The sequence below is a fragment of the Xyrauchen texanus genome, chromosome 46 (assembly GCF_025860055.1).
Source record: "Xyrauchen texanus isolate HMW12.3.18 chromosome 46, RBS_HiC_50CHRs, whole genome shotgun sequence".
In the NCBI taxonomy this organism is placed as follows: domain Eukaryota; kingdom Metazoa; phylum Chordata; class Actinopteri; order Cypriniformes; family Catostomidae; genus Xyrauchen; species Xyrauchen texanus.
Window position 1 is genome coordinate 18,094,992 of NC_068321.1, and position 144,038 is coordinate 18,239,029.

Genomic DNA, 144,038 nt, shown 5'->3' on the forward strand with positions numbered 1-144,038 from the left:
TTTAGAAGAATATCTCAGCTCTGTAGGTCCATAAAATGCAAGTGGATGGTGATCAGCACTTTAAAGCTCAAAAAGCACAGGCAATTGTAAAAAAAAAAAAAGTAATCCATATGACTTCCAAAGCTTCTAAAGCAAGACGCTTTGGGTTAGAAAGACAGGCTAATTATTTAAAGTCCTTTTCACTATAATTGTTTACTTCCGTTCGCTTTCCGATGAGTGTCCACAAGGGGAAAGAACTGACGCGATACAACCGGAAGTGCAGCTTGATTTGTTTACTAGAGAATGCTGTTCACAAGCTTCATTGATTTTGCTTTCATTTGAGCATGCCAGTGCGCTTACGTTACGTAAGAGGCAGCGTGAACCGAGTCCCGAGTGGACATGCATTAGAGAACAACTGGAAGTCAACAATTATGTGATAAGAACAAAGTATTTTAGCCATCCTGGGATTTCCATTGCCATTGGATTAGCCACACCCCCTCTTTCCAAAACCGTACTCCAAAGATAGCAAATGAGTTTTATTGAGACCAACACTCGCTCTCAAATGACAATTGTTATGAACAACATGCCATAAAAATGGTATTATGCCTCAATAATTTGCTACAACTACAATAGAATGAGAGTGCATACAGTGATTGACAGGCAGACAGTGTCAGAGACCGCGGCCCATGGGCACATTTTTGACTAGAGCTATCACAGAGACAGGTGAAGACATCTCACCACACTTATTTCATTAAAGGTGCTGTAAGCAATTTTAGCCTTTGCATGAAAAAAAACCACTTACAGAATCTTAAATATTGATATGTTTCTCAACCACAGCGATCGTATTATTTCAAAAGACATTAATTTAACCTCTGGAGTCATATGGATTACTTTAACTACGACTGACTGTGATTTCTGATTACTGAGCTTTAAACTGCTGATCACCATCCACTTGCATTGTATGGACCTACAGAGCTGAGATATTCTTCTGAAAATCTTAGTTTGTGCTCTGCTGAAGAAAGAAAGTCATACATATCTGGGATGGCATGAGTGTGCGTAAATGATTAAAATTTTCATTTTTGGGTGAACTAACCTTTTAAAAGCTCATATTAATTGAGGGATTACATAATGCCAAATATTTAAATATTTAAACATGTATTTGTCACACCGAAGAACCATTGAATTAGTGCATTAGTTAAAAACAGGACATGAGATTTACACTTTCTCTTGGGGGAATAGATTGGAAAAAGGTCCATGGACTGTATCTGTAATGTGCTAACTACCCATATACAAAACAAATAAATAAAAATAATAATCTGTACCAGCAGCTTGTACAATATTCAAATACAAATCTGTAATATACAGATGCAAGAGATTGTATGGCAGAACAGGTATGTTGGATAAATATAAATAGACTAAGCTGTGTATTGCACATAAATATTGCTCAGTTGGGCAGTTTTAACTATGAGATAGATATCCTGAGGGAAAAAACTGTTCCTGACTGTTTTGGTGCTCAGTGCTCTGTAGCGCCGTCCAGAAGGCAACAATTCAAAAAGGTAGTGGGCTGGGTGAGTGGGGTCCAGCCCTTTTGCTCAATCTGGAAGTATACAGTTATCCTCTCATCAGTCCAAACTGTCCTTTGTATTCTTCTGATGTCCGATTTCACACAGCTGGCGAAGGAAGTATAACCTCTGCTAGGCCTTTTTCACAATGGAGTCAGTGTTTATCTCCCACTTCAGGTCTTGTGAGATGGTAGAGCCCAAGAATCTGAATGATTCCACTGCTGCCACAGTGCTGTTTAGCATGGTGAGTGGGGTCAGAGTTGGGGTGTTCCTCCTAAAGTCCACAATCATCTCCTCTGTTTTGAGCATGTTCAGCTCCAGTTTGTTTTGACTGCACCAGTCAGCCAGACGATCAACCTTCCTTCTGTATACAGTACGTACAGACTCATCATAATCTTGGAAACATGGAATTTATTTTAAGAATGTATATAATTTCCACATCTTAAACTTGTTTTATGTCCATTAAGAAAAATGCTTCAGTGCGGTGAAACCAATGAGTTCTAGGGAACATTCTAAGGTGAAGGTTCTACCTGTCAATCAAACGCTGCACTAAAATAATGTTTTTGAACTTTGCCTGTTAAAGCGCATACATGCATGTACAAGTTTACAGAACTTTTTCACTGTCCCCGATTTAAACATAAGTGACACATGAGAAGCAAATGTCTGAAACTCAGTTAATTCATTTACTACACTTAAATAACTGACAATTCTGCTCTGATTGCTGTACAGTATACAGTATATGGCTGAAATTATGTTCCGCTTTTTTCACACTTTCTATTTGTTATGCATTTTTGCACTTTATCATCATGAATTGATGTATGCAGTCATGAAATTAGAGACCGTCTAGGCCTCTACTCAAATTCCAAGCACAAAAGAGATGCATAAACCAGGTGTTAATGGTGCCTGTTAATACACTTAATGCATCGTAATACAAGGAATAAATGGCACGCACATGCAGCGGGAATGTGAGAAACAGAGTAAAGTCAAAACTGATGCACTAGGTTCAAATGTTTTTCTTGTTTCTTTTTTTTTTTTTTCAATTTAACACAGCATTTGGAATTATCAGTCAAAAATCTGTAAAATCTGGATTATTGATTGTTTGTGCCCCAACAGACATGATGACCCTGAGATGCCACTGACCTGTACTTATAATTTACCCTGACCTGAATATTTCCTGAACTATAAACTAGGCCTGTGGATGTTGTAACATAGTTGGCATCATACAGCACTCAACTAAAATAGAATATGAATTGTGAATCTATCCCAATCATTGAGCGCTGTATAGTTTAGTATTGATTGCAAACACTCAGCTAACCAAGTTTATGCGTCTTTCATGAACACAAATATTTGTCATTATGTCAAAGGTGACGTGATACTGTCATTTTCTGGGCCTCAGTAACTCCGGCACATAGTTTAACGTCCTTGGAGGAGGTAGATATGGTGCCCTTTGACCTTTTCAATAATTACAGAAGGTTGTCTGAGGAAGGTAATAACGGGGCACACAGCTATTCCAATGAATTAGAACAGAGAGGGGTTAGTCTCCAGTGAGGCTGTCAGTCATTGCAAATGACATGTAGTCAATAATAAATGTGCATTTTCAGCATATAAGTTAAAACAACAGGAAGTGTACTGCATTATCAAGGGAACAATACAGGATGCCTAAGGGTTTAAAGAACTACAATGATCAAACCCAGACATACAATTGGTAATGCTTATCGATTAAAGACACTGATCATTGATCAAACTGACTTGTACAGTGAGTGCTGTTTACTTTGGTCATCGTCTTAAAAGTGAGATTGCATATTGATTTATGCTTTACTCAGATTACTGCCTCAATTGATCTTAATTTAAGATAAGACTTTGCAAAACTAACTAACTGTTGCTCATACATTGTGTTAGAGATTTCAACAAACCCCAAGTATTAAACTTTGGTGCATAACTGTAACATTGTTTGTGCCATGGACATGAATTATACTTCAAATATTGTGGCTTGTTGAATAGAGTTGTGATATAACATTTCTAAGCTATCCGATTTTCATCTGGTGGATGATCAAATTGGCAAAAAAGCCCCATTGACTTATTAGTCTATGAGTCAAGAGAGCTTTTTGCACATTAAACTTTGCCCATATCATTTGGTCTCTAGATATGGGATGTCTATATGGTACCCTTATAGACATACCATATCTAGAGACCAAAATATCAAAGAGAATAGGGTGTGGGTTCTTTTGATTTCAGACAGTAATGAGAACACCCTAGCAACTAGTGGTGTGCAGTAAAGCAATTATGTATCTGCATTTTCTGTATCCGTCTCAAACTAAATGAAAGGCCCATTTTTAGTGTTGCTGTCCTTTTCTGCATTTCATGCCGTTTTGCGGCCCTCTTCAGCCAGTCGTGGCCCATTCGGCATAACACAGTGGCTGTTTTAGCTTATCGCTGCCCGTTTAGCCCCGTTTCGCTGCTGTCCCACTGGGAAAAGTCCCGGTTCTCCATATGTCCAGTCCGCTCCTGCATAGACATTTCAAGTAGTGGAACGTATATATGATGTACCTTCATGCCTTTCCAAATAAGGTATTCGGCTTTGGGCATATCCCTACTAGCAACCACCAAAAACAATCTACCAACTAAGTAGAAATGCACTAAAAACCCTCTGATAAGACTGTAAACCAAAGGAATTAATTAATCTATTGGAAATTCTACATAAATCATCCTAATATGAACATTTGGGGATTGCAGATAATTTTTTTTTACCAAAGACATGGTCGCTGAGACGTTAAAACAGAGATTAAACATATACAGGGCTTGACCTCACAAGTGTGTCCTGACTTATAATAGGCCCCATGCCCTCTCTGACATTATCACATCTTGGGAAAATTAAAGGTCTTAAGTGGAGTTTTTCACGGATTCCCGTTTTATTTTTTTCCACAACATCTGATGGGTTTGATATGGCCACAGAAAGTAAATCTTGTCCGGCAAATGAAGTATTGATTTGTGTCTCCCTGGCCTTGCGATCACCTTGTCCCCAATGCTGTGATACACTGACTGACTGAGAGAGAGAGAGAGAGAGAAAGAGACAGAGAGGGACAGGAGATAGCATGTCATGTGTATCGGTAAAGAGCTTATTTAGACCTCAACCTTGTTCCAAACCTTTCTGTCATCTCAGGACCGCTGTCTCTCTCAATCTCTGATTGAATTAATTCTACTGTCATCAATCATTGTTGATGCCAAAGTAAGTTTATCAAAGACAGGAGGTTACAGGTTCTGAGATACTGACTTGCAGCCTCCCGCAAAGCACATGAGAGCACAAACCGGGGATAAGAGTTGGGAAGTAATGCACTACATTTACTCCGTTACATTTAATTGAGTAACTTTTTGAAGAAGAAAATACAAAATATTTTACTTCGTTACAATGGGTGGCATTCCTGTAGTTACATTACTGGATTTAATTTGAATTAATGTGTAATTTGAGAGATTATTGAATGGGACTTTTACGACAGCGGAAGTTCACACAGCTGCACGTGCTGTCACAGACTACTGTTTGTGAAGAGAAAAGAAAATCGATTTTACATGTGTAATTTTAGTCTAATACTTTATTTTAATTTTACATTAATACATTTTACATATTATATGTGCTATAACTATATAACTATATGCACCCATCTACTGAGGTACTTACATTACTTGCATTTGAACATCATATCTACGGCAAATTGGCGTTATTTTTTTTAGATATTTCCATATAAGCAAAGAATTGTGGGTTGTGAGTGCCCACGAAGGATACACCTCATGCATCCTCAGAATTCCCATGAAAGGAGGTTGCATTCGAAGGCAGCATTCGAAGTGTCCAACTCGCTTTTATGAAATGAGACAGCCTCAATGGCGTATGCGGCCAACAAATGCGACCTCCGAAGGACGCAGCCTTCCAAACGAGACACAGCCATTGATCCGTTTCTTACTAACACAAATCATATCACATCTGAAGATATGGATGTTACTACTGGAATCATATGAATTACTTTTATGATTACTTTATTTGCTTTTTGGAGCATCACAATTTTGGCACCCATGCACTTGCACTGTACTGACCTAAAGAGCTGAAATATTCTTCTAAAAATCATAATTTGTGTTCATACACAAATGGGATGACATGATGGTAAGTAAATGAGAATTTTCATTTTTGGGTGAACTATTCCTTCAAAGTGATAACTCAGCCATAATTTAATATTGTCATCATTTCCCTGCCCTCATGTTGTTCCAAACATGTGTGACCTTCTGTATTCTGTGGAACACAAAAGATGTTAGACAGAATGTTAGGGAATGATAGTCTCAGTCACCACTCACTTTCAAAATATGAAGGAAAAATAAATCACATTCAATGAAAGTAAATGGTGACTCATAATTCTCCATACTGCTTGTGCACTATATTGCAAATCTTCTGAAGCCAAACAATAACTTTGTGTGTCCTTATTTGACAGCGGTAGTCACCATTCACTTTCATTATATGTAAAACAGCAGTTTGGACATCCTACTATAAATAACTTGTTTTATAAGTGTTTTAAAGTACAGATAATTTGGAGTAAAAACGGCCTTGTATAGTGATCTTGATAGTTTCTCACCCACACCCATCATATTGCTTCTGAAGACATCTATTTAACCACTGGAGTTGTATGGATTACTTTTATGCGGCCTTTGTGCTTTTTGGACCTTCAAAAGTTCTGGCCACCATTCACTTGCATTGTAAGGACCATAAGAGCAGAGATATTCTACTTATAATCTTTGTATTCTGGGATGGCATGAGGGTGAGTAAAAAACCAGCCAAGAAGAGCTAGCTTTCTATGTGTAACATGGAAATAACTAAGCTTGCATGCATTCAAGATCTCCAAAAACCTTTATGAATTTTAATAGCTTACTTTTGATAGGTTTCAAGTTGGGAGCTTGCGAAGCAGCAGATATAACCACAATGATATGCATCTTTGTGTCATAAATTCCTTTGCCATGCTGACAGCTGTTCAGGTTAATATGTGCTCACATTTGCGAAGCAGCAAATGAACTGCCTCATCCTGATACGATGACAGCGCAGGCAAGAGCTTTGAGGAATTATGGTATTCAATTTCACATCCGTGACAAACTCTCCTCCTGTGTCATAAAAACAACGATAACGGACATATTATATGGCCGTCCCATCCGTTGCTCAAAATGAGCTAATGAATTTGGATGGAATAAGACAGAGCAAAGGATGCTTTGTGTGTTTCGCCTGTGTAAAAAGAACACAGTTTGGTGGCAGTCATACTGGGCCGTGCCTGAAACAATAACAATCTATCCAGTTTGTTCATCATTCTACAGGTTTTTGTGTACATTTCTCAAGCATGAAGCACTTCTTTAGAGTCTTTGTTCAACATGTTATCAGATCTGAGCAAGGCTATTAGTTTTCTAATAACTAATAACTTTATCTCATGAAAATTGATGAGAGTAGATAGTAAATCTCGAGATTCTAATTTTTGGGAATATTTTATTGGATAGGCCTCTGCTAAAAAGATTTTTGGTCAAGTTTCCTATAGGAGAAAGATCAAACTTTAAATGCAACTTTTTTAGAACTACATTGGCATATACAGTTAAAAAATGACTGTAATCTGATTACTTTTAAATCAAAAAGTATTGTAATAAATTACATTTTAAATTATTGTAATCAGATTATGGTTACTGACTTTAAATCATATAAAAGTGAATTGCTTTAAATACATTACTCAAGTTAAACAGTATTTTAGATTATATTATTTATGTAGAATACATTTAAAACAGGAATCATGTATACATTTACATCTTGTAACGCTCTCCCCAGAGATAAGATTATTTTAAAGTGTTGATTGAGCCAAGCAGCAAATGTTGGTAATCCACAAATTTAATGGCTGCATGGTTCACAACTGCACAAATTAAACAGAGCAATACAAAATTAAGTAAAGAAATGGGGGGTACATAAGTAAAGCAGAGCAGCTCTTTCACATCACTTTTCACCTGTCCACATATCCTGAGAACACACACAATGCCCAACGTGCAATATGCAAATGAGAAGGGCTAGTTTCTTAAAGGCACTGTGCATACACAAATGTAAATTATATTATGAACTGTTACAGTATACATACTCTACATGTAGACATTTTGAATTTGTTGAGTGGAAAAACTAGATTTTCTGTGATATGTTTTAGAAAGTAACTAAAAAGTAAAATAATTAGTAATGTGATTACTCACAAAATACGGTAAATGTAATGTTATTACAATTTGATAGAAGTAATTAGTCATCTATAATGACTTTTTTTTTTATTATGGGGTTTTTAACTAAAATCCAGAATTTTGGCATATTGCTCATTATGAACAGATTCTAAACTCTTCTCTGCCTTTTTACATCTATGGTCAGTGAAACACATAAGCAAATCACTGTAAATTAACATGCAGCAAATGCTAAACTAGAACAGCTTTTTCAGGTTAAGTGTCTAATATTGCTTTGAGATGCTTGGTGCAGAGGTAGTGATAACCACCCATGTAAATACTCAGCTCTGTCTCTATCCCTGAAATTGCCTTCCCCACCATTTCATCATTCTATTAGTATCAAGCAAGTCAAATCAGGCTGGATTGGCAGTCCACTGTGTACTTACCATCTTTTATGAGGCAACGAAGTGTGTCTCCTGTGACCTCTTGTGTTCAGATTTCAAGGGAGGGTCTCTGATTTCATGACAAAATTAATCAATCACTGTCAGAGTATTACTGCATGATAATAAACTGCAAACAAATACAACAAAAAGGTGCTGTAACAGGGCGGAGGGCGGGCCAGGTCATGATTATACACACCCGGTCCCTTATCAGGCTAATTAAGCCTCCAAGTGGGATAAAGGCCAACTGCGGATTGTGGTGCAAAGGGAGAGAGATCGTTTACGGACAGCTGACCATCATGTTTGTGTTTGTGTCTTTTGTTTTTCATTAAAAACATTTTTCAGGACACTGTATTTTAAAGATAATTTTGTAAAATGTACTTTATTGTAAAGGGTTTAAAAAAAAATGTCCCATGCTTGTTCAAAGAACCATAAACAATTAATGAACATGTACCTGTGGAACGGTCATTAAGACACTAACAGCTTACAGACGGTAGGCAATTAAGGTCACAGTTATAAAAATATAGGACACTAAAGAGACCTTTCTACTTTGAAATACACCAAAAGAAAGATGCCCAGGGTCCCTGCTCATCTGTGTGAATGTGCCTTAGGCATGCTGCATGGACGTATGAGGACTGCAGATGTGGCCAGGGCAATAAATTGCAATGCTGTACTGTGAGATGCCTAAGACCGGGAGACGGGAAGGACAGCTGATCGTCCTCGCAGTGGCAGACAATGTGTAACAACACAGGATGGCAACAACAACTGAGTTATGCCAGGAATGCAAAATCCCTCCATCAGTACTCAAACTGTCCGCAATAGGCTAAGAGGGGCTGGACTGAGGGCTTGTAGGCCTGTTGTAAAGCAGGCCCTCACCAGACATCACCGGTGGGCACAAACCCACCTTCACTGGACCAGACAGGACTGGCAAAAATTGCTCTTCACTGATGAGACACGGTTTTGTCTCACCAGGGGTGATGGACAGACTTGTGATTATCATTGAAGGAATGAGCATTACACCAAGGCCTGTACTCTGGAGTGGGATTGATTTGGTGGTGGATGGTCCATCATGGTCTGGGGCGGTGTGTCTCAGCATCATCGGACTGAGCTCGTTGTCATCGCAGGCAATCTCAATGCTGTGCGTTACAGGGAAGACATCCCCCTCCCTCATGTTGGTGTTGTTCCTGCAGGCTCATCCTGACATGACCTACCAGCATGACAATGCCACCAGCAATACTGTAACGAACCAGACTGTTGGCAGACATAGGATCCATATGCAGATTTAATAGAGTGATCAAGCAGGCAAAAAGGTCAAAACCAGAAAACAGTCCAGCGAGGCAGACAAATCCAAAAAGGAGAACACAGAGGAAAAATCCAAAATAAACAGGTACAAGTAAAAAATTCAGCAAATAGCAATAAACAGCAATACATTCTCAGAATTGCAGACTAAGAAAGAACTGACCAGGGCCATAGCAAGGTAATCTGGGCCCCCTGATTGTATATTGCTCTGGGCAATATAAAGTTTAGAATTTTTTGTGGGGCCCAGTGTACCTTTGGGGCCCTAGAATCATTACCACCTTTCATCTCACTAGCTACGGCCCTGCTTACAACAATGACTCGGTACAATATCTACTTTTGGCAACTACATACAACTTTCATCCACAACAAAAATATGCTGACTGCTGCAACCATCTGGAACGAGGGAAGAGAAGTTCTCTGTACCGTGGCACTGCCATGGCTTTATACCAGTCTCCCAACAACCAATCACGACAACTAAGTGGTTAGCAGCCATTACTGACAGCAGCTGAAGGCAGTCTCAATGAAACAGATTTGAGTCATCTGATCACACACTCTGACTACCATTGAAGAATTCTGCCAGATCTGAAATGCGGAATCGGGAAACACAGATGAAAGATTTTCATAAAATCATGAGTAAACATGACACCTCCTATCAGTCCCCATGCTGTAATCCGTGAATTAACCCCTTAATCAGAGTGACGATGACACAAATCCCATCAACATCCCTGAGAGCAGCTGTCTCTGAGTTTATAGTTTACTCTCTAATTAATATCCTTTGAAATTAGTTAACGGTGATATTACAGGATATAGAGATTGAATGTTATTCCAACTTATATGTCTATAAATTGAAAATCGTTGTTCTGCAATACAACTTGTTTTATACTATTTAACATGTATGCCTTTAAAAGATTTGTTTTTATATCTGATTTTAGTCTCAACCGCTGCATGTTATGTAGCTCTCTGGCTCCTCCTGCTGTTATAACATGAGCACGTTTTCCTGTATTAGGACTGTTCAGACAGCTGAATCGAAAAAATTAAAGATGTATAAGTACATTAATATGTCTATTCAAATGAAATTTAATATTTTAATAAATTCAGGGCTTAATACATACATTATTATTATATGTTTAAATAAAATAAAAAAGAAATTCAGGCTGAATACATATATGGCTTGGAAATGTTTAATATTTGAATAAATTCAGGCTAAATACATACACGATTACACATAATATGATTTGAATAAATTCATACATACATTAATATATCTGTTTAAATAAAATAATAAATGTGAATAATATAATATTTTAATATATGCATACATTAATGTGTCTGTTAAAATAAATGTATATATTTGAATAAATTCAGGCTGAACATGAGCATGTCTGTTAAAATAAAATACGTAAATAACACAATAATATTTAAATAACTTCATACATATATGAGCATGCCTGTTTATTAAAATGAGATATATTCAAAATATTATATTTAAATAAATGTATACATACATGAATATGTCTGTTTAAATAACATATTCGAATATATTAAACAGTACATAGGCTACATTAATCATTATCATGACCATGTGTTTGGTCATTTGTTTTAGATAAGTGATTCCGACTGAGCTCGCTCTTCCGTCTCACACTAGAGGGCATACGCTCTTTTCGGGAGAAAAAAAACTAAGTTCCCATGGAAACGTAAAACGTTGCAGAAAAACCTCATTTGCTCCATCGGAAAATCCTACGGGGTGATGTTAAGGTTTTTGAGTCGGGGTTCCGGTCCGGTCATGACGTCATCCTCAACACTAGTACTATCACAGCCCGCTACGCATGTAAAGACGCGAAGGAAGAGTTGTTTAAATTTTCTTAATCCAAACGGAAAAGGGCTAATTGCGTACTGCGGTAAGTTCTTTGCTACTTATGCATCTGATTTTCTGTTTTACAAGTGCTGTTTGAGTAAAGCTATTTATAGGGATTAAATAATGAAACAAAAAAAAAAAAATCCTAAACTGTCTTCACAATGTTGGAGAGTTTAAATGTAGTGCAAAAATGTACACTGCATGGAAGTCTAAATTTTGTTAGGCCTAAATATAAATAGTGCAAGTAGTAAATTTCATGCAAGCTTAGTGATTTCAATTCAGTGCTACTAAAATTTTAAATAAGTTTAAGAAAGTTCAAATGCATCAAAATTTAATCTTGAATATAAGTATACAGTGTACTTTATTTTGCTTTAAAGTTTAAGAGATGGTAACATGTACAGACAGTAGTGAACCAGTTTCTGACACTTGTACCTTTACTCTTCTCTCTCATTTTTCTCTTTTTTTCCCTCTCTAAAAAAAACACTTCTATAATTCTCAACCCATGCGTGACTCCAGGAACAAGAGCATCTCCAGTATGACAGCTCTATGGCAGATAAGAAACATGACTTGAGTTTGTGCATCACTGGACAACAACTACCTTCCAGGAATGAGCCACTCTCAGCCCTCAAGCAAATTAAAGTCTCTTTACTTGGGACCATGAACCAAAGATCAGTGTCTGCACGTCCTCCAACTTGGATTTGGCAAGACAGTCGGTTGAACAGATGAACAGCCAAATAAAGGATGTTAGCAATACCTTAATGTGATTTTAGCTTTAGTCATCAATATTAATGTTTGATCAGGAAGATCAAGGAATATCTTGAACGAGAAAGGATCTCTGAATATACTGCTTTTCTTGAGTAAAGGGTATCCCACGTTTTGGAGAGCATATTTGGTCCCGGGTGTCTGGTATGATGGAGGTAGGCTCCGAAACATGCCAACACCTCTGTACCCATCACCATCTTCAGTACCAGCAACAGCAGCAGAAGAGAAAGACTGCCACCCATGCTATCGAAGACCAGAAAAAAGTGAGTTTTGTTTATCAACATATCTATTTAAAAATCTTGAATTGAAAATAATTGCTAAAAAAATTTTTTTATTGGCAATGCCGTTACAAAAAACATATCTGAAATCTCTTTTTAGGCATCTTTCTCTTTTACTCTCAAGATAAACATTGCAAAAAATGTAAGGTGTATTCTTTTGGACCAAACTTTGTATCTCCAATTAAAATTCCATTTTGTCCATATTAATGGCAGTTTCCAAACATTTGTTGATTGATTACTCTAAGATGAATATGGATAGAATAAATCAAAACAATACTTTCATGTGATCTTTATCTTTACCAGAGCCTAGAGTCTGTTCTTATTGATATTGGTACCCCAGATGCACACATTCGATGAGCTGGGGAACCATCTACAGCTTGTACTTTGATGAAGCCACATTCCGTGTTAACTGTCAAAGTAATTTGTTAATTTGTCATTATAAGTGAGGGTGATTAGGTCTAATAACTGGCTGGGTGTAAAGCAGACCCACTTGAGGCCCATGTAGGAGCTGAAACATCATAAAGAATCAGCTTCTGACTTATCGGATACCAGCCTAATTGTCTGGATATACTATAGGTTTATGGCAAGGTGGTAAATGTTAATGTGTTACCGCAAACATAGTACTAATTTAGGGTTGAGTTGTTTGTGAGGTTCTCCTAAACAGTTATGCATACAGTGGCCCCAAAAAGTATTTGGACACTTAAGTCACTTAAGTAAAAATTATTACATCAGATAATAATATATCAACCCAAGTGAGGTTTAGGCAAGGCAAGGCAATTTATTTATAAAGCACAATTAAAAAGCAACAGACTGTTTGTTGGCCAGTGTGCTGTACAATAATTTCTGTATAGTAACTATACTAAAGAAGGGGTCAAACAAAAACGTGTTAATTGAAAGCCTTTGAGAAAAGAGTTTTAAATTGAGATTTCAGTGACAATAATACCTATGTATTATTTGAGCCGTAAAGTTGTTTAAATCTGAATTTTTTTACAGTCATTTTAGGGTTTTAGAATTTGTTGACATTACATCATTCCAATTATGTTTAAAAATTGGCTTTGACTTTATACTGAAAAGGTTAGAAAGTGATTTTATCACATTAAAATCATGATAACATGCATATTATGTCTTGTGGCTATACTTTTGAAACCGTGAGTATTTTAATGTTTATTGATTGGCCCCATTGACTTCCATAGTAAGTGCCTCACTGGAACCCAGATTTTTGCTTTTTTTAAAGAAAAGGAGGTGTAAGTCAAAATGAACTTTTGTGGTAATCAACATTATGCCATTGATTGAGCTTAAATATCGAAATAATTTTTGGGCCCACTGTGCATACTGGTATGCTATTGCCTTGCATATAACAGCTGTCCCATTTCCATGTACCAAAGTCCCTATGGAACATCAGGTTTTTCCATTTTTCTCTCCTTCCATTGTCGATGAAGTTGGAGTGTGTTTGCTCTGTTCACCTGCAGTGCAGCTGCACATTCATTATGATTATAAGGGTGTCATGGCTTGACAGTTCAACAAAGAAGAGGCTGTTCTCACAAACCATTGGCATACCCCATTTCTCTGAATTAAGATGAGTTGTTGATTTGATTTATGCAGGTTTTCTCATGCCACTGAGATTGTGCATGTGTGGTTTTCCAGCAAATTTTCCATTGAGGTCTGCAACATAAATCCAGATTAAAATGTTGAAGCCCTCCCGATCACCTCCCTATGAATGCTTTTCTTTTACGACTGAGCTGAACTCGGCCTGTGGACTTGTGCATTAATTCACAGTTAGCCCTGTCATCACCATTAACTGGTACCACTGACACGGAATCTAATCACTTTGTAGGGGCCATGAGGAATGGAGAATTGTCCACAGTGCTCCTTTTTCATGAAGACGAGCTTGCCATGAGATATTAGGCTCTCCTGACCTGACTGCCTAACACAGCTTAAGTTCCTGTTTGCTGAACTTTGCTGTGAGTGTGTTAGACTCAGATTTGAACTGTTCTGATTTAGCTTTTTATTCCAGGCATTCGCCCAACCAGATTCCACTGGGCTGAATATTATGATTTTGAAGTTTGTGGTTCCCTTTCAAGTCTTTTGGGTTGCCTGTAAAAGGCTTTTTAAATAAACACATCAAATATATAAGTTGTTGGTTCACCTGTACTTATAAACAGTGAATGTGGTACATGATCATATTCAGTTGACTCATTTCCACTATTAATCAATGGCAGTAACAAACCATTGTAGCTAACCTAAAGATGAAAAGTTTCAAAGTGGCCTTGTTGAACTCAAGAACAAGGTCAAGATGCTAAAATTCAGTTGCTTTCTGGTCGAAATGATTACATTGATAACAAGGATTTCATGGATTACACAATTTAATGAATATTTATATTATGGTACTTTTAAAGGGGGTTTGACACAATATGTAATTATGACACAAACTGTATGATGTCATCAATAACAGTCAGTCTTTTATATGATAAGAGTTAAAGTTCAATTATGCTAACCATAACCGTTTGTTAAAAAGTAAGTAAGTTGCAATCCAAGAAAGCATCTGCTGTACCGTTTAGTCTTTAATTGTTGATTGTGAAAGTTATTGCTTTGTCCCATTGGGAAGACAAGTTTCATAGACCTGTTTCCTGTACAGTTCAGTTTTCTACACAGTCAGCCTTCCTGTGCCATTCTCAGTTAGCATCACAATAATATATAGTAATACCTAATTAGATCTGATCAACAGATCTGAAATGGGAGGACTTTTTTGGATTGGAGGTTGAAGGATTTGTCCATTTGTCTTTCTGGGCATAACAGTGTACAAGCAAGCAATGATATTTCTCAACAGTCTCATTTTAGTTGTTAGCTGTATCCCACATTTTCACTATGTCATAGTGTAGTGTAAGTAGTGCGTTCACAGTGAAAAATGCAACAGAACATAGAGTACTAAGCACCAGGACGATGTATGTCTTCAACTGAGAAAGAAGAAAAAAAAAGTGTGAAATGTTGGACACTTAATACACTTAACAGGGTAAGTGGGAAGGGGTTACCTGGCTGCAATGTCCTGACAAAACAATTGTCATAATGCCAAATGTGGCAACTATTGAAACTTCTGTGAAGACAACCCCTTATAAATGTGAATTAAATGCTTTACAATCACCCCAAGCTGTTTGAACACATTATTTGAGATATAAGTGTTGGACTGGGGTTGGCTAACGTGCTAAATTTTGAATCGCCACTTCCTTCACATGAAAAACAGCAAATGCTTCTGTGTAGTAAAGTTAAGTTAGTGTTCCATTTGACCTGATACTACCCTTTAAAAAGATGCTCCGCGTATAGTGTGTCACTTGAGACACAGCTTTTGTTTCCTGGGTCTTTAAACCATTCATGTTCACTGTTGACCTTAATTCACTTTGGGTCAGAAGGTAAGACCTTAGAGTTTAGGGATGTCTGAGGTAAAGATTAGCCCTGCTTGGCCGTGGCACAGTTCAGTGACTCGCTGGTATGACATCATTCCCACTTAGTACTTTTGTCCTCTTTTTAACCAAGTAAACAAGTCCATTATCACTGTTAATATTTCTGGCATTGGAAGGTATTCACTAAAGACTGATTCTTGGCAGTACCCTGCTGAAAAAAACAACGAATCAAAATATCCACATGAATAAAACAAATGTGTATAAAACAGTCTAAGATGATTATCTGGCCAAGTTGGTTAGGTTGGTCTACTTTGATGGTTTTAAAGGGGTTTGGGGTACTTTACAGCTGGTCAACCAGCTAAATGAACTGAAAAGCTTGACCAGGCAGGACGACCATCTGAACACCAGCTTAGCCAGTATGGGAAACCAGCTAAGACCAGTAAATCAACTTAGGATAGATTCAGTTTTTTTTCTAGCAGGATGCCCCACACTCCACCTCCACCAACTTTCTCCATCGTCAGATATTTCTAACTTACAGTCATAGGAGAACAGAAATGGCCTCACCCTATGGAAAAGACTGAAAGATATCACTGGAAATTATTAATGAGATAACCTAATTTATATTCAGATGACCTTTTCAGTCCATCTGATGTCTGAAGGTTGACACTATTTTTTTATTCATGTGTATGTATTGATTTGTTGACATTAAAGAAATGTTGGTGTTAATGGGACTTTGAACACTTCTTTCCTCAATGTCGATGATCGGGGATCAGGTCCATGGCAGTGGAGGCCCAGTTGAGCAACCCTTTACTTTCACCTTCCTTGACTCTTGTAATCTAAGATGTAAGAAGATTTTCTTTCTTTCTGTGTTTTCAAAATTAATTTGCCATATCTGCAGTATATGCTAACCTACTTGTCAACCATACATGTCTTTCATTGTAGCGTTACCTGTGTGAAGTATGTAAAGTGCATTAATTAATTATCCCTTCCAAATGAGACTAGACAGTGATTAATCTTTTTGCCTCTGTCTGTGGACCTTCTGTTGAAAATGAAAGAGCTTAAGATATTGAGATAAATATGCATGTTAGCCTAAGACTATTCATGCTAAACAAGATGAAGTGCTAATGTCAATAGCCTTGAGGTGTTCTTGGCTATTACTGGGTCTTTCATTGTTATATGTAGTACTAAATCGTCTCCATTTGTAGACAATTTGTCTGTGGACAGATGAATATCTAAGCTTTTCGAGATAACTTTTGTAATTGTCCAGCTTTATGCAAAGCAACAATTCTTGATCATACAATAGGTCTTCTGAGATCTCTTTTTTGCAAGGCATGGTCCACATCAATAGATGCTTCTTGTGAATCATAAACTCAAAATGTTTGAGGGCTTTTAATAAGTCAAAAGCCCAATGAACCACACCACCAATCTTGTTTCATTAATTGGATGCCAGGTTTGCCAACTCCTGACTCTAATGAGCTTTTTATGACGTTTTAGCTTAGGGGTTCACATACTTTCTCCAACCTACACTGTGAATATTTGAATGATGTATTCAATATGTACAAGAACAATACAATAATTTGTATGTTATTATTAAAGCAAATTGTGTTTGTTTATTATTTTTACTTAGATGAAGATCAAACCATATTTAAGACAAATTTATACATAAATGCATATAGGTAATTCCAAAGGGCTCACAGACTTTTTTTGTCACTGTATTTAACCATTCCTTGATGTTGCATTCGATCTGGTTACAAAATGAATCAAAATGACTTGCAAAACCAAGGAAGTGTTAAATCTCTTTGCATTTAAAAATTCATTATGACTGTCCCAAATGCATAATTCAGTAGTTGCATGAACTGGCAGAGGCAGCTAAAATGGCTGTGCCACCAGGACGCCCTATGTCAGTCAAGTCCCAACTCTTCCTCTGTCACACCACATCTCTGGAAACCAAACATACAAACCAGAGCGATGGGCATCCTTTGCCTTTATTTAAATGAGGACGCGTAGTTTTGGAGAAGCCAGGGGTGTGTCATTTTCACTTTTCACATTCTTTATTCACAAGACGCTCCCAGTATTGTCCCACTGTCAAGCCAGAGGCACACTGGTGTTTGCTAAAAGCAGGAACTTGATCTCTAGGGTCATGCACAGGCTTCCATTATAAAATGCTACATTCATCACTGAGCATCTGCATAATAGAAGGTCAGTGTGTGGCTGGAGGATATTTTATTCAGACTTGGATCCAAGTCCAAATGACAGACAAGTTTAACAGAAAGAGTACTCAAACAAATGAATTGCAGTTTTTTTCATAGATTTCAAACATACAATTTTCTTGCAATTATTTGCTAGAATTTTCATTTTTCAGTGAACTAGCCCTTTAACTGATCAGTGAAACAACATAAGTTTTGCAAACTAGTGGTAATAAAGTTTTAGATAGTGTAAATCTGACTAAGATTGTTTAGTTCTTAGCTATTATTTTGATACAAAACACATAAATGTTGATGCTTAAATATGGTCCTCTTGGACTGGGATTTTCTCTCTTGCTGTGCCATTGGATAGTACTCTCTCTGTAGGACTCTTTTGTGATCTCTCCATTTTCCTGTTGTCATGCTAATTCACAATTGTCTTCCTTTTTTTACCATCAACTGCAGCTTAGGTTAAATTAGATGACTGACCCTTATTGCCAGTTTTGTTAAAATCTTGCATATGTTTGTTGTTGTTGTTGTTAAAGTCAGCATATCCAAAATATCTGATCTCTGTTTTGAACTGAATTATTTTTCTCAATGTGTAATCTGGATCCTGAACCAAGCAAGCAGTTACCTCAGAAACCATTGTATTCACGCTTGGATCCATCAGGGCAGCATTTCCCAAAAGCATCGTATGCCTAAGTAGATTGTAGAAACCGTTGGGCCAGTGGTCACTTCGATCAACTTAAGCTTGCAATGCTTTTGGGAACTGCAGCTATGTTAAGTTCTCAGCTGAACTAGAGTCAGTTAATGGGTAATGCTCTGGACTTTTTTAAAAAGCAGTTTAGTAAATGGACTATCCTAGGTAACCTTTTGATGATTGCCATAATCACATGTGTTTCTTTATATCATCCCTTTATATCTAACACTAATCTTCCATTTTGGCTGGGACCTGTGACCTATAGGCAGCAGTATAGCAAGAATACTTGATTTGAGATCTTGTTAATTTCAGGAAGAGGATATATATATATATATATATATATATATATATATATATATATATATATATATATATATATATATATATATATATATATGTAAGTAACGGAACACATGTTATGGGATTACGTATTTAAAATACATAATATAAGTAACTGTATATTCCACTACAGTTACAATATAATAATTGGTAATTAGAATACAGTTACATTCAAAAGTATTTTGATTACTGAAGAGATTATTGCATTTTATTGTAATTTGTTTAATTTAATATTTAGTCCTTTCAGATGGAAAACATTTATACATATAAATGATGTGATCCAAAGTACATTTGAACAGCAGTGAAACACTTTCTTATTATGTGATACATTTATACGAGCAGACAGAGAAGTTTGAAGTTTGAAGTCTGGAGCAGAAGAAATAGAAATAATCCTTGTGTAAATTGTCGGCTTCCTGCTAAGCTAAAATGCTATTTTTAGCCATGTTACAGGCACATGTTACCAGCCACAATCATATTTTTTTATCAAGAAAATTCCCATTGGATCATAATTTCTGAAAAAAAAAAAGTGCTTTGATATTAGGGCAAAAATCATATTCTTGATAAAAATGTTTTATTGTTTTCCTGTAAAAATATCAGAAAATCCTTAAAATCTTGTTTTAGAAACAACACTGCACAAGATAATTATGTTTTTCAGAGAATGTACATGTGTATTTTGTCTTAATGTACTGGCAGAGTTTTTATAGTCAAAACAAGTGAAAATAATGTACCAGTGCTGAAGAAGTAATCCAAAGTATTTAGAATACATTACTGACCTTTAGTAATCTAACAGCATACATTACAAATTACATTTTACAGCATGTATTCTGTGCACATTTCAAAAGTAACTCTCCCAGCCCTATTCTTAGGAGATCCCACTTCCCTTTCTCTTTCTGTTCTGTCCTTCCTTTGAGCTGTAAGCTCTGTGGCACAGTGTACTGTAAGTGGCCCCACTGATGTGATGGGAGTTGACTTGAGTTCAGATAGATTCATACAGCAGAGTTTCAAGAGCTTTTTCTTTAATCTCTAACTCATCTGCCTCTGGCTATGCTATTGTCATCCTACTTTCTTTGCTAATGGGACACACTGGTTATTGCCAATTTAAACACTATGCATTTATAAAGAAAGATATAAAAGGAGGAAAAATGATAACCCTTTCTGTCATTAATTTTAAATAAGTATAGTTGTGAAGGTTTTAGTAGATTTTTGTTGTTGTTTGTTTTAGCTTCTTAAACCTTCAGCATTCTAATAACTTAAAGGGACCGTTCATGTTCAGTGGTGACTGAGGCTGCAATCTTCTGAACATTACCTTTTGGTTTACACAGAAGAAAAACAGTAATACAGATTTGGAACTAAATGAGTTTTAGTAAATGATGACAAAATTGTCATTTTTGGGTGAACTGTCCCTTTAATTCTGTCTGAGGGCATCAAAACTTTAACAGACTCCATTCCATCTGATAAATGCTGGGATTTTTCTTCAAGTTCCAATAGTCTGTTCAGATAAATCAGATCATTCAGCAAACTAAAAGGAAGTGCCTATATGGGCATAAAGAGTTCAACATTGCTCTGTGTTTCTTGCTGAGATGCTCTCATCTTGGAGCTTTCTCATCTTGTCCTCCATTCCTCGAAACAGTCCTGCAGGTGAGACAGCTAAATTGCTGCAATGACACTCAAATTTCAAACTTCCTCATCAGAAAAGTATTGTAATTGGAATATATAAGTAGTTACTATTATATTCCTTTGATTCCATTTCTTCTAAATAAGGACATGCCAAACTATTGAAAGCCTACTGTTTTCTAAAAAGGGCATTACATTGCTAAAACTAAACTTTTTTTATATCCTGGGGGAGGTGGTTTGGGGGTCAAATCTAGCCATAGGAAGTGTTTGGGTGCTGAATTGTAATCACTTTTCATTCCATCCATTTGCCCTCTTTTTTCATGGAGAAAATGGATGAAAGCCTTTTTAATAAGTAAGTGAGTGGGATTGGGGGTGTGAAGACCACCTCATGGCAGTGGTGCGTTTTCAAAGGGCAACCTCCCCCCATCCGTGGCTTTCCTTCTCTAAATAATAGATGAAGTCTCAGAAATTCCTCATCATCAGAGGGCTGCAGAACAGATGCCTCTCAAAAGACCCCCAGATACAGAATGGAATTGTATAGTTTCTGTGAGTGTAGAGTTCACTTACATCGACATGTTTGACGTGAGTGTTTTATCAACATGTACTTAATTTAAAGAGTAAAGGTTACAACAATTCAATTGCATTATGCTTTGACCCTAGAATGTTGACTATTGTAATTGCATGCAAGTATATTCACATGCAAACGTGACATCTTGATATAAATTTGATATTAGCAAATCAAAATCTTCTATTTTCCTATGTGTTTGAACAACATAATAATACAACAAGAGCCTGTTGTGCATGCTACTTCACTTTGCAGCAATGGGGTTCATCTAACAAAAGAGGGCAGTGGTGCTGCAGATTGCAAGGTCTTGTATTCAAATGCTGCTTGCACTCCAGGATCTATATAAGGCAGATAAAATGGGTTTGTAAAGTTAAATGTAGAATAAGGGGTCTAAAATGAGCCATTCACTACATGCTGGCTTAAGGACCAGTTGTCATCTGTAGTATTAAAAAATGGCAAGTTAAGGCAAGCATCACTATTACTATTACTTGGGGTTAGGTATCTGAACAAACCCCCAACCCTAAGTAGTGGTGTATTTCATTCTGCACTATCTGGGCTATAAGCATGAACAATACCTCTAATCACATGGCTTGTTGAGAAGAGGTGTCCTGTTCTAAGAGAACAGACTTGTCTTGTTGACTTTTAAATGGAGGGAAAATCCCATAGACTTACATTGAAGGAGGGAAAAGAGCCATTTAGGGAGACTTGAGAGGGGGTGGCTCTTTTGACTTGGATCAGTAAACAATCACCTAGTAACCACCCAGAAGACATTAGCAACCTCATAGCAATGCCCTGATAACCACCTAAAACAAATTAGCATTGTTGCGTTGACTTTTGCATATTAAACCACCACTTAAGTTACTTTTCCTGTTTTTTTTTTTTTTTATTACTTGCTGAACATTCTAGAATCGTTGCCACATTTATGCTCTCATGCTGCCTCTTACTTACTAAAGCTTGCAAATTTACTCTCTAAAGTAATTTCTGACTTCATTTCCCAAAGTGGTTGCATGCAGTCTGGTATGTTCTGGTTCATTTTACCATGAGGTAAGAAGTTTTTGGGTATGAGTGACATCACACATAGATTGACGTTTTTCGGGTTTTTGTGTGTTTCCTGCAATTAGCATTAAGTTGGACTGCTGAGTCTAAAAGTGGGTGTATATTTAGCCAAATATCAAAGTCATGAGGATTTGGCAGCGAAAAAGTCAGCAATTGAGTGGCCCAAAAAATTACATTAATCGGATGGTTTGTTTTTATTTCTGAGTTCTATCTGGCTCTGCCGCCAATTGATTTAGCATGTGTTCTTTCTGTCCTCTAAGTCAAATCTTTTAAAGCCTAAATGAGACATTAACTTTCTTTGTTTCCACAAATTTGGAGTGTTTTTAAGAAGTATATTCATTTATAGATGTTTCTGAGTAGCTGTAATGCTTAAAGGGTTAGCTTAGCAAAAAATGAAAAGTTCACCCTAAAATGTATATTTTGTCTTTTACTCAACCTTATTTTTTCATAAAAACACAAGGCATTTTTTTAATGAACGTCGCTGCTGTGAATGGGGACTGAGACTGTCAGTCCTTAAACATCTCCTTTTGTGTACCCCATAAAAAAGAAAGCCACATGTACTTTAAACAATATGAGGATGATTAAATAATGATATCATTTTAATTTTAAGGTGAACTTTTCCTTTAAGATTGCTGCTTTCACCATTATGGTGGTGCATGTTGCTCCAGGTTGATTGTCTGTATACCGTAAGTCGCTTTAGATGAAAATGTATCCCTTTGCTGAGCACTCATATCATGTCTTATCTCTCTGCCTGGGAAAGAGAATAGCATAGACTCAAGTCCTCCAGAGACCTCTTGTCTAATCTTTTTGGCAGAAGCATTGTTCGGTGTGTTTGTGTTCCTGTGTGGTGGGTTTTCACACGTTCGTTTCCTCTAGGCCAACTGTGTCTCGCGTGTTACTGCAGTGCTCTTCCTGATCTCCTTCTATTTATACCTCCTCTCTATCAACTGTTCTATCCATCCTGCACAAACAGCCCTGGCTATGGCTTTGACCTCGTTGCTAAGGAAGGAATGCTATCCAGAATGCATAGAGGTGGCATACCAGAAACCACAAAGAGGAAATTCTGTTTGCTGGTTTTAGACCAGTAAAGATTGTTTGCAAAGATTGATTTCAGTTAAAAGCCACTTGTAATTCTCCTTTTAAATGGCACAGAGCAAATATATTGATGGCTGCTTAGTTGTCAATATACAGTACTTTCTACTTGCCCCAGTCAGTTCAATGACATTCAATGCATGTTGCAAATAAAACAAAGAAATCTGATCACAAAGTCTACAAACCTTTTCTGCTTATTTATTCTGTGTAGATGTTTGTGGTTTGTGGTAATTGTGATTTAATTGATTTTAGAGTTACTTGCCCCTCCTAAAAGGCATGTAAAAACTACATTTACAGCAGGTGTCCAATGGTCATGGTAAACCTGGAAATATCAGGGAATATTGAAATATGTATTTCCAGGTTTGGACAACTAATAGAAGTAAGGTACATCTTAAAAAGTCATGCCAATTTCTATAGTGAATATAGTAATTTCTTCTACTTATGCCAAGCTCTAAATCATTTCATTGGCTAGAAAAATCCATAGACTGGAAAAATCATGTAAAAGTCATTACAAATTCATTGGTCAGAAGGTCAGACATTGGTAGTTTGAGACTGGTATAAGGTTTGGTCCACATTGTACTTTATCTTTGACCTAGAACTGTCCACTTACAGGAAGAGGTAATCTGCACATGTAAAATGACAAACCACTGTGTATTTTACATGACATTTAGAGTTGCAAGGCATGACAGTGGTAGCTTTCTCTGCAAAGGGTTGTACAGACAACACTGAAGTTAAAATGATCCACCCAAAACTAAAAAATACAACTTATTATGCAAACAACAGAATGCTCAGTTGTGCTCGAGCATATCTTGTGCCTCAAACAAAACTCTTAAAGGTGCTGTTCTGGAACTTCTGCCAGACTGAGCCACTGAATTACACTTGACCCGTTCTTTCCAAAACCCTGATATTTTGATGCCTGAAGAGGTGTTGATAAGATTTCTGATTTATTTAAAAGCTCATCATATCAAACATCTGGTTCAACATTTTGTTTTCAGCTGTTCGCATCGCTCAGGTGTACTGATGAACAGCTTGACAAGCATTAGGCTAATCCCCTAATGCTATCAGCAGTTTGTGAATCACTAAAAAATCCACTGCTGATTGCAGACTGAGGAGCAGGTGAGATGTTTGGCTGTGGTAAGAGGATTCAGAAACAGGTGGTGTTTGGTGTGACCTATTCTGTGTGTGTTTACACTTTTCAGGGAAATTAACGTACTGTATGACTGGCTTACTTATAGTACTCTGCATATTAAACTGGGATAGGGCATTTTAGCATTGAGAAGTATTTTTGCATTGAAAAAAAAAGACATCACCTTTAAGGTGTTACATGAACCCTAGAATCACCACTGTTGACATTTGACTCAAATGGCATTGTGCTTTGTTGAGAGAGGCAGGAGATGTGATTGTGCACTCACTGGCTCTTTCTGACAGGAGATAGCTGGGCATTTAAGCCAGTAATGAGATTGTTTGCTGATTGGGCATACAAATTGTAATCTAATCATTGGCTTGGAAAAACTGCCATGCCATGTCTCCATCTGCTGTCTCTGACAAAGCTTGTGAAAGGAGGCTTATGGGGGTTGGTATAGAACTCCACAATGACCCTAAGTTTACTAGTTCATCTACAGGTTTTAATTTTTAACTTTTTCAATGAATATAGATTTACTTTCACTAAATTCAAAAGTGTTGGCGAAAAAATATTCACGATAAGATTTTACAGTGTCACTATTTACTCCAACGCACCAAGTACAAAAATGTCACTAACTGCTTTCATGCAAGTTCCGAAGTTAATATACTTCAGGATGACCAAAGCAACATTTCAGATGTGATTATTGGTCCACTGGTTAGTCCAGTTATGAATTAATTCATTAGTCATATGACTTTTTTGATGCACATCTTGTATTCCTAATAAATTCAATATGAGTTTATTCAGTTAATGTGTTTTCATCATAGTTTATGCACATTTGTTGAAAAGAAGCAGCACAAACCTCTTTTGTCATCGGCCATTCTGTTGATATAGTGCATCGCTATCTCTGTATCTGCATCCTGTTTGTAAGAAGCCTGCCACTGTCTAAGTAAAGCTGGAATTTGAGCGTACACGCTGACTAATGTTAGGCAGAATTGTAGCATATGCCAGGGATAAAGCAGACTGCACTCAGCCCAGCAGAAACACACAAATGCTCTCTGTTGATCAGTTGTAGAGAGCATTGAACATGTCTAATGCACAAAAGAAAAAATGCTAATAATGTAACTTTTTATACTTTGATCCACTGTTTTGAATTTAAAACTTTTAATCTCAGACTACTTTAAAGGTAAAGTTTGTAATTTCTGTGACACAAAAGAACATAAAAATAAAGACACAATATAGCCCAAAAGTGCCTTTTGTTTGGATTTAGATGTGATCGTGTCAGTGAGAGTGCTGCTGATAGTCAAGAGGTAACAATCTACTGTCACTGCCCAGCACGGTGGAGATTTGCTAAAGTGGACTGTCTGTTTCACATCCTGCACACACATTTGTCAGATAGGATCCGCTGATGCCTCTACATCTTGGTTCTGGTTTTAAGCAGCACCTCAAGCCTCATCTGTTCTCTTTTGCCTTTTAAATGTAGTGGTCATTTTTATGTTTGGTTTTAATTTTTTTAATTGTTTTTCTTCATTGTGTTTTAATAATGTTGTGTTATTTTGATTGATCTTAATGTACAGCACTTAAGCCTACACTGTAATTTTTTAAGTGTTTTATAAATAAACTTGAACTTGAACTTAAGTGGGATTGATTAACATCACACCTCATTGATAGTAACTGCTAAATCTTTGCCTGTCAGATAAAAAAAAATTAAAAAAAATATTTCCATGAGATTCTGAGAACAAGGAGAAAGAAAATGATCTTCTTACATCTCTGATGATCTTTTAATGAAATCAAAGTACTGTATTTTAAAGGAATGGTTTCCCCTAAATGTAACATTTGGGATCTTTTACTAAGTCCCATATTATTTTATTTCTTCCATGCATCACGGAAGTTTTCAATTAAAAAACTACACATTTTGACGCATCATGCTAGGTTTGATGTTAATGATGCTAAACAGCACTGGTTCTCGCATGTCACATGACTGATTGCTATTTTTATTTTAATGTTTGTGATTATGTCTTTGTGAGACTTTAAGGTCTATTGACCATGACCTTCAAACAAGGTTTAACATAATATTTCCACAGCAACCACAGTGAAAACTGTTGGGTGGCCTACATAGAGCTTTCCCATTGTCCATAGGGAGAGAGTAACATATGCTAGTAGTAAACACAATATGTACACAATATGAACATGATTTGTTGACTCAGTGTAAGAAAATAATTCTTCTACTCTTAAATCTTAAATATTTAGAAACATTTTAGCTTTACTTAATATGCATTAAAGGGTTAGTTCACACAAAAATTTAAATGTTCTCATGATAACTATGACGATCAGCCTATAATCCCACCCACGTTGAGGCAGCATTAAACTGCAGTGAAAATGCAAGCACAGAAAAGTAAAGCGAGTAGAGTTGAGGCGAGTCTAACCGTAACATGCAGTGGACAAGTGCCAAAAGAGCACTGAGCGTATCTAGGTACAAGAACAGTTTTTACACTCAGGCCATTTTCCTCATGAACATTTAACTCAATCTACCTCAGGACTCCCCATAGTGCAATCATGTAAATGCATATCTCATGTACATATGTAAATTCACATATTTAATTCAATAACTGTACAAACCGTTACCTTGCACATACATTACCACTTGCACATACATTACCACTTGCACATGTACATACGCCACTCTGTTTTATGTCCAATTATTTGTGTCTATTTATACTCCTTGTTTTATATTCTGTGTCTCGCTGTAATGTTCTGTGTGCACTTGTTTAACTATCAACAAAAAAATTCCTTGTGTACGTGAGAACACTTGGCAATAAAGCTCATTCTGATTCTGCTCAAACTACCATAAATTTACTTAAAAAGCATGATGCAAAAATGCTACATAAAGTAAATCCAACACATAATTGTTTTCAGTGTAGGTTCAGCAGGTTCATTGTTTATCCCCTGTCCAGTGTGATGTCTATCTGTCCTCAGTGTTTAAGGTAACCGGGACCTAAGAAGTAACCTGGCACGCTCTATCCAGAGAACTGGGCAGATGTCCACTCACAAGAAGTAACCATATGGAACAAGCTTATCCTCTTGCCTATCTTTACCGAAAGAGTTGTTAATAGACTGGGCAGTTTGCATTAGATGACCCCCAGCTGTGTGCATAGACTTTCTCTGTACTACATTTAAATGTATTCATTTGTTAAAGCAACTTACAGTGCATTCAAAGTATGCATTTTATCAGTATGTGTGTTCCTCAGGAATCAAACCCTTTGGTGTTGCTAGTACCACACACTTAACAGTTGAGCAACAGGAACTCTTCTCAGGGAGCTAATGTGATAATGAATAAAATTATTTTATTTATTCAGCCATTCTGAAACATTATATTGATTAATGATTGATTAATGAAACAACAGATCATAGTGCCCATCTTAACTTAACATGTCTGTCAAGCTCCAAAAAGTACAAAAAGCACCATAAAAGTAGTTCATACTGTATATGCGTGCAATGATCAAAACTAAATTTAAGTCATAATTTACTAAAAATCTTCCCCTCAAATCAAATATGACACTATGCCACATGTTGGACTTTAATGACATCAAACGTCATTGGCTCTTGCGTATCTTGTGATATTGATGGCACAATTTTTGATGAGGGTAAGTAAATAATAAAATAATTTTCATTTTGGGGTGAACTATCTCTTTAAGTTCTCATCTTTATTAAATGCAGACAACTTCAGTTGGGCATGCACTGCTTAATATCTGCTGCTGTTAAGTTGGCCTGTAAACCACCACATAACATGAACATGCCTTCAAGAGGTGTTCTTGTGGTTTTCCATCAAATCCAGTTACAACACTGGTCTGTAAAATCGATTCCATGCTGTTTGTGTGTTTACTAAAGCCTCAGCCTAGCAACCTGTACCTACCACCAACCATTCCTGCGGTAGGTGTGGTAAGCTTTTATAACAATGTCCTTTGCTTGATTAGTGAAGTGATGTTTAATAATCTGACTTTCACTCTTTTTTTGTTGTTGGTTTGGGCAGGAGAAATACAGAAAAAAACCTAGACAAATTTGATCAAATTAAAATTTTTGCAACAAGCAATTTGTTTCATTTTTATCTTTAAGTGTGATGCAAGTGTTTTTTCCGATGTTAAAATCATTTATATTTCAACTTCACAATAAGGTTCCATTTGTTAGTTAACTACATTAGTTAACATGAACAAACAATTAACGATACTTTCACAGCAAAGCTGTGACGCAGCTATCAGTAGGTGGCTCGCACAGACCCAACACGTACAGTGCAGTATTTATATATTACAGTATATTTTAATATATAAGTATGATATAAGCAGTGGCAGCCTGTGCATTTTAAGTCTAGGCCGTCATAAGTCATATGACTTTTCACAATGATTAAGACATCATACTTTACGTCGCAGCCAACTAATAATACCAGCTGACATTAAAAACATATCCACGCATGAAAGCCAAAACTTGAAACAACACTGAATGCTCAAGGTAGCCTAATCTTAACTGCAGTATGATTGTTTTGTGAAATACTGTATATTATTAAAAAAGAGTTGGATATGTATCTCGAACGGACATTAAAAAATCATAACGTTTCATATGAATCTACCAGGGAGGTCTATAATACATGGAAAAATCTGTCTGATAATATTTGCGATTTAAATGTTGCTTGCAATAAATTTCACATGATGCTCAAGACTAATGCTGCTATAACAATGCAAAACGCACTTACCAATTTAATTGAAATTGCTTTCGACATTTGGATTAAATACACGTCGTATTTGTAAATTTGGACTTGCTTGATAAAGCCAAGCTTCAATTGCATAATCTAGGTCTGTTAGATAGATTTAGCAATTACAGTTGGACTAAAGCGTTAACATTACATTTGAAAAAGACAAATTATTGCTTTAGTTAGAGTCGACTGAAATCAAACTTCTACAGTGCATGCAAATGCACTTGAATGTGAGAGCAGTTCAGAGGTAGTATTTTCACTTAGAATACATGATCAGGTTTAGGGCTGTGGTTAGGGTGTTGGGTTAATCAAATATTAATTTCTTTTGAATTTCTGCAACCATCATTTACAACTCTTTTTGGTGCCAATCTGTGGACATTTCACTCGGAAAATGGAGCTCACAGTGGTTCAAAACTCATTAATCACTGACTGAGATATCGTGCATCTATCAAATTTTTTTATTGATAGACAGTAGTAGATAGAGACAGGAAATCAAGGGAAATGAAAGAGAGGAACAAGACCTAACCCAGGTCTCCCAGGAGCACCACAGATCGGTATGTCAAAGCACTCACACTGACCACAAGACCACCACGCTGACAGTTCAACTGAATGAAATATTTTTGTTTCACTAATCCGAGCTGAACTGGGATCATTTTCAGTTTTGCAATTTCAACACAGTTTTGGAGTCAGAAGTGGTTCTCAGAGGGAACGATGCATCAGTACTAGGCCTGCAACTAAAAATTATTTTGATAATCGATTAATCTAACACTTATTAGAACGATTATTCTGTGATTATTGCAACAATTAATCTCTTAACTTATTATTCAGCTTGTGCCCCAACTTAAAAGGTTAATTAAACGTGCTTACTAACAATAAAGAGGACAAAATCATCTTACCTCAAATATAATTTTGAATAACATCAAAATGATATTCACTGAATTAAAAGGAAAACAAATAATTTTTATTAAGTTTAATTGAGTAAAGAAATTCACTGCAAAAAATCCTATTGTTATCAAGTGTTTTTGTCTTGTTTTCTATTTAAAAATGTCTAAAGATCCTTAAAATAAGATACATTTACTTGAGAAGCAACATATAAGATATTTAGACATGCTTTAAGAGAATGTATCTTAAATATAAGTGTATTTTGTATACAAGTATATTTTTTCACTCATGCAATTGCAGTAAAGACAAAATATACTTATATTCAAGATCTATTCTCTATAAGCAAGTCTAAATATCTTATATGCTGCTTCTAAAAGTAAATGTATCTTTTTTTAAAGGATTTTTAGATATTTTTAAATATTTGTTTTTGTAATATTATATTCAACATTCTCAGATAAAAAAAATGTCTTCTGCATTATAGCGGTAAAAGAAAATGTGCATTGTTTTAAATTTGAGGTATTTATATTGTAAAACAAGCCAAAATAAAAACAAGTAAAAACGTATTTTGTTGCAGTGTATAATGGTGCGAAGACTATCTCCCTTTCTGTTCACTTCACACCATTTTTAACTCAAAAAACACAAACTATCTCTTATTTTCTTTCATAATTTTTTTCTTTATTTTTAACCTCCCCGTTTCTCCCCAAATTGGAATGCCTAATTCCCAATGTGCTCTAAGTCCTGATGGTGGCGTAGTGACTCGCCTCAATCCGTGTGGCAGAGGATGAATCACAGTTGCCTCCATGTCTGTGCATCTTATCATGTGGCTTGTTGAGCACGTTACCGTGGAGACATAGCACATCTGCTATTCTTCGCAGCATCCACGCATTATCTCACCACTCACCCCACCGAGAGTGAGAACCACATTATAGCGACCAAGAGGAGGTTACCCCATGTGACTCTACCCTCCCTAGAGACTGGCCAATTTGATTTCTATGAGACCTGGCTGTAGTCACTCAGTACGCCCTGGATTTGAACTCTCGACTCCAGGGGTGGTAGAACTCTCGACTCCAGGGGTGGTCTTTACTCACTGAGCTACCCAAATATTGCCAATTTTCTTCACGATAAGAAATGCACAGTGACATATATCTTGATTCAATAAGTCGCGAGCCATCACATTATAATGAAGCTGCATTAAGCGTGCACGCTGAAAGTAACGAGCATCCCCGCGACAGAATGTGCATTAGCTAGATGAAGTTTCACTCTTTTCCTCTTAGAATGGGACATTCGCCACTCATAGAAGAGGCGCTGACCACCTGAGAAAATGACCGAGAGAAATGCCAGGTTTAGAGTTTGTAGTTATTTGCATGATCAGCTTCCATATTATTTGAAATTTAATAAAGCTATAATGCATTAAATACAACTGCATTTAAGATGTAACACTGGGGTGTTTCCTTTAAAGATCCTCGAGCTCCACTTATTCCACAACGAAAGTGCTTCTGTATTTAATTATTTTGTATTTTTGCTTTACATTTCCCTCATAATTTGTGATCTACATCACCTGAAGCTGTTTGTAAAGTTTTGTGTGCAACTGGACTGTGAGCTGTGTAATTCTTCCTCTCTTCAGTTAGACGCGAGCTGCAGTGTGTCTCTCGCGCATCATCTTTTGAAATGTAATAAAGCTATAATGCATTAAATATAACTGTGTGATCTCATGTTACGTTAAATGAGATCAAATGACTATTCGACAAAATGTTGTTGATAACTTCGACTAATTGTTTCAGCCCTAATCAGTACCTTTTTGAAAGGCTGCAGAGAGACAATGGACTTCACTGCTCCCATAGGTGTTGTTGGGTTCAATCTACAGACACGCAGAACTGCTGCTCTGACAGAATTTCATCCTCCCAAAGCCTCGACTCTGGCTGCGTGAATAACCAAACTCTCTCTCTCTCTCTCTCTCTCTCTCTCTCTCTCTCTCTCTCTCTCTCTCTCTCTCTCTGCTGTTATAAATGCGAACAGGCATGGGAATTAACCAACTTCCAAAAATCATGGTGAATGAGACTTTATATTTCAATCAAGTTTTTGTCCTTTCACTGATTTTATTTTTTATGTAAATGCTTAATTTATGTTTTTGGCAATGGGGAAATTGGTTTGTTGAGATGACAACCGTAACAAACAATTCTCCTTCACATTTGGCCTGAATTTGGATATTGTTTGATATAATAGCACACCCCGATTGGCGATTGGTAAAGATGAAGTGTGTAGTTGTTTCAATGTTAAAATACTGTCTCCTATCACATCTTATTATGCAGAGACAGCTAAAGTACAAGTAAGCCATATGCATGGCTTTTTTCACTGAAAATTGGAAACCGCAATATTGGCTCAACCAAAGGCAAGAGTTTGGGGCGAGACTATCTATTATCAATCAAAGGTAGATGGGGGAGTATTCAGAAAACCTGTTTACAAACAATCAATTTTTTTGCATTGCAATTATGTTTAAGAATGCTATTAGTGCAGATATTTCACACTTCATTTTTAAATAGTTTCAGTGTGTGTTTCCATGAGAGAGAGAGAGGAGAGAGAAAGTGTGTGTGAGAAAGAGAGAGGGAGAGAAAGAAAAGGGAGTCTTAGGCAACACTTTCCATTTCAACGGTGTCCTCCACTTTACTTGCTCTAGTAACGTAATGTAATGCGTGCAAAGTCTGCATTGACTGCTACTCTGATGCATTGGCAATCAACAGGGTGAAATTGTGACTGATTAGTCACCCAGGGGAGTTAGTCTTGAGTTTTCCCACAAGACACATCTGCTGTCTTGCCCATGGCTTCCTAATCCTTCTCAATCCTTAGTTTCATGCCTTGCTGCCATTGCATCTGGATTGGAGGCTAATTAAACTTCTTTATACGGACTGTAAGATTCTATGCTGCTATTTTCTTTTCATTGACAACAAATTGCATCCTGCCTGTCCACTTATCTCTGATTTCTGCCTGCCAGAGTGTGTTAACTTGCTTCTCAACAGCGGCTGTGCAGGGCTATATTGGGTAACTCTTCGCTGCAGCAGAACTAGGAGCAGGTGGCGGGAGGAGTCCAGATCTCAAGTCATATATTGAGCAGAGCTTCATTGGACAAGAAATACACTCAAGATGCTGATGACGGGGAAGGATTTGGCTGATTGTCATGGGAAAAATACATTATTAGAAGGTTTAGCAAATGTGTGCAGATGTCTGTGTGTTGTCAAGCCTCCAAGTACTTCTTGAATGTAAGTTTGTGGATACACTTCCCACCATATTGCTCCAGCTGTTAAGTCACATGCGGTTGCTCCAAGCCTTGTGCCTCTGCAACCGGACAACTTTGTGGCAGTGTGTGCAACTGTGAATGTGTGTTTTGGAAACTTGGTTGGGTGGAAAAGGGTAGGAAGATGCCTGCTATTCTAGTTGCCTCCAAGATGAAGTCGGGATTGCCCAAACCTGTACATGGTACTGCACTACCAAATCCTGCCAGGGTAACAACACACCAGAATGGACCCCTGAAGCCCATGCACTCCAGACTCATACCACTGAAGTGTAATCTCTACAGGCAGCAAATTCAAGGCAATGCAACTTCGCAGAAGAAGTACCAGACAACCAAAGAAACAGGAGACCCTCAGGTTGGAAAATTCATAAAATGTATCTAGCTGCATTGATTTTCTGATAGTTGCTAATTGATTGATTCTTGTTCTAGAAGATGTTCATTGCCTTGACAGTTTGATTGTACACAGACAGTTTCATGCACTAGGATACCTATTTAGCTTAAATGGAACATGGTACTTGTGCATTGACCTCTAGATGAGTTGTTGCTCATTCAATCCTTTTGCAATCCTTAGTACCACTGATTACGTCCTATTTTAAAAGACGTAGCTCATTATAGTCTACAAAAAGATTTTAACTTTACTGACACCCCTGTGGTCTTTGTGTGCTATTTATCCAGCATTTTCTACCCTTCTGTAGAGCTTTTGTGTGTTTTATTTGTGTTTAAAGAATAGTTAATCCAAAAAAATCAATGATAACAAAATTTGGTTATTTTCAACCTAATGTTGGTTCAAACTTGTCCTTTCCTGGAACACAAAATGAGATGTTAAGCAGAATGTTAGGGACTGCATCCTCAGTCCCTATTCACTTTTGATAGAAAAAGAGCAATTGTCTCCTCTTGTGTTCCACAGAATAACAAAATGTGGGTTTAAAATGACATGAAGGTAAATGGTGACAGTTTTAAAAAGATTTATTGAACTATCCCTTTAACAATCTCAAAAGGTTTTTTGTGTTTTATAAAAATGAATGAACAGTATCAAACAGCACTTCTTTTTAATTGGAACTGCAAATGGTGAAGTCAGTTCAACAAAAACATCTGTGTCAGTTGTCATGTTGGTAACAAAACTGAGCAGAATAAATCTATTATATGCTTTGCTCTTCAAATGTTCCCATGATTTGCAACAACTAACCTGTTTTAACTATTGTAGCAATAGGACTATGCCACAATTTAAGTGTCAATTGTATTCATGCCTTCAAAACAGTTTCTTTTGGCCCTGTTACCACCATTGTGACTACCGTATGTAGAGCTTCTAATTCTAAGCTAAATTGTTTATACAATGACATGTTAAAATTATTATGCTGTTTAAGAATAGATCCTGCTGCCCTGGTCAAAGTAAACTATCTGTGAAAAAGTAACAGTGTTCTTTCTTTGGTCCGTGGCGGCAAACAGTTGAAGTCTATGTGTGTGTGTGGGTACATGTGTTTATGTAGCTTCATACATTCAGGAGGCTGGAAGACAGTGAAGAAGCATGTTCTTCATGTGGTGGGGTACAATGAAATGCTCAGCTAGTTGGGCTGTAATTACAGTATACACACACACATATGCACACACATAGACATGGTCATGGAGGTTTTACTATAGTACTCTATTAGTAGCGGTGAGCCACACTGCAGGTGGGCATTTGGCCATATGGACGCCACACACACACACACCAATCCCACAGGCCAGTAGTGGGCACTATTCTGCAAACATTGGAACTAATATACTCATCTGCCCTTACACTGTATTTCTGTCCCACTTTGTTCTGTCCAGGAGGCTGGAAAATGCTTCACTTTAAAGAAAATGGCACTGAATGTGTTTTGGTACGACACTGGTGTGTGGATTTGGTTTCCGTTTAAGACACCTTTGACTGCCTTGTAAAACATCGTGATGACTGCTGTTACTAGTTGGTAAAATATCTTCTTTTAGACTTCCACTATGGAAATTATGGAAATTACAGAAAAAGACAAAGAATGGAAAGTACATTTCATAAGTTTAGAGACTTATGTTGGATATAAATGCTTTGTATTTGTTTGATTGACCTTTAAATGTCTACCTGTTAATTGATCTTGAAACTTAAACAGAGAATCGCAATGTGGCATCTTACAAAGATGTATTGTGGCATGCTGTGCTACTATGATGGTATCATGTGGTAATACCATGGTTCTTTGATATACACTCACACTATGGTCCTAATAATGTGCCTGACGTGGTCTTCTGCTGTTGTAGCCCATCTGCTCAAGGTTCGACGTGTTGTGTATTCTGAGATACTATTCTGCTCACTACAATTGTACAGAGTGATTATCCGAGTTACCATAGCCTTTCTGTCAGCTCTAACCAGTCTGGCCATTTTCCGTTGACCTTTCTCATCAACAAGGCGTTTCCGTCCGCAAAACTGTATCTCACTGGATGTTTTTGTTTTTGGCACCATTCTAAGTAAACTCAAGAGATTGTTGTGCTTGAAAATCCCAGGTGATCAGAAGTTACAGAATACTCAAACCAGGCAATCTGGCAACAACAATCATGCCACGGTTGAGATCAAATTTGTTTCCCCATTCTGATGGTTGATGTGAACATTAACTGATGCTCCTGACCCGTATGTTTTTATGCATTGCACTGCTGCCATGCGAATGGCTGATCAGATATTCACATGAACATGCAGGTGTACAGGTGTTCCTAATAAAGTGCTCAGTGAGTGTATATCACGGTACTAAATGATTGCCATGTTTATATACCATGGTATTTATATGGTAATTCAAGCTACTTCAAAAAATACCATGATACATGTCCGAAAAACTGGCCTTTGAAAGACTGCAAGTGTACCATGTAAGTTATGCTAAACAGCTAGGGACTGATCTGTGACCATGGTCCACATACATCTTTCCCTATGTTTTTATTTTTAGAGATTATTATACATAATCCTGATTATATAACACATGCTGTCCACCACAGCCTCTTGTTTACAGCTAATGGGTGGAGTGGTTCTCCAGCCTCCGTGGGCAGAAATACAAAAAGCCCCCTAGCAGAACACACAAGGAGTCTCTGTATTAAACAGAAATGGCTCCAAATTTAAATGACCAATGCTTGACTCTGTTCTGCATCATGTGCAGCCGTGCCAGTTCTGATTTTATATGAGTGTCTCGTTTACATTGGCCTGTTCCAAAGTGTGATGTGGACTCACCCATAACGGTGTCCAGCAATATCAAAACACTTAGAAACCATAATTTCTATCCCCTGTCCTAGTGGTAAAAACAGACTAGGTGCCTGTTGAGACTGTGCTGCCCCCTAGTGCTTTTCTTTTGTAATTGCATGAAGATTATGAAACTAGTACAAATGCTTAGGGAATGTTTGGAATGTTATACTACTACCATACTACTCATAGAGTTTTTGCTAAATGTGCTGTGTATACTGTACAATGTATACAAATTTAATTTTTCCAATTGTTTAGTATGCAAGTATGCAGTGATCTCAACCTAATCTTCCATTTGAAAGTGACTGGTGAGGAAGCAGTATCAACCATGATTTTTAAAATCTCCTCATTATCTCATTATTTAATCAAACTGCCAAGAAATGTCCAAATATTAGATCCAGAAAAAATTATTTATTTCCGAGATTATAACTGGACGCCACTCACTGTCCAGGTGTAAGTAGGAGAATTGGTGCTGTTTTGAAGGCAAAAGTGTTCACATCAAATATTGATTCAGCTCTTTTTCTGTGCACTGGACTTTGTATGACATTAATTGATTATTGAAAACTATTTATGTTATAATTTTTTAAGAAATCCTCACTTTGAAAATTTTTCACAAGTGCCTAAAAAGTTTGCACAGTACTGTACTTGGCCATTACTCCCTATGTTTTTATCTGTGAGAAAAACAAATTCTATTCTTTCAGAGCTTTCCAACAACATATGGCACATGGCTATTTGATGTGATTGATGAGTGTAATAATATGTACAGTGCAATTTTTATAATAAATTATCAAAATGGAACACTTTTGCAATTTTGGTCATAATGCATGAATGCTTTGGCAAGTACAGCTTTTAAGCTTTCAAAGGATACCTATTTTGTGTTTGTCAAGACTGTAGTTATTAATATTTGGACAATAAAGTGTTAAATACACTCCATTTGTATAAAAATCCGCTACAGTAGAAAGACTTGGTCCTGAAGCACTGCTATTTTACATTTTTAGAGGATATAGTAGCCTAATAAAATATTGGACTAAGCAGAGACAGAGAAATAAAGCTAAATTATTTAATGTATTTATATTATTATTTAAATAAGAAAATGTATGATACAGTCAGTGGTGTCATTAAGTAATACAATTTTCAACATCATTTGTACAACCTGATTCAAGACCATGTGACAGCCTGCTTATAATAATACTGCTTATGTATTTCCTTGTCTACAGTCTAATATTTAAATGGTAGCTGATGGACCACAATTTGGGATTTGTCTTTGATCCATGTAGCTCAAACCAGAGTTAGATGTTAAGTACCTCTTCCTCATTCTGTCTCTTTCCATCTCTATTTGAATGAATAGATTTACACAGATTGGGCCAACCACTACCTCGCCAAGTCTGGACACAAGCGCCTGATTAAAGACCTGCAACAGGATATTGGCGATGGCGTTCTGTTGGCAGAAATCATTCAGGTTGTAGGTAAGATTAAACGTAATAAAAATGCATTTTCCATACTCGAACCAAACCCTGTACTTCACTTGGCAAAAACCCCCCACATAAAACCTACATTTTTACTTCACTGTACCGGTAATTCTAACCATAATGAGGAGGTACAGGGTAAGATTTGGACACACATGAATATCAAGTGTTTGGCTGTCACCACCTTTGTTATTTTGAATTGGTCTGAACATGCTCTGAAGCTGTTTTATGAGATCAGTTTATGAGAAGGGGTAATTTGTGGACAGTTTATAAGGCTGCGAACCATGCTGTGAACATTTTTATTAAGCCAAAATAAAATAAGCGTATGCTAGAGGAGGATACGCTTTTCTATTCTCATTCCTATTATGAATACCTGCAGACCACACTCTATTGACACTCTACAGACCACACAATACACTATTGACCGCTTTACCCGTAAACCCAACGAGTAGGTGTGAAACAACATTTTGCAACTTCAAAGTCTCTTTGTTCTTCTTTTCATTCAGCTAATGAGAAGATTGGCGATATCAATGGATTCCCTGAGAGCCGCTCTCAAATGGTAGGCCACATTTTTATTTTGGTATATTGCTTTGTATCTAAGCCAAGAAAAGCCAAATTAATGACCCCTCTCATCTCTCAAACTATAAGCCAAGGATAATGTCTTATGACTAGCATCATCATTTACTTAAAGGAATATTCCGGGTAGGGTTCAATACTAGGTAAGCTCAATCGACACCATTTGTGGCATTATATTGATTACCACAAACATTTATTTTGACTTAACCCTCCTTTTCTTAAAAAAAAGAAAAATCTGGGTTCCAGTGTGGCACTTAAAATTTGATGTGTGCATCTCTCTCCCACAGATCGAAAACATTGATGCTTGTCTAGGCTTTCTGGCTGCTAAAGGGGTGAACATAAAGGGACTTTGTGCTGAAGGTGAGCCGCTGGTGTTTATATTTGACAACGTTTTGGGGGCATTTGCAGGCTACTGGTGTAGGCTACAACTGTAGGCTAGACAGTCAAACTAAAAGCACATTGAAAATGGTGAATATGTTTATTTTTCAGAGATCCGCAATGGCAATCTGAAAGCCATTTTAGGTTTATTCTTCAGTTTGTCCCGCTACAAGCAGCAGCTGCAGACTTTCAGACAGGCCTCCGACAATGCTCAGACACTCCAGAACAACCAGACCCACCGATGTGCTAGCCCTGCCCTGCCTCCTCACACCTCTCCTGGCCACTCTCCCCATGGCTCTCCTTGTCCATCTCCCATTCACCAGCAATACACCACCTACCTGTGTGTACAAAAAACACAGGCTGACCTGCAGTCCAGGTACTGTGCTCTAAAGTACTATTTATTACTATTTAATTTATCTGCATAGACATATTTATAATAACAGCAGGATAGACAGACTAGTGATCATTTCTAAATCTAAAAAGTCACTATTTGGAACAGAAATAATTACGCACATACTTGAACAGATTTGTACCATTTGTATGAATTAAGGTCTTTTAGATTTAACGATTTAACGGGCTACTATGTAGGCTTGGGATCGATGCAGTTTTCATGTAATGATAATCTGAAGTTTTTCCTGATGATTATCGCATAACATATATCGATTAAACATATTTCTCAACACAACTTTGGTAAAGTGTGAGTGGCAGGGTAAATTAGAGTGGGTCGCTCACCGGACACATCTGTTGGACATCATAATGTGTTTCTAAAATTTTTTAATAATTTTCCTTGAAAGTACGTACACACAAACTGCAAGCCAGCCATCTCTAGAGGCTGTTGAAAATTCTGCAGCATCATGAAGCTCAACTCGCATAATTTTCCATTAAATTCTACCCATATCATTATCAAAAGGACATCGATTATTTACTCGACCCATCACTGGATGATATATTGTATACAAGTATCGTTCATAGAGCCTACACAATGTATTTTCAGTTACACGTATGTCTTTTTGTGGTTTGACAGCTTGAATTAAAGACATATTCAATGCTGCATATAGAGAAATTGCTAAATAAATGTCGCCATTTCTAATCGTACAGTTTTCACAGTTGCACAGTTTCATAAACTAAAATGCAAACTCACCAACGTCACTTTGTTCATTCTTGAAGAAGTTCAAAAACCTTCATAACTTTGGACTATCATCAGCCGATATTCTATGTGTGATATTTGTGCCTTGTCCATGCTGTCCCTGTCCAAGCTTCAGTAAATGTTATGTCGCCCACTTGTGGTCTCCCAAAGCTATTATGTCAGACTACATTGAATGACGTGCAACTGACAGTGAATTGAATGTACAGCTTCTATTTAAATGTCGGCTGATGTATTGATGTTTCAAAAATGTATCAATAAAATAATTTGCCGATCAATAATTGGTATATCAATATTTTATGACATCACTAGCATTAAGTCATTTTTAACATTTGAAGTGTCCAAATTGTTTTCAAAGCATTAGACAAGGAGTAAATAGATTAATTTGAAAACGATTGTTTGTTGTTTGTTTTTAATTTTTTGTATAATTTCACCACATCAGACTTGATTAGATGGCCAGCAATCTAAGCTTTGAAACCCTTAAAATTCTGAACTGATAAAGATGTTGCATTTGTCGTTTTATTTTCAGATGCTGTTCAGTTCTTGAACGTCTCTTCTTTTTCTTTTTCCATTAATGCTTCTGGTGCCCTCAACATTTCTAACAATAAACCAACTAACCATGCATTTCCATTTGTAACAGTTTTCTGTTCTCTGTTGTTGCCGTTATTGCTCTAACACATCATTTCTATCCTTCCCTTTCTCTTTCTCTTCTGTCTTTTTCTCTTTGAAGTATTCCATCCAAACGCTCCAATCAGAAAAAAGCTTCCAAACTCTCAGTTGCTCCGAAAAATAACTCTAGGTCAGCTCTCTACATTTTCACGTGCACTCTCAATACACCACACCATGCCTGATTTACATCTCCTTGTCCACTCTGTTTGGTTGTCTGAAATAGCACACTACCAAAATACTGTTAAACGTATACTAATATACTGCGCAGTATCCAGTAAACTAGTATTCCATTTTGAACATAGCATTAATTTGTTCTTTTTGTGACTATGTCTAGTATATCACTACACAACAGCACCATCTTCTGGTGTTATAGTGATACTACAAAGCCAATCTGGTGTCCTTAGGGCGTAAGAAGCATGTGAATCCCCTTCAATGGTCATTTTGTATTCATATTAGTATATATAGAGTTTTGTGTAAGGTCACTGTAGTTCATTTATATAATTGTTTCTCTAGTCTTGTGTCTTTGAAGCATAAAAATATATTGTTTAAAAACAGAGGATGAATGGGTCTATTATTTTTTACTGAGCTCAGGCTTCCGAGCCCTTCTGTGAAGGCAGGAGGAGCGGGCGGAGAGAGTAAACCTCGAACCTGCAACAACACCAACAGACGCAGCCAGAGCTTCAACCAGTGTGACAGAATGAATCCTGCAATCTCTGCCTGTCCTGATGAGAGAGGTGAGTAAGACAGAAGCCATTTACACAATCTCAGAATCTTCAATGCTTGTAGCAAGTCATTAGTTAAGCAGTCATTATTCCTTTTGAGGTTTAAAATGTACAACCTTGTGGTTGTCAACCTAGATCTTTTACCACTAGGGCCCCAACACCCATATAATCCCCAGGTTTTATTCTTGTATCAATTTTGACTATTTTGGAGATCATTCAGAAATTAATCAGATGTTTCCTTTCATAAGTCTACTCTTGACTTTTTTATATTTCAGTGACCATTGATATGTAAACATGTTAAGTGAGCCCATATTGGTTGTGTCTATTCATCAGTGTGCATCACATCTATATGACACATTTCTAAGTGTTAAAGTGTTGTTTTGCTGTCTGTGTTTATTAAATGTCTGGGTGTACAGCTACAAGAACAGCTGTATGGGATGTGAATGTTATTAATCTGTAGTGTTTAGACTGTGAGTGGAAAAATTGGCAATATTTTTTAACAGACAAAGTACCTCCGTAGTTTATAATGATTATATATGACTACAGACCCCTACAAGAAACTTTTTGCACTTTTAGAATAGAAAAATTAAATGAGGAAGTTCCAAAATTTCTCCAAAGTGAGGTTTTATCAGATTTAGCTCACATTTGGGGACAGTTTTGTCCCCAGAGTATAGCTAAAGGCCCCTCTGGCTGTTATGTGACATGAATTATCACCTCCAGGTTGAAGAAACATTTGAGCCAAATATTTTCTTCCTCTAAAGTTCATCCCAGAGATTTTTGAAAACATATTGCAAATAGAGCAATCCAAACCACACTTCAACCTCTGAGTTAGATAAGTGCTCATAATCTTCACAATTTAACGATACTGTAATTGTATACTGTGTTTTTGACACATCATTGGCAAGCTGTCATTTCATTATGGTAGGCTTGGTTTACACATTTCAGTATTTAGGTATTCCTGTATGAGTTATTTGTAGTTTTTGATTGAAGAACTGTTGTTTCTGAATCCCATCTGCTGATTGTTTACCCTCTTGCATTTTTTACGCTTGGAATTCTTGATTTGAATCCTAAGAGGAAGAGTTATTTGCTTTACAAGTTGTTTGACTGAGTTTGTGAATTCAAACTTCATAAAGTCATATGAATCACTTTCAAATGTTTTGGGTGTAATTCATCCCCCAAATGATGTATGATGTATGCGTCTGTGTGCATGCAGGCAGACATGTTTGTTTGTGTGTGCATGATTGTCTGCACACTGCTAGCTCTAGTATGCTGATGATGAGGTGGTTACCGCTCACTGATTCAGCTCTAATTAGTGTACTTGTGGCGCAGCCAGTGCGAGAACAGACTGAAAGAGAGAGTGAGATTACTGAAGTCAGTGATTTTGACAGAACTTTTTAACAGGCTAAGATCAAGGGATAAGGAAGATTCTTCTCCTGGATGAAATGGGAAAAATATAATATTTACATTACTTTTTCTCGGACTTGAAATTCAGTGTTGAAACCATACTAAATACACACAGAGTTGGTTGTCTGCCTGTGAGGTAAGCATCACTAAACCAACTTTTCTTGAAGCAGGCTTGTCAATCATTTAATTTACTCACAAGTCCTATAAGTAAAACATAGTGCTGATAAATCTTATTTATGTTTATTTTTGTGGCTTCTATATATGTTTTTATATTGTCCAATGAGACTAAACATTAGAATGTGGTCTTACTCACTTAAACACCCACAAATTCTTGATAATGTTTCTTGAAGGGAAAAGATTCAGCTGTCTTGTTAACTTTGAAGCTGCTTCTCTTTTCTTTACAGAGGCACAAAATATAATATAGTTGGATTAGAGGGATTTATGTGGTTAATTGAGGATTATGCAAGAAATTATATCAAATGTATCTAGTAATTAACATGATACGCATTAAAAACACATTACTATTGTTTTGCCTTTCTTAACTGCCTGTATGTATTAAACAAATTCTTTGCAGGGTCAAGATCAATAAATGCTTGCTAAAAGGATATGACAATTCTGTTATAGTTTATTCACCCTGTTGTTGTTCCAAACCCATATGAGTGTCTTTCTGCCGTAGTTGTTAGTGTCTGTCACCTTTCACTTTCTTTGCATAATTGTTTTGTACAATGAAAGTGAATGGTGACTAAGGCATTCTGCCCAACATCTCCTTTTGTGTCCCACCAAAAAGAGAGTATGTTTGGAACAACATGAGGGTGAGTAAATGATGACAGAATTTTCATTTTTGGATGAACTGCCCCTTTAACATTAGTCAATAACTGTATTCTCGTTTGTTGTGCACCATAGATCAAATGACTGGATCTCAAAATAAACATTAATTAATTCCATCAAAAAACTTGACATTTTTGTCCTCATAGTTCATGCTTCTTTTCCTCAGCATTTTGTCCTATAATTACATACTTTGTCCAGTGCTCATATTTTCAATATCCCAAGAGTGCCACACTTGTCTGTAAACAACAGTTTAACTGCACTTGCTTGGGTTTGAAAATGTATACTGACTTTCTCAGTGGCCTCCCTACTTGGCGATTAGCCTGTTACAGTATTGAAAGGTCAAAAATGAGACCAAACAATGCATACATTTATACATCAATAAATGCTAAATCTTCTAAAAATCCTATTTTGTAAGGTTTAGAATTTTTTTTTTACATTTTATATTATAATTTATGGAAATACGTAATGAACTATAGATGTAATTTAGGCATTATGCCATGTTTTTTTGGCAGTCCTAAAGTCTGTGAATTTTTAAAGATTCATGGAATCGGATATGAAAAAGATCTAGGTGGACAGCCAGTTCCTCTTTTTGTCTCCCAAATCTGTGAGCACCACCACACATCAAAAAACACTTGTCTTGGACTGTAATTAAAAATATCTGGATCAATTTTCTATGGCCAGCAGACGTCATTCAGATCAGACAAAGGAGAATGAAATAAAAATGGATTGAGCATGAAAGTGATCCTTGGTCCTCACCACCAGCTGTATGCTGATTGGCAACATGGATTTGTACAGGAGAACATTTTTATCTGTTGTTCCAATGCACCATAACAGTTACATGAATGTATATTTTTGCACTTACAGAGAAAATAACCCCATCCCCCATAATGGTTGAACACAGACCCATCAGTTCTTCCATTCCTTCACCCACTAGCACCAGCAGCAGCACCACAACTACCGCCTCTAAACCTTGGAAAAGCATGTCACTCAGCGCTAAACACACTGCCACCTCCTCCATGGTCACTGATAAACAACCACCCCCAACTTCTCTTGAGGTTCCTCCAAAGGTGATTGCCCAGAAGTCCATGCTGGAAAAGCTCAAGCTCTTCAACAGTAAACCAGGCTCCAAAACCTCCAAGGCAACCTGTACGGAAGAGCTGGAAGCTCTAGAACCAGTGGAAGACCAAGTTAAGATCCCAATTCACCCTGAGGCGTACCCTGGATCCCAGCGGCCAGTAACCCCCAGTGGTTCCGGTAGCTCCAGTCCTAAGCTAGCGCTGAAGGGCATTGCGCAGTTGACAATTGGTAGGGCTTTGGCACCCAAAATAACCTCAGCAAAATCAGAAAAAGACAAAGTCAAAGACAAGTCAAAACCTAAAGGGAAAGACAAGCTCGGAAATCAAGTTACAGAATTAGATCATACTAGAGGAGACACCAAAACTGAGGGACGTTCTATACCCAAATCTAAGAATTACATTCCCAAAGGAAACAAAGGCAGCAACATTGCAAAGAAAGATAACCCCAAATTGGCCATGAGTGGCATACCCAAACCAAGCCAGGCAGGGAAGGGTTCAGCTGTAAGTAAGAATATTGTGGCCCCTGTTTGTGGTGCAGAAGGAGAACGGTTACGGAACGGAAAGGTAGGAGGTTTGTCTGTGCATAAGGGGCAGAAGGACAACAGACTCTCCAGCTCTACATCTAGTTTGGTGTCATCAGATGGAAAAAGAGGCCAAGACCCTGCTATTGGTGCTCAGACCCAATCAACTGCCAGCAGTACAGTCAGTGTGCAACTTCCACAGCTCCAGCAACAATACAGACGTCCCAACACAGCCACTGTCGCTCCATTCATGTACAGGTGATGACCATTGTAATGAGTATATGTGTTTTTGTATGTTTTTTCACTATGTGTACTAAGTGTGTAATTTCTGCACCACTTGTTCCACCAAACGAAATTGTAAAAATAACACTGTTTTCAAACAGCTTTTTAAATCTGAGAAAAAAAACAGATAGTCCCACCCCAAACTCACATCATTGGTTGATTCCATATTGCTATGTCGGACTGGATGGGCAGCTCAAACAAATAGAGAAAATTTATTGCGCCACATAGGCATAGTCTTTACAGTTTTTAAGGAAATCAACCAATGAATGGCTGTATTTGTCTATGCATGTTAAACTGGGATAAAAGTACGTTTTTTAACTTCAAAAAAGTTACACACTTCAGCTTAAACACACAGTGTCCCACCTTGTGCAATAATGCATTCTATCCTACACATGCCATAAGAGACCCAGTTTCAAAATGCATGTTTGTTATACCATAATGAATTTGAGCTAGAAGGTTGCTCTGTCTCTCTGTAGGTCTCAAACGGAAATTGATAAGATGGGGCTAATGGCAGGAACAGACAAAAGGAGAGAAAGAACAGGCCTATGCAGCAAATCCATCCATACTTCTCTGGAGAACCTGAAAGGTACACTTTAGTGAGCGTATAGATTTACAACCTAGTATTTAACTCCTCCTTTTCAGCATGGAACTTTTAAAGCTGCTGCACCAAAATAATTATTTTCAAAACAGATTCCCAACCACATATTTCCCAAACTCATGCTATTGGTTGAGACAGAAATTGATAATAGTGTTTTGAAAGTCTCATATGTACACTTTTCAATTAAATTTACCTTCGAATGGCTTATTTATAGTTTTCTCTACGCATCAGTCTGGGATAGGAAAAAGTATGTTACCATTGAAAAATCTACTTCAGCTTTAAGTTACTTTTAAAATGTGGAAGTATTGTTTGCTTACAATAATTAAGTGATAAAGTGTTGCAAAATAAATCTTCAGACTTGAATACACCTCTAGGTTAATCTAAATGTTTGTCCTAACCAAGATATTTTAATGGCCAGATGGATAATGAACTATAAAATATCATATTTTGTTCATGAATGTATGAACACACTGTTCATTTATGAATTGGTGAGCAGTGTTTTCCGAACTCTGAGGCCAATGTCAGGCCAGACAGAGAGTGAAAAAGAAAACAAAACAGCACTCATCTGCATGTAAAAGGCTATGGATGTCAAGGAGTTGCCAAGACCTACCAGCATGTGGGTGTCTGAGTGTGTGTGTGAGCAGATCCTTTTTTTCCAGTTTGTCAGAGCTCTGTGCAAGAGAAAAACTCCTCACCACAGGAGAAGTACACTGTGCTGGTGTGGGCATGAGAGCTGTATTACAGTTCCCCCTCTGTTTTATGGAGAAAAAGGAAAAGGTTGGATTGCCATCACAATAACTTCTTTCACGAATCATTCGGCACATTCTCTGGGAAAACTACACAGAATGCATCAGACAGACCATTTATCTGTCTTTAATAAAAGTGTAGGAGAGTTAGAGTCATTAAAACACATTACCCAAGGAAAGTGTGCAAGTAAGGACAGTACTTCCTCTGTGGAGTCTCCTCAAGACTGAATAGACTGAAACTGAGACAAGAGCTTGCACCACTAGAACAAAACCGAACTGAACATATTCTCAATGGACCAAATGGGGTGTCATAATCCACATTAGAATTAAAAGAGCAGGAGATGGATCTGATGAGGAAGTCTTACAAGATAGGTGTGAGGGCGTAGATGCTGCTGGAGGACCTCCACGACCATCTAAAAGGTTTGCAGAACACATTCAACCAAGGGATTTGAATGTTGAGGAGGCGACGGCACTCAGTTGTGTGTATCAGCTGCACCAGACCCAGCACAAGTGGGTGTGGGATGGCATTGCACAAGTTAACAAGGAGATCCTTCTAACCATGTTGGATATTTTTGTGAAGCATAAAAGTATGTGTGTGTTTGTGGATTGGACGACTTAACTGCAGTGTTATTCCAGTTTTGAGGAACATGTTTTCAAACTTCTAACCTTTGGCACAGAACTTCTCAATTTAAAAGAGTTTCAAGTGGCCATGAAGTATACAACATACTTTAAGTCTTATTTTTTATTTCATTTTGTGGCTTTTTGACACTTTGTATTGACAGCAGAGACTGTGGAGAGGCCTTTGCTATGTCCAAATTTGCGTATTGTCAAAGTATGCACCTCATTTTAATGAAGAACAAACTTCTTGGCCGTTAATAAAGTATGTTCTTTAGGTAAGCAGGTGAGTAGTATAAATAAATTCCCAGACATACTTCATCAAGGAACCGACCCAGACATATAATATAGTAATAAAAAAATGCAAAAATAATTGATCAGAATTGAACCACAAGGAACAACTTTCTTAGTATATATACAGTATATATATATATATATATATATATATATATATATATATATATATATACCACTTACAGTTGAAAAGAACCAACCGACTCATGGTTCTCTGCCGTTTTAAAAATGTCACCATTTTTGAATATTTCAGCAAAGTGTCCAGTAGATGCGCACTTCAGAATCCCGTGGAATGTTGTTGGTCATCCTTTTATTTCTCGTATACAGTTTTTATGAATACTGAGGATTTGGGCATAGCACTTAATTGACAAGCTGCATTTGGCATATTATACAATGGTGAGCCATAACATTAAAACCACTGACAGCAGGTGAAGTGAATAACATTTACTATCTCGTTAATGGCACCTGTCAAGGGGTGGGATATATTAGGCAGCAAGTGAACAGCCAGTTCTTGAATTTCATGTGTTGGAAGCTGGAAAGATGGGAAAGCGTAAGGATATTAACAACTTTGAAAAAGGCCAACTTGTGATGGCTAGATGACTGGGTCAGAGCATCTCCAAAACAGCAGGTCTTGTGGGGTGTTCCCAGTATGTAGTGGTTAGTACCTACCAAAATTGGTCCAAGGAAGGACACGGTGAACCGTTGCCCAAGGCTCATTGATGCATGTGAAGAGCGAAGGCTAGGACGTCTGATCCAATCCTACAGAAGAGCTAATGTAGCACAAATTGCTGAAAAACGTAATGCTAGTCATGATAGAAATGTGTCAGAACACACAATACATCGCAACTTGCTGCATATGGGGCTGCGTAGTCGCAAACCAGTCAGAGTGCCCATACTGACCCCTGTCCACCGCCGAAAGCACCTACAATGGGCACGTGAGCGTCAGAACTGGACCATGGAGCAATGGAAGATAGTGGCCTGGTCTGATGAATCACGTTTTCTTTTAGATAATGCGTAATTTACCTAAGTAAGATGTGGCAGCAGAATGCACAATGGGAAGAAGGCAGGCCAGTGGAGGCAGTGTGAAAGGTTGTTGTAGACCATACACACCCCTTCAAGGCAACAGTATTTCCTGATAGCAGTGGCCTCTTTCAGCAGGATGATGCGCTCTACCACACTGCAAAAATTGTTCATTGACAAGTCCAAGTGTTAGTCACAAATATCTGTACACTCTTACAATTATAAGTAAATCTCTTAGTGCAACCTATAAAGGGGCGAGAGAGGACAGAAATATACTCTACTCAAGTATGCAAAGGCAAACGCAAATATTTGGCTAACTCTTTTACTTAAAGTATATTATTGCGATTATTATGCTGCTAACAAACCTCAGTACTGAAGGGGTGATTAGAGTAACCTTGAAAAGTCTGTGACATGTATAGATGTGCTATTATTAACCAGTTAGCTATATATAATTTATAAACATTTTAAAGAATAAGACAGTTTACGCTAATATCTGCTATAGCGCCCCTTGTGGCAACATTAAAAAGAAAGAAGTGTTTGCCTTCAAATACTTGCATAGAATATGTTTCAGGCCTTAGTGATGCAAAAATTTATGTTTTAGGACAGTTGGTTCTCTTTTGAGGAGATCACAAAAGGGCCTGAAGACCATAGAATTGGACTTTGCCTTAGCATGCTGTTCTGAAAGAGTCTGTTTGTGCTCTTACTGCCTTCAGGAATGTACTGTACCTAAGCACTCGTTCTCTTACACGTTTTACATCGTGTGTGAGTATCGTATGGGTCTACCAATGTGTTGTGCGTGTGTACTCCACTCTGTACATCCTGAGCCCCTTGTGGACCCCTCATGATCAGTAAACAGCCCTTAATCCGACTGGCCAAATCCCTGTTCCAGAATACAGTGTGTTTAATTTTAATCAGAGGTTGGCTAACATTTCATATGTTAACACTGCTTCAGGAAAACAAAAAGCTCTTTTATAAAACACCAGGAGATTTAAACTTATGTTTCCTAGTAAGCAAACATGGGAGAGTTAGCACTGTGATGCTAATTCCCAATCTAGGATTGCTTCATGTACATTATCCCATGATTCTCCAGGTTTTAGGAGCATTTTATAAGCGTTTTAAGTGTGAATGTATGTGCTCAGACATGTCTTAGAGTTATGGTAGCAGCTGTTTGCAGGCTGTGGGGAAGTTTGTGTGAAGAAGAGTCTGGTTTTCTCAGGTGAAGATTCAGATGCAAAGAGACTGCGTTCTGCAAAAGACATTGCTGATCTGAGGCAAAACCTAGAAGAAACCATGTCCAGCCTACGGGGGACAACTCATTTTAGTCACAGGTAGGACTGTTTTGCATGAGTTGGTTTTATTACTTACAGGTGTTTAACAGATAACAAATTATACATGTGCCTTTTTTTTTCATTAAGATTTTATTTAAAAATGTACATTCACTATGAGCTTTGACACCCTTGAATTAATTTATATTTCTTACAAATCTTTTGATCTATAATGCATATGCTTCAATGCTTGAATGAGTAAACTTTGACATCATAATTGATACTAAAAATCAATGGTATAGTGATAAACAAAGTCAAAATCTCTCTTTGGCTTCATAGTTTTGTAAATAATCACAGCCCTTACATTTCAATAATGTAAATCAGTCATCAGATTGATTATTAAATGGCATTTGAATCTGTTATGACACAGAGGCTTCCCTCTAGTGGCTTACTGCTCTTGTGTCAGCTCATGTTCAGGCTCTAAATGACTAGTTCAGTAGGGCTGAAGTAAAACATGACATTAATTATGACTGGGCACAGAGATCACAGCAGAGCTCAGAATGCACTCCTTTGTTCATGGGTGTGTGAACCCTTTTATCTGTGGGGGTTTGCGAACAGTTGAAAACTCTTACTGGCTTCGAAGAAGGCATTAGGAGAAGATTTGGGGGGTGCCGGGTTTTGTCTTTGCTGTGATCAGTTTGATATGCGTCTCGTCTTTCAGTTTACAAAAGCTAGCCGTGAAATCGTCCGGGGGCCACCTACCGTCTGCTAATGCTGGATAAAAAGCTTGTTTCAATATCCCAATGAAACTTTGTTCTGACAGGATGGAGAATAGTGCCAGAAGTTTTTCTCAATGCTACTTTTGCTTTTTTATAGTTCTCCCTCTTTATGAACAAGATGAAATTCTGTAATATGTTGATGTAACATTTTCAGTCTGTTTTCTCAAAAATAAATAAATTCTATAATTTTTGACTTGCCCTCATGAGTTCCGTACAATGAAAGTGAATAAGGTCTGGGGCCAAAAACACCATACAAGTACAAAAAAGTAGTCTAGATGATATGTTTGTGTATATTCCAAGCTTTCTGAAGCCATAGGTTAGGTTTGTGTGGAAGTAGACTGAAAATGGAAATTGTTTTTCAGTGAAAATCTTTGTTCTTGTTAACTTTCAAATCATTCTCAGCCAGCTTCTTATCTATCTATCTATCTGTCTGTCTGTCTGCATCCATCCATCCATCCATCCATCCATCCCTATTCATTCTTGTCTACCTCCTTCCCTATTCAAGCTGTTTGTGTATGATCATGTTAACATCTAATGTATTCTCTCTCCATCGATCACCTTCCAGTACCCTGGAAACGACCTTTGACAGCACCATAACCACGGAGATCAATGGGAGGGCCTTGCTTGCCCTTAGTCCATGCCCATCTTCTGCATTGCCATGGCATCTGAGCTCGTCTAGCCCACGCCTGCAAGCTGGTGATGCCCCCTCCTCAGGAAAAACATTCATGCACCATGGCAGTGGCTGTGGGTGGCACACAAACAGATATCAGACGTGCACACTCAACCTCTGCAGCCTTGAACTCCCTGACAAGGTAGAGGAGCTGGAGAGTGTTGCCATGGAAAAGCCAGGGTATATGAGTGATGGGGATGTCCTGGGTAAATCCATGAGAGCGGATTGCGTCACTACTGGGTGAGTGTGGTTTGCAAAGTATTTCAGCATATTCAAATAATATTCATAATTCATATTTATATATAAGATTATAGAGAGAATTGATCCAGGAATAATTCAGGTAAGGCAGCATCTCCCTGCATCATCCACTGAGTGGCACTCTTTAGTTAGTCCGCATTACTGAAGTCACCAAGCAAATTAAATGTTTATTTTAAATCACTCTCTCTTTTTAGAAGTGAATTTTGTAGTTTTATGTTTATTTTGTTTCTTTATCCCAGCAATGTAACTCTTCTATCTCAACCAGGGGTGTGAGTTTGGGGTGGGACTATCTGTTTGCTTGACCAATGGCAGTCAGGGGAGTTTAAATCATAATTAAATTTTTTTTATAAATCATTATTTTTTGCAGTTCTGTTTAGTAATTAGAAATTAACACTTAACCTTTAAGAAGACGCACTCACAAACCATATATTTCATGTTTGGATTTGAAATAAGAAACAGAAATAGGAGTGTTCCAGAAACTCAAATGTCTTGAGGTTGTCAATACATATGTGAAAACATATTCTAAATAGTTTTTAAAACATAAAAGCATTTTCGGATAAGCAAACTTTTGATGATGGCTACAACAATTTGCTTCCCTAAAGGAAATTCCGGGTTCAATACAAGTTAAGCTCAATCTACAGTATTTATGGCATAATGTAACTTCATAACTTCTCCCTCCTTTTCTTTACAAAAAGCAAAAATCAAAGTTTTGGAAGGTTTAAAGAAATTTGAAGCTTATAATTTTATAAAAGCACTTACATGAATTCTTGTGTTAAAACTTGTGTATTATTAAAATCATAATTTTTACAGTCATTTTAGGGTTTTAGGGTCTGTTGACATTACATTGTCATGAGGTAAAAGTATAGTACTAAAGTTAAGTTAGTGATTTTATCACACTAAAATCATGTTAACATTCATATTGTTTACGTCATGTGGCTATACTTTTGAAATAGTGAGTATTTTAATGTTTACGGATTGGCCCCATTCACTTCCATTATTTTTATTTTTATTTCTTTTTTATGTAAAGGAGGGACAAGTCGAAATGTATTTTTGTAGTAAACAATATTATGCCATAAATGCTCTCGATTGTATTAAACCTGGAATATTTGTTTAACAACTTTTGTTTGTTTGTTTGTTTAGTGCTATATTAAAAAGTATAGTGTGAGTGTGTGTGCTGTATTTGAGTTTGTGTTTTTGTGTGTAGTGGCTTGGTCAGCATTGTTATTCCTTGTGCCACGAGTGGCTAGCCACATCTCTTTAACATGTAATCATGCAACGCCTATACAGCTTTCTTTATTCTTTTTAATCTGTCATTGTGTTGTTCGCCAGAATTTCCTGCCAATTTCTTTAATCTCTGCATACTAGTATGGTTTGTGGCAACATGCAAATTACAGTATGTGTAGTTGAACTCTTGGTCTTGACTGCTCCATGTATCAATTTTAAGTGACTACTAACACAGAAATAAGCTTGAAGGAACTGTTAACCCGAAAATTACGACCTATAATGGATTTTGCAGATAACACAGTAGGGAAAATGCCAGTTTCTTATTAATCAGCAATTGATTTTAGAATGATTATTTAAATAATAAAAAAATAAATATTAAATTATCAATAAATTAACCAATCAATATACACTCACTGAGCACTTTATTAGGAACACTATGGTCCTAATAAAGTGCCAGACGTGGTCTCCTATTGTTGTAGCCCATCCGGCTCAAGGTTCGATGTTTTGTGCATTCTTAGATGCTATTCTATTCTCTACAATTGCACAGAGCGGTTATCAGAGTTACCATAGCCTTTCTGTCAGCTCAAAACCAATCTGGCCATTCTCCGTTGACCTCTCTAATCAACAAGGCATCTCCATCCACAGAACTGCCACTCAATGGATGTTTTTGGCATCATTCTGAGTAAATTCTAGAGACTGTTGTGCGTGAAAATCCCAGGAGATCAGCAGTTACAGAAATGCTCAAACCAGCCTGTCTGGCACCAACAATCATGCCACTTTCTAAATCACTGAGATCACATTTTCCCCCCATTCTGATGGTTGATGTGAACATTAACTGAAGCTCCTGACACGTATCTGCATGATTTTATGCAATGCACTGGTGTCACATGATTGGCTGATTAGATAACCGCTTGAATATGTATGTATACAGGTGTTTCTAATAAAGTGCTTAGCTAGTGTATTCATGAGTACATGTAAAGTGAACGGTGATGTTGTTATGTGTTTAGCATAGTCACATGTCACACAAAACACACACAAGGAGTCAGGTGATTGTTTTTATTTCACCTCTAGTGGTTGATGTCATACTTTAGAACCTCCAGCGTCGCCGCAGAAAGAAAAAAATATATACATTTTCCTGATATCTGATAGTTCCAAAAGCTATCATTGATAATTCTGTCATCCTCTAATAAGCATTAGTCTCTAATAATGAGTGGGTATACTATATGATAAATAATGTGTGGCTAGAACATTGAGAGCCCTCATGGCTCTTTTCTCTTTAGCAATTATTTTGTGCAGATGTCTGTTGTCAGCTGTTCATTTCACTGTCTGTCAGTGCACACGACTTGTAGCCTAAGGACTGTAGTCAAGGGTCATGGGAAATATTCATGGTTGGACCCTGAGAGAGAATAAATAGATATATTTGGGGCAAAAAGAGAGAGCGGGCAAAAGAGAGAGAAAGCATTTAGGATTCAGTATTAACCTTGCAGAGACACATTTAGTTAGCTGAGTCTCATGGAAAAATCAGTAACCTTTTGACCCTGTGCTAGAAATGTGATGATATGAGTTTACATCCAAATTTGGAAATATGACTACATGCATAAACGCACTACATGAAGCATTGTACACCCGGAGTCGTGCATAATCCTTCCCCCTGTCTTGCTAAAACAAGAATCAGACGTACACCTTTTATTGGATACGCATATCCTTTTGCTCTGTACTGAATTCCTGTAGAGTGATTTTATCACCACAAGAAAATCTTTGTAAGACTTTTGATCATAGTTGGAAAACTTTTAAGACCAATTACTGTGACCATATATGGGTACATTTTGAATCATAGTCAACATGTGTACTTGCAACCAAATTCAGTTTCTAAAATGTGATGCCTTGGTTTAGATTTCTTGCTTTTTACTTGCTTATTTTTGTACCGTCTTGTACATGTACATGCTCAGTTCCAATTTCAGCACAGCATGAAACACATCTAACTGAGTTAACAGAAATGTCAGTGGGAAGTAATGTGGGGTGGAACTTTTTTCCATCAGAATCTGATTTGATTCCGGATGTTAGGCTATGATATTATTGGTTATGTCAACAGAAATGACAAAAATATTTTACAGTTTCAGTGATGTAGAAAGTTACCAAATTTTCTATTCTTCAAAATAATGAGCGCTGATGAATTGTTCACAATAAGACCAAGAGCATTTATTAAGGAAGTAAATAAAGTCGAAATGTTGATTTCAAGGTGATCTCACATTGTTCCTCTGTTTATCTACCAGTGTGTCAAGACAAGATTTTAAATTACTTATGGAGGGTGACTTCGTCAGGGCAAATAAATAACCTGCTTGCAGCAGAGCGTTTTACTGGTCAAACCAACATTAACAAGTCTTTGTTGCTCAGTAACCAATGTTAAACATCATCAATGCCACCAAATCTTCCCAGTAACACACCTGTCATGGAGGTATACTGTATACTGTGAAATATTGTTTAAGTGTAGAACCCTAACCCTTACTCTTAACATTAAATCTTTAAAGCACTGCACAATCATAGATAACCCCTACAAAGTATACTATGGCATAATAATGGTGTTGAATGGCAATTCCAGTATTTAAATGGTACTCTAAGATACTTCAAAGAATACCATGGCTTTAACATTATGTGTCCAGAAACATATATATATTTTTATGGTAATATGATTGTACATTTTTATTAATTTATTTTACAAGGGAAAGTGCTAAACTTGTGATAAAAGCATGCTTTGAATCAATTAGACTATTTCCACATATAGAGTATTTATGCTAAAATAAAGTAACTTTAAACACCTTTTAAGCAATTAATTAACTTGAATCAATAAGTTAAAGGGACACCTAATTTAAAACATGCAAAAAATGTCACCAAAACAGCTATAGCATATATTAACATTCATATTTGGAGCTCAAAGGCCACTTACTGGACCAATTTCTTTGTATACTGGCTTCAAAATCTTTGTTAGATCTTTTGAAAAATATGATCAGTACCAAAAGGATTGCGCAGTTCATGTTAAGCAATGACTGACACTTATCTCTCTGGAATGATTCACACCTAATGATTCATTTTCTGCGGCTTAATGGAAAATCATAAATGGTTAGTGTGCTGTTTGGAGTCGCTCCCTAATTGTACGTACCTGAAATATCCCACCTGCTCAGCAGGTTAGTCAGCAGCCCAGATGATGAAATTGTGCCGTCTTATTCAAAGTGTGATTGCTTCACAGCAGGAAATGAGAGATTAAGATAAAGAGTATGGGTGTTTGTTTCACAAGAGCAGTAGCTGTCCTGTCACCATACCATACCTACATGACAGGCGAGCAACAAAACAACTCTCAGTTTCTCGAATCTCATTATAATCCCACGGTTCCCACGGTCATGGAAAACCTGAAAAGATCATGGAATATTTGATTTGGTGTTTGGTATAGAAAACTCGTGGAAATTAAATAAATCCTAAAAAGTCAATTTTCAAGTTTACATTTTTTGGCGAACTACCCATTTAATCTCAGATTGGATCAGTGCAATTGCAGCTCTTCCTCAGCAGTAGTTTTAAGTGTTTGATGGATCATATTGCTTGTCCCTTTAAGGCAAATTACTTTTGAGAACCTGCTTAGAACATCCACTTAAATGGCTCAACAAAGCAAACACTCATCCACCTATTGCCTCAAGTTAAAACCCAATATCTCAACAGCTCATCTGTCCACTGTTGCCTGCAATCCAACCCACCAACCTTCCCCTATTTGTTTCTCTTTATCCTCTCTTCTCACTGCAGCTTGTCCTTAGGGATATTAAGAGCACAAACATACTTTAGGATCACAAACACACACACCTTAACAGTCAATAGACAGTCATGTGAAACCACCAAGTAGACTTTCTTGATGGTGGCAGTCCTGGCTTGTGTCCTTTAGCGAGGTGAGTGAATATTTTGAGTTTTTTTAAGGTTTTGCTGGATTGATTGGATTGGTGTTAAATTGAAAATACGAGGTCTAGTTAAAGCTGCTTTGGACACATTTTAAATACATTTTCACTAGCTGAAGTGTGAAGTATTTGTAAAGCTCATGTTAAATTAGCCTATAGCACATGAGGTTCCTTACAGTGATTATAGATCATATATAGATGTGCTGAGCATATTTATGTATATTTTACCTTCACAATCTTAATATCTCTTGAGGACTTTACTTTTGACAACATAGCTTTCAGGAATAAAATAAATGTATCAGTCTTCTGTGACTTGTCCATGAGACCATATTTATAAAGGTTAGAAACTGTTGATGTTCTGTGCAAAGCTTATGTGTACATACTGTAAATGATGAACCCTGTTGTCAATACACACAATGTCAAGTCAACATCATGAACCATTATGTTGATACTCAGATACTGACTTAAAAGATGAATTAATTTGCTTCACAATTGATGTTAGATAATTAGATTACTTTTAATTAACTCTAGCAAGGGAGATCATTAATAAATAAGACATTACAATGAGCATCTAAAGGGGTCATTATTCAGAATGACTTACAAATACGAGTTTTTGTGTGTTTGCTTTAGGCATCGTCTGCATACAAACAATGGGAACATTATTAATCATCATTTCCAGTTGTCAGCATACTGCAAGATATAATTACACTATGGCACTTCTCTACTATCCTGTTAACTCAATCTTTACTACTTAAGGTGGTAAAACTGGTTTTACCTGCGTGTTGATTTCACTAACACTGACAAACATCCTTTTTAACATCCTTTGACATCCTTTTTGTTTGTAGAAAGAAAATTGAATCCATTTGTTAAGAAAATAAACACTACGTGTCACGACTGGACAAGTACAGATCAAAACAATGGTATTATCATGTAAAATATTTTCTTTTGTTCATCTCTCCCAAATACATATTTAACCTTTACACGACTGTTTTTTATGCTCTATTTACAGATAAGGCATTGCTATAGACCTGTAATTGCATTTTAGTTGCTTTACAGGCCAGAAAATGGTCTCATTTATTTCCTGCACAGTAAGTTATAGGAGCATTTTACTGACTATGGCATAAATTATGACACTATGTGTATTTGTGGCTGCAGTTATTTGACAGATGGAGGTCTGAACGTTTACTCCCGGAGGGTTAACCGGGTCTCGGAGGGAATGAGTGCCATAAGAGGGACCGTACACCACCTCAATCCAAAGAGTCAAGATGACACTGATAGGTAGGACGTAACCTTTCAACTCTGCACTCTACAGATCCACCTTGTAGACACTCCTGGTTCTTGTCCATAGACTTCACAGCATGCTAAGTAGTCAAGCTTAGGGCTGGATGATATAGCAAGAAGAGTACATTACACATACCTGTATGCATTTGGCAGAATCTTTAGTCCAAAGCGACTAACAGTGCATTTAATTGCAGTCAGTTTGTGTATTCCTTAGGCAGAACCATCATATGGACTGTGCAAACTTTTTTAGAATTGTATTCTGTTTGCAAAAGGAATCTTTGGGAGTCAAAAATGTCCTATTGACACACTAAAGCTGAATATATAAATAACCATCTAAAAACAAACATTTTTCAGAATCAGAATGAGCTTTATTGCCAAGTATGATTACACACACAATGAATTTGTCATGGTTACATAAGCCTCCAGTGCAAGAGAATGAAACCATACATACACACATACATACATACATACATACATACAAACATATACATTTAAACATATATACATATAGCGACATTAAAAAAATATAAAAGAGAAATATACAATAATGTTGTTCAAATATTTTATATACAGATATGCAGTTGTGTGCAGGTTATGTAATGTATTGAAGAAGTGGTAGGATATGTTAAAAAATATAAATGAAATATAGATATAAGTAGGAATGGATGGATTGAATATTCACATGGTTGTGTTGACAAAAAGGAAAGTATTTGGGGGCAGTTTAAAAAAAAACTGTTCTTCTGCCTGGCTGTTCTGTTGCTCAGTACTCTGTATCACCGGCCAGAGGGCAACAGTTTGAAAAGGAAGTGTGCTGGGTGAATGGAGACAAGAGTGATTTTACTAGCCATTTTCATTACTCTGGATGTGTACAGTTCTAGCAGGGTGGGTAGGCTTTTGCACAGTACCGTATATGTTTTATAAAAACGTGATAACGCACATTAATTGTTTTTTTGTTCTAAGCATGATTTGATTCATTCAAATAGACAGTTTGACCTGATTCACAGAAATGTATTAAATTTACCAATGTACACAATTTTTTGCAACAGATTTTAAATCAAAGACACTATTGAAACAACTCTTTCTTAATGCTCTCATTCTTGGAAGTTGCAAGATTGAGGATTTGGGAACAATCTCCAGTAAACTCGATGGCCAAATAAAAAATGCATTAAAATCATCACAGTACTCACAATGTTTATTCATTTTATGTTGGCAGTACAAACATGGCTATTATATCATGAATATTCAACATATCTCCCAGCCATAGTAAACCTGGACAGTTAAGATGGGTAACAGAGTTGCCTTTGTCTGCTCACAAAGGAGAAAGTAGCAATTGTCTCCTTTACCGCCAAATGAAACAGCTAATGCATAGGTTTAGACATATATACACACGCACACACGCACACAGACCATTGCAAACACTTTATGCATTGTTCTCTTTGAGTAAAACACAGTAGCTTCGCAGCCAGTGCATTAATATCTGTGTGCGTGTGTGTGCTTGCATTTGGTGTGTCTGTGTACTGTACTGACAGCCAAAGGCTGTTTAATATCCCTCTTTAAACATTTTGCACTGTCTCCTCAAAAACGACAACAATTAGGGATAAACATGTTAACACCATCTGTGTTTTTACTCAATACGTCTAGACTGACAAACCCAGGTGAATCTGAGACAGTGATCTGCATATTCATTTTTAAAAATGTCTGATGGATCCGTGACTCATTGGTTATAAGTGGAAAGATAGGCTGAGAAGAAAGATCGGTGTCTGAGAGAAGAAATTGAATATATACACTCACTGAGCACTTTTTTAGGAACACTATGGTCTTTATAAAGTTCCAGACGTAGTCTTCTATTGTGGTAGCACATCTGCCTCAAGGTTGAATGTGTTGTGCATTCTGAGATGCTACTCTGCTCACTACAATTGTACAGTGTGGTTATCTGAGTTACCATAGCCTTTCTGTCAGCTCTAACCAGTCTGGCCATTCTCCGTTGACCTCTCTCATTAACAAGGTGTTTCTGTCTGCAAAACTGTCACTCACTGGAGGTTTTTTTGCTTTGTTTTTGGTACTATTCTGAGTAAACTCTAGAGATTGTTCCCAGGAGATCAGTAGTTACAGAAATACTCAAACCAGCCCATCTGGCAGCAACAATCATGCCACGGTCGAAATCACTGAGATCACATTTTTTCCCTTCTGATGGTTGATGTGAACATTAACTGAAGCTCCTGACCCATATTTACATGAACTTATGCATTGCACTGCTGCCAAACTATTGACTGATTAGATAAACACATGAATAATTAGATGTACAGATGCTCCTAATAAGTGAGCATATAGGTAAAAAACAAAAGATACAAAAAAGATATATGTTCTCTTTTGAAAAGAATCACTCATGGACGGATTAAATATTTGGATTAGAAGAAAGAAAAGACAAAATAAAGCAAGAGAATGCCAGTTTTCTAGCATTGCTTTCCCTAGAGACGTTATGAATCATTAGTGATCGGTATAAGCATATTGTCTAGCACTGTGGCCTTCATACAGACATTCTATTCAAGGTTGAGCTTGCTCTAATCTCAACCTCAGACAGCACGGCCATTGACTCGTCACAGACCATTTGATGCTGTGAACAAAATCATAAGCTCCTGTCTAATTTGTTGATTTTAAAATGTCTATGTTAGGGTGCACAGGTTTTAACAGTCCACCAGGTACCGGGCTGCTACAACTAGAACCTCCTAGGAAAAACTAGTTGCTGGATTTTCCAACGTTTTTGAGGTTCATGACATCAAATCTTTGACTTAAAAATATTCAGTAACTAGTTGCGTTACTTTTACGAGCAAAAAGCTGTCTTATTCACTAACCACCCACAATCTAGTTTAAGTCTAGGCACAATTTGTGCTAAAATAGCACTGCTTCTTGAGTATTTAAATAAAGTTACTGCCATTCATTTCCTTGCAAACACAGCTCCTTGCCTAGACTGCACTTTATTCTCAAAACTCTGTGCTATTGGCCCAGGGCAATAAACTAAACTTAATTTTAAGTTTAGTTTCCTCCTCGGGGCAAATGGCCAAGCACCTTTTACTTGCCGATTACCCTTGGACCAAAAAAGGCCAACTGGGGATTGAGGTGGGGTCAATGGTAAAGGCAGTGTTTCGCTGAGTCGGGTCAGAGGTTTCAGCACCTGGATACTCATTTCCCAATTTTTCATATCTAGTGACCAAGCTTTACAAATTGACGGAGAATGGAGAATCGTCAGTACTGGTCAGTAGACAAAATCAGGGCTCCTCTGAATATTTGGGCTGATGAAAATGTGCAATGTCAGATCGACAGCATCTGACAAAATGAAGACTTGATTAAGTATATTGTCGCAAACTTGCCAAGTTGTGTATAGAGCACGTCCAGATTCGTGGAAAAAACGAATTGCAGGCAGAGTACAAATCCTTATTCATTTCAAGGGCTAGCTAGTCTCCAGAGTCTTACCTCAGCTTGAGTTTCCTTCTTCCTTGTGAAATGGGCAGGGTGTGTGACGTCGGCACCTGTGCGTTGTATTAAGGGGGGGTTTTAGGGCAACGCTGCAGTGCTATTGGCTTGGTTATTTTGGATCAATTTGAGGCTGTAAAACTGCCTCGAGTGCATGAATTTTGGGGACTGAGCTTCCAAAGGAGCACTGAAGGGAGGGGTGTTTTTGATTTGGCAGTTGAGTTCGAATGTCAACAGTGTTTCTCAGAAATCACTGAGGGCACCTTTAAATTTCACGCAAACTGTGGTAAATATGCATTTACATGCATATTCTTCCCGATTATGCTAGATAGGTTGACAGTGTGTGTCATGTGAATGCCTTTTTCAGGGTAAGGTCATAAACGGTTTTACCCAAGACTGATTGGCGCACGTAGATCTTTGCTCATTACTCTGTGTAAAACAGCCTGATCTCACAGTGAAATTGGAAAGAGTAGATCTACTTTTCTTTCATCAAAATTGGTACATGTTGACCGAAATTTCGAAACACTGCCCCCAGTGGCCAAAGTGGTAAGTGCTGTAGGACAAATTATACAATGAAGAGAAAAGCATATAGTTAGTGGAGTAAAAAAGTCATGTTATAGAGAAAAGAGAAACCTCCAAATCATGCTCATCATTGATTATTCAAACGTGGTTACTGCCTTGCTTTGAACCATAGTCTCCCACGCAGCTGATGCAACTGCCAGTCACACAGGTTGAAAGGTAAACACATTGAGACCACTGCAAACATGTCTGATAAGAATGCTTCATGTCAGGGCGTCGGCATACAGTCGCCGATCCTAGGGTACCGAAACAATCTGAAACATCATGCCGACTTCTCTTGTGATCATGTTGTGTAAACACCTTTACTGCCATTTGTATTGGCTTGTCTGATGTGCACAAGTGTTGTGCACATGTCTGTTTACATTTTGACATCCAAAGCAGAAAATAATCTGATGATTTCAAATCTAATGGAGTCGCAGGTTTCTTAAATTGTCGTTTGAATAAGTAGATTTTTTTATCATTATAATTTTAACATGCTGAGTGATGGTCAGATATTGTCCTGATATAGTCAAAAGTCTGGCTCTGCAAGACTAAGCTTGCCCTGTTCTTGATGAAGTCTACATGCAACATCTCATAGATAAAGTGGCAGTCGATCAAGATCTTTCAAACCTTGGTACGTAGGAACTGAGGTAAGCCAGAGAGATGGCCTTCAGACAAGCTTTGTTAGATCCAAAGTTGCCCAAATAAGGTCATTTACTTTAGACTAGCCAGGTGAGCTCAGGAAATCCTGTGCCCAGTACCTGTCAAGATACTGACTTAGTGCCCAGACTGTTACAGGTAAAAGAGGGATGATCTAAGACCTCATGAAATGTTGCTGGGGCTCAGGAATGGTGAGAATCCAACAGGATTTGTAAAAAAAACAGAATAGCTTGATGTAATTTATAATGTGCGAATTCTTTCTACAGCAGCAGCCGTAAGACAGAATTCGATCTTTTGTTGAGAGTTATTCTGACTTGCATTGTCATCAAATCTGCCAAAACATAAGTCTGGGACCGGTGGGGAAAGATGAGGCAGTGCAAACTTTTGTTATACATCATTGTTAAACCTGCGTATATTCCACTGCGAAGAGAACCGTGTTAGTTTTGGAGTTAGATGATGGGAATGCTGTACAGATTGTTTGATTCATATAGCACTATAAATGTGGTCAAAACTCCAGCGATCACAAGCCAAGCTCTCACTTTGATGGTCTGATGATGCATTTGAACTGATGCTCCAGGTGAGCCATCAAAGTTTGTTTTATTTTGCTGTATGACTATATTTGTCTTGCAGAAAGTAAATGATATTGCTAATACAGTTTAGTTTTTATTAGTGCTTCTATATATGTTTTCATTGCAGGATAAAACTTAAGTTAGTGGTGCATGCAAAGGCAAACAGATTTAAAATTTTCACTTTGATCACAATAAACTGACCCCCTTCGGTTATTCGTGCACACATATTACATATCAAATTGACTACAGTCATGTGAGCCACAAAAGTGAGGGAATATTAGAATTTTAAATATGTTCTCATAAAAATAGGAAATATCAAACCAAATAGGGTATACTTTTTCTGTATTCCAGATCAGATCGTGCTTGGTCAACCGCATTGCCTTTCAAAGTATACTCTTTTGACCACAAGCGTATATGAACACGTTCGACATATTCACTCTACGACTGCTTTGTGAAACTCCTTTAGTACAGTCAACGGCATTTGCATGATTTGACGATGCGTAGAGACAAGGACAGTCCATGTGTTAAGAGAATCTGGACTGCTCGCGGACTGTGCTGATACCGAAATTTGCATCATGTATACTGTGCACGGAGTGATAAGCAATGTTGACAACTGAAGGAAACTCAGGCCTGAACACCGATTATTGGTCTATCTCTAGTTTGGAGTCCATTTCTATATTCACACACATTCGTACACATGATTTATGTATGTCAAACCTGTTTCCTATATTGGGCGGCACGGTGGCTCAGTGGTTAGCACTGTCGCCTCACAGCAAGAAGGTCCCAATTGGGGCTCATCTGGGCCTTTCTCTATGAAGTTTGCATGTTTTCCCCTGTTTGCGTGGGTTTCCTCCAGACGCTCTTGTGTCCCCCACAAGTCCAAAAACATGCAGGTTAATTGAATTGGAGACTCTAAATTGCCCGTAGGTGTGAGTGAGTGTCCCCCAGCCACTGGGGTTGTGTAAGGAAGGGCGTCTGGCGTAAAACCTATGCAAGTCAAATATGCGGATCACAGATGGTCCGCTGTGGCGACCCCTGACGGGAGCAGCCGAAAGAAGAAGAAACCTATATTCTGTGTTCTATTTTTATTTTTGTAGTAAAGGAAACAGGACCTCTCTGTACTTATACAGACATACAGACAAGCCATCAAAAATGACAATTGTATGGTGTCTAAATTATTGCAATTTCCTGCCAGTTCATCGATGTCCTTTTGACTGCTACATTGTGTTTAACTGTATAGTTTGGCTGAGGCAGTTCAGACACAGCGCTGTAACTTGATCGGGGCGTCTCACTCAGTAAGGGGCTTGGGGACCACGTCTGGACTGAAAGAAGAGACCTGGTCAAATCCACACCCACACACAGAGAAAATGTGACACATTGCACACACTTGCATCTGTGGGTCAGTGGGTTTCTCTCTTTCATTTCAATGGCTTTGAATGCCTTTGGCTCAGGAATGCCAAAGTTCTTGAAACTGATCAGGATTCTGTGACGCGTTCGGTGTCATGTGCTGAACTTAACTTCTGTAGGTGTTGAGAGATGCTTGGTGGAAACTCTGTGGGGCCATATTCAACACTTTTGTAGCATTTGGTAGGGTTTTTCCCTGAAGTCCTCTTTTAATGTTGGAACAGGTTTTTTAATTGTTTTCTATATAAACATGTGAATGGCCTCTTAGAAGCTTTTTTACATGGAATTTTCTTTATTGGAAGAAAATTCCATGGAAGCTTCTTTATTTTGCCTGTTATTTTTGGTGTTAAAGTTATTGTGTATTATGCTAATCTCTCTCTATAGAAAGCAGTTTTGTCTTGTGTTAATGTCTGCCAGTATTGTTTTGCTGTCGATAAATGAATGTATTTGCCTGCTGCATTTTTTTACCAGAAGCTAAGCCTGTAGGGGTACAAGTCCATCCGCTTATGTAGATATAGCCACCAAGAGTCAGTACAGAGTAAAAGAAACACAGGGTGAGAAAAAGAGAGATGACCTGGCATCTTACCAAACAAGCATTTAGTATTCACGATAGCCTAGCAGGTACATTCATTAAGGGGGCTTTCACACTTGGTTCGATTGCCTGTTCCGAACCCGAGTTCGATTGCTCCCCCCTCCCCCCTGCCCCCGATGGACTGTGTTCGCATTATATATTTGTATCCGAACCGCGGTACGCTTGCGTCATCAAGCTGCAGCTGGTGCGTAATCGTGTTGCTTGATAACCGCGAAATGAAAAGGTGTCAAAATTCAATGAATAGACTTGCTTGGTTCACATTTGTTCTTCTTTTTTTTAACCTTTGGTTTTGTTTTCAACATCAAGATACAGAAACACAGTTGCGTCTGTCTGCCGCAAAAATACTGAAATCGTTCAAAAGACAGCGGGCTGTCCGCCGAAGACAATTTTTGCGAAGGCAAGCAGAAATCATCTCTCTGCTTGCAGTGCGTGTGCGTGTGCGTCAATCCCGCTTTTCGTCAAGGTAAGTGTATACACACACACACGCACGCACGAAAGTAAATTCTTTCCGCTCATTTTGAAAGTGACGCGTGTGAGACTGATGACCACATTATACGTCATCTATAGCGGTTCACTTCCGCGGTTTGGTTCGATTGCGTTCATATCAGCAGCGAACCGTACTGGAGTTCACATGAACCGTACCCCAGACCACCTTTTTAAGCGGACCCGAGTACGGTTCGCGGGTGCGCACCCGAGTTCGGAAGACAGCGTTCACATCATCCAAACGAACCGAACTCTGACGTCATTCGAACCGGGGTGTGCACCAAAAGTGCTAGTGTGAAAGCCCCCTAAGTTCATGGGAGGGCTAAAAACAATCTCTGCATTCACTCTTCTCTCACACCTCTACTCTCCTCACAACACACAAACACACACTCACTCGGCAGTAAGAGTGCAGCGGTGGTAGTGTTATGGCTGAGACTGATTGAGATCTTTGATCATGTTGGTGTGTCTGGCTCTCATGGATCTGATATGCATCCAAGCAGTCTGTCTGTACCTGTAGACTGCCAGATAGAAATTGAGTTAGTTACAGAGAGAAAGACAGATCAGACAGGAGTGAATGCCATGGACATGACAGACTGGAATAAGCCAGGTAAGTGTGCAGTAAAGTGAGTGTGCTATTGAAGATGACTGTTTAAGTGTCTTAAGATGTCTGTTAAGTCAAGTGAAGATGACACGTGTTTCTATGTGTGATGCTTGCACTTACTGTAAATTTGTGGGTGTCCAGAAATCATATTCAATACCTTTTCTTGCTGGTCAGCATACTTCTGATCAAGTGTTTACACTTTAGTATTTTTTGGTTTCTGGGTTGTTGTTTTTTTTATTTGTTTCTCATTTTGTGTTTTGTTTCTCCCTTGTTTCTCTCTCCTCTCCTCCACCTCCATTTTTTTTTTTTTTTTTGCATTTTAATTTATATATTAAAGTCATTGCAAGTAGCCATAGGTGTGTGATAGCCTATTATTAGTAAGTCTGTAGCATGAGTGAATAACACCCAGACAGTCATTTAAGTCTGCATGTAGAATTTTAACACAAAGGGAGACACAACTGTGGTCTATTGTCATCTGCAACGCTGAAGTCATTGTCCCATTGACAAAAATGCAGTGAGTGGTTCTTTTACCTTAAGCCCTCAGGACAAGCTCAGTGACAGCATGTGAAGCATTCTTCACTTTTAAGCTGCTGAAGTCGCCACCCATGCAATCATTTTTTTATTGTCATGTTGAGACAGAGATGTTAAAGCAAACATCTTTTAGGAAAATACGAAAGAAATGTTTTGTAAATAAAGAAAAACTGCTAAGATAATGGTTGATTTTCTTGTTGTGCTTTAACTCAAGGACACAAAAGCACATCCATCCATTTTTCGACACATGTCTGGTATTGATAGAGAAAGCAATATGAAGAGAGAGAATTACTTCCTGTGTGGCTCAGGTTGAGTGAGCTTGGGCACACAGGGGGGCTTAGTAATCACAGCCGAGCTGGACCCCTCTCCAAACAGTTAGATGGATGGGACAAGAGATAGAGCACATTCTTATTTGTTATCTGCTAGAGGAACCTAGCAGACAACAGTCTGTACCACCAGCCTGTATATATTATACCATTGAGTGGCATGCAATATTTGGTGGTTTCTCATCTGATAAAGATGTGAATTTGTAGATGGTACCATGAAGGAATTTAAAAATATAACTTTTGACCACAAATTATTGTTTAACTTTTTGTTGAATGAACATTAATTTTTGGTTGGTATTTTTGAGAGTTTGTTTTTTGTCCAAGAAAGTCGAACTCAGGGGTGGGAATCAGCAGGGAGCAAGTGATACATTATTATATTAATATCTGGGTCGCGATCCGAATATAATGCTATTCTTTATGTCATATATGGTCTTATATTACAAATGAAATATGTTGACTTATATTCTTAACTTGTTCTGAGTTTGCATTTCAGTCAATAAGAAATGTTTTATATTTTAATTATATTTCATTTATGTTTTAAAAGACATACTCAGAAAATAAATTAATGATTAGAAACATGTCTTTTTATATATAAAAACGTCTCTAACCAAAGCCAATGAAGATTATTGCAGTTAGATTATCAATAAAGTATTGTGAGTTAAATGATCACAATACTTTGATATTGTGATCATTTATCACCTCTTGTCAAGCTCTTGATATATTCTCCCAGTTTTAGCTCTTCCTAGAATCTCCCAGTTTTTTAACTAGGTAGTAACTCACGAGACTTGAACTCATGTGTTCAACTGTTCACATGGACAATGCGATTGTGGAATCACACCATGAACAGTGGTAATTAGTTGCATGAGACAATTATCTTAATCTCTCAGCCCAGCCATCACACCCAGCAGCCAATTCACATGCAGATGTGTCCAGAGAACAGAAAGTAGGTGATGGAGGGACGGAGAAGAAAAGAACAGTGAAAGACAGAGGGAGGAGAACATCCATCAACACAAGACCAAGAGACCCCCTTCCTCCCCCACTACCCAGTGTGTGTGTGTGTGTGTGTGAGAGAGAGAGAGAGAGAGAGAGAGAGGGAATATTTGTTAGATAAATGCATTCTGTATGATGTGTGATCAATCAATATCAGTGTTTCCCCTAAATGCATTTTGCGCCACTGCTGAATGAATGTTACGTTTATTATATATGATGCTTTTCTGACACTACACTCAAAGCACTTTACACAGTGAACAAGGGACTCTCCTCAACCACCACCAGTGTGCAGCATCCACCTGGGTGATGCGTCGGCAGCCATAGCTATTACCGTCACCACACACCAGCTATTGGTGGAGAGGAGAGAGTAGTGTGATACAGCCAATTAATGGGGATTATTAGGAAGCCATGATTGATAAAGGCCAATGGGGATAATTTGGCCAGGACACCATGGTTACACCCCTACTCTTTTCGAGGGGTGTTTAGCTTCAGTAGGCAACCAGTCATGAGCTACAGGGTGATATGGCTGCTGGACTGCTGAATTATGACTGCTGTTGTTGGGATTCCACTTGGTTAATTTAATATTCTTGATGCAACATAACGCTTGCCAGCCCCAGTCAGCTGTGCGCTTTCTACGCTGCAAAAGTGATCCCACACACACACACACACATGCATGTGATGTCACTGCATAACAACACATGACATACTCACTTCATTTCAAGTGGCCTGTGAGCACATTTCTGAAACGTAGGATGGAAGGGGATCGCAACGTTTCAATGAACAATCGGTTAGCGCTATCCTCGTGAATATAAGTGAGCCTTCCCCTATCATCTTTATGTTTTGGAGTGCATTTTGCTCACTTCAAAAGCTAAATGAAACAGCGCTACACGGGTCAACTATCAACACTACTTAATCATAGCAGCATGAGAGCAGAGCAGGTGCGGACTGGTCTCAACCACACAGACTAGTTTAAATGCGCCTGCGAACCAGTGAGATGCGTGGCAGGGAATGTAAAACCTGTTTGAATATGGTACAGAGTTGTCTGTCACAAAACTCTTATGTCTCGGTGATTAAACTGTAGCTTAAAACAAACAGCCCCCACATTATAATCGGCACTGACAAAGAAAACAGGAGAAAACATAAATTAGAAGGCTTTTCAATTCTCAGATCACTACGCATACAAATAGTACGATGAATTTACTTCAGTAACGCTAACTATACTGTATTAGCCATGGTAGTTGTGGCAGAAAAACTTTCTAAATGTATTTAGACTGCTGTTTTTTCAGTACAAATGCCATAGTTCTACACAAAATACGTGTGTATTTGCAATTGGTCAGGCCAACAGCTAGTCCCGCCTCAAATTCACACCATTAGTTGAACCAATTTTGCATTGTCAGGCTGGTAAGAATGCAGTTTTCTGATTTCTTTCATGCCATGCAATGTTTTTCTAAACCAGTTTAACTTTCTTTGGGAGATGTTAGGCAGAATGTCAGTCTCAGTCACCATCCACTTTCATTGCATCTTTTTTCCATACAATGAATGTGAAATGTGACTGAGGCTGACATTCTGCCTGGTATATCTTTTTTTGTCCCACAGAAGAAAGAAATCCCTATGACTTACGAACTGCACAAAGCTGAGTAAATGACAGAGATTTCATTTTTGGGTTATGCATAGTTATTTGCAATAACTATGCAAATCAAGCAATACGGCAAGAAACGAGACAAGAAAGCCCAGAGTCACAACAACTGATGAGTGAGACCTGAAAAGTTGTTTGCTTTTGTCATATTTTTATGTTGAAGTCATGTTGAAGGAGCCGAAAGTGAGGGAGACATAATGCAAAAGAGGAATGGAGAAAGAAACTACTCCGAATTCCTCATGCTCACTAGCAGCTCTGTCATTACAAACGTCTGGCGGCAAAGGTTTGGGCACAAGGGCTGGAATCTCTCTCTCTCTCTTTCTTTATATATCCCTGTGTTTTATTTTACAGTCACATAGTCATAACAACTCTATAAAGACAGGAACCTCTCGTCATGCTAAAGTATATAGACACTCACTGAGCTCTTTATTAGGAACACCTGTACACCTTCTTATTCATGTGATCATCTAATCAGCCAATCACTTGACAGCAGTGCAGTACATAAAATCATTCAGATACAGGTCAGGAGCTTCAGTCGATGTTCATATCAACCATCAGAATGGGGAAAAAATGTGATCAGTGATTTTGACCATGGCATGATTGATGGTGCCAGATGGGATGGTTTGAGTATTTCTGTAACTGCTGATCTCCAGTAATATTCATGCACAACAGTCTCTAGAGTTTACCCTGAATGGTGCCAAAAACAAAAAACATCAAGTGAGCAGCAGTTCTGCAGATGGAAATACCTTGTTGATGAGAGAGGTCAATGGAGAATGGCCAGACTGGTTCAAGCTGACAGAAAGGCTATGGTAACTCAGATAACCTCAATGGTATCGCAGAATGCACAACAGCAGAAGACCATGTCAGGCACTTTATTAGGACCATAGTGTTCAGTGAGTGTAACTGTTTGAACATGGGTTTGTTTGCACTTTTAATGTTTTTTTGGATTTGAAACAAACAAGATTAGCAGCTACCTCTATTTTCATGGAATTTTGTACACAAAAAAGTTTTGACTTTCATATTATGCCTCTCAAAGTTTTGCCCACACACTTGTTTGCCGGAGTTCGAGGCCAAGACTGTCTGCCGTTTCGGAAAACACTTTGATGGAACTGCATCTTGCGTCTCTGTCAGTTAGTCTGGTCTTCTGCCAAGGATTAGTGCAGATTGACCTTAACTATGTGATGTGACCCTGAAAAGTCCTCTCTAAACAACGGGGCATGAGAACATAAAGCACTGAGGAATGATCTAATTGGGCAGGTTTGGTGAAACCCGTAGGTTAGTCACTTTTTGACTTTAAGTACCTTATCCACAAGCCAGCCTACAACATACAACTACCAACTCCAGACAGACACAACTGCAACCAAAAATGTATTCCCACACGATTTGCAGTCTTCCCCTATCGCGGTGGACTATGTTTCCAAGCTGTAAAAACACACTTAGCCATAACTTATCACAAATGTTGGTGTGCTTAAGACGATTACTCCTTCCCACACACACATACGCACACTCACTCATTGACTCACATACAAACATTTTTCATGTAGGAACCTGCCTTACCTCAAACCTGTAGGGTCACCTGGCATTTACGACGTAAGGCAGATGTCCAGAGTTCTAACTCATCTTAAGATGTTGACAGCTAAACCTGCCCTGTTCAGTGGCTACACAATAAAAAAAAATCTCGACTAGGATCTCCCAAAGCTTTTATTTAAAAAAAAAAATTAAATCCTAGACAGCAGTAAGATTAAATGGAGACTTTTGCTGAAGTCTAGTTTTTCTCTTGAGAGACAGACGATTGTAATTAAGGATGTGATGTAATGTTCAAGTTTTGAGAACCGCATGTAAAGATTTAGAAGCAAAAATCTACTATTGAAAAACCCATATGGACCCCATTTACATGCACTTAAGAAAAAAAAAATTCCAGGTTTTTTGCAGAAAGTGACGTTCTGAAATGTCATGTAAACGATAATGCTGTTTTCCTTACACCGTTTAAGGGATTAAGAGAAAGCCGTTTAACACACCTGGGTTTCTCCTGGAGAATGCCACTTATGTGGCCGTGTAAACACATTAAGTGCTGCTCTTACATGTTTTTGTGATTAGTGCGCATGTGTGTGGAATAGACCAGATAGCTAAAGTCATAGTTTGGAGCCCTGCAATATATAAACAAGTCAACACAGCGGAAAGAATTCAAAACTTCTGGGTGCACTGTTGAAAAAGTACTAAATTCATAGATTATAAACTACACCCATTTATACTCACCAATTTAAAATTAAGTATCCACTGCTGTCCCTCATGTTCTCAAATACATTGGAGGAATCCCAGAGTTTGACATAAGAGGACCCCACAATTAAAGCGCAATTCCACTTCAGGTTGCGATTTGAAATTTAAAGAAACAAACACAGCAACAACTCTGGATTATCTGGAAATAAAGCAAAGCAACAGAGAATAAAATAGTGAAGTCTTCCTCCAGATTTCATGTTTGTTATTTACTCCAGTGTTGCGGGGAAATTAGGTTGCTGTGGAGAAGGCTTCTTATTCTGACTGAGCTGCATGTATACGGGAGTAAAGAGAAAGCCAATAACACTGTGCATGTAAATGCATACACCAATACAGGTACACCTTAGGGGTCGTTAAGGCCAAATGTGTTGTTGCGCTAGAAGGCTGACACAGAGGAAAGGAATAGAAAACAACACAGGTGTCTCAAAAAAGTTTCAAGTTTTGAAGTTGCCGTTTTTTTTTTTTTTACTTGACACTGCGTCTTCAAGCATGAGACGCTGAAAAAATGGCAGACGTGGCGCAACGGTCGAAAAAGTCTGTCTAATGCATCTTTACATGGAAAAACAGATGCTAAAAAGTGTTTAGTATCACTTAAAATGTGGTTGGAGGTTACGGCCATGCTAGTAATCTCACATGTCCTCTAAAGTTTAAAGATTTCAATATGAAATTATCAGAGTGGCGCTACAAACTTTATTTGTATAGCTTTATACTCTTACTGTATGTCAACAATTGTCTCTCTTGTGTCTATTTTTACTTTGAGGAATTTTAAGGAAAACATTTTGAGACAAAATTTACACTTAAGTTAAACAAAGCTAAGAATGTGAGCTAGAATAAAGCAACTTTTTAAGTTTTAAATTTTTGTTTGACCTGAGTTCAGATAAAAATTAAATATCATAAGAAGGTTTTGCACCTACACGAAACCTCTCATTACACATGAAAAAATCTACTTCATTTACATCTCGATATTCTTTCTAATCCAACTCTGTTCTGAGACCAGTGTAGAGAGTCACCACCCATCTTCTTTTGAAGTCCTGCTGTGCTTAAGACTGCTTTGTGATCAGATTACCATTCCTTTAGTTGGTGAAGCTGCTCCCCTCAGCCTGTGGTTGGCTGTTGGGTTTGTGTGCGTGTTTGAGTTTGTGTGTGAGTAATTGCTCTCAGAGTCAGAATTGTGAAAGGCAGAGAGAGGGAAGGAGTGCAGTGGAGGTTTCCTCATGAAGCTCCCTTCCATTCAGCCAAGCTATAGCGGCCTCTTGCCGGCTGTCCCAGGATCAGGCTCCTGTCAGGGAATTCTGCACCCAGGCTCCGACACTCTGAGGTACAGAGGAGGAATTTTCTTTGTTTGAGGATTTATGGGGTGGAAAGTTGCTTTGCCATGTGGGACTGTTTGTGTGTGTGTGTGTGTGTGTGTGTGTGTGTGTGTGTGAGATGAGAGAGAGAGAGAGAGAGAGAGAGAGAGAGAGTATATGTATGATTATACCCTTTTACTCGGTTTAAAAAACATATATTTTATTCAGTCTCATATTATCTACAGTGCAAACACAGCATTAAATACTTGTTAGAACATAAGAAAATATAATAGTGAATATAGTGACGTTTTTGCCTAAATAAAAAAACTAATTCTGGCAATCAAACAAATCAAAATACACTTATATTCAAAATGTATTCTCTGAAATCAAGTATTAATACCTTATAACAGTTTTGCTTCTCGGGTAAATTGATGTGGTTTAAGGATTTTTTTAAGACAAAGATACAGATTAAGAATAGAATATTTGCAGTGAATGTGCATGATATTGATTGTCAGTGCAATCTGCATAATTATTTTTTTTTTTATGTACTCAGAAATCATATCTTTTACCATTTGGGATGTGGTGATAGTAGTAGTAGTCTTTTAGCACTGTGCATATATTGTCCATTTGGGATGTGTTTTATGATTTTTTGTTTTCTTACTATGACAATTAAGAACTGCCCTGTTTTTTTTTTTTACAAATAATTTTGTCTAGTATTGCAGTCTTTTAGTTTAAAGGTTTAGAAGAAGTTTAGAAACATTGTCGCCACCGCCACAACTGTTAATCATGAATGTTCTTCTCAAAGAAACAAGCTGGTCAATGATCTGTTCACATTTCTTAAAACCAAGACTTTTGTGGCCATTTCAAGTTAAAGTACATTTCCTGATTGTCCACAATGCCTGGCAACAGCACTGGGGTTGCTGTAGAGATGGGTATCCTTGCAGAACTAATTGATGGGCCACCCAAAGCAAACAGGACAGGGCAGTGTGTGTGCAGTCTAGCTGTAGCTCGCAACTCCACACTGCTCTTCTAATAACAGGTCTTTAGAAAAACCACAATTTCCTGCCCTGTTGATCAACCCCCAGTATGCCTTTACTTCGTTGGGGCTTGACACTAATCTAATGTCCCAGACGGGGGAGGGGGTGGTGCTTTTGCATTCGTGTGTTTGTGTATGGTGGGGGTAGATGACAGGTTGTTTTGGGACATTTTGTATGTTTACATGCGCTCGCCCGTGTCGTAAGGCAGGGTCTGTGACTCCACTCAGCACACCTTCGTCCTCTTTCAGTGAAAATGAATGACATTTTCAGATTCATACTATTCGTTTAAGATTATTTGGTGAATGTGATCTATGTATTGGTGGTGAGAGTAAGTTGACGATCCACATATACAGTGTCTACCGTTTTTATTTAAAGCATCTTAGAGGAGTGTCTGTTCATTAATGGGAGATATTTGCCTGTAGGATTTGCCTCTTTAATATCTAATTTGTTTGTCCTTGACAGCAGTGAGATTATATGGAGAGCAAACAGAGACATTTTTCTAAAGCCATAGTTCACCCAAAAATGACAATTCTGTCATCATTTACTCACCCTCATGTTGTTCCAAAATGGTATGACTTTTCTTTTCGAACACAAAAGGAGACATTAGGGCCAAATGTTAGGGACATACAGCCTCAGTCCCTATTGCATTTGTTTTTCAAACAATGAAATTGAATAGTGACAGAGTCTGTCAGTACCTAACAATGTTTATATACATTTTATATTCACTACTGTTTTCTGCATTTAAGATGCACAATTTTGTTGCCCTTGTTTGAATTCCAAAGAGTTCAGAAGCAACATATTGCAAACTCCCCTTCTATTTTTGACTGGTTTCCACTTGGTAAAGGCAAAAGGAGGCATGTTTTTGGATTATATTGGAAAGAGAGAAACAGAGGGATGAATTCTTTGAAAGTGTATAAAAGTACCGCCATCTGCCACCCACACCTTTGCCATACACTCCCTCTGACTCTCTCTTCATGTGAGAGGAAGAATTATTCTGTGGCTTTGCAGAACTTTGTTATGATACAGTGAAGAACAGAGAGGTTTACTGACTGGTCAACAAGGATATACTATTGTGCTGAGTTGAAAAAAGGAAGCTAATTTGAAACTATAGCTTTCCAAGCTACAAGCAATACAAACTATGTACAGTAAAGCTACACTTAAAGTTACTAACAAAATGCACCCAACTACATTGAAGCAATTTAAAGAAAATACTTTAAAATATATAACAATCAGATGATATCATTGGTTATCATTTATTTAATAATATTTTCTGATAGTTGGACATATTTAATTATGGTAAGATTAAACAGTTAGTGTGACAACATTACATATTACTTATTATTTTATACTAAATATAAATTCATAAAACTAGAAAACACCATATTTAAGTGAGTCTAAATATAAACAGCAGCAATTCACTAAATATTGTGACTTCTGGGAGAAATTGCACACTCAAACTATTTGCACTAGGTGAAAATAGCACCTGCCACACATCATGTCTAATTGCACTCCAATAGTCTGGTGGAAATACAGAAATGAAAGAAAAATTAAACAGCCCTCATGTCACTGCAGTGGTGTGGGATGTAACGACGGTGTGAATGTGCTTTTTCGTGCGGCAGACCCGGGTTCGATTCGCCTTTTGTCCCACTTTTTCCATCTTGATTCCTGCCTGCACTCTTAATATTTCCTTTAATACTACTTATAATTATAAATAAAAAAAATTATATAAAGTTAGTTAAGAGAGATCTAGGTAAAATTAACCATGTTTTTACTATAGTAATATTGTAGTAACCAATGTATTTTGGCGGAAACCATAGTTTTAATGCAATTAAGCATGGCGCTACTACAGTAAAATGGTGTTAATATAGTAACCATGTTTCATTTGGTAGTTCCTATGATTTTACTTCAAAATACCAGAGTGATACTATGGTTAATGTAGTAAAATTGTAAGGGAAGGTTAGGGGTTGGTGTAGGGTGTCTCTGGACCTCTAAATAAACACAATAAATGCATGTATGTTTGTATTTAATTAGGGGTGTAAATAGTATTTGTCACTAATTACACCAGGGTGCAAAAAGAATTAACACTATTTGCACTTAGTGCAAAAAAAAAAGATACGTTTTGTTACAATTTACACTAAATGTAAACAGCATCTATCACACTTAGTGCAAATAGCCTATGCCTAAAATATACTGTCTTTGAAGGCCCAGTGAAAAGTTTTGACAAACACAGTTTTCTTTCCTTTGTTGATGTATTTCCTTTTGGAACAGGAAGATTGGTCGGAATATATCGATTGTCCTTTTTTAAACAATAAATTGCCTTTCTACTTTAAGTCACAGCCTAGAAAAACCAATGATTTTCTATTTGCTATTGCTAGTCATTTACAGGAGGTACATTGTTGAGCAATGTACAAAAAATGTCATTAATATTTTTGGCCCATTTTTCCCAGAAGAGACTAATTGTAAATTTTATATGTGCATATCTGCTAAAGGTTAGGTTTGTTTTGTCAACTTGTATGAGTGCGCTAGCATATAAACTGTATAGAATCTAATCTCATGGACTAAAAAAAATATTTTGATTTCATGGGGTTTTTGAAGCGGAACAAGTGACTAATTTCAGCCTCGTATTTGTTTCCTTTCTTGGGGCCTTTTGCCTTTTCGCTGTTTGTTTGCATTTCCCGCCTATACCATCTGACAGCATACAGAAAATGATGAATGAAATAGATTATTTAACCAGAGACATGCAAGCACACAAACACATTAGCACAACTTTTAGTGACAAATAGCCCCAATGAGAACAACTTTTTCATAGCTCATTAAAAACAGGAACCACAGACGTCCCTCAACACCACAGTTTGTTGGATATTAGTTCTATTGAGTTAGGTATGACAGACATGAACTATGGGGACTTTGTTCAAATCAAGAACAAATATTTGTTCAACTCTGTTGCAGAGGTTCTGGGCAGTTGTGGATGTTTCAGCAAGATTAATAACATTTTGAACACACACCACACTTGGTTCATGACTGCTTTTGAATGAGCTTTCAGGTGGGTTGGTTGGTTGGTGTGCTTGAATGATCCTTAGAGATGTGTGGATTAGATGGTTCCTAAGGTGTTGATAGGAAGTTTTGTTGACATACAGTGTTGATAAAGTTCCCCTAGCATTGTTTGAGTCTGTGGTGGCCTATACTGGCAATATGGGGGAGTTTGGGCAGATGGTGTTTGGTTTTAATATGTGTGTTTTAATTTAATATTTAGTCCTTTCAGATGGAAAATATTTAAACAGAATTGATGCGATCCAAAGTGCCTTTGAACAGCAGAGAAACACTTTCTTATGATGTGTTACATTCATAGGAGCAGACAGAGAAGTACGTTTGAAGTAAGTTTGGAGCACAAGAAATTGAAATAAACCTTGTGTTTTTCAGAGAATGTGTTATTAAATTGTGTATTTTGCCTTACTGTACTGGCAGAGTTTTTATAGTCAAAACAAGTGACTAAAGAAGTAATCCAAAGTATTTAGAATACATTACTGACCTTGAGTAATCTAACAGAATACATTACAAATTACATTTTATAGCATGTATTTTGTTTTCTGTAGTGGAACTTTTTGTTGTGTATTTGTATTTGTATTATTGTTTTTTATTTTATTTGTATGAATGGACCATGAGTCTGAATAAAAGGATAAATAAAAAAAAATAAAAAATAAAAAAATAAACATTTCAAAAGTAACTCTCCCAACACTGTGTGTGAGCTACTAGCATGAAAGGACTTTTCGTGTACTGTACGGTCTAGGGATGCACCGAAATGAACAGTTTTGGACGATAATGATTAACAAAAAACTATAGACAGATACAGATATTTTGCCATTTACCTAATATAATTTCAAATATATATGTATGTGTGCACTGGCTGCCAAAAGTTTGAAATAATGTACAGGTTTTGTTGTTTCGAAAGGAAATTGGTACTTTAATTTATCAAAGTGACATTCAACTGATCACAAAGTATAGTCAGGACAATACTGATGTAAAAACAACAGCATCTCTATTTGAAAAAAGTATGTTTTTAAAAAATCTACACAGGACCCATTTCCAGCAGCCATCACTGCAACACCTTATCCATGAGTAATCATGCTAAATTGCTAATTTGGTAGTAGAAAATCACTTGCCATTATATCAAACACAGCTGAAAGCTATTTGGCTGAAAGCCTAACATTGTCTTTATGTTTGTTTTTGAGTTGCAACAATATGCAATAGACTGGCATGTCTTAAGGTCAATATTAGGTCAAAAATGGCAAAAAAGAAACAGCTTTCACTAGAAACTCGTCAGTCAATCATTGTTTTGAGGAATGAAGGATATACAATGCTTGAAATTGCCAAAAAACTGAAGATTTCATACAACAATGTACACTACAGTCTCTAAGACAAAGGACAACTGGCTCTAACAAGGACAGAAAGTGATGTGGAGGACCAGATGTACAACTAAACAAGAGGATAAGTACATCAGAGCCTCTAGTTTGAGAAACAGACACCTCACATGTCCTCAGCTGACAGCTTCATTGAATTCTACTCGCTCAACACCAGTTTCATGCACAACAGTAAAGAGAAGACTCAGGGGTGCAGACTTATGGGAAGAATTGCAAAGAAAAAGCCACTTTTGAAACAGAAAACAAAAAGAAAAGTTAGAGTGGGCAAAGACCATTGGACAGCAGATAATTGGAAAAGAGTGTTATGGCTCTTAACCCCATTGAGCTTTTTCGGGATCAGCTACACTGTAAGGTGCGTGAGAAGTGCCCAACAAGACACATCTATGGCAAGTGCTACAGGAAGTGTGGGGTGAAATGTCACCTGAGTATCTGGACAAACTGGCAGCTAGAATGCCAAGGATCTGCAAAGCTGTCATTGCTGCACATGGAGATTTTTTTGATGAGAACTCTTTGAAGTAGTTTAAGAAGTTCTGAACATATTTAATAGTATATTTTCACATTATTAATGTCCTGACTACACATTGTGATCAGTTGAATGCCACTTTGGTGAATAAAAGAACATTTTCAGTATATATATATATATATATATATATATATATATATATATATATATATATATATATATATATAATTCCGTTATCTCAGAAGTCAAAGTCTGCTGGTTTCAAATCATTTTGGATGGTTTCCCTCTTCATGTAGCATACAGTATAGGTAAGTTCCGATTTCATAACGGTCATGTCTGTTATGCCATTTTTTTCCGCATTATCATGATATTATTATTTCTGAATAGTACATTTGAATTCACAGTTTTTACAGTGATTAAATGTTTTACTAATTCATTATAAATAAACCAAATCAGATTTTCATATCGGTGTTTTCATGCTTATTACCGATATGCTAATGGTTTTAATTTGGCCGATAAATACTGGCACCCGACATAGTGGTGCATACCTAGTACAATCCCACACATTCGTATCAGCACATGTCCTTTTCCCTGTCTTTGATTAAGACCAGATAGTGATTTACATTTACAATTAAGTGGCCCATATTTGTCCATTTTGTGATTATTGACATTGCTGTTTTCATTTTTTCTTGTGAATTTGGTGTAAATATGCTGTTTACATCTAATATGCATATGTCAGTAAATGTTAATATATCAGCATTACATCAGCTATCTGCCACCTTGTTTTCTAGATATCGGCATCAGCCACTGAAAAAATCATATTGGTCAACCACTACACCTTAAGCCATAAATTTGTATAATTGTCAAACATATTTTAGAGATCTCCATTTTAAGTTCATGGATAAGTTCATGGATGTGTTATTGTCCTTATGTAAAATATCAGAGATTGTATGAGGAGAAGAAAGGCCACTTACTCAACATGGTGGCTATTCCTTTTAATAAAAGATACAATCATCATATTGACCAAGGCACCTCCTTATTCTATAATGCATATTAATTAACCTATTTTAGCATGATATTGGTGATTTTACATTTTTACACTGCTAATGCAGTTATGTTTAATTGATAATCTTTCCCTCCTTAACATTTACCTTCATTCATAGCTCTTCGACGGTTAACCCAATCATGCTACTTACTTCAAGGAGGGGATTTCTCTTGGAACATAGACAGCTTCAGTACATTTGACTTTGGTAGGGCCCTGCTGAGCATCCTAATGGATTTTGTCAGGCAGGACGCTTTAGGAAACAGGAATAGAAAAGCAGAATGCATTGAGAATACGAGACACAGAGTTAATTAAAACAAGTTTCGAGGAGCAGAGAGACGTGCCTAATGTCTCAAGCATGATGGGAATGCAGGCTTTTACACTCAGGCTGCCCCTGTGCACATCTCAGAGTCTGTGGAGACTTGATGAGTCTTCACAGATGTGGTCTTTTTGCTCACTTTTACCTCCATTCCTACTCTTTATAACCACCATTTTTCGAATTATGTTGGGTATTCTGCCTACATGTGTTCTGTTTTGTCTCTGCCTGTCCCAGTTTCACTATATTGATAACATGATATCCCCCTTGTGGAGCATTCTGCATACATTTTAGAAGAATTAACCTTTTCTCTTTCTTTCTACTTTGTTCTCAGTTGGGACGACAGCAGTTCAGTCAGCAGTGGGATCAGTGACACCTTGGACACAGATGACCTCAACACCAGCTCATCCCTTAGCTCCTACGTCAACACCCCATCAGTTCCACACCAGGACGTGGATGAACAGGTTAGTCATTGATACTTTAGAAGTAACTTCAGAGCCTTAGTGGAATCAAAAACATCTGCGGAACTTCAAGAGAAACAAAAGGATGTACAAAAAATTTGCTATTTTTGTTTAATTAGTTTAAAAGAGCAGGCTGAACCTTTATATTGAGGGGCCGTTCACATCAAGCGTGTTTTTGCATCCATGTGTGCTGTTTTTCAATAGTTCTATGTAAATATGCATTAGGCTAGATAGACGTATTTGTACAATAACATTCCACATAACATTACAAAAAGGCTACTAGCAAACTGTAGTTGGTTAGTAAATGGAAATATATATATATATATATATTCATATCAGTGGATTTTCATCTATGTAATAGTTTTAATTTCACGATAATGACCATGTCTAGATCTTCATTGCACATTTTCCGTAGAACACTTAAAAACCATAAATCTACTCTTTGCAATTCATACTTGTGTACTGTGAATATTAAATTTAGCATAATTGGGGTTTGGATTGTTACATAGAGTAATATGTCGAAAGAATCTAGTAGTAAAAGTATCCTGTTAAAAAATAGCCCCTTAATTTGATTTAAAATCTCTGTACGTCATTACATACAATCAAAAACAGGCCTCGACATTTATAGCTCTGCTCTGGCAGCTGTTCTGATGCTTCATTGTCTCTCTGATTCAATAAACATTGGTTGGCCATTATCAAAATTTCTGCTTTCAACTCTGCCCCAATGATAGATCATATTTACAAGCTCTGAGCTGGTTAACATATGCTGAACAAATGGGCTAAAGATACCATGTCTGTCTAGCCTGTTCAGACATGGTGATCCCTTTAAATCCAGTTGTTGCAGCGATACCTGTGGCTTATTAGTTGTTGAAAACGTAAAAATTTCATTTGGAGTCAGTAAGCTTGCATCATGAAATGTTGTGATGTTAAGCCCATGATTTTGTTCTGACACCTAATCATTTTAGCATAATTGCATTCTGGACATGGGTGTAACTTTGTTTTAAAAAGTGGTGTGGACAGTGTTTATTAGGGGGAATGTTGGTTGTGATGTCATGAAGCGGCAAAACTCATGAATATTAATAAGGTTATTATAACATGTGCAAACAAAATAGAAATCCCTTACACTTACATGACAAATTTATTTGAAACAGTGGTAGGGACTAAATTAGCAAAGGCAAAAAGTGGAAGGGACATGTCCCACCCGTAAATGATGCCTTCGATTCTGTAATTTGATTAATAAAAAAAAGTTTTCTTAAGAAACTTGGAGTAGTTGTTGCCCCTGTTAAATTTGCTCTCACGATGTTAATGCATTGTGGGTGGTTGCCAGTGTGTTGCCAGGGGTAACACACTGACAATGTAACTATAATCTTAATAATAATCTTAATGTAACTATAATCTTCCAGATACATCAAACCCCATAACTCTTATATTTAAGATAAAAGGAATGTTCTGGATTAAATACAAGTTATGCAATGATGGAAATGAATGGGGTTATAATGTTAACATTGTATTTGTTGATTTTAGTGAACATGAATTTTGTGTGATAAAATCGCTTACCGAGATTGCAGGGCTTACTGGCGTCATCACAACTAATTTGTAATACTGGATATAATTTGACACAGATAATGTTAGTAAGGGATTTTATGACACTAAAATAATGTTAACACACATAGTGTTTACATCTTTTGGCTATACCTTTGAAACAGTGTGTATTGTAACATTTATGGACTGGTCCCATTCACTTCCATTGTAAGTGCCTTATAATAACCTTGATTTTTCTTAATAAACAAGGGACGAGCCAAAGTAACCAAGTGGTAATCAACATCAGGCCACAAATGCTGTCGATTGAGCGTAACTTGTATTTAACCCAGAACGTCCCTTTTAATCACATATTTATTCATCCCCATAGCAAAAAGAAAACATGTAGGCAACTTCAAATATCTCCATTTGTTTTGGATCTTTGCACCACTCAAAGGCTAGGAGTGGTTTCCAGTACCAGCTGATAATTTAAAACTAAAAGAGCCAAACAAAGCCGTGGCCCAAAAACACATAATCATAAGCCAAATATCTGCCACCTCTCACCTCCACACCCTTATACTCTTTCCCTATAAAGTCTCCCCTTATTCTTCAGGCTGAAGTGGAGGACTGATTTATTGTTTCAATGTAGAGATAACAATGTTTTGGAATTGGCCCGATAACAACTGGAGGCCATTAACATTCTTTCCTTGGCAATCATTTTCATGAGTATTTTCAGTAGCAGCTGAACAATGAATGTCTCTGAAAGGGGGTAATATCATCTTGGCTAGATTTGTGGAAGGCCATGTAATTGGGTGATGGGCTGGCTCATATAATCTGGTTTTGTGATGTGTTGCAGAAAATATAAGATGTAAATTAGCTGTTGGTGATGATATCCTATCTCAATCATTACAGACATTACTCAATGTGTTTTTTGCATATTGATTATGATGATGATGAGACTGTGACTCAGCACACAGTAAAAATCACACACATCTGGTGTGGATGTATTAAAACAGTAGAATAAATATCTTAGCTCTGTAGGGCCATACAATGCAAGGGAATGGTGGCCAGAAGTTTGAAGCACATGAAGGAGGAATAAATGTAATCCATATGACTCCAGTGGTTAAATCCATGTCTTCAGAGGCTAAATGATAGATTGCTTTTTAAATTCCAATATATTCTAATCTATTAAAGGAACTAATATTTTGTTTTCCTACCACAGCTCCAGACAGATACAGAGAAACACTGTGCTGTAAACAAAAACCCCAATTGGCACAACAACAACGTTAAACATTCAGAAGGGTTCCCTGACAGTGGCATTAAAATGGGCACATCATCAAAGTGGATTCACCGGTCTTTGGTTTTATCTGATGAATTAGACCAAAGCTTGACAGGACGCAAGACGCCAACCATCTCCCAGACAGGTTCTTTGAGGCGGGGCATGACTGGCCAAGTGGGCATCACCTCCCCAAGGACCAAGGCTACCAAACCTACAAACTGTAGCTCACTGAAGTCACATGGTAATGGTTTAAATGGTGATGGTCTATTGCATGGCTGAATCCCAATTTGCATAATTTCTGTACTATATAAAATTTCAAATTAGGATTGGTGCATCACAAATCATTGTACATTTGAATATAGTATGTCAAAAGGACCCAGATAGCATTCTATTTCTGGTTGATTTTCAAAGTATACATCCATTCTTGCTTGTTGTTAGAATATTGCCCAAAACCTCTAGTGCTATAAAGGAGGTGCAACAGTTTACATTTACATTTATGCATTTCGCAGACGCTTTTATCCAAAGCGACTTACAGAGCCCTTATTACAGGGACAATCCCCCCGGAGCAACCTGGAGTTAAGTGCCTTGCTCAAGGACACAATGGTGGTGGCTGTGGGACTCGAACCAGCAACCTTCTGATTATCAGATAACCAGTTATGTGCTTTAGACCACTACACCACCACCACTCCAGTTTACTGATGTGTATGTATGCGACATACACTGATGTGTATGTATGCGACTCTGCTAAAAAAACACAATTTTATGATGTTGTACTATGTTTACTTCTGGTGTTCTGGCTTCATACATACTCAGAAGTACACACTTTGCCATTACTAATGCAGTACATACTGTTATTGCATAGTAGAAGTAAGTACAATGGGATTCAGCCCATGTTCATGTAAAACAGACACTTTTAGTTGATCCTGTGCCTCTTCAGTCTTTAAGACTCAGATGGCAATTCTACAAGGCACTTATGTATTAAGACAGTAGAATAAGGATTAAATGTCAATGAGATTGACTGAAATAGACATACTGAAAAATAAAAGAACAAATAACAATCAAAACATCAAGGGCAGGTCCACCCTACTCTACTACTACTTTTCATTTGAATACGCATAGATTTTTCTACATTTACGCCTCTCGTTCACACTTTAAATGTGTTTTCCTCCACTGAAAACAGTGGGAAAAAATGTATGTTAGGGAACTGAAAACAGGGGGAGTTTTCAAGTGAAAATGATTTAGGGTCGTCATGGCCTAAATACATTTAAATATACTGTAAATCCAGGCCATGTCTCTGTTTTATGTGTTCATCTAAGGCATTAGTCCTTTTCATGTGTAATCTAAGGCACACATGAGTCAACACAGAGATGTGTTATCTGATCACAGATCACATCACATGTCCTATAACACTTATATTGTCTTATGTGGGATGTGCTGCACACCTTTGCTGAGATGTGGAAGGTTTATGTTCATACGAGTCACGACATGGACCCTTCTACTGTATTCAAAGCTGTAGAAAACATGATTTCATTTTTTACTTGACAGTCTGTGTCGTTGTTTATCCCACAGGTAAGACCGATGACGCCAAGGTGTCAGAGAAAGGACGTCTCTCCCCTCGTTCCAACAGCAATCCCCGTTTCCCTTCGGAACGGCAAATGAGTGTTGATGAGACCAAGAAACTTTCCTCCAATTCTACTGTGCGCACACCAACCAGCACTTTTGGATTCAAGAAGGTCCCAGGTTCCATGGTGACTATAAGCGCAAGTGGCGCTGTGATATCTAGTGGCTCAGCTACAGTGGGCAAGATACCAAAATCAGTTGGATTTTCCGGGAGCCGAATTGTAGCTCGGAATACGAGTGTGGATGATGGATACCTTCCACCGGGTGCCCGGACAACTCTTCAGTATCGCAGTTTGCCTAGGCCTAGTCGTGGCAACAGTAGTACCAGCGCTGTTCGTTGTTCTAACCGCTCCAACAGCTCTACCCTTGATCCGAATATTTGCAATAAGGGCACTGCCACACTACCCAATCCTAAGAGTCGCAAACTAGTCAAATCCCCAATAGGGTTCAACCAGACGGACCGAGAGAAGGGTGTCTTCTCTGATGTGGAGAGCAAGGCATTAGGGCAGGCACTTAAGGCTTGCACAGCTACTCAGAGCGGGATGCCAATGCAGTGCCAAGCTGGAAGGCAAGCAGGAGGAAAGCATTCCGAAATGTCCTCGCCAACCCTGCATAGGTAAGTTCTTGCTTGCCAAGTACACATTTACTTGTCGCAAGTTTAGCTTATGGGGTCTTAAAAAAGGCTTTAAAGACTGTTGTGATGAAAAATGCTGTTTGTGAGGCAAGATTCTATGGCACTTTTTGTCTGTTCTGATGCTTGTGGATGAAAGCACCATTTAAGATCCCTCAAATATTTATACAGCAGTTCTCAGCTGTGCTTTGTGAGCACCAGAATGTTCTCCTTTGGTGTTGGATGGTGTTCACAGAAGTCAATGTTTTTCTGAGTGATTTGATGTTGGTTGATATTCTGAGGTTTGCAAGGCCTCTACTGGTCCTTTTTCTCTGGGCTTCTTATACTGGCTTCTTGATGTTTCTCTAAGACATGGCACGGACTAAGGGGCTTGTGTTTGTTCTAGCTGATTAGCCCTCTAGCTTTGACTGATTGCCCTCTCTTATGTTATTTGTACCAGACTAGAGATAGGCTGATATTATTATAGAACAGGCAGTCTATGTAATAATGAAAAAATTAAGAACCTCTCTTTTTTTAGAGATGCCAGGCTTTCTTGATCTTATGTTCTTTTGTAAAGAAGGAAACCTTTGTTTGGTTTGTGTTCTGTTGACATTGACCAGAATAAAAAGAAAACATCCCATATAGCACCCATATATCCCCAAGATGTTTAATCTGAAAAGCATCGTATTAAAATGTTTGTGTAGAAACTAGTACTTTCAGTCAATTACAATTTTGAATTGTGATTAATTAGCAGTTTATCGCAAATCGCCAATTTTAAAAGTGCTGAAATTGAACACTTTACAGTTATTTTCTTGTCAAAATTAATTTGTCTACCTTAGGAAAGAAACAAAACAATATGTAGCAATGTAATGCTTTATTAAATCCCTTAAAACTTCCTGTCGCCTTTGAAGGAATGCAATGTGAAGGTTGTACAAAGTAACATTTACAGTATCTTTAACAATGCTATTAAATAAATAGAAGTCTCCGTGTTGATGGAAGGCTAAAACATTGTGAAAAACGTATTAGTGTGGACATGGCCTTATATCCATTCTAAATCATAAATGTCTCAAAGATATCTGCTGAATGTCCTGTTGACATCCAAGAGAAAACATCTTATACATGTAATGCAGATGAGAAAACACTATAAAAATATCTCTTTCAGATTAAAATGCACACATCATATAGACGTTTTGGTGTATCTGGGAATTGGATCACATTTTGGGGCTATCTAATCTTACATCTTATCTAATTTTACATCTCTTTCCCTAATTGCATCCAGACTGTTTGGTGGCAAATCTGGCAGCAAGCAAGGCCCAGTCACCACCATGGAGAACATGAAAAACTCCACCATCATCTCAAATCCCCATGCCAACTCCATCCAGCTGAGTGGTGCTCTGGGCACACCATCTGTCAACAGCGAGTGCACCAGTCCACTTTACGGTGACAGTCTGACACTGCCCTCTGGGGATAACGGGGAGCAGGCCCTTACCTCTGTGGCCTCCAAACCAGGATCCGCTTTCTTACCTTGGGTAGGAAGGGATGGAGTAGGCTATCTCTCCCAAAGCTCCATCCACACCAGTAGTGACTCCACAGAGGTTTCCCAGGGAACGGAGGATACACATTCAGCATGTGTTAATCGGGCTAACGGTACCCGAACTGGCTTCTCAGACAGGTGAGAAATGGAATCACATGTTTTTTTAATTTATGTATGTCTGTATGTCTGTATTAAGCATATGCTGTATTGGAAGCCTAGTGGTTAAGGGGCCGTTCACACAAAACAAGTTATTGTGTCAGTCTAAGCTGTTTTTCTATTGTTTTTCTTTGTAAATATGCACTTGATGCCCTTTTTAGACTTCTGCATTGTCTCACGCAGGAGTGGCACATTTGTTTTCTTTTATATTTGCTGTGCTGCATATCAGGTTTTTTAGTGTAAGAACGCATTTGGTCTAAACAGCCCCAAAGATTCATTCAGACTCATTCAGCCCCAAAGACTCAAAGTCATTGCTCATAGATTGCAAGTTTGGTCTCAGGAATCTGAAGGTGTCAAAACCACAAGGTTGTTTCAAGGGCATTACCCTGCAATTGGTTTATTGTGTACTTCGAATCAATAGTTTTTCCACTTCCATAAACACTGTAAATATACTGGTAAGTGATGACTTAACTCTTCAACTCTTATACATCACATTTTGGATAACCACAGAAGGCTCTTTTACTGTAATATGTTCCTTTTACCATGTTTTTTGAAAGTACATGCATTTTATGCTCATCCATCTCTTTCATTAATGCAGTGGCGGACACTCGTTCCTCTTTCATTCTCTCACAATAATGTTTTGAAGCTTGCCAACATCATGCCAAAATTAGTCATTATTTCTGCCATTTGTGACTTGAAAGTAGGGCTTATATCTCCATTGATGATCTCTCTTCCTTTTCATTTATTCCACTTTAATCATTTCTTTATCTTTCTATCTCTTTCATTCCCTTTTTTGTTTTGCCTGCCCCTGTACCCTTTCTATAGTCCTATGTCTTCCCCATCTGCTAGCCCTAAATTAACCCACAGCACATTGCCACGGAAGCAGGACAGGTAAAGCTTACCAGTGTTTTAGTGATCAAACTGTACTTTGTGTTGTTTTCTTGTTTGTATGCAATATGTGAATAACATGCAGTTTTTGTTAAATGGTTTGGATTCTTTATATTAGTTTATTATTTGTAATGTGTATTTGTATTAGTAGGTTTCTTTGGTTCATTGCCTGCTTACGTGGTTATTGTAGTATGTAAATAATTTAGGGATTCCAGATAAGTAGACTTGGAATTTCGGTATCCCATAATGAATTAGATAGCAATGCTTATTCTGCCGTTGTGGCATTTTACTTGGACCTGTTTTCATGTGAATGCACAGTGTGAAAATAGAGAGCACTCCGTCTCACACAGTCAAACACCTGTTTTAAATCTGCAGGTATGCCCATGTGCCTCAGAACAGAGGTCATGAGGAGGCCCATGATTGGCTACGTTCCCCCTCTGCTGTTGGGCTCCCAAACTTGACTGGCTCATCGCCCTTCACCCCTGCCTCTGCACTCAGCTCGCCCTCTGGTACACGGCTCAACTTTGCCACACTTGGTAAACACAAGCAAACACTAACTTATACAGAACCGCTGTCTTTTCCAATATGTAAAACGGAAAAAAAAAATGGGATATCAATATTACCTAGTTGCTGAGTAAATCCATTCAGCGTAATCTAAACTGGAGTTAACTGGCTCAATGCAGGATTCAAACTTTACAAGGGTTATTTTTTATAGTATAATTAATCTCACTTCTAATATATTGACATCTTGCTTTTATAGTTTTCTTGTACTTTTAACAACTACAGTACTATCCTATCCCTGCTGCTTTACCATTAACTTTGAGTGCATGAACATGATATGAGTTTCAGTCATAGAACTTAGTTAACCTTGATCACTGTGTTGACACTCACTCCAGGCAGTCCCACCTCAGGTTTGCAGATTCATCTGACAACTCTGCGTGGCACCAATGGTCAGGGCAATCACGACAGCCCATACGACCCATACAGTGACCCACGACTGCGGAACTCCTCGATGAGCCTTGAAGAGAAGAGTCGGACCATGAGCAGCTCTGGATCATTCCGTGAGGGTCTAGAGGAAGGTGGGACTTCAGAACCATTTCGGAATGATACTTGTGTATATTTGTATACAGTGGCCTGATTACTTAAAATGAAACAAACTGGGGCCCAATTCACAGAGAATTCTTAAGAAAAAAATGTTTGTAACTACTATTTAAGAATATTAAATTAAGTTAAGAATATTTTGTATTCCCAAAAATACTGCTTAATAATGCCTTATCCTTTTTCTCCTAGCATCAACATTTATTGCTATATACCCTCTTATGAACTACTTATAATTTATCGTAATAACTCAATATTTTCTTAAATCCGGCCCCTGGAATACTCTAACACAAAATCAGATGCAAGTTTGTTTTTGCTTGTGTTGAGTGATTTTGGTTTATTGTAGCCTGATTTGAATCATTTTTGACTCATTTATTCCCCCAGTCATGGAAAGCCTGGAAATATTTAAGATTTTGAAAACTGTGAAATCTAGGCTTGGAAAAGGCCTAAAAGTAATTGAAATTTCTATTGAGAATTGAAAATGTTCTAGTTACATTCAATTCTAAAATAATTTATTGGCAATAAATTGCACTATTAAATTATTATTTTTATTTTAAGTAACTGGAAAAATCATGGAGAAAACCCATTTTAGTGGTTTGAGACTGAATTTAGTGGAATTTATCATACTAAAACTACTGATTTTAATCAGTGCCATCTAGTTTTTGATTGTGTTTACATAATTCACCAACCCAACTCCATTCCATAATGTCATGTTTTTACCAAAGAGCAAATAGACCTGCATTGTTCTATTCTGCTAATAACTAAATGATAGGTTGTTATTAATGTTATAGCTTTTGACTATGTCATGCTTTAACATGTGTCCTTACTTGCGCCAAAGCATAAACAAAGAATGGCTTTGTTGGCCTGGCAGCCTTTAACTGCAGTTAAACTTGATTTGATGATTAACTCTCCTGCCTTGGCCCTTCACCACTTGTCCTAAGGCTCTCTTGTGCTTTCTTTCCATTTTGTCTCTTTCGTTATGATTCATGTCTTTCTAAGATAGTGATGGTGTTGATTTCAATGTGCCCATGAGCTTAAGCTGGAACTACATTTAGCAGTGCTGTTCAGGCTTGTTAAAAGAACACAGTTGTTGATTGCAGTACTGATCCATATCTTTATTCTAACTTGAATTAACTAACATATACTACACATTTAAAATTATATATTTATAAATGTACGTTAACCAAGATGAATAAATATTGTAAAATGTATTATTCATTGTTAGATTATGATACCAAATGCATTGAATAATGTTAACAAATAGAACATCATTGTAGTGTTACCTAATGATAAAACATGGTAGGACTAGGACGGCTTTGCTAGTGGAGATTGTTGCATCATCACAGCTTTCTCTTTGTCATTTAAAAAACTTGACTAGAAATCTAAGTTCGAAGTCATTCACTTCCAGAGCATTAGCCTGTTTCCCTTCAATGGTAAAAAAACAACTTGCTTAAAAAAAGCTAAAGTTCACTGGAGGCTTTATGCCATAGGTTAAAACTTCCCCTCAAGGAGCTTCTCTTGACTGTGAAGAAATAATTTGTTCCATGAGATTAGTCATAATGTGCTAATCGCTTTTTTTTTTATCATTTAAAAATGTTGCAGCCTCAAAGGCAGTTTAGTGTAGTACAGCTTTATACAGTTATTTCTTCATTTAGAAAACAATGAAAGGAAGAATTGAACTCATAATTCTGTAAGTATGTATGTTGTAGTGTGGTGTAAGGGATTTTAGAACCATGTATCTTAATTGCAATTTGAATGCCCTTTCATCCACAAATAATTTTCCTACTACATTTATTTTGACATGCTTTTATTGCCTTTGTTCTTCCTAAGGTTTGGTGAAAATAAAAATAAAATAAAATAAAAGCACACGATATATAGAGGCATGAAAAAGTATGTAAAACCTTTCAAATTACCTGCATTTATGTTTAAATATTTTGAAATTAATCTAAGTTACAATAATGAACAAACACAAACTGTGTTAACTAATAACACACACATTTTTGTATTGTTCTTGTACATTTTGAATACATCATTTAAACATTCATAGTGTAGATTGGAAAAAGTATGTTAACCTTTAGGCTAATAACGTCAACAAAAGATAATTAGTGTCAGGAGTTGGAAAATCTAGCGTCCAATTAATGAAACGAGATTGGAGGTGTGGGTTAGAGCTACTTTTACTTATAAAAAGCACTCAAACATTTTGAGTTTGCTATTCACAAGAAGCGCCTGCTGACATGGCCATGCCTCGCAAAAATAGATCTCAGAAGACCTAAAATCAAGAATTGTTGCATTTCATAAAGCTGGAATGGGTTACAAAGTTATCTCGAAGAGCTGAGATATTCATCTGTTCACAGTTAGACAAATTGTCTATAAATGGAAATTATTTAGTACTTTGGATGCTCTACCTAGAAGTGGCCGTCCGGACAAGATGATTCAAATGGCACACTGTAGAATGCTCAGTGAGGTAAAGAAGAACCCTAGAGTGACAGCTAAAGACGTGAAGGACTTATTGGAACTTAAGCAAGCATGTTCTCCAATAAAGACAAAAGACATGAAAGATTATAATTGTTTGTGTGTTGTTAGCTTAAGCGCATTGTGTTTGTCTATACTTGTGACCAGTGGCGGGCTGTGCATTTACAGTCTAGGCCATCAATGTGATTCATGCCATTAAGAAAACACAGTTTCACAATGATTAAGACACCCTATGCCTTTTGGCATCATATATTATGCCGCAGCTAACAAGTACTGTAATAACAATTGACATTTTTAAAACACGTCCACACACGAAAGCCAGAACTTTAAAGAACACATAATGCTCAAGCAAGCCTAATTTTAACTACAGCATGACTGTTCTGTTAAATGAACATCTCCCGGACATTCAATATTCATAATTTTTCAAATGAATCTACCAAGGAGGTCTATAATACCTGGAAAACTCTATCTAATAATATTTGCGATTTAATTGTTGCTTGCAATAAATTGTGTTTTGTCAGGGTACTGCAATGCTCCCGTTAGCTTAGCAGGGGTTTGACTCTCATTAGAGATGTCTCCTAGCAACCCAACTGATAATCAATGCTGCAGCGCTAGCATTTGTGCTTCAGGTGTACGATTATAATGTTTTATACACCTGTTTCTACAGGCATTTGTTAAACGAGCTTGTAATGTGGAAACAAACTCATTTATCGATATTACTTAATAAAGTTAATGTAATTAACTCACTTTGTATAACTCTCTGAGTGTCGACATGTTTGTATAACATCATGCCCCTGCATCTCGGCAAAATCAGAGTTGAGAATTTCTGCACAGGCCTTGAAGTGAAAATCAGTCCTCCTTTCCTGTATAATAAATGAAGCAATCACACTGGTCATGCAGAACATCTCGTGTTTTTAAGTTCAAAAGGATCTCTTTCTCAGTGGTGATGTGACAGCCGTCTCTTCAGACAGCTTGATCGTACACTTTTCGCTCTTTTCACTCTTAAAGCCGGTTAGAAGGCCTCGACCGGGACATATCCTAAAGATCACACCCACCAAGAACAAATAAATCAATCTGATTGGCTGATGAATCTGGCAATGTGACTTTAGTTGCCCATTAATTTGCACTGTTGAGGGATTCTGTGGAAATTCTGAAGGCCTTACATGGTGATGCTCAGACTCACGCGCTGCTTTGGGCATGTGATTTGTGAAACTGATGTCACACTTTGCTTGTAAGCATCAATGAATAAATTCTGACTGGATAAACTTTTCGTTTTTCGCCATTTCTAGATTATTTAAGAGTGAAAAGTGATTAAAAATTCATAGGCAAAAAGGTGATTGAGAATGAAAGGATGACAAATATTTATTTATTTGGCATGTTAGGCCAGCAGAGAAGGCTTTGCTGGCCCTGGGAATTCGCCATTGCTTGTGACTTTGATTAAAGATGAGATCGCATTTTATGACTAATTGCAGAAAACCATCTAATTCCAAAGGGTTTACATATTTTTATTGCCACAGTACCTTTACCATACCAGCAAACTATTTCTTAGGTATTGTTTACTAAACTACAGCCCACTCAAAAGTTAAAGGCATTTCACAATTTATTTTCAGCATGGGCTAGCTTATCCAACTACTTGCATATTTATTCTTTGAAATGACTCACATGTTACTGAATGATACCTGAATAATTGTTTAAATAAAGGTTATTTTCCATTTCTCCACAGTTCATGGCTCATCGTTGTCTCTGGTATCCAGCACGTCCTCAGTTTACTCAACGGTGAGTCAAGAGTTATAAAAGCTAAACTCTAAACGAGCTGAGTTTCTGACTCATAATCAACTTTAAAAACCCCATCAAATAAAAACATGTATTTGAATCTATGTCTATATATGCTTGTATTTCCATAAAAGTTGACACATCTAAATTTTATCAGATTTAAATGGACAATTTTTATCTTACAGGAAAACAGACTAAATAATTATTATACATTGTGTATGCATAGGCAGATACACATTTATTTCCAATAAAATGTACTCTAAAATGAGAATGCAGCCAGGTGGAATTCTTGTTAGTTACTTCAAAGAAACTTTTTTATAGATTTGCTAATGAAAAAGACAATTTTAACAATAAAATCAGCATTTAGTTGATGAGAGCTAATTTAGTGGTGAAGCTTGTTTGTGCAAACTCTATATTTTGCAGGCTTAACTAGATGATGTTCGCTCACTTTTAAGAATAGCTCAGAAATGTTAATTAATAATATTAATCATCTTCTTCTTCCATCCGTAGCCAGAGGAAAAGGCTCATACGGAGGTAAGAGTACCATTGTCTCACTTCATATAAAGTAAATTGTTGAGTGTGTCACACATATGAATATATAGACTGCCCCAACCCTATTATTCTCAATTTCTTTGTAATTGTAAACACACTTTGATGTAATTCCATTAAAAAATGTAAAAATGTTCCTGTTTGTTAAAGTGATCTTGTAGTAACAGTCATTGATCACTACTCTTTAATCTTTGTTTTATGTCTACAAGCAAAGTTTACCTTTCATGCGGATCAAGGGACAGCCTCTCCTCTCATTATATGAGAAGCCAAACTAGCATAAAAAGTCAGCTTATAGCAACATGGCTTGTGTTTGATGACTTTCGTTTAATGTGTGTTTAGATTCGTAAGCTGCGGAGAGAACTGGACACATCTCAAGAGAAAGTCTCAGCTCTCACGACACAGCTAAGTGCAAATGTGAGGACAAAACATAAGCAGTTCCTTTGGCATGATTACCCATAATACATTTCTCATACATTGAAACCATTATTTCCTTCAAACAGTTTTCACTCTAGTTCTATCTGATAAACATCTTATAAGGAGCATTTTCACTTACATTGTAACTTAAATACAGTACGTTGCAAAACTTCTGCTAAATGTCATTCTAACAGGGAAAATTTAAGCAACACATTGCCTCAAATATTACATCTTCCAGTGGAATACACATCGAATAGCTGTGTTGGAGATAAGATGGTCTTTTATACTATGAGCATTATACATTGCTATTGGTTCGAATGCACTTTTATTGCTATTGGCTTTGGAGGTTGTGGATTTATCAAAGATGCGGTTAGTAGTTATAGAACTGCGTCATATTGGATTTTGCATTGTGGTGTAATTTTGAGTTTTGTACCAGCTGTTTAAAGAATGATTCAGTTAGCCTTTTGTCTGTTTTGAAATTTTACCAGCTGCCTGCAGCACATCTAGACAGTGTGTAAATGGGTGTGTGTGATAAACCTGTAAGAGGAATTATTCGCTCATTAAAAACAAACATGACAGCCCACATGGGCCAACAAAATTAATCGTCACATCCTCAAGCCCCTATCTATCTGTCAGCTCCCATACAGGCTTCAAGCTAGAGGCTTTTGCCCTTCTGTGAAACCTATCAAAGCATTTAACATCCACATACACACCTGAAACACAGGGTGCTCTGAATACTAACTTGCTAGGACACAAACAATTTGTGGGAGCTTTATTAAGGGTATTGTTTGAAATAGCACATGCACAAACACAAACCTCTGACAATGGAAATCATTCAGATCAGGTCTCTAGTTCCCCGATTATTGGCTCATGTTGCACATAGTGTGGGATACGATTGTTGTTATGTGTGAGAGTATTTGCTCATTCTTGGAGGCTCCATCTGAGGAACACGTCGTCCTGAGTGTATCGGTGTGCGATTAACGTTTGCCAACTCAGAGAAACAAGAGAGATGTTGACAGGAAAGGCTAACCCCAGTCAACCTGGGCCAGTGATTTGGCACCCTCTGAATCATTACCCATCTCTGAGGAGGGTCCGTGAGAGGACTAAGCCAAAGTCTCTTAGATGCAGCAAGAGCCGTGGTTTCGCCTCACAGAATCAGAACAAATGGAGGAAACAGGAAGTTAGTGAAGTGGGCTGAGCAGATTTTGGCTACAAGATCTCAGTCTTGCTACTCTGTTCCACTAATGCTTGCGCTTCGCATTTTTTGTCTATTTAGTGTTTTGTTTTTTGGTGTTTTGCTTTTCAGTTTGGTTTGTTTTGTTATGGTTTAGTGGGGTTTTTTTTTTGTTTTGTTTTGTTTTGTTTTGCAAACAACTTGTAAATTGAGGGGGTTTGTAATGATTCTCTTTAGTTTGAGGATTTTGTTTGTTGGTTTGGGCTCTTGATTAATCTCCTGTTGTTTTATGAACATTTGATGAGTTACCAATTGTAACTGTCTTTTGTGAAGCTGTGGTTTTCCATATACATACTCCAAAAGGTTAATCAAGTAACCTGTATGGGTGTCTTGTATGCATTATGTCATATTGTCAAGATGCATCTCACTTGCAGTTAAAAGTGAAGAACAAATGTCTTGTTTCATCTCCAGTCCTTATCAATCTAATAATATACTACATTTTGACATGGAATATTTTCTTCTTCCTGGTCTCATTTGCATGTAGTGGACTTGAGGTGTTTCATTTTGCAGTGATAATGAATAGAGCTTGTGTCAGATTCTCTATTTTCTAGATGCCGGCTTTAGAAGCTGAGTTCATGCCACAGCATGTCTTCATCAGAGTGCGAAGTTGCACAGATATAGTTGGCACTTTGGGATGCATTACTGACAAGTTGCAACCCACATTTTTGTGAAAAAAATCATAACACTTTTGTTGGCTACGCAACATCAGGTTTAATTCAAATACTGCTTTTAGGTCTTTGTCCAAACATATTTATTTTGAGAGTGAAATTGTGTGTGTCCCCAGGCTCACCTTGTGGCAGCTTTTGAACAAAGCTTAGGAAACATGACCATCCGGCTGCAGAGCCTGACAACAACAGCAGAACAGAAGGTAAATGTGTGTGTTCTGTATGTGTATTTGTACTTTGGGGACATCCAGGGATGTCCTCATTTGGACAAATAACTCATACATAAAATATAGATAGATGGATGGATGGATGACATCTCTGTGAGGAAAATAGCTTCAAAAAGGATCTAAGAACGAATTTAGCATAACAAATCCTCACAAATATACAAATACACTTAGGGATAGGTGGAGGGTTAGGGAAGTCCCCACAAAGTTTTCACATCACTGTATGCTTTTCTACAGGACACAGAGCTGAATGAGTTGAGGAAAACCATTGAGCTCCTTAAAAAGCAGAACACAGTAACTCAAGCCACCATCAATGGAGCCATTAACACATCAGACCCAAATCGCAAAGGTAAGAACTTTTGGATACGTACAATAAAGTAAAAAGTAACCACATTTATTGCCTGCATTGTATGCATTTATTGTATGCTACATGTTTCCCTTCTCAGTCTCTCTAGACTCCATTAACGGGTCACCTCAGTCCCAACAAGATTTGCGGTTCCACAGGCAACCCTCCACAGACAGTGTCTCCAGCATGACCAGCGCTACCAGCCACTCAAGCATTGGCAGCAACCTAGAGCTTGATGCTAAGAACAATAAGAAGAAGAAAAACTGGGTGAGTCTCAAGTGCAATCACAATTCCCAAAATACCTTCTCTTCTCATAAATGATTGTTCTTACAAAGACTGAGCAGGTTGAACTCTGTTTAATTTACGTTAAAGGAATATTTCACCCAAAAATGAAAATTCTGTAATTGTTTAGTCACCCTCATGTTGTTTCAAACTTGCAAGACTTTCTGTCCTCCTTGGAACACAAAAACAGATGTTAGGCAGAATGTTAGCCTCAGTCACCCTATACTTTTATTATTTATTTTTTCCATACAATGCAAGCGAATGGTTGACTGAGGCTAACATTCTGCCTAACATCTTCTTTTGTGCTCAACGGAGGAAATAAAGTGAAACAAGTTTTGGAACAATATAAAGCTGAGTAAATAATGTCAGAAATGTCTTTTTTGGTGAACTTTCTCATTTAGGCTCGATGTTATTAGTTTACCTTCATTGGATTAATCGTTTTAAATATGATAGCAATCCTGATGTTTCAAATACTGACTCTCACCATTTCTGTTATCAGTCTACGTGTTCAGGAGGAAAGGTGAATAATACCATATTAAAGAAAATGTGTCACATTCTGTTGTATCTCTGTTGCTGCATGTGACAAACAAATCACAATATTAATTTGTAAAATTAATTATAATGCAATGAGGGACCAAAGTTTCCTGCATCACTCTGGGCTTGTCAAGTGCAGTAAACAGTGTTTGACGAATTGTAGGTTGATGTTTGTTTATAAAGTGTAGAATAAAAGTTTATTTTAGCAATGTCATAAATTACTTTGTCTTCTTGCATTCAGGATGTATCATGCGTTGGAGGGAAAGCACAGGATAAATATGTATGCTCTGCTGTCCCTGTTGTTGTGGTGTTGTTTTTGGACATGTAGATTAAATGACCTGAAACTACTGTAGTTCATACTGTAGTCAAGGAAGTGTCTATATCATAGATGAAGTACAACAGATTGTTGTGTTCATTTGTCCCTAACATTTTCCATTTTTGTAGTGCTAAAATATTCGGATTCCTTCTGTTGCATTTAGATGTTGGTTTTCTTCAAAGGTGCGCTCAGTGGGGCCTGGGTAGCTCAGCGAGTATTGACAATGACTACCACCCCTGGAGTTGCAAGTTCGAATCCAGGGCGTGCTAAGTGACTCCAGCCAGGTCTCCTAAGCAACCAAATTGGCAACCAAATCGTAACTTCCTCGTGGCCACGATTAGGGGTTCTCGCTCTCAATGGGGTGTTAAGTTGTGCGTGGATCGCAGAGAATAGCATGAGCCTCCACATGCTGTGAGTCTCAGCGGTGTCATGCACAGCAAGCCACGTGATAAGATGCACGGATTGACTGTCTTAGAAGTGGAGACAATTGAGATTTGTCCTCCACCACCCGGATTGAGTTGAGTAACCGCGCCACCACGAGGACCTACTAAGCAGTGGGAATTGGGCATTCCAAATTTGGGAGAAAGGGGGATAAAAAAAAGCGATGTTAATAAATGTGTTTAAAATTATTTACACATAAAAAGATAAACACAATTTTACTGAGTGCTCCTTTAAGAATTTATCATGGTTATCATAAACTGGATCCAAATCGCATTTAACGTGTACTTGACTAACTTAAAGCGATTGTGTTTTTAGTTAGATTTGGTGTGTTGAAATATTTTTTTATGATTTTCCCTGTGCTTTCATGTCATGGTATAGGTGTTTGAGGTAAGATTGGATAAACTTCTTCAAATCAAGCTCGGTTTCTGCTTTAATATCCATTTGAAAAAAGGGATGGTAGTCACTGCCAACACACAATGTTGAAGTGTTCATAGTAACATCTTTGTTTCCTTCCTCACAGCTGCGGAGCTCCTTTAAACAAGCTTTTGGAAAGAAAAAGTCTCCCAAATCATCCTCCTCTCACTCTGACATTGAGGAGATGACGGACTCCTCTCTGCCGTCTTCACCCAAACTGCCCTATAGCGGCTCAACGGTCTCCTCAACCATGATACACAACTCCCACTCTAACTCCCTGTAAGCACCTCTGACTTCATCTCTCTCATACTCACCCTTTTTCACCTGTTAGTAAAGCCAGAGAACCCAAACAAACCCACATACTTGTAAAAACCCACTGGGCTCAGATCAGGTAGCAGGCCCCTAAGCAGGAGTCTACAGATGAATTTGGTTTTCTGGAAATCCTTAGACCGAGGATGGATTTATAATAGACAAGCACCATTTACAATGTAATTTAGTCTAGGACTGGGTTGTGTTTTTGGAAAATAATCCACTTTTTTAAACTAAGGTTTGTTTAACCCACACCTAAACTTTATGTTGCTACCAAGTAACTCAGTGTGAATGGCACAGTCAGATATAGCACTTTAGAAATATCCAGTGCAACATGCAGCACACTGAATTTTTCTCATCGTTCATATACAGTATGTGTATGTTCATAGTCCTCAACAGTCCTCCCTGCCTGTACACGGGCGTGGCTGGGGCTGTAGCAGCACGTCCATGAGGTCTGCCTCTCTAGCACGGTAATAAAGAATGGCACAAACCGTACTGATATTTAATAATCTTTGATGATAATCTCTCAGAACACAATGCAATGTGTTGATGTTCAACCAGTGACTACAATTTTGCCTTTCAACACTATCATTGCCAATCCCAATTAACTAAAAAAAGCACTGTGTGTCCTCATTTATAAATAATTAAGTATTGCTGCAATTTATGAGTGGATGTCTTCATACACTTACTTCTATAGTGCACTGATGGAAAATGTATCATGATCATGAAACATCATGATCTGATGGTTTGTGATTTTTTTTTTTTTTTTACAAAATGTATTTCAAAGCAATCATTTTTGTTTTCCTTTTGTTTTTACTGATGCATTTCAAAGCAATCATTTTTGTTTTCCTTTTATGTTTGATATTGTATATATTTTCTCACAGGACATCCGAATGCACAGACAATGAGGCAGAAACTCTTATGCATTTACGCAGTGAACTGCGTGATAAAGAAATGAAACTGACAGACATCAGGTTGGAAGCTCTCAGCTCCGCCCACCAACTTGACCAGCTGCGAGAGTCCATGAATCGTATGCAAGTGAGCATCTGCTCAAACAGAACATCAATTGTGGATTACTTAACTTTGTGGAGGTGTCACTTAATTAATTTTATACTGACAGATTGAGATTCAGAGACTGAAATTGGAGAATGACCGATTAAAAATGGAGAGTCATGGCAGCAGTGGCAGAGCTCCTTCTCAGATGTCCATCTCCCCTTCATCTGTAGGACTTTCCTCTCAACTGAGCCTCACAGAATCCACCAGCCTAGGTATGAAAGACTATTTAAAGAGTGTATGTGTATATATATATATATATATATATATATATATATACACACACACAAATAAAAATCCATATGTGTATATACAGTACTGTGCAAAAATGGTGGCCAGACGTGTGTGGGGGGCTCTATGGGGGCAATGCCATCTCTTGCAGAGTGCCCTGTTCTTCTATTCTAATCTTTCTATTTGCAAATGTAATGTTTGGGAGTCTAAAACGTATTTTTATAAGACGTAAGATATAAATAACCATCTTAAGACATATGTTTTTGTGAAACAACTGAAGTGCTAAATCTAAAACTTTTGCACAGTACTACATATACAGTACAGCAAAAAACAGATGTTTGGTAACTTTGCAAATGTATTAAAAAGAAAAAACTTTTTAAAAAAATATCACATTGTATTAAAAAAAGTATTCAGACCCTTAACTCAGTACTTAGTTGAAGCACCTTTGGTAGCGATTACAGACTCAAGTCTTTTTGGGTATGATACGATAAGCTTTGCATACCTGGATTTGGGGATTTTCTGCCATTCTTCTCTGAAGATCATCTTAAGCTCTGTCAGGTTTGATGGGGACCATCGGTGGACAGCCATTTTCTTCTCTCTCCAGAGATGTTCGATTGGGTTCTCTGCTATAAAGCCCAGATCAGTGGATTGTTGGAGTGATGTTGTCCTTCTGCAAGTTTCTCCCATCTCCACACATGATCTCCGGAGCTCAACCAGAGTGACCATGGTGTTCTTGGTCACCTCTCTTACCAAGGCCCTTCTCCCTAGATTGCTCAGTTTGTCCAGGCGGCTAGCTCTAGGAAGAGTCCTGGTTGTTCCAAACTTCTTCCATTTCAGACATATGGAGGCCACTGTGCTCTTGGCAGCCAAAATGTATTTGTAGCCTTCCCCAGATCAGTGCCTCAACACAATACTGTCTCTGAGCTCTGCAGGCAGTTCCTTTGAACTCTTGGCTTGGTTTTTGCTCTGATATGCATTCTCAGCTGTGAGACCTTATATAGACAGGTGTGTGCCTTTCCAAATCAATTGAATTTGCCACAGGCGGTCTCCTGGTGTAGGATCATCACAAAGATGATCCAGAGAAATGGGATGCACCTGAGCTACATTTCAAGTCTCATAGCAAATGATCTGAATACTTATGTCAATGATTGTAAGGGGAACAATGGAAAGGAGGAGGTGAGAACAGGCTTGACAATATAAATAATAGTTTTAATAATAAACCGAACCAAAAACACACAAACATAAACACACAGAGCAGCTGCCTGTAATTCTCTCTCTCGAACCGTCGTCACCGGCTGTCTTTATGCCTTGCGTGCCCCCATCAGGCTGATTTGGGACTGGGCGTGCGTTGTTCCAGCCTGGCCCCGCCCTCCTCCGCTCTACAGTGATATTTCAGTTTTTTCTTTCTAATAAAATTGCAAATTTAAAAATAAAATCAGGTTATTACTATGTCATTATGGGGTATAAAATGTAGATTGATCTGAAAAATATATAATTTAAAGCATTTAGCATAAGTCTGCAACATAACAAAATGTGAAAAAAATAATTAAAGGGTCTGAATACTTTCTGAATGCACTGTATACACATATAATCTTTTCAAGCATTATTAACTCTTGCATTATGTGCTGACTTTAGATATGTTGTTGGAGGACAATGGAGACGGAAGTTCCTGGAAAGAGGGACAACATGTTAAAGTTGTGGTCAGTCTGGGGAAAGATCCAGAATGGAAAGAGGTAAGACTCAAGGCATTTCCCTCAATTAATTAATTAGTTCCATTAGCAAAGATCACTCAATGATCACATCAGTTTTACTTCAAGCACCTCTTTGTTCTGCTATTGGCAGGAGTGCAGGCCTTGCCAGTTCTTGCTGGGCTGCATTGGTGTCAGTGGAAAAACCAAATGGGACGTCCTAGATGGCGTAGTCAGACGCCTTTTTAAGGTACATGGAAGTTTACTGATCGTTTCAGCAGTTACACTGCAAAAATCCTATGTTTTTTTGTTTTTTTGTCAGGAAGAATATATAAAAATCCTAAAAACAAGATAAATTAACTTGAGAAACAAAATGATCTAAATATATTTATACTTATTTTCAGTGAATATATCTTGTAAAGAAGTTTATTTTGTTTTACTGTACTTGCAGACTTGTTTCTGCCAGTGCACTAAGTACAAAACACACTTATTTTTAAGATAAATTCTCTGAAAACAAGTCTAAATATATTATGCAGTGTTGCCTTTTTAAGGAAATTGATCTTATCTTAAAAATTATTTAAATAATCTAACTGGAAAACAAGTAAAAAAAAAAGACAAATTAATGTTTATATACATTATATCTATATTTTAATTATTATTATTTTTTTTTGTGTACTGTATCTTATGAAAGGCATCTTCACAATGGTAATTCTATTTTACGTTTGAAAACATCTGTCTCTCCAATAGGAATACATCATCTATGTGGACCCTGTAACTCAGTTGGGTTTGAACACAGACAGTGTGATGGGGTACAGCATTGGAGATGTTCATCGCACCAGTGATGCAGATACACCAGAACTTCTGCCATGCGGTTATCTTGTGGGAGAAAGTGATACCATCTCTGTCCAGTTGAAAGGTATTAAGAAGATACTGATCTGACACTGAAATTGTTCTTTTTTCTTCCTTTGTTCTTCTAGCTTTCATAGAATTTTTCAAATTTCATATGGTGTTATGAGAAGATGCATATGAAAATGCATACATGGAAAGTGACAGGTTTTTTGTAGTTGTCATACAGAACAAAACAAGAACCTGTGCAGATTTTTTCCTTGCATATTCATACCAGTGATCCAAACCTACCTCTGCAGACATGTCCATCGACAGCCAGGACAGTTTGGCGTTTGAGACCCTCATTCCAAAGCCTGTTTTGCAGCGATACATCTCTCAACTTGTGGAGCACAGACGAATCATCTTTTCAGGGCCCTCTGGTACAGGGAAGAGCTTTCTGGCTAGCAGACTAGCTGAATACATGGTCCTAAAAGAGGGAAAGCAGCTGGAACATCAAGCCATCACCACCTTCAATGTAGATAACAAAACAACTAAGGTCAGTAGAACCATTTAGCTCGGTGATGTAGTACTTAAAAACAAGTGTGTTTGGGTTTCAAAACAAGTTAAGCTCAGTTGGCAGCTTTTGTGGCATAATGTTGATTTTATATATATATATATATATACACTCACCTAAAGGATCATTAGGAACACCATACTAATACTGTGTTTGACCCCCTTTCGCCTTCAGAACTGCCTTAATTCTACGTGGCATTGATTCAACAAAGTGCTGAAAGCATTCTTTAGAAATGTTGGCCCATATTGATAGGATAGCATCTTGCAGTTGATGGAGATTTGTGGGATGCACATCCAGGGCACGAAGCTCCCGTTCCACCACATCCCAAAGATGCTCTATTGGGTTGAGATCTGGTGACTGTGGGGGCCATTTTAGTACAGTGAACTCATTGTCATGTTCAAGAAACCAATTTGAAACGATTTGAGCTTTGTGACATGGTGCATTATCCTGCTGGAAGTAGCCATCAGAGGATGGGTACATGGTGGCCATAAAGGGATGGACATGGTCAGAAACAATGCTCAGGTAGGCCGTGGCATTTAAACGATGCCCAATTGGCACTAAGGGGCCTAAAGTGTGCCAAGAAAACATCCCCCACACCATTACACCACCACCACCAGCCTGCACAGTGGTAACAAGGCATGATGGATCCATGTTCTCATTCGGTTTATGCCAAATTCTGACTCTACCATCTGAATGTCTCAACAGAAATCGAGACTCATCAGACCAGGCAACATTTTTCCAGTCTTCAACTGTCCAATTTTGGTGAGCTCTTGCAAATTGTAGCCTCTTTTTACTATTTGTAGTGGAGATGAGTGGTACTCGGTGGGGTCTTCTGCTGTTGTAGCCCATCCGCCTCAAGGTTGTGCATGTTGTGGCTTCACAAATGGTTTGCTGCATACCTCGGTTGTAACGAGTGGTTATTTCAGGCAAAGTTGCTCTTCTATCAGCTTGAATCTGTCGGCCCATTCTCCTCTGACCTCTAGCATCAACAAGGCATTTTCGCCCACAGGACTGCCGCATACTGGACGTTTTTCCCTTTTCACACCATTCTTTGTAAACCCTAGAAATGATTGTGCGTGAAAATCCCAGTAACTGAGCAGATTGTGAAATACTCAGACCGGCCCGTCTGGCACCAACAACCATGCCACGCTCAAAATTGCTTAAATCACCTTTCTTTCCCATTCTGACATTCAGTTTGGAGTTCAGGAGATTGTCTTGACCAGGACCACACCCCTAAATGCATTGAAGCAACTGCCATGTGATTGGTTGATTAGATAATTGCATTAATGAGAAATTGAAAATGTGTTCCTAATAATCCTTTAGGTGAGTGTATATATATATATATATATATATATATATATATATATATATATATATATATATATATATATATAAATCATCCTGTTTAGGCACTTACAGTTTTGATGTCTTGTGGCTACATATAATTTATAAAACAAGAATACTTAATTTTCAGTTACTAATTTGCAACGTCAGCAGTTTGGGATTCATTCCATAGAATGCAATTAATTATTTTAAAAATGTTTACACAACAAACACAGCTAGATTTCATTTTTTAGCCACTGAAACCTCTCTAATAAGTTTGAGCATAAAGTCAATTTGAAGGTACCTGTAAGAATGGACAATGTGTGTTGTTCAATACAGGAGCTGAAGCAGTATTTGTCTAATCTTGCTGAGCAGTATAAAAGCAGTGTACAGTCTGTGAACATGCCAGTGGTGCTCATTCTAGACAACCTGCACCGTGTCAGTTCACTGGGTGAGATTTTTAACGGCCTGCTTAACTGCAAGCAACATCAGTGGTGAGTTATGCACCTGACAGTTCATCCCAATGTTCTAACTGTACAAAAGCTGAGCACATTTTTTGTTTCACGCTAATGTATAAATTGAATTGCTTTCTCACAGTCCTTATATCATTGGAACCATGAATCAAACAACAGCACCCACTCCAAATCTACAGCTTCATCATAATTTCAGGTACCATTTCATTCTGTTTATCGTGTGATACTACTGATAGCCATGCATTGTGTATGTGTGTACAATTCTATTGATAAAATGTGATCCATTTAGGAAAAATATATTTTCTTGTTTTCCATTAGAAATTTCTAAACATCCTTGAAACAAGATAAATGTAAAACTTTTGTCTTACCCCATTGGCAAATAATTGATTATTGTTTTAAGCATTAACCTCACTAAATGTTATTGGATTTCTATGAAAACAAGACTTAATGTCTTATGTAATTTTGCTTCTCAAGTAAATTTTACTTGTTTTAAGGATGTTTAGATATTTTTACTGGAAATGTTTTGTAAGAAAATGATTATTGCAATGCATAAATGCAAGCATCATACATGGTGGTTGCTATACCGACAGTCTCCACAAGAGAGCTCTTTCAAGTATCTTATCATGCATTTCCGCAAAAATTTTTTTTGCTGGACTGTGTCATACATGTGTACAGTGCTGGGTATTGTAATGTGGTACTGTTTACAAATTACATGACTACATTTTTAATCAGTAATGTAATCTTTTGGATTACATGTTAGGTTAATATAATCTGATCACTTTTGGATTAGTTCAGATTTTTTTGGTAGAATATTCTTGTACCATTTTGACATAAAAATACAAAGAGGATGAAAATATATGAAAATGTTATTATTATCAAATATATTCCATTCTTTATTACCAACAAAAAGAAGATTTGAAGACTTACCAAAAAATATATCACCATTAGGCTGATTTAGGGTGAAACATTGAAAAAATATTTTTTAAAGATTAAAAAAGAAGCAGCATTAGGGGGATCATTAAATCATGAACAATAAACTGCCATTGCCTGATTAATTTATAATCAAATATTAACTAATAAAAAAGTAACTCTAATCTGATAATGAATGTTATCAAATGTAATCTAATTACAAGTGCTTGATTTTTGTAACCTAATTACATAATCCAGATTACATGTAATATTTTACTAAGTAGCACTGCATGTGTAGAGGTGAAAAGGTCATTTTTTTTCCAGATGGGTTTTATGTGCCAATCATACTGAACCAGTGAAAGGCTTTCTGGGTCGGTTCCTGCGGCGGAAACTTCTAGAGACAGAGATCAGCAGTCGTGTTAGGAACGGGGAGCTAGTTAAAATTATCGAGTGGATCCCATGTGTCTGCCATCATCTGAACCGCTTTCTGGAAACACACAGTTCTTCTGATGTCACAATTGGTGAGTTAGGCCACAGCCAATCACATGAGAGCAACCAAATGCTTGCTAAAATTGTCTCAGATTCTGCTGATTTGAACCAAAACATATTTCTTATTCAAAAACATAATTATTTCTATTTAAAATATAATGTAGAGTCTATATACTGTAAATATTGTAATTTCACTGATTTCTGACTCACAGGGATAGTTCACCCAAAAATGAAATTTAGGTCAATTTACTCACATGTCATTCCAAACCCATCTGACTTTCTTTCGTATGCAGAACACATACGCATAAATATTTTTATGACTATTCTGGTCAGTCTTTTCATTACAATATCAGTTGATAGGGACTCACTTTAAAGTTTAAAAATGACCTAAAAGTATCATATTCCAAGTCTCCTGAAGGCATCCAATAGGTTTTTGTGAGAAATAACCAAAGATCTAAGTCATAGGATGAAAGAAAGAAAGTCATATGGGTTTGGAACTATATGAGGGTGAGCAAATTATGGATCATTATTGAGTGAGCCATTTCTTTCAAATATTGCACCTTCTTAGACATGAACCTCCCCATTTGTCCACCACAGGGCCCCGACTCTTTCTGTCCTGTCCGATGGACGTTGAGGGCTCGAGGGTGTGGTTCACTGACTTATGGAACTACTCCATCATCCCCTATATACTGGAGGCTGTTAGAGAAGGATTACAGGTATGGCCGCCTTCTTTCATATCTTGTATTTGTTGCAATACCAATACTGACCTGCATTCTAAAGCTAACAATTAAACCCTGCTTTTTAAGTGAACATTTTCCATGCATGTTCTGCAGATATATGGGCGTAAGGCAGCGTGGGAGGACCCGGCTAAGTGGGTGATAGATAGTTTTCCATGGTTGGCAGGTCCACAGCAGCATGAATGGCATTCTCTACTACGCCTTAGGCCAGAGGACGTGGGGTTCGATGGATACTCTCTCTCACAAGAGGGCAGCCCAGGCAAGCAGCCTTCTCAGGTCAAATCAGAGGAAGACCCACTGGTAAGATTTCATCGATACTCCTTTAGATTATTGAACAAAATGTTATTTTATAATAAAGTCATAATTTACTCCCCCTCATGTCAATTCAAATGTGCTTGACATTCTTTCTTTCATGGAATGCAAAAGGAGATGTTAGACAGAATGTTAGCGACTGATAGCCTCAGTCACCATTTACTTTCATTGTATAGTTTTCCCCTGCATACAAGTGAATGGTGACTGAGGCTTAACGTTCAGCCTAACATCTCCTTTTGTGTTCTATGGAAGAAAGTCATACGGGATTGGAACTGTTTGTGTGTGAGCGTGTATTTATCACTTTGTGGGGACCAAATGTCCCCATAAGGATAGTAAAACCCGAAATGTTTGACCTTGTGGGGACATTTTGTCGGTCCCCATGAGGAAAACAGCTTATAAATCATACTAAATTATGTTTTTTGAAAATGTAAAAATGCAGAAGGTTTTCTGTGAGGGTTAGGTTTAGGGGTAGGGTTAGGTTTAGGGGATAGAATATAAAGTTTGTACAGTATAAAAACCATTATGTCTATGGAAAGTCCCCATAAAACATGGAAACACAACGTGTGTGTGTGTGTGTCTTTGTCTTTGTGTGTGTGTGTGTGTGTGTGTGTGTGTGTGTGTGTGTGTGTGTGTGTGTGTGTGTGTGTGTGTGTGTGTGATTGACATCATAAATGCTAAATAACCTTTTGACCCTTTCCCATCACCACAGATGAATATGTTAATGAGACTAAAGGAGACGGCTCCCTGCACAGGCACTGAGAGCTACGACAGTAACAGTCACCAAGATGATGTGCTGGACTCTTCATTAGAATCTACACTGTGAACAACACTTTAAAACATCAAATATGAGACTAGGACTCCTTTTAATGGCTTTTGGATGGAATTACAGGGTGCTGGTAACCCCGAAATTCCCTGAAAATCAAGGTGAAAAATCACACAAGCACTAATGAATCCACATCAACTGAAATGAAAGTAATCTTTTCCCCCAAAAAGCTTTTTTGTTTTTATTTTACAACTGTGCATCTTTTTATGAGAGCTCAACATTCCAAAACATCAGACTTGAGAATTAAAAGGGTTAATTCACCCCAAAAAGTAAAGTTGTCATAATTCATTCATTTTGTTCCAAACCCCCGTGGCTTGTTTTCATGGAGCACTAAATTAGAAGTGAAGCAGAAGTTTAGCCTCAGTCCCCATTCACTTTTATTGCATCTTTTTATATATATATATATATATATATATATATATATATATATATATATATATATATATATATATATGAAAGTGAATGGGGACTGAGAATAACATTATGCCTAACATCTAATTTTGTTTTACACAGAAAGAAAGAAAGTCATGCATGTTTGGTACAACATGAGGAGTAAATTATAACTGAATTTTAATTTTTGAGTCATCTATCTTTTAAGTGTCTTTTCTGAAATTGACACAAGATGGCAGTATAAGTTGTTCTATAAGGAGGACTTCACCACCTTGATGAAATGATGCAACACCTTGCAAACAGTTTTATAGCAACATTTTTTAATTCTCAAGTTAAATTACAGTTCCAGAGTAAATAATCTCAAGAACTAAGATGTAATGCCACCAATATTCCTTGTATGTTTCAAAGTTTAGAATCAAAGTTATCTATTTCAAAACTTTTGTTAAAACTCAGAGTCTCTCACGAGTTTCTACTCACAAATCAAAATCATACTCTTTCAGAAATGGATCTCTAGGGTGACTAATGCACTCTTTGGTGCTGAACTTGATAACAATGCCTTACAACTTTGCGATGGGCTGTATATCTCTAACTTGTACTTTTTTGTAACTTTCTACAAATACAAATTATCAAGGACATTAAAGCCTTCAAAATGTGCATGGTCTGTGTGACCTAACAATGGGATATAGTGTAATATGAGCTGTATTGTGGTTGCTTTTTTGGCAACTATAGAATAAGTGTCAGGAACTTGTTAGTAACTTGCATAACTTACTGGGTTGTTGGGAAAAGAATTGAAAATATCAACACTAATTTAAGCGCTTCTTGAAAGTGAGCTCATTATGTGCCAAAAGACTCTTTTGTGCCTCTTTTTATGTAATGTCAAATATTTATAAGATATTAACTACATACAGTAAATGATACTCTCTATGCAATGTTGTTCAATACAAAGAATATTTTACATTCATAAATGTAATATGTTACACTATTTGGTAGAATTTAAATGAACACAAACACATGGCTCTGAGGACTGTCTATGATGGTCAGAATGAATGAAAACCTTCACAGACAACTTTTATTTTATTTTTTCCAGTAAAGTGGCAGTACCACATTCAAATCATGTTGATATCAGGACAAAGTAAAGCCAAAACTGACTTTTTCTAGATTTTTGTATTCCCAGCCTTTTTCTGAATAATTCTCCAGCCTCTTGACAAGGACAAATGCATATAATATGTGAGTGTATGTGTAGTCAAAATACATGTTGAGGGGAGAAAGGACCCTCTATTGTGTATATAATTTGCTGTTTATATTGAAAATCTTTTGGGGGTATTTATACATACATTCCAAAATGTCTGGCCCATGGATCCGTGTGATGTGCTTTACTCTGAATTGGGGGTTAGCGTGTCTAGTGGCCCCCTCAGGAGTATTAATATGGCATACATTTGCATGTGGTCCAAATAGTTATTGAGCATTGCTTTTTGGATGAGTGCATTTTCTTTACCCAGAAAAGTGTTTTCATTCTTTTACTTGTTTTGTTTTATGTTTTCTGAAACCTATTTTGGCAGAAGACCTTCAGTGGTAGATACCGCCAAATAATCTAGCTATACTGCCTGGCCAAGAAAAAAGTTGCATACTCTAGTGGCATTGTCATCCTAGAATATGCCTGTGCCGTAAGGGAAGAAAAAAAATCTATTGTTAGAATAACCTGGTCATTCAGTACATTCAGGTAGACAACTCACTTCATTGTACTGCTGCATAACAGTGTTGAGTCTGGACCTGACCAACTAAAGCAACCCCAGATCATAACACTGCCTCCAGAGGCTTGTACATTGGGCACTGTGCATGATGGGGTTCTTAACCCAATTCCAGTGATATCAGCAATCTCCTTAGTTGTTTTCTTTGCTTGATACAGGCCAACAATTTGCCCCTTTTGAAATAGAGTAATATCTTTTCCATGACCTCGGGATATGTTTTCTGACATGGTTGTTTAAGAAATGAGAAGCTGCATACTGCATCATTTACTGTTAAATGAATTGTTGCCAGCTGAAACATATTAATCACTGTAATAAAGATCCATTCATAGGCTCTTAAGTATCTGCTTATTTAAATCCAAACTGCAACTTTTTTGGCAATGTCAGTGTGATGAATTGAGAGTTTAAATGATAATAGTAAACGATATATGAAAATAGTATGTGTACTGTGTTCATAGGAATTTGCTGGTCATTTTATAAATATTCATTTAGATTTTGTTTGTGTATATTTTCAGTTTTATTATATTTTTGTAAATATTTTGCTTTTTTTGGTGGTTTCTGTATGCTGTAAAATATAGTTTTTTTTTTAGATATTTTATGTAAAGAGTTCGTTTAGTCAACATTTTTTGTAATCGCCTGTGGCCCTTTTTGGAATAAATGTGATCAGTTTCCTGATTCCTATCCAACTATAACTGCATTCATTTATTCAATGGTAAATTGTAAACAGTTGCTGCACAGTTTTAGAATTTGGGGGAAATAATAATTGAAGCACAAGGAAACCAAGTAATATGGTGAAATTTTGAATTATTCGTTGAAAATGTTATATGTTGGTGTTTAAACATTATTGCTTTAAATGCCACTGCAATATTTTCATGGTTTGGAATCTAATAATGTTGGTCATAAAAAAACTACTGAGAAATGTGTGATGCATTTTGTCTTTGAATGATTGCTTTTGTTTATATACCACTGAATATATACATGGTTCCATAACACTAATTGTCTACTCACGTTAATTTCATATACAATCGTCTGACACAAATACACACACATATAAATATATATTTCATTTTTTGGGCAAAATCAGATCTGATGTTAGTTTGTATATCTGATCACCTAACTTTATTTAACCCTCTTATTGCGTTCAGAATTTGCATACAACTTTTACATTTTCAGGTCAATTTTGACCTGGTAAAAATTGGATAAATGATTCATAACCCGATGGTTTTCATCTAAAACAATATTGTAAGTAATTAATACATTCTTAACTATTCTTACATGTAAAAATAATTATATTTTTCGCGTGTTAACTGGCAAATATAAAAGTTAATAATATGCCCTTTTTTTTTATAATAAAGTGTAGTGTCTTTGACATTTTAAAATAAACATTAACTACATACCAGTGTGATACATAAAAAAATATAATTTTTTATCAACATTTCTATGAAAATATATCTAAATATAACGGTATACAATTTATATTAACATCTAATGTGAGAATTACTAGTAATTGTAATGATTTTTCTATTACTTATAACTGCTCAATAGAACTTGGTGGTCAAAAGTTATTAAACCAACGTATTATTGTTCATCAAAACAACTGTACAACTCAAATTTAAAACATTAATTCTTTACTACGTCTTTAAGCAAAATTCATTATATTTACCTGCATAAACTGCCAAATGTTGATGTGTGAGTGTGCTGTAAGCTGGTTAGGTGTCAGATGGCTACAGAGTAATATGAGGACAATTTCCTCTTTCAAGCCCTATTAAGACAAATGTGTGCATGAACAAAATCTTGCCACATCCCCTTTAGCCCATAGTAGCTTTGATTTAGTTTATTTGTGTCATGTCACAAATCATGTCAGTTTTGTACAGGCATGTGTGTCTGCAGGGCTGTAGCAAGGTATTCTGGACCCCATGAGTGTATATTGCTCAGGGCCCCTTTATATTACAAAAATATAGTTTAGAAATTGTTGTGGGGCCCCCCTGGACCTGTGGGCCTCTAGAAACGTTACTAACTTTCACCCCACTGTGCCCCTGTGTGTGTGTGAATGTTTGTTAACAAGATACAGTCCCAGTGAGAGACAAAATGGTGTGTGGGAGAGTATGGGAAAGAGGCTTAATGTAAGTGAAGTGTTTATAAGAAAAAAATCTAATTCATAGATGTACAAAAAAATAAAGCAAAAAATTTCAAATTGAATGGTTATATCTCTTAAACAAAATTATTGAGAAAATGTATGATGTGTATTTTAAGAGTCTTGACAAAGTAACAAAGTTTGGTTCCCGTACTAAAAACTATATGTGGTATTTCAAAATGAGTATCTACCTCTGTCAAAAATGACCCGAATGCAATAGGATGCTTACTGCAGGCCAGACAATATTGGTTTGTATTTTTTAATTTGTAAACATATTTTTTCACATGTATATACAACTTTACAAAAAACAACAGTATACAAAATAATATACGAATTTTAAGTTAGAAATGTTCCACCTACGTATTTTAGATTATAGACAAGAGAATCCAAAATCATCAAGAAAGAGTATAATAACCTTGGTATAAAAATTCATACAAAATATTCATACAAAACAATTTATACAAGCTGCCAAAACGCAGCAGTTAGGTCAAAATGAAACGTTTTCAACTGTAATGTTCCCTATCAGTTAAGTTCACAAGTTGAAGTAGGCCTACACATCTACCGTTGTGTGAACCAAAGTACAAACAAAAACATTTCTTTTTTTAAGTTAAGTGTGATTATGACACGGTTATTTCTTCGTCCTCTGATTCTGAAAAGTCCGAGTGCTTGCTGGAGTTGGAAGATGGCGTGAAATGTAAATCTGCGTCATGGATGAGCTCGCGAGACTGGCAGAAAGGCGCGCGCGGGCTTTCTATTAGAGCAACGTCATTTTCAAACTGTTTTCCAACGTCGCTTAAATCGGGGTTAGGGTTCATTTTCGTAGGTAAAGTTTGTTCCCGGCAACCTCCAGATGACAGAAGCTCTCTTTCTTTTGAATTACGCCATTTCATTCTTCGGTTTTGGAACCATATTTTTACCTGGCGAGAAATAGTGAGCGAAACATAAGTACACCAGACATTTACCAAGGTTTGAATCGATACATTTTGATAACATGAGCGTACCTGAGAGTCTTTGAGGCCAAGTTTTGTCGCCAGTTTCTTTCTGTCTGGTTTGCTGATGTATTTTTGTTTCTGGAACATCTTTTCCAGAGCTTTGCGCTGCACGTCTGAGAATACGGCCCGTCGGAGCATTCCTCTCCTCGGCTTCCCTCGAGTTGTGAGAGGCCAAGCGAAAGTTCCGGGAATAGGGACTGCTGAAGACGATGCTTAAAGAAAAAGAGGCAAATGTCACCATTAGACTGACATTATTAGCAACTGTCCCTCAAAATAAAGATAGCGCAACGAATCTTTTCTAAGAACAGGAAGTAGTCATTGGGCTTGGAATGAAAGTTGGACATTTTTAAAACAAGTCAGTTTGAGTGATACAGAACGAGAAAGCTAATTAGCACATTGCTTGGTTCCCAAAAGCATTGGTATGGTAACAAGGGCGAGCAGTCATTCAGAGCGCTCCAGTGAAAGATAGAGGTGCTAATGAAGCGTGGACGGTAATTGTGTAGTAATGAACTGACTGAAAAAGGCTTAGGACAGGCCACTAAAGCCATATATTACTGCCACAAAAGAGATTTACACTTAAAAACTAAACACAACGGCATGCCAGGGACATTTTGAGAATACTGATGGCGGGGGACTATGTTTGCCCCCAAATATTTTCATTAAATGGACACGAAAAGCCATTCAAACAGCTCAAGTTGTTTTGTTGACGTATTCACACCGCTGTGAAAGGAATCAGTCTATTATCGTCGATCTGAATGAGTGCACGATCCTCACAACGTTTTATAAGCCACTTTCAAAGACTATTTGTAGCACGCATTCATTGGAGTGATGGACAAGAAGCTTAACTCAAAACGTACCTAGATTTTATTGGCTTTATTTGAGATAAATGTGATAGATTAAGCGTTAGCCAAAATGCAAACACAACTGTCGTAGTCATTAAATTATTCAGATTAAATTCGTATTTTTAAACCACATAATCCATTTAAATTGCCACTAGAGAACAGTAGCCTAATTAAGACTACTTCGCCCTGTTAGGCAATTTTCATGCTGCTACATGAGACCAAAACTTTTACTTGGACGTCCCGTAAAGACCCCCACACGCTATGTGGTCTTGTGAGAATATTGAAACACTGAATAGAAGCTAATAGGGGAATTAGTCCATGACTGGTAAATGCCTATCAGCAGCATGCTTAAGTCAACGACGGGTCTGTGTGTGGCTGCCCAGAGGGAGCTGACCAATTGGTCATGGTGCTGAAAGCATTGTTGCCAATCAGTAACAAAGTACACTGGCTCGGTGGGAAAAGGCAGCGTTGAAGAGACGCCAACAGTTTTGCTTGTAAGAGTGGACCCGCCTTATATTGGGACCATGGCAATTCCGGCTAATTTGTGGATTAAGGGAAGCGGTGCAAAATGTCAGCAGTCACTGCGTTTGCTAAATAGGGTCTCAAATTAGCGAGACTGATTCCAGAATGTACTACAAATGCCAGCATTGGAAGTAGATTCTGAAGACCCATCAGTTTGAACAAATTAAGAAATTACTCAGCACTTTATAATAATTGCAACATATAAGGAATAGCTGACCCACCTGGGAAATATGTTGCTCTGATGAATGGGTGGAATGAGCCATCAAAACATGGGAAAGGAAATGTTTTCGCGTGCATCCCTTGCACTGAAGGTGGTGGTGAAGCTATTATACAAAATAAAGGCGACCACAATCAAACAAACAATAAGGACAAATATGGAAATTATTTGCTGTTGTTGTGGAAAATTAAACAATGAGTGCAAACAGTACAAATAATCTAGGCATGCTGACGCTTTTACAGTAACATCTAGTTGCCAGTTTATACATTGCCATGACATAAGTGAAACCTACCGTTTCGCGTTGTTGACGCAAGAATCGCGTTGACACCAAATTTCAAGTAATTTGGATCGTTGTTGGAAATCGATGTTTGTGGTGAGCTTGATCTTTTTGACAATGATGTAGTCATGACATCGTGGACTGCAGAGGAGTTATTCAGAGTTGTGGCTCCCGTGGCCGGAGGAGATGCACTTGGAGATGGGATGTTCCTGTGCATTAAGTTTGCTGGTCTGCTGATCCGCAACAGGTCCTCCACGAGGAAACTAGAGTGCGTAGCAAACGCCGTCTGTAAAGACGGAGGGAAGGAAAGCGCCGCCGAGGGCCGCAGAAAGTGCGGATACATCGCAGGTGCAATAACACTTGGAAACATCATTGCACCGTTTTCGTTGAAAATGAAAGCGAAGAATTCACGTGGCGCTACTCTCACTGCAGAGGCTTGCGTAGTTTAGTGTCCAAGAGGCTGACTGAAGTAGCTCTTGCCTGTTCCTCTTTCCCAGAAGTTTTATAGTGGACCGCTGGAGAAGCCTTTTCAGTGGTGACAGCTCTAACAATGAAGTTCAACCAAAATCTCCCCGTGAGATCCGTTTACTCTAGAATCTTAGCGCCCTGATTGGACAGAAAAAGAAACAATTTTAGATTGGATTAGACTTCACGGCTCTTTACAAGGGGAAACCCCCATAGAGTGAGGAGGGACTTTGAAATAGCTCGGCTTAATATGTTATTAATTATCATCAGCATTGTAATGTGTTTCAAACGTAACAGATATTGCAATCAAAGTTCAGCAGCGTTCCCAACCACTCGCGAATTGCGGAGAAATTGTTAACTTTGTAGCGATTCGAACGACAATTCTTTTTAAAAGGTAAGACAAAATTGAGCAACCATTAATAAATAAACAATAAATAAAAATTATCACCAACGTAATAAATAATACAAAATAAAATGAAAATTGGAACATTTGGAGCATGGTTGATAGCAGACCAACTTTATAGCCTATTCATTATTTTTAAATATAAAGGTCAAAGTAAATATATCAGAAACGTATTTTTTACCTTTATGATTTTTGTCCAACCATTTAAAACATAAACGATTATTATCCGTTTATGTCAAATACGTATATGTAATAAACTGCATTTATAAAACTTCTTGAGAATTTATTGCCTCTTACCCTAAGAATTAAATCAGCATCAGCTCCTATTTATGCCATGATATGTACTATAACTACAAGAATATAAGTTACTAATAAACAAAAGAGACAGACAGACAGACAGACAGACAGACCGACAGACCGACAGACCGACCGACCTAGATAGATAGATAGATAGATAGATAGATAGATAGATAGATAGATAGATAGATAGATAGATAGATAGATAGATAGATAGATAGATAGATAGATAGATAGCATTAGCTACTTTCCCCTCAAAGGCTTCATAGTTCACACACATTTTCTTCCATTGAGTTACAGAGAGTGAGGAATTTCATTGTGAGTGGAGCTGGGTCAGAGAACGCGCTGCGCCACACGTGGATAAGGTTTAATATGCTATGGCAAAGCACAACCTTTCAAGTATTGATGCTGAACCGCAGGGGGAAAATGGCCAACGCCTACCGATAAAATGAATTATAAAACGAGGAAAAACCGAGAGGGAACAAAAGGATTTCTTCTTGTAAGGTTTTTATTGGGACATACGCTCTCATCTGTTAGATGCACCAAAAGAGGTGAATCCCGCAGCCTGTGGGCTAAGACCTGTGACTAATGGCGTTTGACCGCTGCTCTGTCAGGATTTGTCCCACTTACCAGTCATTTTCGATCAGCTACCTTCACATTTATCCCCGCGGAGTCAACTTGTGTGCTTTGATTTGGGCAGAAAAGGAGAAGACATATCCGCGTGAGCCCTGAGCGATGACACGGCGAGTAAATCTACATGAAATTATGCACCAGGCGTTGCTTCTTTGCACAAATGGATTGCAATACTGGATCTTTAGACAATATTTCAGAACTTTTTAAAAGTCCATTTTATGCTGACCACAGCCATAGCTTTACTTTTGGCTGCTGCTTAAACAAGTTCTAAAATCTATCAACGCACGCGAATAACATGACCATATGTTAGAAAGCATGTAATTATTCCTATTTTTATCAAATAATACGACCACAGATTATCATCAATTGTATTTAGCACCGCCCAGGGTAGTCGTATTAAGACACCTCATCACCTTCAGGAAACCAAGAGGACTGCTGTACGTTCAAAGCACTCATTCTTTCTCTTTGCACTTGAAAATCCCTCTATTGTACCTATCAAGCAGATGGTTTGCAGCAAATATAGCTTAGCCTTGGTGACCGAAACTAATTTCTGCCTGCTTTCCAAGCCTGCGGCACAATTGTTTTTTCTTTACCAAACAGAGGGAGTACATCTGGTCGGGCACTGAATTAAATCTATTAAAGACACATTTCTAAGATATTATATCCACATAAATGTGCCTACCCTCCTCCAGGCACACACTAGCATGCTAAACAGATTCAGATATTTATCCCTACTGGGTGAGCTCATAACAGCATAAATCGAAAATTATTTCATACAAAAATCTAATATGGCAATACATAGGGTATTTATACACAAACTATGTATGTTAATGGTTCATTAATGTTTTTTTTACTGATATAAGAACAGGTCCAACGTCACACACTGTACATATGCAACATATATTTCAAAATACTACACAAATGGCCTTTTTCTTTTATGTAGTTTACCAAACAAACATAAATAGCATTTCTATGAATGTCATATCACATTTGTTTTAGATTGCATAAGTGTATTTTTGCATATATAGGTTACTTTAAAATAAATGTCAAACCAATAGTGGAATTGGAAATATGCATGCCCACATGTGCAATAATTATGCATGTTCATATGGCCATATTTCAGATTTATGAATCGATTTATTTTCTAGTCTTGATTCTTAAGTGATAAAATGATAATGCAATGATGACAGTAAATTACAAACCTAAAATCATTCATAAGGCTACATTTTGTTGAGTTAATTTTACATAGCATTTTAACACTGCATTCGTGTCTGGCTTTAACACCTTAAGCCGCCCCTTCGTGTAGACTCTTTTAAGACAGAACAGCATCTGTTGCTAGATCCGAAGACATTGAGAAGATTAACAAAGGGCCAAAATACAGAAGAGCAATGACAGGCATTAAATTGATATTAACTCTGCATTAAACATAACGTTGGCACTCAGACGGAGCAAATACAAGTTTCAGAACAAAGCCTTTTGATTTGCGTCAGACATGCACCTGTTCTTTCGGTTAGGCAGCATTGACGAATAATGTACGGGCTACCTCACATATCACCAACAGGAGAAACGTTTGTTCATAAGAGCAGTATACAGTCTTGTCATTTGTTTTTTATGTGCATTATGTTTTATTTAAATCGTGTTGACTAAATGATTGAGAAATGAAGACGTTGCATGGTTTAAAAAGTGGCGAACCTCTAACACAGGACACTTAGAAAATGTCCTTACACAGAATATGAAAGCAACCACGGAAACACAAAAATAAGCATAACAAGAGCTAGTGCTTATGTACATATGTAATAATTAATGATCTTGTATATAAAATTAATACATTTTGTTTTTGTAATGTTGTCATGGATCAATACTTCGATTTTGAACGCTAAGAAACTTAATGACCCAAGCAACCTTGACCCAAGCCAAAGGTCCACAAAATTGTGATCGACTGAATATATTCCGAAGCTTTAAAATAATCTACAAGTCCGACATTAACATTAACAACTACAATTCTGCTTTAGCTACCACATATATATTGAGTAAACTGTTGTTATGACAGATAAAGTTTAAGGGCAAACATTACAATTTGTCCTGACAATGCTGCACCAGATCCCGTCCAATTAATTCATAAAATAGCATACAATTTATCTCTAATTTATTTTAATGTAACCTTTCATATATATATATATATATATATATATATATATATATATATATATATATATATATATGATCTATACTTGTATATACTCGTAAAATAATATAACAATATTTTTTTTTTTTTTATCACTCTTGGTTCTCTTAAAAATAAGACTTTTTTAAAATACATTTTAATATCATTAAGATATAACTATTCATATGCATTTCAAAAGAAACAACAAGCTTTTGAGAAAAAAAAATCTCACAGAATCTATTCATTAGATTTAAATTGGTCATGGGAGCTCAGTCCACAACAATGTGCCAAATGTATTTTATTCTTATTTTAATCTCATAAAGTTTCACAGTTACGGCAAATCTCTTCAGAGTCCTTAGCACCTGGTATGTTGTTTTGCAGAAAGCTTGTAAATGGTTCTAGTTAAATTGTGTTTTGGGGAAGCCCAATCGTTGCTACGCAGCCTGAAAAAAGGAACAATCCTTGTGGTTGTCAAGACCACTTTAAATTAAGGGCTTGTAACAAGCAATCACTGCTCCAAAAAAAATGACCCTAGGTCATGTTAACCTGTGCCATTTTTCTTGATGATGGTTATAATGAGATCATTAGAAAAGATATTCAATGAGTTTCAAGATGGGATGCAAACAAACAAAAAAGTCCTTGGAGGGAGGATTTGCTATATAAAGCTAAATGCTTGTATGGGGCTGTAGGGTGGTGTTGAGAGTTTGAGCCCAACAGCACAATCTTTAGCTTTGTTTTAGACCTAAACTCAGAGTGCATGGAAGAGAACCTTGTCGAAAGGGTTCTATTGAGGATTCCTGATAAGTTGAACATGGGGCAAAGAAGACGAAGCTGAGGCGCTTGTGCACTTAGGAGGAGCTGGGGTTGTTCGCTGGCCACTTGAATGGGGGACGCCAGCATCCGTTGCCTGACTGGTATTGATGTGGTTTAGCTGAATAATTGGATTGAAAGTGAGCCCCGGTATTTGTGTCATTTCACATTTCGTCAAATGCATAATATGCAAGGCCTTGTGTGGGGATTCTGTATTGAGACTTTGGCTTGCAATTCAGTGTTATAAAAAGGAGAAGCCTCATTTAATTCAAATATAACTCTCTCAACTTTGCATAACAGCAAAGAACTTTTGCCTTTTCAAGGTCTGGGTATGTGTGGGTCACATTTTCCTGTGCTTCTTTTTGGCCAGGCCTTAAAAGGGGAACATTGTAGGCAAATGTGCTAAATGAATGTGTACATTGTGAAGGATTGGCTGTTCTCACAGGGGTAAAGGTGAGAAAAAGTTAGACGATGACATTTAGCTTTTTCCTAGTGTTGGAGCAATATGCCGAATTGGACAACAAACCAAGCTATGGTGGTGTAATTTGCCTTAAATTAAGTGAAATCTCACACAGTGTCATATTTTAATGGAAATTCATTCTGGGTTTTGTTGTCACGTTTCAGTTTTTTTTTTTTTTTTTTTACACTTTTTTGTTTCCTATGTGGAGCCCTCTTTTTAACTGTAATTATATATTGCTTAGAATATTGTTTTTTACTACAATATGAAATACAGTTTTAATAGTCAGTTTAATAATCATCTTTGATCAAGAATGTTTTTTCTCAATTTCTTATTGTTTGTCAGTAATAATAAAGCACACACTTATAGGAATGTAGAGGTCATCCTTTCCTGAGACTGAACCAGCAACAATTGCAATGCTAGCCCACAACCTTAAGGTGCTGTCGTGTTTAATTTTGCACGGCAAATTTCTATAGGCCAAATACAGTCATTTCGATGGGAATCCGCACAATCTTTAATTTCATGTGACGGACTTCTGGTGGCAAAGACTTTCCCCTTGCAGATTTTGCATGGAGTTCAATTTTAGTGAACTTTGACAGGTAAATTCGTTGACCAATAGGAAGTTGTTGGTTTGGCAGTGACCTCTGTGTAGGTGGTTCTTCGTACACAGCTACACTGAATATTTACAATGGACAAGGATATCTTTCTAGCAGTGAGTTTCTTTTTAACATCACTCTCACAGAGTATAAAGGGCAGCATTACAAATAAGCTGCTTGGCAATTAGTTTTCTGCAGGTTTCACATGCGATCAAATTCCGTCCATGCCTTCTTCGGCTGCGGAACTTGCAAAGGTAAATGTGACCGTGCCTTTAAAGCTGAAGTGTGGAGCTGAACTTTTTCTGTTAAAATATTGTCTCTTATCCAAGCTTTATATGTAGAGACAACTATAAGTAAGCCATTTTTAGGTTCATTTTCTCAAAAACTTTTGTTTGTTTTGAGCAACATACCAACACAATAACATTGACTCAACCAATGCCATGAGTTAGGGGGGATTCAGAAAGCTGTTTGAAAACAAATATAAATCTTTGCGATTTCATTCAGTGATGCAAGTGTGCTGAAATTACGCACTTCAGCTTCAACTAGCAGGGGTAGTTCTGATGATGTTTTTGTATAAACTCTGTTTTCCATTTAATTGGGTCATAGTTTTCTAAAGTATGCGGTGGAGAGCAAGTCTTTGCTTTCGCTGGAGAAAAACAGCAAGGATGAGAGGTGTAAAATGTAGCACTTTTCAACCAATATTGTATTAGTGTGACTGAGCCTTGTTTGGGGATCCTGCATGTTGTTTGTCTGAGTCTTTCTTTGTCTCCAAACCCAAGCAGATCCCAATAAAACAAACAGCTTCTAACAAAGTACCTGAAGGTATCAAATTGCAGATTGCTGTATGTTCAGATCTCATAGTGGATACCCACAAGCCCTAGAGTGAATTTACAGATATTTTAATCATCAGACATGCACCACAATTAAAGTGAAAAAGCCTTGTGAGGCCTAAATATATTAAAGAGAAGTGGGGGGGGGGCATTTCCTATACCATGGAGCTGTGCTCATGGTATCAGACTCAACCTTTGTGCTGAACTTGAGGCCAAGATGTGTGAACATTGTAAAACAAAAAACTAAAACTAAAAAGCCTGTGGCTGCATCCTAAATGAACTGGGTTCATTCAGGTCAAAAGGCATTATGCATTACAAGACGTTTGTCATGCATTCAGACCATTGTAGCACAGGGGTGCTCAGTCTTGCTACTTATAAAATATTGAAATATGTATCTTCCTGCTGTTTAGTTGCAACCCTGCTCTGTGTAGATTGTTTATGTGTGCTTATTTGTGTTCCTTGCTGGAAGGTAGATCTCCAGTAGCAGAACCCTGTAATAGAGTTTCAGGTAGAATTAATATGTTTATGTTTCCACTGGTTGAAGATGCTTCACTACTCATTTAAGTAACTTCATCAGTAATGTATTGCTTCATGTGTTATATCAGTTATATTCTTCACTTGAAACCAATATAGCTTTGACAACTAAATGCAGTTGTTCTCAACTGGTTTTGCTTTGGGACCCAGATTTTACAATGGACATAAAGTGGCCAACCACCACTGTAAAAAAAAATAAAATCGTAACCTGTAATAATGTACCCTGGTACGGATTTTCTTTTATCTTGCTTAGTTTTGTTCATGATTTTCAAGAATAAAGCCATGTATCAAGTGCAGATGCGGCGTCAGCCGATTTTGCCGGGGCTTCAGCCCCAAATGCTTTGAGTGTAGCCCTGAATGTATTTTGAAAAGTTGACTGACAAATAAGAAACCTGACAATAGCCTATATAAACCGCCGAAATCATAAGTTGCCTTATTTAATTGTGCTTTGGCTTTGCACATACTGCATACAGCCTGTAAAAATAGACATAGGTCTTAAAAATAATCTAGCCTATAGAATAAGTTTATTTGCTGTCAGTAGCCTATGGGCTACTCCGTTTCTTCCTCTCTGTTGAATATGCAGCAGGTAGGGGAGGAGCTAGCACAGTCATTGACATCAACTAACGTTACTTTTAGTGGCGAGTTAACAGCAGTTAGCAGGAAAGACAGCAAAAATGAAGCAAATGAGGCTTTGGGGATTTTTCCGAAAGAAGTCAGTGGGTAAGAATTCAAATGTTTTTGGTCCTTAAAGTCCTTAAAGTACTTTATTGGCATGATTGTGTTTACATACAATATTGCCAAAGCATTAATACACAAAACAGATAATGACAAGACAAATAATAATAAGATAGAGTTAAAATAAGGTGCCAGGTAATGAATCAAATAAAATAAAAAACTATAATAACAATATACACTATACAATATAAAATAAAATATGCATTTAACATGACATTATGAACATAAGAAAATAAAAGTACTGTGAATGAAGTACATTAAGGCAGTAATTGGTTTCTGAGGGTGTGCAGCTCAAAAATGAATTTAGCTGCAACTGATGCATGATGGTCCTCCCCCAGTAACACCAGCATCTGATCGGTTTCTGCCAAACTGGAAAACTGTGGCATGAGGTTTGAGGTTTCATCATCTGGCTGGCTTTCACCCACAGTAGGCTAGTTATTACCATAGGCTACGTTAGCACTTGGACCAGCATGCTTATCATCGCATTTGAAGATAAACAACGGCTACACATTTCGAGATAAGTGTGCCCATTTCTAGAAAAGTGTAGGCTACATAACCTTGCTATTGTTCATGCTGTAAGTAGCCAGAAACACTAGTTTTATCCCACTGCACTGAATACTTTCCTTGTTTATCAGGTGTTGTTTTCTCTAAGGATAAGCAATAAGCATTAAAATGTATGTGTGACTTGTTTTGTGATATTAGTTTGATAGTAAATATACACTTTGATTTGATTAAATGGTTTTGTAGAGGGTAGCAAAGATGAGCTACAGACTGAGGAGCCAGCAGCAGCAGCTGTGCCAGAATCAGGCATGGAAACTGGTAACAATTAATCAGTCACTTTACTTAAGAGAAATTTAAAAGTGAAACATTGTTTATCCCAATGCTCCTAATGAAAGGATTTTGACAGATGAACATTGAGAATTATATACAGATCGATGCCATGGTGTCAATGAACTTTGACTAAAGTCATTCATGTATTGCTTTAACTTATGATCTTATACATCATTTTGACTATTTATGTCAAAAAATATAAAATTATTTATATTCAATATTTTTTTACCTCACTTTACTCACTATAATATAACTCTTTTGTGATGACTTTATGGTAATGTACATGAAAATTCAAGAATCATGATAGATATTAGGGCAATCCCACTGATCTGCTCTTCCCAATACATTTTCTTCAATGGTATTGGTCTACAATTTGAAATATGTAGCACTTGATGAATTAGTTGTTTGAAGCTGATTTGCAATAAGTTATGTGCTGTATCTGTTCTTTTGCATCACAGATGATTCAGGGAGGAGAGAGGATAGTACTAGAGAGAGAGAAACAGCAGCAAGTGATGAGAGAGACAATATTAATTGATGAGAGAGACAACAGCAAGTGATGAGAGTGAAATATAACAAGTAATGAGAAGGACATCAGATAGACAGCAAGAGGTGAATAGAGTATGTTGTATGTTGAGTGTGTGTTGAGAGAGAGAGAGAGAGAGAGAGAGAGAGAGAGAGAGAGAGCAAGAGAGTGTGTGTGTATGTGTGTGTACATAATGTTAAACTAATGTTAACATTAAACACATTTTGTCTCTCTGGTAGCTTTCTGGTGGAAGGAGAGAGAAAAAGACAGCAACACTTAATGAGAAGGGAGAGCGACAGGAGCAGGTGAAAAGAGATTGACTAAACTCTCTAGGACAGTTGTTTTGTTGACTTAAATGTAATATACCAATACACAACAGTTCATATTATGTTCTACTAAAGTCTCACACAATTAAGATGTACTTTGACTGTAAAAAAAAAAAAACTCTTCGAGTGATCCCTGTATTTGCATCAAATGGTCTGGGCTAAGCCCCGGATGTCCTTCAATGCTGGAAACGCCTCTGATCAAGTGACATTATTTTTGTTGTTGATGTCAACAACAAAAGATACTGGAGGTTTTCTCTCCCCCCTTTAAAAATGTAAGAGCCTATTGATTTATATGAGCCCATTATATTTGTCATTCCATTTATTTCCTAATTTCAAACATCATTCAAACAGAACATATATTATACAGGAGGAAAACTTAATAAGCTGTCCTTAAGTCTTAGAGGTCCAGACTTTAAAGCCCTTAATGAACTGGCCCTATATTTACAGTGCAATGACATAGTAATATATAAGCGAAGGTAAGAGTCGAAGGTGGATGATGGCTCTTTATTACCATAGTTAGGCCAATGTACCTAGTTTTAACTAATAATAATAAGAATAATGATAAATTATAGTATTTATGAAAAAAATAGTAGCCGGACACATTTATACATTTTAATTACAACTGTCACTATTGTTATAAAAATGAGGTCTAATAGATTCTACCTAATAGATTATTTAAAATGAAACTATTTATTTTTTTTGTCAAAATATCACAGTTACTTTAACTACTGTAAAATCATGAAAACATTTAGTACAGGGGATGAAGTTTAATGAAAATTAAAACTTTTATTTTGGTGCAGGCACAGTGTTTCTCTTTTCCTCCTCAGTGCTGTTTAGCATGTCGGCATGCCTACTGTTTGAGAGGTTTGACTTCCTCCATAGAAATTTAAACTAGAAAATTCTCACTAGAATTCAAATGGATCACATCAGATTTAAGATATGTGCTTTGAAATATCGAGGGAAGATCGGTTGTTGCAAGCGCGCCAGAGAAGTAGATTCAACCCGGTCACATAAAAACGTTTTACATATTTTACGAGTTGGCTATTTTGTATGATTTCGTACGAGTTAATTAGTATGAATTTGTACGATTTCATCACGTGCAAATTCCCCGATGTCTAATGCGGAAGCATGAGTTTCGTGCATGAGACCCTTACCCAATTATGCCATTACTCAAACACCTTATACAAACCTAACTGATCAGTAGCGTGTAAACATGATAGGAAGCTGTTGTGAGTGACAGAAGCAAGTAAATGTCGCATGGAAAGAGTGCAGTCGTACGATATCATACGAATTAGCCAAATTTAGAAGTCGGATGAATCCTTATGATTTTGCCTTGAGACTGTGTAGGTAGATTAGAGCAGAACAGATCATTAGCGTGACATGTTCCGTTACACTTGCGCAAAAGCTTTAATCGCACCACCAAAATATTGCAGTGCATATGAGAAGCCTTTAGCTGAATGCGAGATTATCATAAAATTTGCATAGGTAGCCCTAAATTTCAATTGGGCGGCTGCCGAAAAATTTTCAATGGGAGAAGCAGGGCATTGTTCTTTCCTTGCTATCTGCGACCCAGTCCGAATAGACCTTCAACCCACTTTTGGTTTGAAGTAGAAAATGTTTTTTTTTTTTTTTTTGCAAAATGCTTTCAACTTGTATCAGGACATTTTTGTTAATTTAGTTGTAAGCTATCAGCTCACTTTTATTTCAGTTATTTTTTTGGAAACCATTCAACATAAATATTATTATAATGTGTAAACAAATGATAATAATAATACTATATTATAATAGTAATATATCATGCACCTTTAACTTTTAAACCCTCACGCTTTTATTTTGACATTCTAAACTCTCCAGGAAGTCCTGCAAGTGTGTCTGTTTGTAGGCAAGTTCACAGTAGTTGAATTCGCTTCTTATTCAAATTCTGGTAATAATAATACTATATTATAATAGTAATATATCGTGCACCTTTAACTTTTAAACCCTCAAGCTTTTATTTTGACATACTAAACTCTCCAGGAAGTCCTGCAAGAGTCTGTTTGTAGGTAAGTTCACAGTAGTTTAATTCGCTTCTTATTCAAATTCTGGTAAAAAAAAAAAATAACAAACCAAAAAAAACATCTACCCAGTACCATTCTAAATTATTATTATAAGTGAACCGAACTTTTGAGCATCTACATCTGAGATGTTGTTCGTGAGTAGCGCTCAAATATTGCACACTATGTGAAGGCTATGTGAATGTGTGTGTGTGTGTGTGTGTATAAACAGAGCAGCACCATTCACTGACGCGATGGAGCTGTGCATGCGCGTTTTATATATTTACTTATTAAACAGCCTTTTGTGAGTCACAGCATTATTACACGTCTTCAAGTCATATTAACTATTTAAATTGTGTATTAATGGTTCTTTTATGTCATTTTTGGAGCTTGACAGTAACTAACATGACTTGACATGACTAACACACAGTATCGGATTTGGATTGGGCTCGTCGGACTGTTACCCGATCCATCTAAAAGCTTCAGTCTCGAAGCCGATAACGATCCAGGTATTGGATCGGTGCATCCCTATTTTTTACTCACCCTGTTTCATTCTAAACCTGTACAACTTTCTTTGAAATTAGATATCTTCCAGAATGTTAGGGACTGAGGTTGTCATTCTAGTAAATATATAATTTCATGTTGGTACACATAAGGAAGAAAGTCATACTGGATTGGAATGACCGGATGGCAAGGCTGGACTGGTAATCTGGCATACCGGGCATTTTCCAGGAGGAACGACGCACTTTGGGGCCAATCTGGGTCGGCTGCGAAATGAGCAGAATGGGCCACAATAAGCTAGCCCATTCTGCCGTTGAATGGGCTAGCTTATTGAAACGTTGAGTGAACTCCCACTCAAATTTAGGGCCAGTTGCTATGTAAAATCCTGGGACGATTTCTCTTCCCAGTCCAGCCCTGCCTGAGGGTGACTAAATGACGATAGAATTATAATTTTTAAATAAACTATCCCTTAAGATATTGAAAGCTACACAAGCAGAGAATGAACTAGACACCAATTTGGCTGCTGTAAGAATGATACCCAATTCTAATTTCTGGAAAACACCAGGCTTTTGAACCTGTCTCCATTTTCTGGGTGAAATCCATGTCCTAGACTTTCATTTAGTCCCTACCCTGCTCAAACTCCAAAAACAGATGCAACAAGACTGCCACTCTTCCAGTGGAGAGTGTAGGGTACAGGAAAGATGGTATTAATATCAGCTTGTCGGACCTGAGATTAATCCTAATCTCCTCTCTGTGTGTTGTAGGGCATGGGGTTGAAAGGCATGGGGAAGTACCAGCGGGGGTGCTCCGGCCCGGGATCTCCTGCCCAGAGAGGATAATGCCAATGGCGAAGCCTGCTGGTCCAATGGAATCCAGCCGGAATCCCCACTGCTCTGGGCTTTCAGCACACACTTCCTGAAGAGGTGCGTGATAATGGCCTCCCACCTCTCTGGCCCAAAGAAAGCCCCAGCTAACAAGCTGTTTCTGTACTCCTAAAAGCTGTTTCTGGCGAACATCAAAGTTAATGCCACTTCTTCAGAATGTGTGGAGATGTGTGCAGGACAAATTAATGGAATAATTAATTATGGAGAAAGAGAAAATGGCAGCAACATGGCACACATGGTTATCACTGGTATCCTGATAGGTCTACAATGAGAAATCAAATTTCAGTCACTTTACAGAACAGGTTTGTAGAATCAACAATCACTTCAAGACAACACTAAGCTGAGTTGACAATTCACCTCAAATCTTTCAGGCTTTGGATTGAGGAGATCCAATCTCTCTAAAATTCTTCCCTGCTTCTCAAGTCTTTGGATGTTCTTATGCATATACTCCTCTCTGTAAAGCTAAAAGCATGCCCTCAACCTCTTCTTAATCTCTCCCTCTAAATGCGGTGAATGAAGACAGAAGCTAAGAGAAGCACAATGCTTGAAAAGTGGAGGTAGAGAAAGAAAAGAAAAAAGGACTTCAATTCTTCTTTTCTGTGGGACTTCATAAAGTGAACAGCCACTCTAGACTTGGTGTTATTTTCTGATGTCCACTGATGGTCAAGACTGATGGCAGCAAGGATCTATACATTGCCGTGAGACCTTTGACCTCCTATACATTCTAAAGACGCTCTTTCAAGACTGGCATGTATTCAAGCTCTTGGCAGTCCTTTTGCCAAAAATGCAGATCAAATCGACATAGAAGGCCACAAAACTGTCCAGAAAAAATTATAAAACTGTATATTTGCTACATCGTAAAACCATTTGGTTAAAGTGGGCAGTATTAATGTCCCACAAGACAAATTTATTGTCTTTCCTTTGCTTAAAAAAGGAGTGCTGGAGGGCTCTCCTCCAGCTTTGCACAAAAACCCATCCATGAGTAAAGAGGCCGGCTGAACACTTGGCCTGCCCAGCTGCATTGAAGTGAATGGGTTTTCCTTTTGAGGCCATTCAATGCTTTCTGTCTCTCTGCATACAATGTAGGTGTTACTGCTTAGAGAGAGAGTGAGAGAGAGAGTCAGAAAAATAGTCACTTGAGAACTGAGGCTGTTCTTCATTCTCAGTCAGTCATGAAATCATTCCTTCTTCAGATGAGGAGGGGTCCCGCTCACAAAGGACCAGGGGATTCTCAATGGCTGTCCTAACATTTTTATGGGACCCTTTCTTATCCCAGATAATAAATCTGATTTTGAATAAAACATGGATCCTCCTGTATATTCTTATATGCTAAGGACAGCCATTGACCCATTCTGCACTAATAACTTGTACGTTTGGAATGCGTATTTATCAGCAAACTCAAGGACTGTTATAAAAATACAGTTCTTAAAGACTTGTCTTTTGTACAAACTTGCCCAGATATTAAAGGACATGTCATCTCTTTCTCATTTGGATTTTTATTTTAATATTTTATTGACTTATTTTTCCTTTTCCTTATCAGTCTCAAGTCTAGGGACAAAAGGAGCTCTTTCAGCAGTCTATAACCCTCACTGGGTCAAAGCAAAATCTAAAGACTATCAGTGGCAAAGAGAGAACAAAAGATTGGTGGGGGGAGTTGTGAAAATGGAAGCCCACCATTCTACTTCAGTCGAACGGGATGCAGAGAGCGAAACATTCAGTTTAGATTTTGCCATATTCATGGAGGTCGAGGACTGAATGGGAGTCCACTGGATGTCCGCAGCGGCACAGGGGACTTTTATTCTCTGCAGCATTTCGGGGCACAGTTTGACTTGCACTTAAAAGAGTGGCATGCTGGAGACCTTGACCAGAGGTAGCAAATGGTGCAGGCATGCGAGCCTGTCTTCTGGCAGGGGGTTACTAATCAACACCCTGGGTTCACCAGTGGGCCTGACTTCAAGAGGCTGACTCTAAGAGGCCAGAAAGTCTCTTCCCCTCCCTACTGTTGTTTTGAGTCGGTATGGAGAGACTTTTTGTGCAGCTGTCTGTGATGCTGAGTGCAGGCTGTCGGTAGAGAAATGTCTATGTTAGACACTTTCTTAAAACCCAACATGAATAGATACTTTTGCAAATGGTGCAGTGTTAATTGAAGAAGTGGCATCCAGTTTGATGGTAGAATAATGCCCATTTAGGGCATTGATAAATAGTTTGTCCTTTTGTTCATATCCTGTAACCAGATGGAAGCGATTTATAGTAAAGGAAAAGTTATCATGTCATATTATGTCATCTTGGCATTCCGGGCATAAGACATCACCACTTCATAATTAAGTTTAGGCTATATTGGTTTTTAATTAGTTGATAATAAAAAAATAAAAAAATACCATAATAGATGAAATTATTCTTTGCAAACAAATGCTCGGCGGCCACACTTCCGGATTCTATTGGCACCCCAGAAACTAACTGCTTTCAATGGGCGCTTTGTACAAATTTAGCTTAAAATGCCCCAAAACTGCTGTTTGTGGGATTAAAACAACCCTAAAAACAAGATTATCAAGACATTTGGGCTCCTATCGATATTCATCAAGATCAATCAAATATTTCTTTGTAATTATTTCGAAAGCATTAAGTAACTTTTTCAATCTAAATTGTTATTAAGTTTGAATATTTAATACATTCAACAGTAAAGACGCATCTTACATGTCTGATGGTAGTTTTTATTTTTTATTTGCCATATTTCTCAGGTTTTAAAAGTGTGTTAAACATGCTATAAACGAGTTAAACTAGTATTTTTGTCTTGTTTCCTAGTAAAAGTACCTAAACTTTCGTTGAACAAAATAAATGTATTTGAGAAGAAAAATGAACTAAGATATTTTGTCTTGTTTTCAGAGAAATCAAACAGAAATTAGTCATGTTTATGCTTATTACAAGAAAAACTATTTGCCATTGGGATAAGAAAACAAATCTTGATTCAAAGGGAAAACAAGTTTATTTTTCTTACACCACTGGCAAATTGTTTTTTTCTTGGTTTAAGGGTGTTTAGACATTTAACAGAAAAATAAGGCAAAATACTCCATAAGAAAATCCATAACCATAGACTATAAACCATAGGCATCCCTCTATAATAACTTTTACTAGTAGCAAACATTATTACATTATATAATGGTTAACAGATGAATAAAACAACAGCGCTGCTTATATCCAACATTAACAGCTGCTGCTCTGAAGAACCTATGTGACATTACAAGTTCAAAGCACACACTTACAGTATGTTTTAAACTTGATTTAAAATGTTGTTTAGATGCCTAAATCTGTTTCCCTGCCATATGACATAATAATTATATTTAAGTTTGAGTCTAAATATAAAATGTTTGACTGATCCTAATGTTCTTTTGACTCTTTGACCTTTCTTATGACTTTAGATAATATTAGACTTTTGTACCAGAACGTGTTTTACTATACCCAACAAAATGTGCCCTCAAACTATACTTGCCCTTTCGATCAATTTCTCCCTAAAAAGTAAATAATTGAAATGACACATTCTATAATATTCAGAATGTTTAATAATATGCTTTATAATATGCTTAAAGAAGTTTTAAAGATGTGTTAAGCCTTGTCTGTGCCATGATCCATGGAGAAATAGTGTAGGCAATACATTATTGTCCAAGTAAAAGATCAAAGACAAAAAACTAAGTGAATAAACAACACAATACAAAAATCAAATACAGTTCTCTCCAGAGAATGATCACATGCATCTTTTACTTCTCAGTTTGAGAGCCGTGTCGTGTTCACCATACTTTCTCTAACATTATAACACACGCTCAACCTGCCTTCCTTTCAGTCAGGGCCCCAAATCAGATTTCTCAAGGGTTGTCGTCACACACACACCCACACACAGAGAAATAAAAAGCAAAGAGGAACTTGTGGCTATTCCCAAGCAATGCCTGCTCTCCGCATATTAGCCCCTGTTGAAAAGGGGTCTCGGCAAATGAAAGCATTCACTGGTCATTTATCTCCCATTGGCTGGTACTGGTTTGCCAAAATGTGCCATATCTGTAACACTTGACGAAGTCCAAAGGTTAGGCAAGAGTGAAAGCCGACACTTGATGCGCTCAGTGTCTTGGTGGTTATGGTGTTTGCTCCTTCTTTGTGGCTTCCCAGCAGGAAGCCTGTTGTCCAGTCACATTCACGTGCCGTCGCCACACACTGGAGCCCTTCACCTGTTAGAGAACCGCCACCAGTCTTTTAACACCAGAATATCTCCCTTTGAGCTTTGCCTGCTCTGACCCTTTCACTAAACAGACTGTAACTTCATCCATTTTTCATGGCTTTATTTCCCATGAATGCTTTACATTGAAGGAACAATGAAGGAACTTCATGAACCGTACTGGCTAGATACTGCCGCTCGCAGCTTTCAAAAACAAAACAAAATCGAACAGCTCTAAAAAGAAACACCTCTTCAGTCTTAAAGCAAATAGTGATTATTATCAAACTTGGAAGTGTCTAGAGGGTTAGCTGACTCTTTTTATTTCTCGCAGCTCTACGATAAAATGGGACATTGAAATTAGATATTGAGATGCATTTACATGCATGAATTTACACCGATTATGCTTAATAAGCCAATGTTTTAAGCATAAAACAATCTGCAAACCTAGATTCTTGCACATTATGGCTATTTTGGGTTGCATGTCAACACCTTAACTGGAGTTCTTACCAGCTTATCCAATGTGTGCCAGGATTGTGGGCATGCCTGTTTACATTTTGATGTTAAAAGCAGGTATTAATCAAATTATTTCAAGTCTAATATAAACACAGTTTTCTTGCATTGTCAGAGTTTTTTATTAAAGGGATAGTTCACCCAAAAATGATAAGTCTCTCATCATTTACTCACCCTCATGCCATCCCAGATTTGTATGACTTTCTTTTTTCTGCTGAACATAAAAAAGATTTTTTGAAGAATATTTCAGTTCTGTAGCTCCATACAAAACAAGATAATTGTGTCCAGACCTTTGAAGCTCTAAAAAGCACATAAAGGCAGCATAAAATAATCCATAAAACTACATTATATGTGATATGATAGAGGTGGGTGAGAAACAGATCAATATTTAAGTCCTTTTTTTACTATAAATTCTCCTCTCTGCCCAGTAGGTGTTGATATGCACAAAGAAATGTGAATCACCAAAAACAAAAGAAGAAGAGTGTGAAAGTGAAAGATTGATAGTGGAGATTGATGGTAAAAAAGGACAAATATTGATGTTTCTCACCCACAAATATCACATCGCTTCTAAAGATATGGATTTAACCACTGGAGTCTTATGGATTACTTTTATGTTGCCTTTGAAGTTTCAAAGTTTTGGTTAACATTCACTTGCATTGTGCAGAGCTGAAATATTCTTCTAAAAATCTTTGTTTGTGCTCAGCAGAAGAAAGAAAGTCATACACATCTTGGATGGCAAGAATTATTCCTTTCAGCTGATTTTTGATAGTTATCAGCATACTGGTGTGCATGTAAATGAACGGCATCTTTTCAGTGTCTTTCTCACTCAAGTATTTCCAAATCAAACTGCTCCATGTCATGCATTCTACTTTTCGGATTATGTTCAAGACAAAAAATATGTTATCTGTTATAGTTTTCAGAAGGTTTCAGTCAAGCAGTACTTTTATCAGCTTCAAGATAATTACTTTTATCCTTAGGAGGCTGTAAGTCTTTGTTAACTACTTGTTGTATGAGAGCTGATCTAGGCATCAAGTGCCCGAATCTGATGGATGGGACACCCTTCACAAAAGTGTTTCCAGTGGTACAGACAGACTGCATTACCCCCCTCCTAACGGTATGCTTTTGCATTTGAATACATCGGCGAGTTCCTTCTGTGGCAGAGGGTCGCACCACTAACATCTCTAATCCCTAAAATATTGTCAGACCCCATGAATGTGTGCAATCCAGGCATATGTGTAATTATTTTGTAATTCCCCCACAAATGTGATTTCTCTTGTATGTGTTACGCATACACCCCCCACTCTTTTGTCATCCAAATAATTGTTTCTCTTTTTTGGATAAATCTGGGAAGGGAAAAGGAGGCTGAGTAGATAGAGCAACATGAGCAAGTCTAATATGAGCATGCAATTTACATACTGATGGTTTCTTCCATCTCTAGATTTGAACAAAGTGGGCAGTTTGAAAAGATGAGTGAAGATGACGATGGATTCAGGGGCGTTGTTTCAAAGAGAACAGTATTTTTGGAGCCAAGTCACGTAGAAAGAGTTGGCTACAATGCTTTTGGGCTGCTTTTAGATTGTTATTTTGAAATAAACAGTGCCACAAAACCTCAAATAGTAAGGGAGATTAATATTAAACAGTTACTCTGCTCTGGTAGCAAAAGCTGAGATAATCTAAATAAGTCGAATATGTACTAGGATTTAAAAGGAATGTTGAAATATTAAGAAACCATAATAATACTAAAAAAAATGGATGTGCATATTGTCTAAAGCAGTGTAAAATCTATATTTAAATTCTTAAAGTCCCTTATAATAAATAAATAATTAAATGTCATACAGTTTCAGCATATCAGAACACCTATGGAAAAGAAGAATCATAGGGATTTCCTCAATATCTCAGTTGTTTCACCTAGACAGCAATTGAATTAATTTGGAGATTAAACGAATGAAGAATTTTGTTCATATTTTCTCCTAAGATCTCAGAGTTGCCACAAACTGTGCTTTGATTTTCCAAGAGTCTGCAATCAAAAGTCAGTGTTATCAATGTGAACTTAATATTTTCTCAAATTCTTTTGACCAAATTATCATTTATACACTATGAGATTCTACATGATATTTTAGCTCTATAGTCTTACTCAGTGTCAACAATTGTATTTCTCTTTAAGACATTTTAGGAGAAAAATCTAAGGCAAAGTTGATACTTAAACATAACAGTAGACTTGAAAATGAAAGAGCAACCTGTGAGAAATAAATTTTCCTCTGGGCATACTCATACGTGTCCTGAGGTCTGCTAATTAATTCTGCAACAATTGTCAAATTTTTTAAAAGGCTGGATAGTTTCCTTTCGAAATGAAACACTATTTAAATCACAGCAAATGAATTGAGAAAAGACCCAGACACCCAAAGAACCGTCACCCTATCCTCACCACAACAGTCTAAGATGATACGCATCCACACTGGAGTGCTTTCCAAAAGAAAAAACTGTTAATTACCAACAAGGGTGGTTTGAAGGGGGACTTTGAAGATGCTGTATTCTTCTCCCTTTCAGTTCCTCATATTGGAAATAATGAGAGTGGATGACATAGGCCGTGGAGGGGTCTCGCCAGTTTTAATTTGAAAACCTCTCCAAGTCATTGTATCTATTAAGACCTTACACTGGCAGCGCCAAACAAGCTGAACTTAAAGTGCAACTTCACACTTCTCTCTGGCTTCTTTCGGCATTCAAGAAAGGAATCCCAAATAAGCTGAGCCTGCTTGTGATTCTCTGCCTTAATTAAGACACTTGTGCCCAACTATAGGGCTTTCTTTCCCATAGTGCTGCTCACGAGTGTGTGTAAAATGAGAATGAAAGGAGCGAGAACCCACAGAAGAAGTGTTTGGAGAGAAAAACATAGAGATTAATTAATGGACAACTTAACTTGAATTAGATATGGGAGGGGGAGGGGGGAGGCTAGAGTGAGGGGGTATTTGCGATCGTTAACTCGTCCCAGCAGATGGGATGAATCATCGGTTAAAAGAATTCCTTAAGAAACATTTCATTTTACATTAATAGAAAAATAGACAGACAACCACAACACAATTTTCTCTGTGAAATGTCTTTAGAGTTCCTCCAATTGGGTCTTACGAAAAGTGTATAATAGTAAGAGATGGTGAAATCATAAGAAATCATACAAGTAAAATATATTATCCAACTAACAATGTTATTGCAACTTTTCCTAAGTTTAACCCCTAACCCAAACCTAACCATAAAGTTTAAACTTGTAATAATGAGTTGCCATGAGACTCTGTTGGATTCCTCTCCTCCCTGCCATTTGGCATAATAAATGTATCTACTGTGAGTATTAACATACAATGTATGACTGTTCTACCTCCTAATTTCCTTTTTACTCAAAGGATGATATAAGCCCATCTTTGGTGCCTATGGTTAACCATTAGCCAAAATGGTTTTTCATTCTTTTTTTCATTATTTATAACACTTTCAAAATTTGCCACTATAAATGTTCATATTTAACTTGGACTCAATTGGCCCCTAAGGAAATAATTTAACTGTCCTATGATAAATAGATTTTTTTCTTATTTTGTTCCAGTTAGTTAGCTAGTTAGTTAGTTAATTAGTTAGTTCATTTTCAAGGATTAAACAGGTTCCCATATAAAAGGTAACAGCTTGCACTGCATAAATCCCATTCCCAGAGGCCTACTGTTTTATGAATACATTTACTTCTTATTCTCTCTTCTTCCTCGCCTCCCTCTTCTCTCTCTCTCTCTCTCTCTCTCTCTCTCTCTCTCCCCTTTAATGTTTTCCTTGATCTAAGCTTATAGTTTCTCAGAGCTGGGAAGACACATGAGGTCAAGGCATGCCACAAAAGGCATGAAAAGCTTCTCTCTCATATTTCTTTGAGAAATTGTTCTAATCTTCTACGTCAACCATGAGTGACTCACTGATAAGTCAGATTATAAGCTGTGGCATTAAAGGACAGAGATCCTGTGATCTTCAGGGGATTTGGCCACTTCTTGGGGTGTCCAGGTTCATGATGTCACTCTTGAGGCTGTCACTCATTATACACCATACATGGCCATTGTGGCACTCTGTGTCATTTAGTGATGGATCATGTTGGAATTGCATTCATGGGCAGATTTTGCACGCTGCGGCAGAGATATTTCGTTAAGGTGTGCACGTGTGTGTCCAATTAAAAAATATGCCACTTGATGCCATTTCAAAATCACTGTCTTGGGTGGCTTATTACTTATTTAAAATGGCAGCAACAGCAATATGATGAAAGACATCAATGTTTAAAAAGAAATAAAAATGTTAAGTTTAAAATTTAATTCTAATTAACTTTAAATTAATAAATATTATGTATATTATTATTAAAATAGTACTACACTACTACTACTTCTAATAATGATACTGATAATCAGATTAAACAATTATTCAGCCAAGAAACAGTTTATTCGTCTAACTATAGGTCGTATGCGTTTGGCAAGTACAGAGAAACAGGTGTGCTTATTTTGTTATTTTTCAGTGATTTTGAAAATAGCCCATTTAATTAAATTTAGAGGGGAAACTTCTGTTTTATTATTATAATTTAATTTGAAAACATAAAAACTAGGGAAGTAAGCTCTTTTTAAAAAAAATAATTAAAGTGTCAAGTATGCAGTAATGTTATTATAATGTCTTCTACATTTTATATATTTGAGCTAAATACCTGCCTCTAGTAAAAACAAAACTCTATATTTTTCCATTTATATATTTACATAAAAGGTTAGCTAATACAATAATAGATAATTTGGCTAGATTCAAAATCAGATTTTTTTTTTCATTTAACATTATGCTTTCAGTTTGTTTCACTTGGCCTTAGATCAATATTTAGACTCTGCGTCGATGGACAACTGTGTGCATCCTGCATTAGAAAGTAGCTAGTGTTCAAATAATGCCCAGATTAGCTTACACAGATGGAGGGGACACAGTCCAACAGCTAAACACTGAGCACATCAAGACAATGTTTAAGCAGTCTATTCCCTCACAAAAGACAATGTCAATCAAACCCACTTAAAATTTCTTTAGAATATTTTTACACCATTCTTTAAACAGGTAGATGTAATGAAAGCAAGAGACAAAGTATCCAGCTGAGAGACATTAAAATTGTTTAAATCTTCAAACTGGACAGATCCAATAAAGCTGTTAGTCATTTGCAGGCCCAGAAAGAATCTGCTGACTTCTTTGCATTTTCTTTTCTACATTTTGGGGAAATTGTGTGTGTTGGATTTAAGAAATTGGTAGAATGTGAACAGAGAACACCTCGCTTATTAGTAAGGCATGAAAGGCATGATCAAATTAGCTAAAATATTCAGTAATTGAATACGCAAAGGATGTGCAGAACTTTGTGAATGACAGACATTCAAATTTTGCTGAGAGTTTTTTTACACAGTTTTGCAGGTGCAAGTTATATGTGGGCCTAGTCATATGACAACTAGTTGTCCTATGTTTTATAAATCAAATTATAATTAACTGCCTTTAATCTTTTACACTAAAGGACTTACTATTTGAGATTTCATACATTTTGGGACTAAGAAGATTGTTTAAGTTTGTCCGCAATAAATATGTAGCACTTTTTCAAAAAACCAAAAAGCCCAAGACTAGAGAGAGTTGAAGACAAAGATTTGTGTTTCTGCAGCCAAGTCTGGATGTCAACAACATTCTTTGATTTCAAAGTGATCTCATTCCACATTCTACAAATGGGCTGTTTTACAGCAACACAACTCAAATCTCTTCCTGAATATGTTGATTAGCAAACGTAACTGTCCAAAAAAATAAATAAATTATTTAACGGTTGTTGTTTTTAAAATAATATAATTAATATTAAAAAAAAAAAAACATTTTTTCTTGACTCTAGTCCTTTCATGTGATCTGTAAAAGTGTATTGTCTTGTTAGCTTAAAACCCTTTCACATTGGAGGTAATATTTAACATGTTTTTAAAGAAATTAAAGATCTCATACAACAGCCCAGCATGTTCTTCACAGTCTTGTCTCACTGACAAGAGAACAACAATCCACAGGATGTAAACAAGACAGTCAAGATGAACAGATTTCTCCTCTCCATCAAGGACAGAGACAGACTATCCCTCATTGTACAGCTTCTTATATGTATATGTCTATGAGCTAATTGAATTTAAAATGAGATACATACTCAAGAACCAATGGCATCTATCCTGCAAGAGCCAATGCAATTTTAGATATTTTATTTACGATGATGTCACTTGGGTTTTTACATTTTCAGATAACTTTCGCTACTTGGTTTAATGCGCTGTACCTGCATATTTGCAGGCAAGATGGATAGTTTTCTCTTCAGTGGGCAGGCGCTGGGTTGATGCATCCTCACCCTTTGTGCATGTGTAGAGAGGGGTGGACCCATCAGGCTTTGATTCTCAAACAGACTCCCTTTTCAGATACTTCCCCCAAGCCTGGCTGTGAGCTCCTCTGCTCACATCCTCGGAAAATTCAGGAGGAGAAAAAGTTTATGGAGGCGAGCAGTAGTTTATTCACCAGTCCGCCAAGGCCTTTCAGAGACCTAAGAGTGAGAGTCTATAAGGAGGCAATCAAGCATGTGCTGGGAATAAGCTCAGTTGCCTTCCTACCTGTGACGGCCCCCCTCAAGTGCGGCTAAGAGACTCACTGAATGGTGGGAAGAACAATGGACAAGAGGAACAAACAATTCAGAGAAGTCTATCATTCTGTATGCTGTTATCTTAGGCACTGAATAAAAGCAGACTCCCCCTCTTTCTGCCTGATAGTCAGCACTATTTTGAGGGAGCAGTAGCACTCCTCAGGTCCCTTTCAGAAACTTTCAACAGGTTCACAAGGGCAAGAAGTGTAGTATATAAAAAAAAACTGAGGTAGTAACTTCACTTGACTGGAGCAACGGAGACTGAAATGAGCAGCCAGAGCCGGCAAAAACAGAGCCTTTGCTTGGGTTTTCCAGAGTGTATAACAAAATACATGTAAATCAAGCAACTAGATTTGTGTTCAATGATACAGCAACATTAGCTCAACCAATGGTGTGCATTTAGGATGGGGTTATCTGTTTGTTCAACCAATGGCAGATGAGGAGAGTGCTCAGGAAACCTGTTTGGAAACAGTCTTCATTTTTGCAATTCTAGAAATTACACGCTTCACACTATTAAGTGTTTTACAACCTCACAGATTGATGTTAAGGTAACAAAATTTTGGAAAATGATTTTCCAAAAAATTTACTTTTTTTATGATACTTTTCAGTATTTAATGGATTATATGTATATTTATCATCCAATTTTCAAAGTTTGTCCGCCATCTTGGATTTATTTTTCCACCGAGTTTCGCATCATGGCGCATTCTTGGATAGCCTACCTGGGGAAGGATACATGCAGTGATAACTTAAAATGTGTCCAAATCTAGGTATCTTAGGAGGCAGAATAATTAAGAGACCTACCTTTTGGAACAGTCTTCACATCGGGAGCGAGCCTATGATGTCTTACAATGCTGCTAAAATGCTTTAGGAAAAACAGACCCAATGAATCCCCTTTACACAAATCACAAGTAAAATGGCACTTACTTTCCACCCTATCCACTATAGCACTTGAATTGTAAGGTGATATATTTTAACATTTGCTTTATACACTCACCTAAAGGATTATTAGGAACACCTGTTCAATTTCTCATTAATGCAATTATCTAACCAACCAATCACATGGCAGTTGCTTCAATGCATTTAGGGGTGTGGTCCTGGTCAAGACAATCTCCTGAACTCTAAACTGAATGTCAGAATGGGAAAGAAAGGTGATTTAAGCAATTTTGAGCGTGGCATGGTTGTTGGTGCCAGATGGGCCGGTCTGAGTATTTCACAGTCTGCTCAGTTACTGGGATTTTCACACACAACCATTTCTAGGGTTTACAAAGAATGGTGTGAAAAGGGAAAAACATCCAGTATGCGGCAGTCCTGTGGGCGAAAATGCCTTGTTGATGCTAGAGGTCAGAGGAGAATGGGTCGACTGATTCAAGCTGATAGAAGAGCAACTTTGCCTGAAATAACCACTCGTTACAACCGAGGTATGCAGCAAAGCATTTGTGAAGCCACAACACACACAACCTTGAGGCGGATGGGCTACAACAGCAGTAGACCCCACCGGGTACCACTCATCTCCACTACAAATAGGAAAAAGAGGCTACAATTTGCCTCTCAGGCTCACCAAAATTGGACAGTTGAAGACTGGAAAAATGTTGCCTGGTCTGATGAGTCTCGATTTCTGTTGAGACATTCAGATGGTAGAATCAGAATTTGGCGTAAACAGAATGAGAACGTGTCACAATTAAATGCCACGGCCTACCTGAGCATTGTTTCTGACCATGTCCATCCCTTTATGGCCACCATGTACCCATCCTCTGTTGGCTACTTCCAGCAGGATAATGCACCATGTCACAAAGCTTGAATCAAATTGGTTTCTTGAACATGACAATGAGTTCACTGTACTAAAATGGCCCCCACAGTCACCAGATCTCAACCCAATAGAGCATCTTTGGGATGTGGTGGAACGGGAGCTTCGTGCCCTGGATGTGCATCCCACAAATCTCCATTAACTGCAAGATGCTATCCTATCAATATGGGCCAACATTTCTAAAGAATGCTTTCAGCACCTTGTTGAATCAATGCCACGTAGAATTAAGGCAGTTCTGAAGGCGAAAGGGGGTCAACACAGTATCAGTATGGTGTTCCTAATAATCCTGTAGGTGAGTGTATAAATCAACTACATTTACAAGCTTGTTGAAGTGTGATCAAGTTGCACGGTGGCTCAACTGATAGAGCTTTGCACTTGCGTTGCAAAGTAGTGGGGAAAGAGTTCTTGAGAGCATGCAGGTCGACACGTGAGGTGAAAGTGTAATAGAAGCACCACAAACTAACATAGTTGCTTCAGCAATAGTGTTTTTCATGTTACCTTTGATTTTTATGACACTGTTGGTTAAGTTTAGGTTAAAAATGTAGGGTAAGGAGGTAGGTTTTGTTTTAAAACTCGATAGAGCATTAATTTGTTTGGGAGAAAATTAGCTCACTGGACATTTCACCTCGAAAAATATCCGTAAGGAACCATGTAAAATCATTTGCAAAATGTCACCACATTCATGTCATTTTCATGAGATCAGGCTGATGTTTTTAAGTAAATCATATTTTTTCTTTTTAGTACAGCTTTTAAGAAATAGGAATTACGGTTCAGTTTTAAGGATGTTCCTTTTGCAGAAACATCACTGTCAAAAACTTTGTAGTTGCAGTCGAAAAAAATCACATATCAATCTTTTTCCCTTACATCCTCATTTCTCTTCCTTTCGTAATCTTTTTAAAGTAAAAACCCCCTCATGCCTAAGTAATTCCGTCCAAGATCGTAAGCTCTTTTTTTCTTGTGTGAGGAGTCGTAAAGCAGTGCTTCCTGGCCACCAGTGCACTGCCTCACAGATGCACTGGCCCCTGCCTGTGGGAAAAGGGGAACCATGACTTATCTGAACATATGGTTTCCCAATTCAAGTCAAAATGTCTGAGCCCTGTTGCATCTGGTGCCATTTTAGTTGGTTAAAAATGCCACACAGGACTGTGACGAAAG

At 37.4% G+C, this 144,038-nt stretch overlaps 2 protein-coding genes across 2 annotated transcripts; one reads left to right on the forward strand and one right to left on the reverse strand.

The window, feature by feature from the left end:
- The first annotated feature begins 58,125 nt into the window (after positions 1-58,125).
- nav2b (neuron navigator 2b) lies at positions 58,126-109,941 on the forward strand. Its single transcript, XM_052119920.1, has 27 exons — positions 58,126-58,326; positions 81,324-81,453; positions 84,191-84,494; positions 85,817-86,483; positions 87,757-88,149; positions 88,993-89,058; positions 89,431-89,591; positions 89,952-90,134; positions 94,349-94,401; positions 94,909-94,932; positions 95,287-95,361; positions 97,380-97,463; positions 97,722-97,851; positions 97,940-98,097; positions 99,924-100,096; positions 101,011-101,164; positions 101,247-101,394; positions 103,046-103,143; positions 103,253-103,348; positions 103,846-104,014; positions 104,244-104,479; positions 106,160-106,314; positions 106,418-106,489; positions 107,527-107,723; positions 108,289-108,407; positions 108,525-108,728; positions 109,450-109,941. The coding sequence occupies exons 1-27, from the start codon at positions 58,184-58,186 to the stop codon at positions 109,561-109,563; spliced, it is 4,506 nt and encodes a 1,501-aa protein (XP_051975880.1). The 5' UTR covers positions 58,126-58,183; the 3' UTR covers positions 109,564-109,941.
- A 4,253-nt stretch (positions 109,942-114,194) lies between these two features.
- On the reverse strand, positions 114,195-117,160 carry dbx1b (developing brain homeobox 1b). The gene is made up of 4 exons (XM_052120232.1): positions 116,698-117,160; positions 116,410-116,511; positions 114,834-115,036; positions 114,195-114,749 (listed from the first exon to the last, which is right to left on the reverse strand). Exons 1-4 carry the CDS (start codon positions 117,053-117,055, stop codon positions 114,450-114,452), a joined length of 963 nt encoding a protein of 320 aa, XP_051976192.1. The 5' UTR covers positions 117,056-117,160; the 3' UTR covers positions 114,195-114,449.
- Between the last annotated feature and the right edge of the window lie 26,878 nt (positions 117,161-144,038).

Excerpts from the sequence above, each read along its gene's own strand:
- nav2b (XM_052119920.1), top strand. The coding sequence starts at position 58,184 with ATGTGTATTTGTGGCTGCAGTTATTTGACAGATGGAGGTCTGAACGTT. Across the intron at positions 101,165-101,246 it reads AGTCCATGAATCGTATGCAA|ATTGAGATTCAGAGACTGAA; the intron begins GTGAGCATCTGC and ends TTATACTGACAG. Across the intron at positions 108,729-109,449 it reads AATCAGAGGAAGACCCACTG|ATGAATATGTTAATGAGACT; the intron begins GTAAGATTTCAT and ends CCATCACCACAG.
- dbx1b (XM_052120232.1), bottom strand. The coding sequence starts at position 117,055 with ATGATGTTTCCAAGTGTTATTGCACCTGCGATGTATCCGCACTTTCTG. Across the intron at positions 116,512-116,697 it reads TGCGTCAACAACGCGAAACG|CTTCACCACCACCTTCAGTG; the intron begins GTAGGTTTCACT and ends TTTGTATAATAG. Across the intron at positions 114,750-114,833 it reads TTGGCCTCAAAGACTCTCAG|GTAAAAATATGGTTCCAAAA; the intron begins GTACGCTCATGT and ends ATTTCTCGCCAG.